General features: G+C 38.1%; 3 protein-coding genes across 12 annotated transcripts; 2 read left to right on the top strand and 1 right to left on the bottom strand.

The window, feature by feature from the left end:
- The first annotated feature begins 4,444 nt into the window (after positions 1–4,444).
- DENND2D (DENN domain containing 2D) lies at positions 4,445–22,803 on the top strand. 2 transcript variants are annotated; one of them, XM_072968032.1, is made up of 12 exons: positions 4,445–4,685; positions 9,150–9,325; positions 10,173–10,285; positions 10,983–11,052; positions 11,757–11,834; positions 13,030–13,170; positions 14,443–14,591; positions 17,032–17,209; positions 20,708–20,749; positions 21,168–21,252; positions 21,580–21,819; positions 22,295–22,803. In XM_072968032.1, exons 1-12 carry the CDS (start codon positions 4,628–4,630, stop codon positions 22,369–22,371), a joined length of 1,407 nt encoding a protein of 468 aa, XP_072824133.1. In that variant the 5' UTR covers positions 4,445–4,627; the 3' UTR covers positions 22,372–22,803. The 2 variants fall into 2 exon arrangements, with proteins under 2 accessions (XP_072824133.1, XP_006197508.1); XM_006197446.4 differs by lacking the exon at positions 4,445–4,685 and adding an exon at positions 8,266–8,576.
- Positions 22,804–24,897: 2,094 nt separating this feature from the next.
- On the bottom strand, positions 24,898–60,857 carry CEPT1 (choline/ethanolamine phosphotransferase 1). 5 transcript variants are annotated; one of them, XM_015244400.3, is made up of 9 exons: positions 60,786–60,857; positions 53,607–54,016; positions 48,351–48,498; positions 46,338–46,479; positions 33,639–33,723; positions 27,616–27,747; positions 26,990–27,148; positions 26,387–26,512; positions 24,898–25,789 (listed from the first exon to the last, which is right to left on the bottom strand). In XM_015244400.3, the coding sequence occupies exons 2-9, from the start codon at positions 53,943–53,945 to the stop codon at positions 25,670–25,672; spliced, it is 1,251 nt and encodes a 416-aa protein (XP_015099886.1). In that variant the 5' UTR covers positions 53,946–54,016; positions 60,786–60,857; the 3' UTR covers positions 24,898–25,669. The 5 variants fall into 5 exon arrangements, with proteins under 5 accessions (XP_015099886.1, XP_072824134.1, XP_015099873.1 ...); XM_072968033.1 differs by lacking the exon at positions 60,786–60,857 and adding an exon at positions 60,281–60,417; XM_015244387.3 differs by lacking the exon at positions 60,786–60,857 and adding an exon at positions 60,291–60,406.
- Positions 60,800–80,971, top strand: DRAM2 (DNA damage regulated autophagy modulator 2). 5 transcript variants are annotated; one of them, XM_015244408.3, is made up of 9 exons: positions 60,800–60,938; positions 61,577–61,702; positions 66,737–66,881; positions 70,448–70,515; positions 71,671–71,810; positions 77,632–77,809; positions 78,333–78,415; positions 79,392–79,484; positions 79,985–80,971. In XM_015244408.3, the coding sequence occupies exons 3-9, from the start codon at positions 66,751–66,753 to the stop codon at positions 80,090–80,092; spliced, it is 801 nt and encodes a 266-aa protein (XP_015099894.1). In that variant the 5' UTR covers positions 60,800–60,938; positions 61,577–61,702; positions 66,737–66,750; the 3' UTR covers positions 80,093–80,971. The 5 variants fall into 5 exon arrangements, with proteins under 5 accessions (XP_015099894.1, XP_072824137.1, XP_015099902.1 ...); XM_072968036.1 differs by having other exon boundaries at positions 66,740–66,881; XM_072968035.1 differs by having other exon boundaries at positions 60,813–60,938; positions 61,574–61,702.
- Positions 80,972–144,179: the final 63,208 nt, after the last annotated feature.

Raw genomic sequence — 144,179 nt, forward strand, 5'->3', positions numbered from 1 at the left:
GGCACTGTGCTAGGCACTGGGGACACAAAGGTGAGCAAAAGAGACATGATCCATGCATCCTGGGGGTGACTCTAGGAAGGGAGAGAGTTGTTACACAACTAATCTCAGAAATATATGTGTAACTATAAATTGTTAAGTGCTTTTAAGAAAACAAAGGAAACAGTGTGATCTGAGGTTGTAAAAGGAGGATCTGATTTAAATGGGGTGGAGAAAGTCAAGGTTTGGTCAAGGTTATCCAAATATAGAGCAGAGGCCCTTGTCTAGGAGAGAGAATGTAAAAGGTGGTCTTAGTTTCCAATATTCAGATGTCCTCTCCTAATCCTGGGAATCATTGAAGATTCCTGGAAGATGTATAGGTTATCGTTCAAGTCATTTCTCACAGGAGATCAGAAGCCAAGACTCCAAGGTGGCTTGAAGGACAGACAGCTGAGCTTCTGTGCACCTCAAGCTGTGAAGAGGAATTGTACAGGACTATGGACCACGTTACTCTGTACTGAAGGACCCATCCTTTGGAGGTGTTTTGTTTTTGTTGTTGTGGTTCTAGTGTTTTGTGCCAAAGGATAGGATCACATCCGGTGTCTGGGGCAGCAGTCCCCGTGAATGTAATAAACCTCACCACCGTCAATCATCCTGGAATATGTGAGTACTGAGGCAGGGCTGGGCTCAGGGGCATTTCCACTGCAGCCAGGTCCCTGCAACATGGGGGCAGAACCTGGGGGCAGGCAGAGAAGTGCCAGGAAAGGACCCATCTGCAGACCCCAAGAGCAGTGATACTCTGTTTTCAAGTTCTCTGTTTTGCAGTATACTTCTCTTATCACAAGACCTTCAGCAAGTCCTAAGAAACCTTATTTCCTGATCTCAGGTACCACTGTATGGAACTGGAGATAGAACCAATGTCCAAGTTGGGCAAAACAGTACAGGGGAGAGCAGAAGTTGTCTTGAGACAAACATGCATAACCGTGGAAGGAGAAAGTAGTAGTCTGGATCTCTGTTGCAGACTGTGATGACAAGCAACTGCCAGAACTGGTCTGCGGAGCATGTAAACATTTTTACGAGTTTCCCAGAAATACCTGGAAAGAGGAGCCTGGTAATAAACAGTGCTTCTGCAATTAAAAAGAAGAAGCTGAGACTACAGTGATTCGGGCATAAAGGGATATATGAAGTTTGGACTTTGGAATTACTTATCTATTCTCTCTGGTTTTCACAAGCACCCTGCAGAGTGATTTGGCTATTTTGGGAGAGTGAGGCGTAGGAAATGCCTAACCCAAGGCAAGTAAGCGGCAGCCTGGGGCTAAGTCCAAGCACCCCAGACCATTGTGTTGTGCCATGTACATTCCCTGAATGAAACTGACCTGTGCGCTTCCTTTCAAGACCTTTGGGAAAAGTGGGCTGGTTTATTTTCTTCCACTCCACAGCCAGACTCTGAGAGAATAGCCAGAGGGGGGACAGTAACCACAAGAAGAAAAAGGGGGGAAAACCTTTTCTCTTAGCAGAAACTGAGGCATCTCATTTTATCCTTTAACTTCCCACTTCCTCATCTACAGATTAATCCACATCTATACCCATTTCCCTCAAACAGAGTTCTTTTTCCCATTTAAAGCCAGTCTTCCGCCAAAGCCTGGACTTCCATCGTCTCCCTCTCCTTTCACATCTTTTTCCACCTGCCTCTTTCTTGTACTCTACATCTCTTCCCTCCTGCTTCCTCCCCTGGTGCCCATAAATATGCTCTCATCTTTCCCATCATAACCCCCACTTTAATCCCGAGTTTCCTTCAAACTATGGACCAATTAACTTCTTTCATATTGTTATCCACACTTCTCAAAAGTGTAGATTTACACTTGTTAACTTCATCTCCTTCCATCCCAATAATTTCTCAATTCATTCTCATTTATGCCACCCTCATATCCTAATGAACGCTTTTAAAAAATGTTTTAAAGTTTCACGTACTTATGAAAAAGTTCATCAAGGTGTACAGTGCAAAGAATGATCACATAGTGAACACACCTCTGTGTCTGCCACCAGATTAAGAAATAGAACATTACTAGCACCTCGGAAATCCTATAGTGTTCTTCCAACCATTACTTTCTCCTTCCTCCCTAAATGGAGCATCGTCCTGACTTCTCATTCCATACATTAGTTTTGCTTGTTTTTAACTTTGCGTAAATGGGAACTAACAACATGACCTCTGTTTGTGTCTGGCTCTTCTGTGCAGCATTCTGTTTGTGTGATGTGGCTATGCTACTGCAGGCAGCCGTGGTTTATTCATTCTGACTGCCGTCTAGTACTCCATTTTAAGAATATGCTGCAATTCATCCATTCCACTGTTTATGGACACTTGAGGTTATTTCCAGTTTGAGATGATTTCAAATAAAATTCAATATAAATATTCTTGTATACATCTTTTTGGTGGGCATACACACACATTTCTTCATCTGTTTTTAAAGGAAGGAAGTAGTTTGGTTGTGAGACAGGATGGACGGGGGCAGGGCACAGCCACTCAAGGAATGACAGCAACCAAAATGGTGGAAGATTCACCTCCTAGCTGGCCTTGAGGATTAAGAGGTTTGACTTCTAGCAGACCTGGAGCTTCATTATATGCTCACTGTAACAGTGTGATCAAATAACATGCCCGCAGGCACCATGACAATCCCAAGGCTAACCGCAAAAGGCCAAAGAATGGGCCATGGCCTAATTCCTGGTAATCTCAGCCCCTTCCCCAGGGCAGTTGGAATGATCCCACCTGTAGACGTGTGAAGCTACCAGACCATAAAAACTGACAGTACCACACCTAGTGGCCTTTTCGCTCCCTCCCCTTCGGAGACGGCCCGCACTCTGTCTATGGAATGGAGTGTGTACCTACTTTTACTTTAGTCGGAGCACCCAATGGCCGCACTTCTTTCCTTGCATTTCTCTTGCCTTTCTCTTGCCTTACACTTTATGCAGTATGTATCTCTCTAAATAAATCTGCCTTTACTTAGTGGTGGCTCGCACTTGAATTCTTTTCTGTGCAAAGCCAAGGAACCACATTTGTGGGGGCATATCCCAGGGGCTCAAGCGAGACATGGGACACAGCCCTCCTCAAGTCCCACATCCGTTTTCCTGCATCAGTTGGGACCACCATAAAATAGGTTGGGAAAAATTAAGGCACAATTATAGTCAGCCAATTGGAAAAGTTAACCATGAACAACTACTATACTCACACAGAAATACATAAGACATGAATGCAGCCAAGAGAAGGTACTGGGAGAAGATATGTCTCCTCGTGTGTGGAAATAGAGAGAATATGGAACAGAAACTGTGCAATTAAGACTGTGTAATTCAGCACAAAATTGCATAGGCCCAGAGTAGAAGCAACTTTTAGAACCTCTGGGCCAAGACTAGACAGTTTAATATCAGGCTGGATTCCTCGCTCCTGCTCACCCATAGTCTGTGACAGGAGAGTCACCTGGAGACCACGCATGACAGAAGAAGGGGGCTGTAGGTCTGGGGGACATTTCTGTAGATCCCAGACATATATCTGCCACAGTGTCCTCTTCCCTCTGCCTTCCACACCTGAAATTGAAGCTAAAATCTCTGTGAATGGAAAATTTTCATATAAGCTCTGCACGCTCTCTACGGTTTCCACCCTACAGATACAGGTCCTGCGAGGGAGAGGGGAGCCAGGGCAGATTCCAAGAAATAAGTGGGGCTTATCAAATGCAAATTTCATCCCTGACAACTGAAGCTTGAAATATGGGCATACATGGAAGCCAGCGAAGGTGAGAAGGGTGGAGAGGAGCTGAAAGGCTGTACTGGGGTGCGGCTAGCTGCAGCTATCCTCACCATCCTCATCATTATTATCATCTCCCTTTAAATTTTATCACGTAAGAGTTTACAAAGAACTTTCTATCCCTTAACTTTCACATCTATGCGGGTGGCAGGGCCAGGATTACCCTTATTTTGCTGATCTGCCCCAGAACAAGCTGGATAGAAGGCGGGGTCAAGACCCTAACCCGCATCTTCAGTCCCTCCTCAAGAGCCGGCAGGTCTCGGGTCGGTTCCTTGGGGAAGAGGAATCGGGAAAAGAGAAATGCTTCTCCCCACGGGGTAGAAGGACAAATACGGGTAAGAGATCTGGAAATGGCCAGAGGCTAAAGCAGTTGCAGGGGTGAGATGGACGGGTTGGAAAGGTGTGTCGGCTCTAAAAACTCTATCCCCTTCTGGGAAAAGTCCGGAGCCACCAGGAAGGTGCACGGATGCCCACCGGGCGGGCACTCCCGGCGCTTGCCGCGGAGGTAGGGGGTGACTTCGCTGCGACCCCGCCCGCATTTGGGGACTGCGGGGCTCGGAAAGTCACGCTTCCCGGGGTGCCCCACGGAGGGTGGGAGCGAGGTGGCACCGCCCCTCCCGGACACGCGTCGAGCGCCCTCTGTCACCCCAGCCGCCCAGCCCGGGGCCGAGGGAAGAGCGGGCCCGCCCAGGTGCGCCGGGGGTTGGGCTGGAGTCCGGAAGGTGCGCCGCCCCGCCCCGGGCCTGCTCCCTCGGACTCCCCCCGCGTGAAAGTGAAAGTGTCGGGTCCGCGGAGGTCGCGCCTTGGGGGGCGGGGCCGGCGTGGACCTGGGAACTGGCGCCGGGCACTCGAGGGGCCATGGATGGGCTCGGCCGCCGCCTGCGAGCCAGCCTGAGACTGAAGCGCGGCCGTGGGGGTTAGTGCCGGGCCGGGGCGCACCGGGGCGCGGGTGCGGGGACAGCGAGGGGACCGCGGGCCAGAACAGGGCTTGATCGGGGCAGGGGGCCAGGGGACGGCGGTGCGGAGGGTTGCGATCCGAGAGCAGTCTGAGGGTCATCCCTGGGGGCCGGGCAGGGGTCAGGTGAGCTGGAGGGAGGGCGCAGGTGGAGGTGGAAACCGGCTGGTGGGGACTGGGTCGGAGGTCAGAAGAGAAGCCACGCCAGCGGGGGTGAGGGGGAGGCTGCCGGCCAAAGGAAGCCGTTGTGGGGCCCCGGGGCCACGTGTCCTTCCAGCCAGGAAGTTTGTGGGGCAACCGCAGAGTTCCTGCAGCGCCGGGGCCACGGCGCGCCGCCCGGAGACCCCGCCTCAGCCCCCGGCCGCCCGCCCCACCCCGCCCCGCCCTGCCCCGCCTCGTCTCGAGGTCCCGGGACGCCTCCGGTGGGAGCCCGCGACCCAGCCCCGCTCGCGGCCGCCGCCCACCGAACTGGTCTTCCCGACGTGCTCCCAAGGGCGGCGGAGAGCCCGGGAGAGTGCGGCCTCGAGCAGAGCTGGGGTGGAGCCTGCTCAGCCGATTCCTTAGAATCAGACAAGTCTAGCGCCCCACTCCTGATCCTCTCTCAGTGAAGTGAGAATGTTTCTTCCGTCCAGGGTGGTGGGGATTCAGTTAAAGTCAACATTCGTTTCCTTTCTTCTCAGCAGGAGCGCTGAGCTTTGGAAGGCAGATTAGGAATTCGTTCATTTTTTTTTTCATTCATTGAACAAACGTTGCTGCTTACCACTAGCCAGTCTGGTGGCCAAGAAGCCATAACCCTTAGATAATTTGCCCAGAGGTCCCACCTTCTGAGAAGAAAGGAGCTGGATTGGAGAGTAAGCAGGAGTCATTCTCAGACAGCCCACCTCTCCTAACATTGGCAATCAAAAGGTGGAGTGAGACCTCCTCTTACTCCAAGCCCCAGAGCTGGAGAGCCCTGTAGGGAGAGACTGGTGCTCCTTCTGCCATTACCCCTGCCCTTGCCGTTCTTCCTAAACACAGTTTTCCAGTGTCTATCTGGTCATTCATTTCCTGTACCAAGGCAGAAAGGTCAGAGACCATGGATGGGGACAGAGGCCTGGGAGTCTGCAGTGGCAGGAGCAGATGTAGGGTGGGGCTGGTGGTTCTCCTCTGGAGAGCACCGGCCTGGTCATTCCTGGTCTCCCTCAACCCTCAGAAGTCTAGGTGAATGGAAGGCATCCGTCTGCTCCCTGCAGCCCAGAGTTGCTCCCACACACCTGGTCCCAAAACAGGGCTGATGACTGTGCCAATAGGAGCTTCCTAGACATTGAGGACCTGTGGATGAGCAGCCAGTATGACTTGACCTGAGGTCTGGCACCTGTCAGGCCAGGGGACTGTGCCCTCTTCATCTTCCATACTGTCCTCTGCCTTCCTGGGGAGTTCCCCGTCCTTCTTTGCTTTTTTGGCCCCAAGGCAATCGTGTGGTCGGAGGGTGTGTGTGTGTGTGTGTGTGTATGTACACATGCATGTGTAAATCATCTAGGTGGGGAGGAGTGTCAGTGGTGGTGGTCTTGGCTTGAGGGCAGCCAAGCTAAAAGAGGAGGAACCAGCTTTCTGGATCAAGGTTCTAGAAAGTCCTTACATCCGAATTCTGCTAGTTCTGGGACTTTTCAGCAGAGGGCTGTGGGAGGGGCTTCCTGATGGAGGAACAAGTGTAACCAGACTCCTGACTTCCCTAGAAAGGGTGGCTCCCTTCTCAACTGAAAACTCAGGATAATTATTTCTTTCTAAGGCGCTGAGGATTAAATGAGATGACCTATATTAAAAATGTGTGTTTGATGGATGTTTTCTCTTCTGTTAATTAACCCCCTTTGAAAGGGTGGAGAAAGCAATCTTTATCTGGATTTCTTGGACCTCAGCCCCAAAGTCCAGTAACTTCTTTTGAGTTTGTGAGTTTTACTGTGCTCTTGTCTCTCCTGATAAAACAGGAAGAAATGGGCCGAAAATGCAACTCAAAGAATTTAGGGAAAGAAATCATTTCCTGAGGTTCTGGAATGATCAGAAAAAAAAATTGGGGGTCTCTAGGTCTTTTGCAAACAGGAGGCATTCCCCATTTGTGGGATGTTTGGTGTGCACTGCATCCAGAAGGCCAGAGCATAGACATGAATCCTTCATAATTCCCACTCCCAACAGATTCTGTTGGTAGTCCCTAAATAGTCCCTGAGTCACTCTGTGCCTCAGTTTCCCCATCTGTATCAGAGATGCTTGTTCCTCGGACAGGAGGTGAGGATTGTCTTGAACAGTCTGTGCAGGTTGTGAGTAAGGTGTGGCGACAGATCCAAGTGTTCCAGGTCATTGTTCCCACAGCTACAGTATTCGTAACATCCTTATTTATCGTGGTTAGCATTCTCCCCAGGAGTCATGGCTGGGCCACTGAGTACTGGCTTTTACTAGTCCCCAGAAGCCAGGTCTGGAGCTGTTAAGGGCAAGCAGTCGTCTCCCCTATTTCAGCACCCCACTTTCTTCCAGAGGGCTACTAACTCTTTACAGGAGTGGCAGACCCTGGCACCAAACCTTTTTGCCTCCTGGCAAAAGTCTTTCTCTTTTATCATGTGCATTTACACATTCAAGGGTTTGTGTGAGAATCCTAGGCAATTCCTTATTGCTATCCTTTCTCTCTTCTCCATCCTCCAGACACCAATCTGTACCCTCGAGCCCCAGAGGCCTGCTGCTCTGCTTTTAGCCTGGCAGAATGGTTGACCTGATCCAACAGGCATAAAAGACTGAGCAAGAGTGGGAGTCGGGTGGAGATCAGACAGGTGATTTCCACTGCCACTGAGTGCCCCTCAGGCTGCTGATGCAACCAGTACACGAGGGAGAATGTCCTGAGCCCTTCCCACCTGGGAGGAGGGATTCTGCACTAGAGCCCTGGAACAGATCCCATGAGACAATAGGTCCCAGGAGCCCCTTAGGATGTATCGTAGCGGGTGAGAGATGCACCATTGTAGATCGTCCTGAAATATTAGGAACTCTCCTGCTCAGAGATGAACTTTGCTCTCTATTTTGCCACCAGGAGAGGAGGCTTTTATGTTTGTATTGATATCCAGGAATTCCTCTTGCTAGAACAAATTTCTCCACTTAGATAATGATTGGGCCAGGTCTATTGATCTTAATCAGGGGAGGCAGTGACATGCTGTCTGTGGGGAGTGTTTGGTCCTGCGCTCTTGCTTGTAACCTTGAAGTCCTGGAAGTTCCACAGCGCAGCAGGTGGCCTTGCAGGGGCTATCTGCAGCTGTTGACCAAGTTAAGAAGAGAGAGGTCAGGAATCAGTTATGAAGACAGAAGATCCCAGTCCTGGGGCCGGCGTGGTCCAGTGCTCACAGTTGATGCTATCAGGCATTCTTCATTGTCCGGAGGTTGTAAGGAAACTCATTTCACAATCTGCAGCCCAGAATTGAAAGTCCTTAGCCGAGAAGCAGCCGGGCTTTGGAGGTGTTTGCCTATGACCTTTTCTCTCACCACACCCTGGGGCTCTTGGGAGGAGCTGAGGTCTGAGCTGCAGTGCCAGGATGCTGTCTCTGTCAGTGCGGGCGTTCTGCTGCCTTCCTGGGTCCTGTCACAGCCTTCTTGCTCAACCACTGGGTGCGCAGGATGGAAACTGCTCTCCCCGATCTGGAAGACAGCGCGTGGCTTGGCTTCTTAGAGTTGTGGCTGGAGACTGAAACAGCCGCCCCTTTACCGGGCTTTCTGTAACCAGACCGTGTTGGGGGACAGGGAAGCCCTCCATGCCCTACAGGCCCAAGAAGATGGAAAGACGAGTGGTAGGCAGGATACTCAGGCGCTTCCCCAACTGGCTGCTGCGAGGACGCCGAGCAGGTCTGGACTGGATCGCCCACTTCCCTTTTTCCGGGGTGGTCCTCTTCGAGGAGGTTGCTTCTTCCTTGAAATGTTTCTTTTTCTTCTTCCTTTTATATTTCAGCCTCCACCTGGTTCCCCATGTGACTGTGCTCGGAGGTTTCCCCTTCTGGTCTGCAGAGTCGGTCATGCCCTCTGTGGGGGTTGGTGTGGTCACAGCCACGTGGCTCTCGAGCCTGTTCTGATTTATTGAGTCCAAGTCTGCTTGGGGCACAATGTCTCAGGTAGTCAGTCTCTTGTCACCCTGGGGCCAAGGGCCTCCCAGGCGGCCTCCCCAGTACATTTCCTTGACTGTTGAATCTGTGTTTTCTTTCCTCCTCTTGGCTCCTTGTGGCTCCAAATCTTCCAGGGCAGGCAAAGAAACTGTCCAGTTGGCTCTGATTCTGTGCCGGGATCTGAGGTGGTGGGCGGGCTCCGGGGACCTCAGCGTTGGCATGGCGGCTTGGAGGTGTGCAAGTTGCCCAGAGCAGCACAGCCTCCACCTGGGGCTTGGATCAATGAGATACCAAGTGAGCCCTGGTGTCTTGGTTTCAGTGCCTCTCCGGGACAATTCGGGGGAAGCTGTAAAGGAACCAGAAAGAGCCCAGGAGCACTATCTGCCCAGCTTTGCCGGAGGGCAGCACTTCTTTGAGTACCTCCTTGTGGTTTCCCTCAAAAAAAAGCATTCAGGGGAGGACTATGAGCCCACGATCACCTACCAGTTTCCCAAGGTAAGGACTGACGGAGGGGGCTGGGGGTGGAAGAGGACTGCGGTATCTGAGAGGCGGTGGGGAGGGGGGTGCCCTTTCCCTCCCTGACCAGGGTTGGAGTCTGGAGCTGCCCTGAGCTCACCACTCCTGTTTCCTGCAGGCCCAGCCCTGTTTTCTGTTATCACCCACAGAATCTAGGTCTGGCCTCTTTGTGAGGAACTGATCTCGGCTCCCTAGCCGGGAAACGAGGCCAGTTCTTCTGCCCTTTTGGGGGGCCTCCTAGTTCTTTCAAATTCCATCCTCAGCCACCCTGTTCTGTAGAGAAGCTTACCTTCTGCCACAGGTCCTTGGAGGAACCCTTTCCCTGGAGTGGATGGGAAGGACAGGGCAGGGCAGGACAGGTACATAGCTGATGGGCAGACATCAGTCTCCTTCTTGTCTGGTCCTGTGGTTGGTGAAGCAGCGGGGTTAGCTTCGCTTACCCTGTCCAAGCGGTGACTGAGCTGGCCACATCTCTTCTCTGATGTGGTCCTCCCAGGAAGCCAGGCGGTCTCTGGGCCTTTCTGTATTCAGCGTGGTCCTGGCTCCCTTCCTAACTATGTAGATCCTTGGGATACTCAAGTCCAACTCAGGTTCATGTAGCCTTGGCCCAGGAAGAGCTCCTTCGGCCCTGGGGTTGTGCCAGCCAGAGGCCCAGGATGCAGTCTCTGTGCAGAGTGACGGGCAGAGATACGCTTGGAGCCACACGCCAGTAGAAAAGCTTATTCTCAGACTGCTTTCGAGCCTCAAGAGAAGCCCACCAGGCCTCAAGCCCTCTCCACCTGCTCGTACCTCCAACAGTCCACCTGTCTCTGCCTCTTCCTTACAGAGGGAGAACTTGCTTCGGGGCCAACAGGAGGAGGAGGAGCGGCTGCTCGGAGCCATCCCCTTGTTTTGCTTCCCAGATGGGAATGAGTGGGCTCCACTCACTGAGTATCCCAGGTAATTGCCCGGCCCTAGGACAGGGGAATCTGGGATGGGAGGAGAAGGGATAAGTGTGAGCCATGTGATTCCTGCGCCCTTCTCAGTTGGAGTATATGCTGATTTCTCATCAGCTTCCTTCCTGATGGGGAGGGACCGGAGTTCATTCATTTCTAAACATTTGTCTGGGGTCCGTCTCTGGAGGCAAGCAATCTTAGCTAACCAGTCCTCTCTGTCCAGAGAAGGGCAAGTTTCTCTCACCTGTCCTAGGAGTGAGAATCACTGCGTTTTGACTGCCTCTGACAGAAGATGGCCTTAAGAGAAGGCCTTTGGTCTCTAAGGAGTCCCTTGTATGGCAAAGTCCTTTATACCTTGAGTCCTAGAACTGAGCTCGAATTTTGGCTTTATCACTCATGAGGTGAATGAACTTGGATAAGAAACACTCCCTCAGAGTCTCAGTTCCTTCATCTTTAAAGTGGGGAAAGTCATTGAACCTACCTCAAAGAGTTGTTCGGAGAATTAAAGGAGGTGATGCATTTAAAGCTTGACACCAATAAGCACTTTAGGTAAATTACTGGTGTTCCGATTACTCTCAGGATTAGTCAGCAGCTCTCCTTGACCCATCTCACCTGCCTTGGCACCCCTCTGGTGCTGGCCGCCGTCCTGTTTTAGAAGCTGGTGAGCAAGTGCTAACTAGGTCTTGTCTGCTCATCCTCAGGGAGACCTTCTCCTTCGTTCTGACCAACGTGGATGGAAGCAGGAAGATCGGATACTGCAGGCGTCTCTTGGTCTGTGCAGCTCAGAACTGTCCCCTCTCCTCTGCAGCCTGCTCCGCTCCGCAGCTGGGGTTGCTCTAGCCCCAGTTGCAAAAGCCAAGGCTCTCTGGCAGTGGTGGTTGTAGACTGAGCACAGCCCAGCACCTGCTGCCATGTTAGTGCCGTCTGCAGCCTCACAAGAATGGGGGCACACCCCCCTCCTCACCCACCTCCGGGACCTTTGCTTTGGTCTTTACTCTCTCCAGCTTTCAAGCGTTCCCCTGTGAGGGAGGCTTCACCACAATCTGCCCTCCACCATCTCTATCCAGGCCTCGTTGCCTTGGCCCCTGGGGCCTCCCAGAACCTGGCCTGGGATTTGAACAAGGTTCAATCCTTGGGTCTCTCTAAGTCACTTTCAGAGCGCCCCCCTCCCTCGTTTTTTCCCTCATCTCTACAACACACATGTTCCCTCTTTGCTGACCCCTGATGGTGTTGGTGCTGTCCATGAGCCATCCACCCCCTTAAGGCCATCTTTTTTTTTTTTTCAGTGACCGCTCTGGCCTCCCTGCTGCCTGTCCCTTGAATGGGACCTCTGTGCAGCCAGGCCTTTCTCCATCCCGCCCACCACCCGCGGTGAATCCCCCAGCCCCAGCCACCAGCCCCGTGCCCCATCAGCCCCAGCTGGGCGGAGGCCCTGGGGGGGCTGCGGCACTGAAGGAGCCTCTCTGTCCCCGCAGCCCGCCGGCCGCGGCCCTCGCCTCCCCAGGGTGTACTGCATCGTCAGCTGCATTGGCTGCTTCGGCCTGTTCTCCAAGGTAGGGGCGGGACAGGATTCCTTGGGGCCAGTTTGGCCTGTTCAGCCTCCAGGTCTGTCTGGCCGCCTGTCCTGTCTGTGCTCCCTGCACTCCTCCCCCACGGTCGGAGTCAGGCGAGGCGCTCGGGGGGAACCGGCGGAGAGGTGCTTGGGCTTGACTTGATTTTCGGGAAAAGTGGGAACTGAACCCAGAGGACTACTTCCCCTGCAGCAGAGAATCTGCTGCCCCAGGGCGGAGAGTATAGCTCAGCGGTAGAGCGCATGCCTAGCATGCATAAGGTCCTGGGTTCAATCCCCAGTGATTTCCCTAAAAAAATTTAAAAAGAAAGAAAGAAAGAGAATCTAGTAAGATGTCTAGTAAGAAGGCAGCTGGAGCAGGACAGTGGGGAGAGCTCCACATCTGGAATTCGGAGTTTCAGTTTCCTTGTTTGTCGAATGCATCCCTCCCCTTCTATTTCATGGGTTGGTATGAGGTGATATGTGAACAAAGCAGAGCACTAAACAAATATATAGACTATGCAATGGGACTTGGGACTTGAGGGGGCTCCCTCTGACTCCTTTCAGGGTAGAAGGGAAGTTGAGGTTTCCAAGGATTTCTGCTGTAGCTAATTTGTGTGGCTCCGTGCCTGAGCTGAGTTCAGAGAGAAGTCCTTCAGAGTGGATGGGACATGTCTTAGTGGCACAAAAGGGCGTCAGTGTGCTCTGCCACAGGCATCCATCCTTTGGAAGGATGAAGGCAGTAAACTCAAACAGCCTTTGCTTGGGCGGAGTGTTCATCTGTGCGGAGTTCTGAGCGATGGAGGCCGTCCCTCCCTGGGGAGTCTCCAGTGGAAGTTGAAGGGCAGAGTGGCACCCAGCAGGCCCAGCTTCCATGCTCCTACTCCAGCCAGGACAAACGAACAAGGTACCATCGTGGATGATGAGTTTACTCTAGGACGACTTCCTGGGGAAGGTCGTCTATGTTGATGTTAGGAGAAAGGAGGAATATGGATTGGTAGACAGAGGATGAAAAGAATATGGCTAGGAAAAAGGGGGTTTTGTGCAGGAGATAAACAGCAGACTTGTTTCTGCCAAAGAGGAAAGAGAACCAGTTAAGGATTGGCTGGACCAGTGTGGGAGCCTCACATATGAGATCTCTGCCACCCGCCCAGTAGCATCCCTTTGAGTCATGTCTCCTGGGGTTCTTTTCTGTGCAGATCCTGGATGAAGTGGAGAAGAGGCATCAGATCTCCCTGGCAGTCATTTACCCATTCATGCAGGGCCTCCGAGAGGCAGCCTTCCCTGCTCCTGGGAAGACCGTCACCCTCAAAAGCTTCATCCCCGACTCAGGCACTGAGGTGGGTGAGCAAAATGGGTGAGACCCTCCCCAGCAGGAGGGGGCGGGTTTCTGTGGCACGGCTCCTCATGGAGCTTCCATTCAGCAGGTTCACATTCAGAGAAACTGAGCCAGGTAGGGAGTGGGGCTTGGCTTGAATTATTCACAGAGCTAAAAATCAAACCCAAATTTTCTGATCCTTCCAACCTGATGCTCACAAGGACCTAGTCACCGCTCAAGCCACCAAGATTTTTATTTATAATAAATAAGCTATGTAAGCTGAGGCTCCTGGTACTAAAATGGCCTTTGCCCCCAGCCCCTAAACTGCCACTTTTCCCCATTACCTCCCTTATCTTCCTGTTTCTGTCCTGTATCTCTAGCTTATGGCCTCCATCTGTCTGTTTCTTATCACTCATCCCCACCCCTGAATCCCCACCCATGCCATATGGGGGATGTTACTGTTTTAAGACACTGAGCGGACAACGCAGCAGGTAGAACATTGTTTTAAGAATTCCAGCCCTGATCCATGGTACTCCGGATAATCTGAGTGTCCCTTTGAACCTTGGTTTCCCCATATAAGAATAAGAGGAGGGGGCTAGGCTTTTTCACTTACTCAAAAAGCAAGTATGAAAGGCCTGCTGTGTGCCAGGGCGCACTATTTTCCGGCTCTGAGGTGGTAAATAAAATGAATGTGGTTCCTGACCTTATGGCGCTAAAAGGCCAGTGGGGGAGGCAGACGTTAAATAAGTAAACACACACATGAATAGATAATCAAAACTTGTACGATTGTGACGAAAGGAAAAGAAAACAGGATCCTGGGTGAGAAAAGGGTGAGAAACACGTGTTGCATTAGGGGGCCCAGGAAGGCCTTTGAGACAACAAGGAGGGTAAGAATGAAGAGAGAAAATGTGGTCAATCAACTACAATTTAAAAAAATAATTAATCAATCAACAACTAAAAAACAAAAGAAGAATGAAGGGAGGAGAGCAATCCAGAGGAGGAAAGAACCTCAGGCAGGACACAGCATGACATGCTCAAGGAACCGGAAGGGGTTGATGAGACAAGCGAGGTGGGGGAGATGGCGGGAGAGGCAGGGCCTCGTGTGCCATGCCAGCGTACATCTGCGTTATCCTCAGAGCAGAGGGGAACTGTGGGTGGGTTTTTAGCAGGAGAGAGACAGGATCAGATTCCCTCCTGGGGGGAGAATGGGGTGGAGACTGGTAGAGGCCCAGCTTTCTGGGGTCTGTGTGATTTTTCAGTGTGCTGACCCCCTCTCTCTCTGGTTGCCCCACAGTTCATCTCATTGACGCGGCCCCTAGACTCCCACCTAGAACATGTGGATTTTAGTTCTCTGTTGCGTTGTCTCGGTTATGAGAAGATTGTTCAGATCTTTGCCTCTGCTGTGCTGGAGAGAAGAATCATCTTCCTGGCGGAAGGTCTCAGGTAGGTCCAGCCACTGAGCAGCTCACCTGAACTGATTGGCATCCCTGGGTTCCAGGGAACAGACCCGAGGGTTCTCCAAGGAAATCAGGCCACAGGACCCGTGTGCTCACCCTGCTGCCTCCCGGTCTTGACTTGCACTAAGTCTAGAGAAATAAGCTTTTGCAATCCCCCGTTTCTGCCTTCAAACTTAATTGCTGCCTAAGCCTGAAGCAGGTCCCTGATTTAGCCCTGAGAAGGGCTTGGAGTACTCCTGTGACAGCCCAGGTGGAGACCAGTTAGGTGGATGCAGACATGATTCTTTTCTTGAAACGCTGAGGGAGGGAGGGAGGGAGGGTGGAGGACAGGGCAGGAAGCCATATAATGGTACGGAAGTCAAGCCCATCATCCTTCACCGCAAACATATCTTATTTGTCCACTTGTTCACCCATCCAACAAACATTTATTGTGTGTCAGCTGTTTACCAGATGGTAAACTGGTATCAGGAAGATACAGACATACAAGATGTGGTCCTTGACCTGAAGGGGATATAGAATTATGTAGTGATTGAAAGCACTGGTGTTGAAATCAGCAGAATAAGGTTCCGGTTCTTTCCTTCAACCTTTAGCTACATGATTTTCTGTAGGTTAGTTTCTTAACTTCTTAAAGTCATGATCCTCTTGTCTGTAAAATGGAGATATTGACTGTACTGACCTCATCAGGATGTGGTGAGGATTAAATGAAATAATCCCATTAGATAAGGAGCACCCCGCGAGGCACACATTGGTAAATGCTAGCTGTGATTCTTAACAATAAGCTCGCAGTTGAGTATATTCCTGTGTATAGTTGAAGCAGAGTAATATCATGTCTTGGTCTCTACCTCTTAGGGGCTTCAAGTTTGAGAAAGATGGGGAGACATGTGACAGAACAGAGAAGGGAGAAGGATCATAAAACAGGAGAAGGTTGAACTGTTCACGTCTGGGGATGAAGAAAGCTGATGACACTGGGCTCACCACCTTGGTTTTTATCTTTTAGGGAAGAAGAAGAAAAGGATGTTAGGGACCCAAATGTTAGGTCAGAGGGTCAGGTGGATGTCATGGGTTTTAGAGGACAGGAAGCTTGGGCAGGGAATGGAGTCTGTGGGTTGAAAATTCTGTACAAACCAGTAATAACCAAAAAGGCACCAGTGGTAGGCTAATCCTTGAGGAAGTGGTGTGAGCTTTTATTTTTTTGGAAATAGCTCTTCCACTCTCGGCCCTGTAGGGAAGTGAAAAGTTTCTATCCTGGGTAGAGCTGGGATTCTGTCCTTTTCCCCCTAAGATCGGTGTTTCAGAAGTGAAGGCGACTCCAGGAGTCCGCTGGCCTGGCCATGGGCTCACCTCTGGACAGTAACTTTCTTCCAGGAGACCCCACCTCTCCCCACTTCTTTCCCACACTGAGTGTTTCAGGTTTCTGAAGCTCAGGCAGGAAGGGGACTTCCAGTCAGCCCAAGTCTTGGCTAGACTCTCAGAGTCTCCATCTTTCTAACTCAGGAAGTGCTAGCTTGATACCAAGAATTGAAACAAGGTTTCCGCATCTGTGTTTATATTGGCCGTGGCTTTGGGGCAATTTGAAGAAACGAAGAGCCATGAAAGCTGGTGGAGAATAGAGAAGACAGAGGGTGGGGTTGTGTGTGTGGGTTGAGGGGGGAGTGGGAGGAGCTGAGGCCCAGTTGTGACTTAGGCAATAATTACGCAGGGATGCTTCATTGCAAAGGGTGGAGGAGCCACCTCAGTGGGACTTTCCGGGTAGAAATTGCTGGTAAGAGGTTCCTGGAATCTAGGAATTTCCCACACAAACACAGGCACCAACCTGGTAGCTTTAAATATTTAATTTAAATTTTATAAATATATATAAATATAAATAAATATAAATATTTAAATTTAAATAAATTCCTGTGCCCAGAAAGCCGTGAGAGTTAAAGGCTGGGGATGAGACATAAAGGGGGGAAATAAGGCTTGACCTCTCTGCTGTACTCCAATGTTTACATATTTGTCTCCTTAACGACACTGGGAGTTCCTTAAAAGCAGGGTCAGACTCATACTTTCTGGTATCCACATCCTTGGCCCAGGGGTACACATAGAGAAGGGCCTTAATCAATGATCTGTTTGAGTGGAGCCATTTCTTCTCCCTTCCTCTCTTTAGAGCTACTTCTCCCTGCCCCCAGTAGTGAGTTGAGGAGACTAACTGGGAAAAAAGGATCAAATAGAGGCCCCATCCTTGATGAGAGGAGCCTTAGCTCCTCCTGGTTTCTGCCCTCCTCTCCCAGCTAAAAGGAGTCACAGCTCTGAGACCAGCCTGGCTCCCAGACTTGCTTTCATATCCCCTCGGGCAGCACTCAGCTGCTGCTGCCTGTGGTGGGCTGGGTGGGGGTGGCGGCTCAGGGAGGTCCCCCTGACTCTGATTCTCTGTGCCCTATCCCCAGCACCCTGTCTCAGTGCATCCACGCTGCTGCCGCGTTGCTCTACCCCTTCAGCTGGGCACACACCTACATCCCTGTTGTCCCCGAGAGCCTTCTGGCCACTGTCTGCTGCCCCACTCCCTTCATGGTTGGAGTACAAATGCGCTTTCAGCAGGAGGTTATGGAGAGCCCCATGGAAGAGGTATGATGCAGCAGGAAGAGGGCGTGATTTGGAGCGAGGCAGACCTGGATCCGGATCCCGGCTCTGCTGCTAACAGCTGTGTGATTTGGGGCAAGAAGCTTAACCTCTTTAAGCCCGGGCTTCCTCAGCTGTCAAACTGGAATGACGATGTTCAGTTTCTAGGGACCCCAGGGGAAATGATGTGCATAAAGCACCTAGCCCGGTGCCTGACATATAGCGGCTGCTCAGTAAGTCTCTGCTTCCTCCTCCTAAATGATTTCCCTTTGGGCTTAAGGGGTAGCACATCGCTTATTTCAGAGGTCACCCAACTGCCCTGAGCCACCTAGTCCTAGTCAGCTGGCTCTGGGTATCCCATTATTCTCTTAAAAAATTATTTATGTTTGTGTGTGTGTTGGGGGATTAGGTTTATTTATTTTATTATTTGTTTATTTTAACGGAGGTACTGGGGATTGAACCCATGACTTCGGACACCCTAAGCACACACTGTACTATTGAGATATACCCACCCCCCCAGTTTCTCTTATGAGCACAGCTGGTCTATACAACACACACCCCACTGGAATTTATCCGCATTGCTTGGAAGTGAACTAACATAGCCTTCCTGAAAACAATGAGTCTTGAAAATGCTGATTTTTTTTTTTCTGTAGCAAGGATCATCTTTCTGATTAGCTCAGAGCTCAGTTGGCTAATGAAGATATAGATCCAAATCCCCTTTGATTTTGTCAGCTTCTTATTTCTTGGCAGTGCCCCCAGTACACCAGAGAGCTCAGTGGTGAAAATGGGCATACGTAACATAAATCTATCTCCAGCGTTTGGAAGAACAACTCAAAACAGGGGCTTTGCTTGAGTTGTCAGTAGGAACTTTCAAAATATAGCATCTTCCTGCAATCTCAAGCCAGAAAAGCTACTTAGCTGTGTCTGCACTGGCTGACCATGGACTCCCTCTGTGTAGACAAAGGGCCTATGAAGGGGAGAGGCCGGGTCCAGGAGTAAGGTAGGAAGGCATGAGACCAGCCCTAGTGGGAAGATTCTCATTTACATAAGAAATAACTGAGGTCCAGTGAACTCAACTGACTTATCTGAGGCTGCACAGGCGATGATGGAGGTAGAACCAAAAGACCTTCTTACAAAGTGCTGCTGGGAGATAGAGAAGCAGGCTGTTTCCCGTCCTTGCGTCCCCGGTCCGCCCAGCCCTCCTCAGAACTGCTGAGTACACATGCCCTTTGAGCCAGCCTTTGCCTTGTGACTAACTGGGCCAGAGTATCAGCCCCATGTTTAGCAATAAGACTTAGGATGTCCCAACCCCAGAAGTTTTGAAACTTCCTGATGCTGCAGCTCCCGCCCCTTGGAAGCTGTGGCTCCTCCCCCAGTGGCGTGGTGGGAAGACACCCCAAGGTTAATAGGACTCCAGTTTCTACTGTCTTAGAGCCTTGGCTTGTTTTATTTCTCAGCAGCTGCTCTGTGAAGCGGGCAGGGGATGAGGAAGGCAGAGGGCTGGGGGCCAGGGTAGGGGTAGGGGGATTCCGACTCCCCATGTCAGCAGCTCTCTGGAAGGGACTGCTTGACAGGCAGTAATACCCCAAATACTGGAAAGATTTCTGGGAACAACTTCACAAAAAAAATGTTCCACACGCTTACCTCCCCCTCCCGCCCCCACCCCAGAGTGAAGAGCCTGCCCTGAATAAAGGCATCTGAGCTGATGTATACAAGAGGTTTCAGGCCTGAACTAGTTCAACTTTCCTTCCTTGATGATGGATAATTACAGGGCCCTCTCTGTCTTTTGGCACGCTTTCCAGTTCCTCTCTTTCTTTTTATTTAGAAGAAGGGAGCACAGAGGGATCATTCACCCTCTGGTCAAGACTAAGGGTCACAAACTGAAAAGAGGGGCCCAGCGGGCACCCGCGTGGCCAGCGCCGGCGTTGGGGGCTTACGCTCATCTGTTGAGCACACGCCTTGACTAAAGGAGGCAGCTGCACTCAGTTCCACCTTAACGTGGACCAGTGTCAGAGCTCCTACCTTGTTCAGGGAAGCCCCAAATCCCAAGTTGATGTGAACGTTTCCATTTAAGTACTGGAAATTCATTCAATTATTTATAAAATACTCTGAGGCTCAAAGATGCAGATCTGCCGGTTGGAATCCAACCAGCAGGATGCCTGTTCGCCATCTCAGGTCTAGACTGAAGGCCCCTCAGGCAGGGACGCAGCTGGCGCTAGAACTCAGGTCCCCCAGGTTCCAGTCCTGGTCTCGTTCCGCCTGCAGCCTATGGACACATGGTCTCCTCACCGCCTTTCCTTCCCTCTTCCTGCTGACCCTGGGCTCATCTCCTTCTCTTGCTGTTTCCTGCTGGGAGGCCCAAAGCTCTGAGGGCTTTTTTTTATTTTTTTATTTTTTTTATTTATTTTTTATTTTTTTTTATTTTTTTATTTTTTTTATTTTTTTATTTTTTTTATTTTTTATTTTTATTTATTTATTTTTTTATTATTTTTTATTTTTTTTATTTTTTAATTTTTTTTATTTTTTTTTTTTTGCTTTTTAAAAAAAACTTTTTTTTAATTTATCAAAAGGCCTGCTTTAGTGACATGCTAGTCCCACCAGAAATTTACCCCAATACCCCTTTGTCAGTAACATGCTAAAGTTGACCAGCCAACTCGTATTTCCAAACCTGCGTGTACAAGTACATGTGTGTCTTTGAAACCAAAGTCCCGGGGCTCAGGTGTCTGCTTCTGCTATCACGGGCTTTCCACCTGCTAATTTTGACCAGTGTCCACTCCTCCAGAAGGGTGGGCAGGGCACAGAGACACCCTGGGGTGGTAGTGAGGGAGTAACAGCCCTGAACTGCCAATATTCAATGGCTGAGGGCTTTTTTTTTAAAATAGAAGTGCAGGCAGTTGGACCTAAGGTTGTTGTAAGCATTCAAAAGTCGACATCCTTGTCCTAAAGCCAACCAGAGGGAAGGGAGCTGAGGAGAGCTGTGGGGAGAGGGCGGCAATCCCAGGGACAGCACAATCTCGGCTTGGAAACTGGTTCTACTGTCTGTTAGCAGTATTACCTCGGGCAGCTTAACTTCTTTGGGTCCGTCTCCTCACCTGCAAAACAGGCATAGTACCTGCCTCGACAGGACCGCTGGGAGGATTAAATGAGATAAAATCGGCAAAGCAGTTACGGTGTGTGCCTTGTACTAAATGTCCCACATGTAAAAGCTGTTAGTGTGAACCTCGTTTTACCAAGGGAGTGAGTGGCTATGTGGTACCTGTACTCTGTACCCCTTCTCCCTCAGCTCTCTTCCTTACTCCCCCTTCCCACACCCTCATCCCCTTTCCCCAGGAAAGAGGGGAATGGTGAGAAAGGAGACCATCAGCCAGGAAATGAGAATTGCAGATGCTGCCTTGGTTGCTGCTTGGGCTGAAAGGTACAGCCACAGGCAGACGTGGAGGTGCTGAGGCCTCCGAGAGCTATGAAGAAAGGGGAAGAGATCAAGCTGTCCTGCGTTTCTTTCAGGTCCTGTTGGTGAATCTCTGTGAAGGAACCTTCTTAATGTCAGTAAGTGTCTGGGTTCAGACCCCCGTCAGCCCCCCCACCAGCTCAACTGCTCTAGTCTCACTGATGCTCCACTCACTTCAACCAACTTTAAGTACTTTTGTTGAGTGAGAACTCACGCTAACAAGACCTCTCCGCTCTCAAGGAGCCCACGACAAAGACGCACGTGACTTCACCAGGCGATTGGTGTTAGTGCCTTTAGAGCAAGGATATAAACCAAGTACTACAGGGATGGAGAGACTTGCTAATGTTTAGAGTTAGACTGACAATCAAGAAACAGCTTCTGTTTGTTTCTCTATGTGGCCGATTGTTTGGGGGTGAAGTTGGGGGCAAATTTCATGCCCTCCTCACACTCTCTGCCAACGCCTCCCTCCACACCTCCTTCCTGACTGCTTGACCTCTGAGCTCTGTCCTTTCCTAGGTTGGTGACGAAAAAGACATCCTACCACCCAAGCTCCAGGATGACCTGTTAGACTCTCTGGGTCAGAAGATCAAGGAGTTACAGAGTAAGTCCTACCCTTTCTGCAAAGAGCTTGAGGGCATGATTCCCAACAATTCCCTTCCAGAACTCAAATGAATTCACTCAGCAGCCCTGGGCTAGTCCCAGAGGCCTGGATTCTAGGGCAAGTGTGAGTATGAGGTTTTAGTCTTCCTAAGCAATGGTGGAGAACCCAGACCCAGTCTCCCATTTTAATCAGTCATCAGTAATTATGAACCCTACTGCATCCCTTCCCCAAGAACTTTCAGCCTGCAACGAAAGCCACTTGGAGATAGAAGTGGGTGGTTTCAGCCATCTGTTACCCTCTGAGATGATCTCTCTCTGTCCTCTGCAGCTCCAGAACAAATCAACGAGCACGTTTCAGGCCCTTTTGTGCAGTTCTTCGTCAAGACTGTGGGCCACTATGCCTCCTACATCAAGCGGGAGGCAAACGGGCAAGGCCACTTCCAAGAACGGGCCTTCTATAAGGCTCTGACCTCCAAGGCCAACCGCCGATTTGTGAAGAAGTTTGTGAAGACACAGCTCTTCTCCCTTTTCATCCAGGAAGCTGAGAAGAGCAAGCAACCTCCTGCAGGTATACAGGGACAGCCCCCTATCAATCTAAGCCCAGAGGGTCACTGCCTCCAAGTCAGGTGTGGCCCTAGGATGACGAGGAGGGAGGAGAGGGCACTCCTCTGTAGAAACCCACAACACAGCTGTCATCTTTTCAAGTCGGATTGGAAAGAGAGACCCTGAAGCCTAAGGAAAATGCCTTCTGGGCTGACATTTTGCAGAGGTTGCTCTATTCATCAGCCAGCAGGAGGCCCTGTGCTCTTTGTTTTAGTCTGGAGTTAATTCCTATTAGTTATTCTTTGCTTTAGGCCTCTGTGGGCCAAAGTGAATACCCGGGTCTCCAGAGGCCTGTGAAGGCATGGGAATCCTGGCAGGAATGTGGGGGCGGGGGAGCACAGGCAGCAGACAGAGAGGATATTTCGGACCCTCGCTCCTGAGCTCATCTTGGTCTGCCTGGCTGGATTAGATGCCTCTAACACCTGTATGTGAACCCACAGGCTATTTCCAACAGAAAATACTTGAATATGAGGAACAGAAGAAACAGAAGAAATCAAAGGAAAAGACTGTGAAATAAGAGCTGTAGTGAACAGGCGTGACTAGACCGACAAGCCAGTTTTGGACTTTGGCCCCTGCCAGCACGGCAGGATCAGCGAAGCCCTCAGTCCCCAGAATCCACAGCCTTCTTCCGAGTCCTGGTAACAAGGTCTTGCTTCAAGTTGGTGTCTTGAATTTGGGATCTCTGGAATCAGCTATCTCAGGACTTTGGAAGGCTCTGACTTCTGTGCTCATGGAGCTGGGCACAAAGCTGCCTTTTCTGCAGAGGTGACACAGGGCAGCAGACAGTTGTACCGAGTGTTGTAGAATCTTCGATGTTGCTGTCACTGCCCCCTCCCACTATTACAAAATCCTCAAAAGAGGGACCAGTTATGGCCCAAAGGCCACATAGAAAAAGAGGTCTGTGGACATGTGAGGATAAGAATAAAGATGACAACCTTCTTGTCCTTTATATGTGTATCTCTGGCTTCCACTCTGGAGAGAGAACCAGCAAAACAAGGATAGATGTGAGACTAAACTGGACTAGACGTGGAGGACCTGGTAATAGTGCCCAGAACTCAGGCTGTGTTCGGAGCGGCAGAATTACACAGGGGTCAGCAGAGTCTCTAACAGGAAGGGTGAGGGAACCTGGTAAAAGCAGCAACAGCACCAGGGGCAGGGCGGCAGTTCTTGGTTCTCCTTAGGTTGGGCTTTCCAGAGTCCTGGGAGGAAAGGCTGCTGCCAGAGTGAAGCATTTGTAGTCCAGGCTGGCTTGAGGGTAGGCATTTCAGTTGACAGAAGCCAGTGAAGAACACTGCACTGCTTCCAAAAATTGGTCTGTCTGCCCGTCACTTCCGGTTTGGAACTTTCTGTTTAGACACCCTCCTTCCTACTTTGTCGAGAAGCCCAGGTCAACTCTTTAGCTCAAGGCAGAGGGATCCTCACATTGATACTTTTTCCCCTTTGGGAAAAGAGAATCATAGTCTTAAAAATCCAAAGGGGTTTAGTAGTCGGTCCATCTTTATTCCTCTACTGACGGCTTCTGTTCAAGCACTCTAAGGGATCGGAAATTTTTAGAAGCATCGTGTCTTTCAAAAATTCCATCAATTAATGTGTGTATGTGAGTGTGGTCCTCAGGGGCCCCTGAATTCTGTACAAAGAATACAGATGTTGTTGGAGGGTGGGATGGGGGCTGGGGTTGCCAAATTTAAGCGCAACCCAACATAATTTTATTTTAGGGGCAGAGAGACCCACTGCAGGTGGCAGATGCTCCGCTGTGCACATACCACCCCAGCTATGCTGTTACTCTGCACAGCTTCTAAGAGTTAATGCATGTCTTTAGGTAATTTACGGCAGTAGTTCCTAAGCCTAGTTGTACCTCAGAAAGTTTTAGAACAAGGACTGGAATCCTGGAGAGCTTATGAAAAATAGGAGGCCCCGTCTCAAACCTACCAAATCATCTCTAGAGATAGGACCTGGGAACCTGTATTTTTTTAAACTTCTTCAGGAGATTTTGGTACCTAACCAGGTATATGATCACAAGAAGAAGCAAGGCCAGCTGAGGTTCACATACCCTCGATCTGATGCTGATAGTAATCTAGAGCTGAAGGACGCACACACCAAATACCTGAATGTATTCCAGATTTCCTTTAGGCTGAAAAAGATCCTAGCATCTGTTTGTAGCTGTATCCCACTAAAACCTACTATGGTGTAGGAGAGAGCCCTGGACCAGGATTCAGAAGATGTGGATTCTAGTTCCCATTCGGAAAAGTAGCAACTGTTGTGACACTGGTATGCTGTTTAGCCTCCCACACCTCAATGTCTCCTGTAGGTAATTAACATCTGCTACATCTGACAAGACAAGGATGTAACTTTGCCAAATAAGTTAATTAGCCCTTCTTCTTTTTCCTCTGTCCTAGCTTACAAAATTTGATCTGCCTTTTTTCCTGTATGCACTTCTCTACTCCAGATGCTGAAGTTGCTAGCAAGCAAAGGTACTGAGAAATTTCCCTTTCCTACTATATTCTAGCAAAGAAATAAAAGGTTTCACTGTCATTGCTAATCAAGATTATATGGAACTGATGGAACCATTAGAAGTGCAAGAAAGAGTTCCGGCTGCCAGGCAAGGCTGCACAGCTACTGTTTACCTCTGATTATGGAAACAGCTTATAAATAAAAATCAGTAACAACATACCTCATTTTAGTCAATAGTTTAAAACTTTTCTGCCTGTCTCCCTCTTCATTCAAGCAACTGAACTATCTATGTACCGTGGAAACAGATCTGGTTTATAGTTACTGAGGATACTTGGTTTTCATTTCAAACTGTTGTGCAGATATTGAGCAGCCAGAAAAGGAGAGCGCAAATTTTCAAGAGGCCCAAGCCTCTTTTACTGACAATCTGGGGGAAGGGTTTGAGATTCCTAAAAGACTTATACTCTCAAGGCTGACAACTGCAACAAAACAGAAAACCTCCTGAGAGGGAAAATGAACATAACACTCCCGTGTTTTGAGTTAATTAATTTTATACAGAACAGAAAGGTCACAGGACACATAACAACAAAGCAGCTGACCGAATTTCCTTATTTATTGAAGAACAGAAATAAATTTTGCTTAAAATTTTTAAAAACAACATTAAAACTTAGTTTATCTTTCCACTGAATAAAACGGAGAAAAAGACTGGCTTTCACATCATACATTTATTTAAAAAAATAAAATGGATTGATAAAGTTACCACATTATTATGCATGCTAACAGGATTTCCCAAGCCCATGAGATACCATTTCTTGAGCAACAAGAAAATGACTTCCTCAACAATGTAAAGATAGGAAGTCTTTCAATCCAAATTCAAGATCTTTATCACTAGTTCCACCTCACAAGCTAGTGGGATGTATCTGTGCTACCAGCTGAGCTCCTTGGTAAAAAAGCTTGAGAAGACACTAAACAAGGATGTCACTAACAGATGATGATTTGTTAAAATTATAAAGCAACCATCTTCTGGCCTGCAAATATTCTACATTAGAAATCTCCACCACTGGGGACCTGCTCCCCATGACAATTTTACTCTGAATCCAGGATAATTACAAACACATGGCATTTTTTCTTGCATGCTTTCTTGGGCCAAACCCTGTATGACAACATGTTACAGTTTACAGGATGGAACTTGAAATCGCCATTCTCACACAGTACAGTTAAGGAGTGTTACCAGTAACAAAGAATAAAAGTTATACAACATCGATTATTATAAATTATATTTGTTCTTAGCCACCCCAGTCTCCTTAATATGTCCAGATCCTTTCTTGCAGAAAACATGAGTTTCCTATATAACGTCAATTGCATCATTAATGATGATTAGAATGAGCTGTAGAGACTTTGATTCTGAAGACATGTATGTGCAGGTGAGATGCAATCTGATTGCAAACACTGACACAGTAGCGAATCAAATCAAAGAAAGAGAAGACCTGGGGGGGAAAAAAAGACTATGAGATTCTCAGGACCTGCTTAGGCCATCCGTAAGCTTCCTGAAAGCAAAGAGGAGTGGCTTCCGACTTTCTTCTCTTCAAATTCACCTTCAGTTCCATACAACTTAATAACTCAATTCCCTTTTTTTCCCTTTATACCAAGGAGCAAAAAACTCTAACTATTTTAGGCTCTGTGGACCACAGTCTTGTCACAACTGCTCAACTCTGTAGCATAAAAGCAGCCATAAATAATACATAAGTGAATGGTCACGACTGTGTTCCAATAAAACTTTGTTCATAAAAACTGTCTATTGGCCCCCAGAGTGCAGTTGGCCAACTCCAGCTTTACAGTCAGAAATCTGGAATTTATGAGCCATGATGTAGGCAGGACTAATAAGAATAAGCAAAAAAAAAAAAAAAAAAAAAAAAAAAGACTCAAAGATGAAGCCACAAGGAATTCTCAAAAAGTCCCATAAATGTGGTTTTCTGGTATTCCAAATCATTACAATTACATGACCTATCTTTCAGGACCGGCCCATTGAAACAAGGAAACAAGAAGCTTCCAAATCATGAAACAGAACACAGTACAAAACTTACCAGGGCAATCCACAGTACAATATATTCGTCAATAAAGCTGTTAAAATACTGGTCCAGAAACAAAAGTGCTGGACCTATGAATGCTGTGTCATGCAAATGCATTTCGCTTTTGGTCATGTGCGCCACCTACGAATAAAACAGAATCAGTGATGTAGGCATTTTCATATTAGAGCTACATAGTAAATCAGTATTGTTATCAAGTATCAAGTTTCAAGAATTTGTTAGCAATATTTACTGAGTTTCTAAAACTAAAACACAAAGTGGGTAGATCTATACACCAAAGGGATACACCATGTCCACTAAGGCCCTCTAAGCATGCTTTTCACAAAGAGCCTTTACCTGACTGTACAGATTGAGATTGAAGAATGGAGACGAACTAACCAAATTAAACTGTGGACAGAAAGAAGTACAGAGGTTCAAGGGGCTTCCGGTAATCCCAAATGGTTAAGACTAAAAACAGCTCCCACACTGATGTCAAGAGATTTTGACTAGAGAAGAGCAAACTCTAGAACTGCTTAGGGAGCTACGGGATGAAAACTACGGGCTTAAAACCAATATAAGACAAAAGTTAAAAACAAAATAAACAAAAACTTTGGAGCTTACCACAAGCTTGTTGGTGATTTTGGCAGATACAAAACCAAATGTCAATATATAAAGACAGGGATGCTTTTCAAAAAGCTGAACTGCTGATTTCTTGTAGATCATTGCAGCTAATGTAATTACTGATCCAATATGGAGAAAAGGAGAAAGGACACTTGTCCCCTGCACAGAGTAAAGAGAAGTGAGGAGTTAGTCGTGTTCTATATGGATCTGCTTGTTGTAAGACAGATCAGCTCGAACTTCTAAGAACCTCACGGTGTCTGACAGCCAGCAGATTCTATAACTGAATACCAGAACAGCTACTGGAAAGCAGCAGCATGGACTGGTTAGGCACAGACTGAGGATTTTACTTAAGAGGCCAGACTTACTTTACAAAGCAGGGCACCCTGAAAAAAAATGTGCATAGAAGTGTTTGGGTGTGTGTGCATGCACAAAAACATGCAATTATAGGCATATAAATGTATATATGTGTAAATAAAACTGAGAAGTTTTGGCTACTACTTTTTTTTCTTTAAGACTAAGTGGAAACTCTCAATTAACAAGTGATTTTAATCAATTCAAATGAAAAACAAAGCAACTACAAAACTAAGTCCTAAGCACCATCATTAGAAATCTTAAGATATACTCACTGCTATTGTTGATCCATTTTTGCCAACACCACCTGTGAAGATTACACGGAAGTAGTTTGTACAGGAAAATATGGTCCCTGCTACAGTGCAAAGCGCGGGAAAAATTTTCATTTGAATATTCAGCACTGGAATCTTTAATGGGTAGAGAGAGAGAACAATTACTACATATACAAATTAAAATAAGAAAACAAAACAGTCAAATACTTGATTCATATTCTGATATATTCTCCATTCCTTCTATAGTTTAGTAAATACTTAAATTAATCGAAGCTTCTATCCTTTCCATTATGAGTAATATAACAAGTCTCAAAGATGAGATTATATAGAAATTAATCTCACTTCTGACACCAACTATTTAAAAAAGTAACTGATTGAACTTGATTAATATGTGTCATAGCTAAGTAAAGTTCATCCCAACAATGAACCAGGCTATCTTCTGGCCTTTTTATTAAAGAAGTGCACTTTGTCTTTTTCTTTGTGCATTTTTTGAATTCTACCTCTAAATCTGTAATTTGTTACTAAGTGTTATGAGAGAGAAAGCAGAGAATAAAGGACCAGAAATATTTGAAATTAAGTTTAAAAATTCTGCAAACTGGAGAATGGAAGACAGAAGTTCTACTTAAAAGAGCTCCCAACTGTTAGGATACAGGCAGCTAGTAAAAACAGAGAGCAACTAAGAAGGCATTCATAGTCAAGGAGCTTCTGGTAATCTCAATTTGTAACTTCACAAAGAGTATAAACAGCTCTCATGTTGATGTCAAGAGATTCTGATTGGAGGAGAGTCAACTGAGGGGCAGAGGGAAAAACGTGAAGCACATCCAATAAAGTACAGCTCTATAATTGTGGATCCAAAATTTTAACATATAAGCTTACTTCTCAGAAGAAGTAAACACATTTTTATAGTATACGAAAAATATGAATTACCTAAAGTAAGGGGAGTTCAGTGGATTGAGATCATGTTATCTAATCTTGCAAGCACAATAGCCACCATTTAAAATGAAATACACCTGTACTAAAATGTAAAAGTCATTTAAGATTTTCTTCCTTTTTGCACCTCTCTTTTTAGCTTTTCTGAAGTCTCTAATTTTGTCCAATATGGATTGGAAAAAAAGCAACAGTAAAATGATATATTCTATTAATTTTAAACAAATGACTCTAGGAATAAGATTCCAAAGCCCATAATGGTTTAATGGGCACTGAGTTCTTACAATGAAGACATTTTAGTTAGGGCTGTCTACACTTTTTAGGGATGCCATCTGCCTACACTTTCAAAATCAAATAAGAAATGTGACATGTCCTATTTTTTGTGTGCATAAAACCCAAGTAAAATTGATAGATATAAAATTTAATGTTTAGATACTTTATTTCTTTAAAATGCTTAAGGTCTCAGTTTATTTAAACAACTCTATGACTCCTGCAAAACTGCAGTCTAAAAAGAAAAAAAGGAAATCAACTATTCAAATTTCAAGTTGTACTGTGGCAGTGTTTAATTTTCTAAAATGAAACAGGTCAACTTAAAAACTAAGCCCAGAACTTTATGGAGCACCTTAAATGGTCTCCTTTCCTTCCCTAATCGATCTCTAAACTGTACAACCCAAATTCAAAGCTTATTTTCAATAAAGGAGAAAATCAACACCATGGTTGCTTTGAACTCCAAGAGATTTTTCTTTTTTTGCTCTAGTTCGGAAAATCAAGGCTATTACAATCTAATCTGATGCACCTGGCTAAAATTCAATACTCTGGCTAGTTTCTTTTTCCCTCCAGAGACAAAGCACCTGTCTGGCAAAGGAGGCAATACTATACTCCTTCAGATTTCAGAAGAAGCAAAGCATTAATCCATTACAGGGGCACGCCTGTACTAGAGCCAGGGTACTAAATGAGTGCCAACTCTGGTGCAGCAGCAATCTGTGCCACAACCGAAATGAACAGTGTCACAACTGTATTTAAAATATGGTGAAAATGCTTTAGGATCATGGAAACTGTTGCCTTTTGAAATAAGAAAAAATAAACAGCAACATTAGAAAAGCCAGGCAAATTAGTAGATGGCTTGGACCACAAAGTAAGTAAGCAGGCTACAGGCTTACAAGCAAAGAATCATAAACATTCTTAGGGCTCTCTTCACTTCTGTCATATATAAGAGATATACACCAAAACATAAACCCTTGAGTGTTGGTTTATGTTTGAATTGATTTTTATATTCTTTCTAGAACCCTGGATATTGAAGGTGCCCAGTATAAACTTGTCAAATGAAGATTAAGATGCTCTTCATTTCTCTTACCCTCTACGTTGAATTAATTTTTGGAGACACTATGAAGACACATCTTGCCCCCACATTGAGAAGGAAAAAGGAAGTTAGCTACAAGAAAAATCTGAGGCAATGGGAAGGGAAAGCTGAAGTCAGAGAAATTCTGAGTCTCACCAGGTGATCCCTTAAAAATCAGCACTGACTGAATCACTTATGAAAAGGACTAAAAGCGTTGCCATTTTCACCTCACACTCAAGATCAAGGAGGTGGGCACATCCATCTTTACCAATCTTTTTCTTTCTGGCCTCATCCTCCTGGAACTCATCCAAGGTGATCAAAGTGCATCCACTGTATAGAAACAGCCAGAAAGCTGTACTTAAAACATCTTTATCTCAGGCCTTCCCAGAGCGTCGGCAGTCTTTGAGACCAGGAAAAATAAAAACTCCCTTGGGTCATGGTGTCTGCTTTATGCTAGGGTAAAACTTTCTGGATTCGTGGCATAAAGTTATGCATCCAAATAATATCTATCTTTTTTAAAGATTAAAAAAATCTTAAATTCTCAGATTTACCAGATTAAAACGGACACAGGTTTTGGTTCAATTGTTTGGATTAAAGCAGAATATCAGTTACTCAACTGTTAGATTAGCTTTCTTATGAGCATAATAAAACATTCTTACAGGCTTTGTAAATTTCAGCAGAAATAGATAGTATCATTTTGAGATTAATTCTTCCTTCCGAAGAATGTGGAAACACCTGTTTGTAATGTTAAGTATAAGGGCACTTCTTAAATCTTTTAGTTTAAGAATGAGCTACAACTAAATTACACTACACAGTAAGTCTTCAGTTCTACCTAATGAATTATGAAACTTAACCTGTAGTAAAACTCACCATTTGCCTTAACTGGATTCCAGAAGGTGTCTCCTGGTTTAATATATATTTAATCAACCACTACTTTTAAAAGAATCAAAGTCAGTGAAAGTAACCATGAGGGGATTATATGTGGTTTCCCTTCCAAAGTGATGACATTCTTTTTTAAAAGAGTGATATATATGACAGAAGATAGTTCCAAGACACACCCTGCAAAAAAGTCTTGTTTCTTGTAATGTGTAAACCATGCACTAACCTTTGTGCATGAAAATTTCTTTCCTTAAAAAATGGGGGGAACTGCCCCCCACCAAAACCACTCACACAAAAAAACCCAGCCAACCAAAACCAACCAAAACTAACTGTAACCTTTGGTTAAAAAACCATCTCTTTGAAGGAAAAAAAAAAATGGGTAATCCATATGTAGTGGATACAAATCACTTACTTCTGCAAAATAGCTGATCTTCTAAAATCAGTTATACGAAGACATTTGTACTGTTTCTGTTTGTTTTTACCATAAAGTTGCTTTCTTACAGATCAGTTAAAGCCTTTCAATGAGGATTTGGAAGGCAATTTCCATTTTATGTATTCAACCTCAAGAGATAAAAATTTCACACTCAGGCTAAATATCTTCTCTTCATTTCGGCACATAAATAAATCAGAACATTGCATGTAGCAGTCTTTCCTGAACTAACACAATGCAATTAAAAATAGCATATTCAGCAATGAGTCCACAGGGCCAAGTGAAAAGAAAAAAGAAAGAAAGTGCTCTGAAGTTGATTATAGGATTCTGTGCTAGAAACTGCTCAAAGAACATAGAATATTTCTCTGAGCCTTCAAATAAATATCACCAGAGAAGTCAAGTCCTTCCCGTTTAGTTTAATTTATGATACTAACAGCAGAACCAATAATGCTATTAATAAGACAGAAGCCTGGGAATCTATGTCTCTACTACAACTTAACCTCACTAACCCTAGAACTGGGACCCCCATTTCAGTCTTGGGTCTTAGAGTTCCTTAGATTATCTTTTTAAACATATAATAAAAAAGAATGATTATATTATTTTAATTATCAATAAAGATAGGACAAAATATTTGATTCCTTTGAAAGAAAAGAAAATTATGTTATGTACATGTACAGGTGGTATGCACAAATCCTAAAAAAAAGGTAACAAGTTTACCTGAAGCCAATTTACTGCCACCTCAAAATTAAGGATATGTGTATAGTCGACATGAATACGTAACTACACTGACAACAATGCTTTATGTACTTCCATACTGATAAGGATACTTAGGTATATACACCTAATGCTGACTTGTTTTTCAATGATCAAGCCAGAAATCCCATTTTTCTGTTATTGGTATGCAGAAACATTATGGGCAATTTGTATATGTGTAAGATATGCAAATTAATCTTGGAGGGGGAGAGATTTTGGTATAAGACACAAAGTTCATGAAAATCATAATCGGTATAGTCAAGAGATACAAAAAACTTAAGTGGGAGGTTGACTTTAGCTTTATAATCTAGTTTTAGGAAAAGAAAATCTTTTCTTTCCTTCCTCTACAGCTAAATTGTTTACTACTATTAACTAACAGTTCTATAACTATTTATAACTGTTAACTATTTAACCTACAGGAGACCAAAAGTAATAATACTCTTTAGTGAGATCTGAGATCTATCTATACGTATATCTATATATAGTGCGTGTATATATATGCACATCTATTTGTATTGCATATAGATACATATCTATAGATCTCAGATTTCACTAGAACTGTATTGGCTTTTGAGACCAGTGTGTAGGAAAAGATGTGATTTTGAAGGCTATTATGTACATGAATGAACAGTTTCAGAATTTTCCTGGTTGACTATGGATTAAGTTTATTCCTTCATCTCCTCCCTTGTCACAACCCTATCTTCCCAGCAAAAGGCATTAAACAATTTCTGGTAATAAATACCTAAGGAAGGGTGTTAACTACACTTCCTCAAGTATCTAATTTACCATCATAAAGTAAGTTAGGTAGGGGAAAAATCTTGCTCAGTAAATTTCCCTTAAACCTTAAAATTAATCTGATTTTTAAGTACTGTGTTCGTGTAGGAGTAGTAAACATTCCACTTGTAAGAGCAGCAACAACTTTTTTGAGGGCTTATTTGATAGGCATTGTTCTGAGTGCTTTACACATGCTCATTTAATCCACAAAATAACCTTGTAAGACAGATACTATTATTTCCTCATTGTACAGAGGAGGAAACTAAGCCACAGGGAGTTAAACAACAGATGAAGTTCACACAGTAGGCAGTGGAGCCAGGATCAAATTCAGGCAGTCTAGTTCCTGAGCCTGTGTTCTGGCCCCTGTATTATACCTACTATATTCCCTCTTTTAGAAGTTTGTGGAAAAGAACTTGTGTTTGTAGGAGTGACTATATTTCAGGTCTGGCTGAAAATCAAGGTCCTGGTAAAACAATCCTATGGCATGGATTTCAATAAGCATTTATTCTGATCTGGGGCCAGAGTTAACTTACTATCAAAATTTGTTATTCAGCTTTAAGCACATGACAGAGAAACCAGAAAATTTATGTAGTTCAGAAAGAGAAAAGATCTGATTTAATCTTATCATTGGTTTACCTGATATACTACCTGCTGTTTCCTCATCTGTAAAATGGGATGACAAGTAATAACTCTGATAGCCTTCAGAAACAGCCATGAAATGGACCTACTGTACCACAGAACTCCAGGTAGTAAAGTTCACTATGCCCTAAAGAGAAGTCTGTGTCCTACTGATATTGTGACTTTTCATTTTCAGAACGAATAAAACAGTTTTACACATCACCCTTTAACAGCATTATCCTTTGTTAGGAAAACACAAGCAAAAGACAACACGCATTACATGGGATACACAATGCGAAGAGTTACCATAGACTGCCAAAAAGGTGGTCCTCCAATCACTGCCAGCAAATGCATGATTATTATGAAGATTTGCACTTCAGTCACATCAATTCTGATTAGGTACAAAAAGCCAAAAAAGCAGAATTACTCAAAACAATTTCAAGTTAATTACTTGCAAGCTTAGCAGCATTCCTCTATCATGCACAATAGAAAAAAAAATCTCAAATATCGAGGAAAGGGGAAAAGGAGATGTCAAAAATTTGTTATGAGCAAAATCAAATAAAATCCAGAGCCTTTTAATTTAATTTGATGAATTTCACAGAGCAATAAAAACCCCTCCTTTCTAAAGGAAATTTCTGTCTCATTGAAGTTGGGCTGAAACTATAGCTTAACCTTTCTCACCAAAAAAAAAAAAAAAAAAAAAAAAGAAGTGTATGTGTATTAAAGTCCAAGTATCAAGCAGAGAATTGCACTGCACTGCTTTAAAATACGAGATCTTGAAATAAGTGCTTTGTGGTATCAAACAGAAGAAATGGTGAGCTGTTACTAAAGTGACATAAATCACTGATACCTTGCAAAACTTACTGCCCTTTAGATATATTCATTTAATGCCAACAGTGGTATGGGTGAAAAAAAAATGCACCCAATTCTCAATCAAATCCTTATGCTTATTAGGTTCTAAGATGTCTGGAAAGAAGATACTGAAAGCAGCCAGGAATTAGCTTTGAAGTTGCTGAAAATAATCTTACAGTCAAGAAGAGACAAACCTGGTACAAAAACAGGGCAGTAGAAAATTAGAAGTCTGAAAGTATGAAAAAAGAATACGGGCAAAAAGACTGAGAAGCAAAGCATAAACTCATGTTCCTTTTCCTCTGTCAACGAGCACTTGTCATTCTCAGATTACGGGATCCAAATGCCTTCTGATTTTGGTGATTTACCCTACAGGTATGCTTGCACAAAATGTCTGTACAAGGCTATTCAGTACAGCACTATTTATAGAAGAAAATTTTTAAAAAGAAATCCCTCAGTGAGGGAGCAGTTGTAGAAATTATGGTACTTCCATACAACGAACTACTGGGACAGCTTTCTGCGTAGTGACATGGAAAAGTACCAAAGCTATATTAGGTGAAAAAAAAAGTTCCGGAATGCCTATATGCTACTTTTTGTATTAAAAAAGAAGAAAAATGGTATTCCATTTAAAATTTTGCCAATAATTACATAACAAATTTCTGGAAGGACACATTGCAAACTAAGAGCAGTGGGGACCTACTGGAGAGGACAGTGTGAGAACTGGATAGCTGGGAGATGAGGATGAGGAGACTATTCACTGCATACTTTTTTTATAATGTTAGTTTTTAAACAAAGTGACTAATTTAACTATTAAGAAGGTAAACTAAAAAGAAAATCAGTCTAAGAAAAATGACAGCAACAACAGCAACGGGACCTACTCCCAGAGAAGAATGGAGCCCCCATTTCTAAAATTGATACTTCAAGCAGACAATCTATAATGTGAGCTTAAGATACATAAGCTCTCATGCTCATAATAAATTACTAGATTGAAACCAGTCTCTCACAACTAAAAAACTGATCTTTGATTGCTCAAGAATGTATTAAGCTGCAAACATAGTGATGTAGTTATCTTGATATACACATTTATTAGAAAAAAAAATGGACTGAATTAGGCTAAAAAGAATCTGTAGAGCTGACCTGGTGAGTGGTGTTGCCAATAAAGGGAATTACACTCAGTAGCAGACTCAGGAGACTAAGCAGGTGTCAAAGATGTTCGACTCTGTCTTGGGTGGAGGAGGGCAGACATCTTACAACATTTGCTGGATATATGAAGTAGCCTTTTGGGAGGGGAAGGGCCAGAAGTATAGAATTACAAAATAAAAATGGAGGGAACCTCATGCAATTAATCTTTGTACCCTGGACAAATGAATGTAAAAGGAACAGGAAACATGAAAAATCTTTACAAAGTCCCAAATCAGGATCCTAGGGGAAGTTTTATGGATTAGCCTGTTTGGAAATTTTGGAAGACAGAATTTCCTAAACCATTCAGATATTATCATTGTATTTAGGTCAACAGTGCCTTAATGTGAGGAAGGAGAGCCCGGGAAAACTACTTACCAGTTGGTAATTAGTTAAGAATATTGTTTCCTGTGTGATTATCTGATTTAGAGGAATGCTCTGTACTACAGGTTAAAACCCTCCTGCTCTTAATCATGAGAACAGCCTATCACCACTCCCAGGGATGTGGCTCTAATCTTGACTGTCAGTGAAAAATGCGAGACCATCCCCAAAGATAGAAACTAAGCAAGCTAAGAGGGACAGGTGACAGAAATGATTAACAGTGAACAGAAGAGTTAATGATTCTGTTTAGAAGAGAAGCAGTTACATGACAGTCCATTTTCCCACCTTCCCACTAGGAAGTCTCAGTACGGGCTGAATTCACCACCACACATATTAGGAGGGGGCTATTTTACTCTTTTCGGCTATGCAGGAAAGTCATAATTATCTAGAGGGAGACTATCATATAAAGGCAGGAATTTGGCATTTCTGCAGTCACTTGCTTATTAGTATTTCCAAAATACTAACATGGGTGATAATATTCCCACATGTTGGAACTGTTTCTCACAAACAAAAACAAAAAGATCAACCTCCGTAACTATACCAAAAATAAGTTCTTCAATGGACAAGGGATATGTGGTAGAAAACCACCTAAAACACCAGAGTGATTCTTTTAAAAGACACGCAATACAAATCTATCTATAGCATTAGACTACCACCACTTGAAAACTTCACAGGGGGGTGGAAATTAGATGGTAATCAACACAGTCTTCTGTAACCAAGAAAGTATTTAAGTATCTTGACTGGTATTTCTTAAATAATTTCTTACTTCTACTTTATTTTAGTATAGGCTGTTGAAGGACAAAAGAACTTTTCCAATTACTGAGGATAATCGGTGAGTATGCTGGTCAGAACACACTTAAATTACCACAACAAGCCAGCAACGAACAACATTCTGATGGCTGTCACAGAAGGAAAATGGAAAAGGCAAACCTGTTGTGGAGACTAAGCTCTCCCATTTTTCTGATGGGGAGGCGGTAATTGTGGCAGTCCGCAGTCAAAATAACCTTCCACACTCATAATAAATCCCTTGGGCCCATCCTTCTTTACAACATCCTAACAGTATATTGATTAAGACATAAAGATATCAAAGTATCCTAAATAAATGAATAATTTTAACTTCTGAACAGGAAATAGAATCTCTCCAGTTGGAGTTGAGGATACTAGGGGCCTTCATCACCAGAGGAAGGCAGCTTAGAAAGCTCCCTGATCGGGACAGTGATTACATCAGAAGGATACCTTTAAAAACGGATTTAAGGGGTGCAACAACTCTAAACCATCTAAGTTAGCTAACTATAAGGAAAATTCCTATTCTGAATGTTTCATTTTTATTTCTTAGTGTTCAGAGCCCAACAAACGCATTCTGAGTTCCAAGACTCAGTATTAACTGAGGGATGTGAAGAGATTGAACTGACATTCTGTTGATAAGCTTGTTAGTCATCATTTCCTAGCATTTTTAAGTGTCTTTCACCTCTAATATCAGAAATAAGACAATTTAATCTAGTTTTCTTCTACATGTGACATGTGCATTTCAAAGGTATACTTGCAGTTAATTTGTAAACAAAATTTTTTTGTTGAATTATACATAGTAAATATAATTTTGTTGTAATTGGGTTGGCTACTAGCTTGGTTAACACAGAATATGCACTAGGGCTAAATTCACAATGTCACAGAAATTATGATTTGCACAGTTTGATTTGCTAGTTATTATTTTAAAAGAAGCATTTTGCTTAGAAAGTCATTGAAGGTAGCTGGAATCCTATTCAAGGATTAGACTGCTATTAACTACAGATTCAAATTATTTGTAAAGGGATCTGACGTTCTAAGGAACTTATACATAACCAGAATATGGCACGCTCCTTATATACTCTACCAGAAATACCATGGGTGGGGGAAGTACTGGTAGACTGGAATGAAGACTGACCTAGAAATTTAAAATACTGCCTTCCAATATTTTACTTTCTACCCTTGATACGGGGTAAACTGGGCATGACAAGCTGAAATGTTAAATAACATTAATCATACAGCTGAGTGATGATAACTATGAGTATTTTAAAGTGTTATATACAGAGAAAGTCTAAGTATCTATTTTTGAGATAAACTCAGTTATATAGAACAGTATGATACAAGTAAGTATATGGGCTCTTCAGATGATCTGAGAGACTAAAACAAAACAACAACCCATCTAGCGACTCCGAATAGGAGAGAAATAGGCAACGGCTAGATCAGAACAAGTACCGTAAGAGGAGCTAGAGTTTAGGTCTTAAATCTAAGGGGCAGACTATTCCTATCACCTTTGGAAACAGAAGGATTAAGAAGAGAGTTCTCTCACCTCACACAGTAATAATCCTGGAGTTAAATAGAGGGATCATGGACAGATTCTTCCTCCCAAATTAGCACAATCAATTTTGGAAGAAATCTGGAAATTACTGGGAGTTACTAACACAGGTCTTAAAATACAATAATAATGATAATGAACAGTTACTATACAACAAGCACTGTAGTTAGCACATAACATGTTTTACTCTTTTAATCTTCACAGCTATCCTAGGAGACAGGAAATACTACCACCATTTTATAGATGAGGTAGTCATATAAGGAAAGTGGCTTTTCCAAGGTTATAGAGATTCTAAGTGGCAGAACCTTGAAAGAAATTAGTGTTGTTCCTTCACAGTGCTAAAATCCTTCTAATTTTTACTCTACAAATCAACTGGGACAAACATTTGTCACATGTTTTTAACTTGCTATCACTAAGATGTCTATACATTTTAGGATGAAGCTTCTCGTATTTTAACACAATTTTCCCTAAAATGGCAGAATACAACAGGCAGCAGCTAACACAGAAGTTCAGATGCTAATAAATTAAAATAATTTGGAAACAAATTAGAAAGAACAACTCTTTCTGAAGCTTACTATTTTTCTCTGAATGTTGTAAAAAAGAAAATATATCTGGCAATTTCAACGACCAAATCAGTTAAACAGGAAAATCTCTGCAAGTTTGCGGTTGATAAAACTGAAGACAATATATCTGGACAAAAAAGAATGTAGTTCTAAAACATTTTTCATGATGTTAAAATTAAAGTGCATTTCCACAGGAAGGGCTCTCTAAATAGAGGGTACTTTGTTATCATAGACAGACATGGTAAAGGTGAATAATACAGTCAATATCCTGACTATTTAATTTCATTGAGAACATTGGTGGGGAAAAAAAAACTTTTGGTAAATATAATTAATATTAATAATAAATAAGCTATCAAAAATTGTAAATCTAGACAACTGCAGTGTGCATAAGGCTTCAGGTCTTTGGGGAAAGTACCAGAAAACAGGTTAAGGATAAAGAAGTGGTGAAGAATGACACATCTTAAACTGTGCACATTACTCTAGGAGGAAATCTCACAAACAATTATGTCAATATACTGTAAGTTCAACTAAAATGGCTTTAGTTTTGCTCTTAAAACATGCCTACCTTACCTCTCAGGATACTCCACATTGCAAACTGATTTGAAAAAAGATGTAGATTATCCCTCACTATTTATTTGTCCCCAAAGCTATCGTTACTACCACTGAATAACTGAATTTACAATGCTACAAGTAGCTTTCAGAAAGAACTCTGCTACCATTCACTATTTCTGTCACATTATTGAAGCATTTGGGGTATGGGGACTCAATGTTCAAAACCTAATGCAGCCTTGTATTGCTGAAATGATCTGTCAGGTGTGGTGTCCATATGAATAGTTCCCCAACACTCCCTGAGCTGCAAAATAAGCAGAATCTATTTTTCTTATAAATAAATCTTTCATACTAAAGTGTCATGGATTCTGGACAATTCTACTGGGAAACCATTTCCTAATAAATCTTTTTGAACTTTTAAGTCATAATGTGAAAATCACAATTCTAATATGAAAGAAAAAAGATACATTACTTACTCTTAGCGTTAAGGAAATAGGTATTTACCAAAACAAAACAGAAAAAGGACAGTATTCAAAGAATGACTATAGCAACATGAAAAGCTACGAATATTTAGTTTTAAAAGCACATTAAGAGGAAAACAGTAAACAAAACAAACAGAAGTGAGAATAGCTTCCAGCCATACATTTAAAAAAAAAACCAAGATCAATTAATAAAAGCAGAAGAACTAGTACCAGGTTTCTGACAGAATATTAAGAGAATAAACAGACTCTTTCCTACATTTACTGTAAGAGTCCTCTCAACTTACCTAAGGAAAACTCTGCTTGCTTTATTGTTTTCAAAATATAAACACCAAAAAAAAAAATTCTATTTAATGGTGGAAAGGTATTTGTTTTAAAAATATTACATAGAGCAAAAATGATACTGGGTACAACAGGTAAATAGGAGAGAGAATTGTTTTTAGCATCAAATCACCAGAAATATTATATTTCAAAAAATTTTGTTCAATAGGGTGGATTTTTATTGCCCTATTACAAATTAAAATTATTTGGTTTCTAATAACCTGTTTGTCTGTGAAATACCACCAGGAAGACTTTCAAATTTTTGTTTTTTAATTACTCTGTGCATGACAAAGGTGCTGTCTTTATTAAGTTCACGCCATTGTTCACTGGACAGCATGAATATTCTAGCAGTTACCGTGAAGTTCCAGAACCAAGGTCCCAGGGTTCCTGTGAGAAGCTGGCATATTATAATTATGATCTGGGACTCTGTAACATCGAATCTATGCATAAGGAAACAAACATTTCAAAATAACTTTACTCAGAGCTTTTGCTAAAGTGCCCTACTAAAACAGGTAGCAAAAATAGATACAAAAGGTAGCATTCTCCTTACAAAGACATCTAAAGATTCAACGATGCTACTTACACAGTACTGTTACTATCCTTATGCATACAGGTATATTTCTTACCCAAATCAAAATAGCACAAAAGCTTAAAAGATAAAACTGTAATACACTGAATAAATGACTCGTAAGTAGGCAGTTGGAAACACTGGAACTAAAAACGTAGTCAATTCTCAGTTACCTAGAAATGGTGAATACTGCTCGCGAAATGATCACACTATCTGTGACACAGGTCCCTTCAGTGCCAGAACCTATCCCCTTCCCTGGAGACAGGAATGCTTCCCAGAAGCCCGAAGGTACAGTCATCCATGCGTTTGAAAAACCACTAATCACCCCACACTCCTTCACTGTCCCCATACCTCATCACACACCTGTCTCTACTGTCAGTAAAATTACACGGATGTGGAAAGGGCAAGTGGGAAAGTGAAAGTATGACTTCTCTTGATATGGCCAGAGCAAAAATCACACTGGCCATCTCCTTGGCCTGTTTCCTGATAATCTCTAGTCCAGAATCTCATCCTTTTTCCTTTTCCTTCTGCTAATTCCTCAGCAGCATTGTAACTCTCTACTACATTGGATTAATTTTATTAGAGGTAACAAGTAAAACATTCAATTTAATCACTAAAAAAGTTCTGGGACACAGATGGTGACAGAAAAAGAGCAGCAGTATAGAATGGGTTTCAAATGAAAACTACAGAATTAAAATTAAGAACTGAGGAATGAATGCTAATGCGACAGATAGAGGTCAATGGTTTTACCTGATGATCTGTGAGTCCTAAGAGCAATCTAGATTTTACATTAATACAAACCGTTGTTTGGGGATATTATCTATAATAATCTGATAACATTTGCATGGGCAGAGTCCAAATGAATGAATCATTGCTGAGGAAAATAAAAAAGGGAAAATAGAGAAACGAGAAACTAAAAGAAAGTCACTGGTATTTAGTAATTCATGTGATAAATCCTGAACATTTAAAGGTAGGCAGACCCTATGCAGGTCTGCAATAGGAAACTTCCTGATTCTTAATCCACAGAAAGTGGACTAGGCATTAACAGGCAATAGGTTTTAATTAATAGGAAGTAGGAGGCCTTTGCATTCTTATTCTTTAGAGGTTATCTGAATAAGAAGATGATCTGGATTTGCCAGACTACCAGTAGAATATACAACTTACTAACTTTTTTCATTTAGAAAAGAAAAAGTCAGAAATCATTTAATTAACATAGGAATACTTGTTGGGGGCAAGATTTTTAGCTGATGTAAATGTGAAACCTTAGATGCATGAATTGAAAAATGTCATAAAGTGAAGATAAAAATACTCTGCCTGCTAAAATTATAAGTAAATGCACTAGAAATGACATGTGTAAAAGTAATAGACTCACAGAAGGAACCTTAGATATTATGTAATTCAAAACTCTTACTTAACAAATTGGGGGATAAGGCCCTACCCCAAGCTGATACACAGATAAAATAATTTGAAGATAACCCTTGAGGTAAGACATACTGGCCTGAGTTCAATCTATTACAATTTCTTTTTTTCTCTCCTGAAAAGATAACTTGAGAGTACTTTTTCTGAAATGATAATTTGAGTTCTACCTTTCACAGTGTGTAAGATTTTTTTAAGGCCCATCTTTTGCATACATACAGTTTTATTAAAGATTGCTTAGGGTTTCTAAGCACTTAATTTATAAACATGATTCTATATATATATCTATAAGTGACGTATTTAAAAGTATCTAGGTATAGAGGGTTTAGGCCTTAAGAGAAGAAATGTGGACTCTTCCATTTAATATAATCTATAAACATTTTAAAGAATATTTTACAAATGTTTACAAACGAGCTTCAACTCATAATTCTTATCTTCTACCAACCCAATCCTTCTATGAAGTTCTGGCCTCTAAGCTCATATCGCTCCTCAGTTCTGCATATCCAGGCTAGTAAAAATTCTAAAGGGCTAATAATAAACTGGTTCTGGAAGGGTCCCAGTGAGGAGTACTCATCTCCATTAGATCTCCACTTGCTCAGTGCAGATGCACTGTCAGGACAAAGGTCTGTCTAGATGTGACAAGTACTGATATTCTCTGTGCAAGGCAGCTTTTAGCTGTGACCAGAGCAAAGTGCTGGACAATATAGCTCATAATTTCAGGGAAGATGTATCCAAATCACACCAGTTTTCTCACAAGACCTGACTGTGAATGAAAGGTATTTAGTTATGGATGAATTAAATTACTATGCCTATTTTTGTTCAAGATACTATGATCAAACTTAAAAACTGAAGATAGTGACATTAGGAGACTAAGAAAAAGAAATAAAAGTTCTTATTTGGTGAATATACTATTTTATAAGGTTATTAAACCTATGACAACCTGGATGTATTATACATATATAAAAACCTCGTGAGTTTTTTCACTCATGTGTATAAACATCAAAATACAACAATTAAAAATGAAAAGGTTTTAAAATAAAATCCCAAGGTGCCTAAGGCTACTTTCACTTTCCCCTAAGGAGGAAGAGAAAGCAAGTGATTTTTAAAAATTTCTTTTCTCAAATTATGTTTGAGAATTGACCTTGTTTTCCCCAATTAAGTAAAGTAAAATTTGGACTTCCTCTTCCACACATATAAACTTTACTTCAATATTTAAGCAATTATACATCTGCCTATTTTATCTGCTCTTTTGAGAATGTCTATATTATTCCATATGCTTCCATTACTCTGGTATTTTGATAAATATTTCCTTAAATGTAAAGCACTCACAGCATATTTCATCAATGTTGTAGCTTGCTTTTAATCTTAAAAATTAATAACTTCAGTGTTGCTTTAAAGTGAATCGTATACAATTTCCCCTAATCAAAACCAATCCCTTACAATACAAATATTTAATTTAAATTGAGATGTTAAATTCAAACTGGCCTCAATATTTCTAGGTATTTTTCACACTGTTACAAGGAGGCACTGCAGTCTCAGTGGGAGTGTGTCCTCCTGTCTAGCCCCTCCTGCCTAGTACCCCAAACTTCTTTGCCCTGCATTTTCAGCAGTTGAAGCTCCATAAATCATGCCCTCACTTTTTTTTTTCTTTTTCCAGGTATCTTCAATCTCTTTTCTAAGTCAGTTTTCTTCTGTATGCTCAAAACTTTCCTATTAAAAATACAAAGCCCGCCTTCCTTTGAGCCCATGTTCTTTCATCTGATGCCTTACTCTTGCCCATCAGAGCTACACATTTTACAAGTAACTTGTACTTAATTCTCCCATTCGCATCTATCCCTACAGCCTGGCTGCTACTCCACCACTACAGAGAAACTACTCGGGATGGCCTCCCGCTGCCAAATTCAGTGCATAATTTCCTGTCCTCATTTTTGAATTTGGCAGCAGTTAGCATTATTCTCTTTTGAAATTCATCCCACTTCTGGCTTTTCATTCTGGTATGCCTCCTCCTGTCTGGCTCTTCAGTAATTTTCATGGGCGTCTTTCTAGGCTTGCTCTCTAATTTTTCTGCAATTCTCATTCTATTTGGATGTCTAGAATTCCTCACATCCCATGTTCTAGATAAAACTATCCCTTCCTTCAAGTAGGCTCCTCTCTGTAGTGCCCTTCTCCACCTTCCACACACCCACCCAAGGAGGGGAACTGGGAGTGGTTCCAGTCTCTGCTCTCTCATTCATTCTCCGTATCCAAAAAAAGACTATGTCTTATAGTTTCTACCTCTTAAATCTCTCTCCAACCTACCCTCTTCTCTTCGACAGCACTGTCACTGTGCTAGTTCAGACTTCGTCATTCCTCATATTAACTATGCTGGTGCCTCCTAACAGGTCTCCTAACTTCTGTCACAGCCCACTCTGACTCACCCTCCAAAATGTTGCCAGACTGAGCTTTCTAAAATGTGCTTTTGTCATTTCCCTGCTTTAGGTCTTGCAAAGGTTCCCCACTGATTCAGGATAAAAGCCCACATTTCTTGGCAGGACACAGACGGCCCTAGATTTTCCATATCTTCTCCAGCCTTATCTCCTGGCACACCCATAAAGGCATCTTATGATCTAACAATATGGAACTGCCTGCAGTTCTCCAAGGACATATTTCATCAAAGGAACACACCACAGGGAAACTCCAGACTGGCATATAGAAAGCTGTGATATCAAATCACTCCTAAAAACACTTAACTCTTTAACTCTTCCCCTGCTTCCATGGCTCATTCGCTATCTTTCCTTCAGTTCCCACACCATATGGTTCGTGCTGCTTTACTTGAAAGGGAAAGAGAATAAATTAGGGCTAGATGATAAATAAGCTTTCAGAATAAGAGCTTGAAAGTTAACTGTGAGATAACAATGAGACATAAACTATGTAAAATCCAGGTACTACCAATTCTGCTAATTTTGAAAACAGTAGCATCACTAACAATTAAAACTGAATTAGGGCAAACCAAGTGATCTTAAGTCTATTATATTTTGTGGTCTTATACAATGCAGGAAAAGACTATGACAACATTATTGAGATAAAGTAAAGGCCATGAATGTAATACTGAGAAAACATCTGCACATAATATTTTCATCTACTGCTTCTTTTTTAATATCAGAAATCTTCAATATTTGCTGAGCATGGATCATTTTATAAACTGCTGATGAATGCACAGGCATAGTTTTCAACTGGACACTCTTGTCCACTATTATCACTTAAAATACTAAGAATATCACCTTAAGATGGGCCTTAAGCATGTTCCCTAAATCCCTTCATTTGGAAATTACTCTAAGAGCTGTCTTTTAGTTCACATCCAAAGTATTAATCATTATTCAGTTACTGTCACAAGTTAAGAACATCTTAAATTCTATTTAAGTAAGTTTAGTAAAAATCTCTTAAAGTGAACTTGTAGGGAACAGCTAAATTTCTATGTATTCTGGCTTTTTTAAGACCTAAAAAACTAAGTTGATTAGGGATCTAAAATTTTAAAATCCATTAATGATTCATCTTAGTGACTAGCTTAAGATGTTCTCCTATCATTTGCCATCAGAGATTTTTATTTTGATATTACATGAAGTATTCAGAGTCTTTTCTCAGATTCTTTTTAATTCTACACCATAAAAAAAAAAAGACTAACTTGAGCAGTGTAAATAGGATCTGTAATACTTAATTAAACACCAGTTGGTGAATTCCATCCTTAACCTTGTTCCAAAACAGGTTTACTCTTTAATATTTATGGAAAAGTACTGATCACCAGGTAGGAACTATTCACTCTGCAGTTTGAAAAAAGTTTCTATTTTTTAAATTCTTAGGCATTTTGTTGGCAGCAATACTGTATATGGTATGCTCATATCCACTGCATTATCAAGAGCTTATATATATATATATAGATTCATAAATAAAACAATGTGAAAAGAATAAAATCTAATTAAGCCATAATATTTAGAGGTGAGAGTTGTTTTTTGCTGTTATAAACTATCTCTTCTTTTCTGAAAATGTATTTTCAAGTGTCAAAATAAAACACAGAGTTAAAGCAAGTACCAGTGGGGAAAAAGAAAAATGAACTTGTCTGAAGGAAATATAGTGGATATAAGTGAAGGGGTTACTGTTTTTCAAGATACTTTAAAAATACTGGTTGACAAGTTCTAATACTTCCTTTTAAAAAGTGCGACAGAAGGAAATATGATAGAGACCATTACATAATAGCTAAAATAATGAGGGTTTTAAACTTCTTTTATTTACTAATGTAGTGATTTGATCAATTCCTAATACTCAAATACCTAAAAGCAACACTCTTCATATTTGAAAGAGAAAACAAAATCACCATTTAGTGTTACTTACATTCCAAATCGCAATGTTCCAGAAACATACGTTTGCCAATGTGCACAATAGAACATGAATGTCCCAGCAAAACAACAAAAAAACATCCAGTCGGGGTTCGTCCCCAGCTGCACTGCAATACAAGTTCCAAGGACTACAAAAACTGTAAAAGAAAGATCACAATGAAAACTGAACAGTCTGATTAACAGACATTAGCTGAGCTGGAAATGATTTTGGATAAGGCAAAAAGAAGATGTGCTGTGAACGTACAGTCTTCTCTCAGTTATCTATGCAAACAGGAAAGTAGGATATAACCTTTTACACTACAATTTACCCCGTAATTTCAATCTCTTCTTTCATTATACCACTTGATGGAACCAGACTTCTTGAAAGCAACTAAGACACTTCAGCACTTTTTAGGGTACAGGCGCACCTCATTTTATTGCACTTTGCGGATACTGTGCTTCTCGGTACTGTATTTTTGTTTTTAACCAATTAAAGGTTTCTGGCAACCCTCTATTGAGCAAGTCTATCAGTGTGATTTTTTTCCAACAACAGTTGTTTACTTTGTGTCTCTGTCACATTTCAGTAATTCTTAAAATATTTCAAATTTTTTTCAGGATTATATTTGTTATGGGAATCTCTAATCAGTGATCTCTGATGTTACTACTGCAAAAAAAGATTATGATGTGCTGAAGGGTTCAGATGGTGGCATTTTTCTTTTTGGAATAAAGTATATTGCTTAATTAGGGTATATACATTGGTTTTTCAGACATAATGCTATTGCAGTTAATAGACTAAAATGTAATCTAAACAAAACTTTTAAATATGCTGGGAAACCAAAAAATTTATCTCGCTTCGTTGCAATATTTGCTTTATTGCAGTGGTCTGGAACTGAACCAGCAATATCTCTGAGGCATGCCTATATTCTCCCAACTCAGTGATAAGAGTGCTAATATTGAGCAGTAAAAATTACAAGGCAGAAAGTCAAAAAGAAGGAAAAACAAAAGGCCTAGATAATTCACAAGGGGACCTACTTAGCTTTCCTTATTTAGCAGATTTCATAATGGGTAATATACATTAAAAAAAGAACTTCCTATAAAGGTTTGGATGTCAACCTACAGTGTAAAAATGTCTATCATTTAAAAAAAAAAAAGACACCTACCATTCCGTTGTCACCTAGTTAAATTATAATAGCCTTTTAAGATGTCCAACTAGCCTTTATTCAGTATGTTTTTCTTGAGTCTTAAAAGTTATAAAAGCTTAGCTGCTCCTTCCCTTCTACCAAGCAAGCTGCTGTAGGACACACTGAAACAATGATTTTTAACACACATTTGCATCTGTGACTCTGAGCTCACAAGGTAAAACCATCAAGGGTTTTGTTCGCATGTTTTAAAACATTTTAATTGCTATGCCAAATGACAATAAACCAACTAAAGAACTAATTAAAAATGTGTGTGTTGTGGGCTGGGGTAGGGGAGTGGCGTTCCTGAAAGGAAGACTAGTTAGGAACTGTCATTTTATTTCTAAATCTTTTTTCCCTCTAAAGAAATACTCAAATATTACTTTAAAATGGTACAAATATGTATCATCTATAATCTAACTATAGCAACTCATCTATTGCTAGCACCTTAGTGTACTTCTTCAAATCTTTTTATCCAAGCCCATTATCACAGTTATACTACAAGTCTACAATGTAATTTTAAATGTTTACGAATTTCCTATTGTACTCTTATCTATATTTTATGAGATTTTTTGATGATAACAATTATGCCCTAGGATTTTAAAAACAACAGGTGCCAAAAGAATATTTAGGATTAAAAATAACAAGTAGAAATTAATTTCTAAATTTCCCAACACCACCAAATACTGAACATTAACCAGATTTATGTTTTTTGAAAATACTAAAACTTAATACAAAATCACTTATTCTGATAACTATTATAATACCACGAACTTCTAATTTATTCTAACACTGTTCATCATATTCCTTTTATCACTATTAATCATTAACATTAAAAAAATCAACAATACCTGTTGATAGTGAATCACAACCATGATCAAAAAGCTCTCCCAAAGGAGAACTACTATTGGTTCTTCTTGCCTGTTTCCCATCTATAGCATCCAAGGACTGGTAGATGAAAAGGCCACACGCACAAGCAACATACGCCCACAGAGGTGCCTGCAAAATAAAGTAAGAAAAGCGAGAGTCTTAAGACATATTGTTCACTATGTTTGGCTAATATATATTTTTACTTGCAGATATTTTATCTTCATTCTCCAGAGAAGTACTACTGACTGGAAGCTATGGGAGAGAAGACCCAAGGCTGCATAATGTAAAACTTTTTGAAATAATCTGAATTATAAGAGAATTAAATTCCCTGCTTTGCAGGAGTATTCAAGTAGACGCTGGATAACTACTTCACAAGGATATTACAGAAAGCCCATGAGAGGTTTGTCTCGGGAACTTCTATAAAACTCCTCCTAACACTTAAATTCTAAGAATCAATTAATGACTAATCTAGTACAGTTACCTTTCAAGATGTTTATAGGTATTATATGAAAATTTCCACACTAAACTCATGTAGGAAGCACTAGGCTGAACAATGTGAAACAGATTTCTCTACTGCAGGGCTTCTTTCAGCCCCTAAGATCACTAATGTATATTGTGAATATTCACGAGGGACAGAACACACTGCCATTTTCCGAACTTAATTTGAGCGTGTAACTTATTTTTAAACACACCTTTTCAATGTTCCATAAAACAACACTAGAGAAATAATGATCTACCTACTAGACTAAGTGCTTGCATTATATTTCAAATATTTATGGCCACATTTCAAAGAATGGTTTCCCTTTTCCCACACAGAAACTGAACCACTAACATTGAATTTAAATGTTGTGCATTCAAAAAGAAGAGCATCTATTTGGTTTGTTTCCTGTAAGAATGTAGAAGAGTGTTTTGTATCACTTCTTGCTATTTTCCCATGCCCACGCCATGAAAACATTTTTATAACCACAAGATATTTTTTCAGATATTGGTTATCAAGTTCAACTGTACTAAATGCTCAGAGCAGCAAATTAAAACTACTCAGAGCTGAGATAATATTCAGTATATTCTGCACTGCAAAGAGGTATCTCTCTGGCAGAGATCTACTTAGATCTCAGTTATTAAAGGTAAGGATCTTCTCTTAAATGTTTTCTTGGAGTCTCATATTTTAAAATAGTGAGGCTGCTTAAAGGACCATTGTATACACCTCCCCTAAGCTGGAGTTACCAACCCAGAAAGCAATTTACTGTGATTATGTAACCATAGTTTACAGGCCAGCACACTGGACTAAGGGATTGATCTTGAGTACCTAAGAACCCTACCTTCTAGACTTTGGGTCCACTGCTTCTTACTTCTAAAAGAATCTAGTAACTCTCTAGAGTTGCACTGCCCTGTATAGTAGCCATTAGCATCTGAGAATATTTTAGTTTTAAATTCACTAAAATCAAATAAAACCAAAAATTCAGTTCCTCAGTTGCTAAGCACATTTCAAGTGTTCAACAGCCACAAGTGTCTGTGGCCTCCATATCAGACCAGAGACACAGAACCCTTCCATTGTCCCAGAAATTTCTATTGAACAGTCCTGCTCTAGGGGACTAGAAAACAAGGAAATTTTAGGGGGTCTTAACTTAGGATTTAAATGGGAAAAAGTGCTACTCTGGAACAGAGATAACTTCAACTGTTACTATACACATAATCCTGGAAAATAGCAAGATAGAGATACATATATAAGAGAGAGCAAAGCTTTCTTGTCTTTGGATTTTTCTTTCTTTCTGTAGAACACTAACCTAATATGTATATATTTTTTCCTTGTTCCCATTATTTCACAATTCTCAGAGGTGTTTTAAAAAAGCCTTGTCTTTCAGGAACAAGTATGGTCTCAGCTGAGTTAAGACCCTGATACACTGAATGTATCAATCAGGAAACCATTACAGCCTGACAGGTGGGTGGGGAACTGGCATTAGCAAATAATCTTACTACAACCTAACAATTAACTAACTTGCAAAATCTCGCAAAGATGCTCTTATGAGTCAACTCAAGTGACAAATCCTGAAAAACATGTTTAACTGAGATTTTGAAACAGAACTGAGTGATTCATACACACAGAAATACACACACACACACACACACACACATGCTGGTACAAGAGTGACTTTTTTCCTGGGAGAATACAACAAAAAATTGCTGTATGTATGTTGTATGAATGAGGAGGAATCAGAAGTAGGGGTGGGAAGGAAAGTCAGATCAGAAAAGGAAGATTTTACTTCTGTTTTATGCCTTTCTGTTCAAATTTTTCTAACTATGTAAATTTTCCCCTTTCCTTTTTAACGTCAGTAGAAGTTAACTGGGCAATGAGATTATGGGCAACGTGCCATTTTAATTGTATTTCCATTTTTCTGTATTAAAAAATCTAACGAGTTTTTTAGTGGGTTAAATCTAAAGCATTATATTTAGCAATATAAAAACAAACAAAAACAAATTAGCACTGACACAAAAATGCTTATGATCATATTCCAAAAAGTTAGTATACAACTCAGTTCTGGTTTTCCTGTGTATAAAATAAATAACACCAATGTTCTTTATCTGTCTTATGTGGCAAGGATAATTGAAGCACATGTAACACATACCAAGCTGAAAGCTAAATTTTAAATTGACTTATGATAGGCTAAGACCAAAGCAACCAGCTGATGAGGTTTAAATACTTAGTAACAGAAACAGGTCATTAGGATACTTTGCTATTCTGTATAAAAAGGGAGAAGTCTGTATTTTTACCTCAGGAGTTTGAAAAATAAGGACTGATTTTCTTTTCTTATCTACTGGAAACTTTGTTTTTTTTCTTTTTCTACAAAAAAGGCAAACTCTGCTGAAACCATTACAACAGTGAAATTCTTTTCTACTAGAAAGATGGTAGCTGAAACTTTAATGCAGTCAAAAAAGTCAGCAACATGAAAAATAGATGGAAAGTTCCTAATTCCTGTAGATATGAAATTAATGCTCACCCACTGGTATAAAGCCCAGAAGGACTAGAGATATAATGAATGAGAATTCCCTTAGGTAATAAATTTATGGAACTCTCTGACTGCAAAACACTGATAAGGAAAAAAATATAAAAAATTCCATAAGGACTTAGATGAATTCGTGAGTCCACAGATAACGTATTATTAGAAGAAATCAGCAATGAGAGAGAGGTTATAGGGAAGAATAGGTTATTTGACCAATGAAATTATAACCAGATACTATTTATTGGGCATTATATGCTAGGCACTTTGAACACATGATCATATTTAATCTTCATAATACTATGAAATAAGATTTAAAAGGATAAACTGTGATATAGAGAATTTACATAACTTACTGAAGATCAGAGAGATAATAAGAACGTATCATGGAAGGCAGCCGTGACCTATCGTAATTCACTCTGATCAAAGCCTCATAAGGACTTCCATCCCGCAGCTATAAATGCACACACGCAGCCTTTGTTGGGCACCACCTTCCCTTGCAGAGCACCAAACGGTAGCTCCGTCATAGTCCACACTGATTCCTCTCAGTAGCAATTCTAAAAAGTTCTCTGTGATTAGCGCAGTTTCTATTCTGGAAGTTTCCCCAAAGATTTAACTAATTCTAGGGTTACTCGAATAATTCCAAATCACTTAAGAACAGAGGCTGAGGAGAAGTATCCTAGGGAACATGGTGCCTGGGACACTCTGGGTGTTCAACAGATGACTGTCAGTGGCTGGGTTACCTCTGAACCTGCTCTCATCCCCTGATCCCCACCCTGGAACTAGTGTTGGATTGGGAAGGCTTCAACTGGAACCGTCCCACTTGCCTGCTGTTCTTCTGTACCTCTACGGATGCGTGAGATCTGGACCAAATTCCTCTAGAAGTAGATGTCAGGTCCTCAGGTAAGTCACAGGTAAAACAGCTCAAAGGACATGTGATAAAGAATCCCAGCACATATTTAAACAATCATACTGGTGTTTATTTTTTAAATTTCCTGACTGATGTAAAGCAAGATAGTTAAGAAAATGAGGGGAAACCAGAAATACATCCATACAATCTGCATGGACTGTATTTGTACAGTAAAAGAGGAATTAACATAAAGGTATTCAAGGGTGAGGGGAAAATGAGCATCTAGAAAAAGAAAAAAACAAAATATGTTTCATAGCTAACTGTGACTCTCAGTAGCTGTTTACTTTAAGAGCTCTATGTGGAAACGAATTGATGAAAACAGAAAGGAATAAAGCATTGAATGGTGATAATTTTACTTTAAAAAGCAAATCATCTGAAAAGACTAGGCTTTAAAAAAATTACTTCAAGCTTAAAACAAGACAAGGAATGTTGTGGCCATTATCACTTCATACGGTTCAGTCACTTTTGACAGAGTTAGTTGAGGACCACCTTCTAGCTGATCATTATGAACAATGCAGGCATAACAAATATTACTGATTCTCCTTCACCTACCTACCTAAGTTCACTTTTTGACAAGGAAGTTTTAAAAACAAATAAACATCAATTTACCCATTCAGATAAAGGGTTCAGTTTCAGTTTTGGTTTTAAGTAATGAGTACAGAGGGTAAAAGAGGGAACAGCAGTGGAGAGACATACTTGAGAAGGCCCAGGGAGAGGGTCCTTGTAAGCAATACCCGTGCTTTCCTTCTTATTGGTAGCCATAGCAGGACCCAGAGCAGGAAATAGATTATATTGTTTTTTCTTATACTGCTGGTTTGTTAGAACGAGAGACATATACCTGAGGTTATCAGCCACACATGTTCCAGGAAAAGAAAAAGGATATTCAACAATTCTCACTGGAATTGAGAGGGAAATACTTTTGATAAGACTAATTTATAGCTGTGCCATCTTACTACCCGAGACTTCCCTCTCTGATCACTTTAAACTCTGTTAAGACTTAACAGCCATTTTTAAAAAATGGGATAAAACTCTTAGAAAGAATCGAGATTTACTGATTTTAAAAGGAACATCTTACATGCTAATCCCAACTAACATTAATTTACCTACTAGGATCAGTCTACACTTTGCTTCTGATTTCTCATAAGCATAGTGTATAAAGTAGGTTGCCATTACAAGCTTTATTAAAAGTAGATATGATAGGATACTTTAAAACAGCTGACAAATAGCTATCAGATTGTCTTCCTTTAGCTAAAATGACCTAAAAATCCCAATTACAGTGTTTCTGGTGGGCAATAAATGTTCATATCTGTTGTTAAAGAAATTCCTCTTACCTGCTCTGTAGCTGTAGGGCAGTAGAAGACTAATAAAACAGTTGTACAGATGTTTATTGACAATCCAATGATGGTGATGAGATTTGGGGCAATCCAGGAGGGCACTCTTCCAACTAGCCATTCCCAATACCCTTGCATTAAGGGCTCAAGCAGGGACCGTCCAGCACTCTGGTATCTGTGTTCTTCTAGCCGCTTAAGCTGGTGTCTTGACAATGGTGGTGTAGGTAACTGAAACAACTTATTTAATACACACCCTGGAGTACTCATATGCCCGAAGCCCAGGGGGGACTCCGGGTGAGAATCTCCACATCGTTTCCTCGTTGATCGATGCCCACTCATGGATCTTGGCTTTCTTTAATTTGGAGAGAATAATTTATCCTGTTTTACAGCTTTTGGTGGATAGTCTTTACCTGGAAAAAAAAAAGATACATTTGTCAGCCACTATTTATATCAATGCCAGTAAATTAAAAAAAAAATCAAACTGATACTAGAGTAATACATATTAAGCAAGGATTAGAAAATCAGCGGTCTGTTTTTAGTTCTAATTCTTATTGATGGTACAAGCCAAAGAAGTCATATAACCTCACCTTTAAATGAAAAACATTAAGAAATGTTAATAGTAATGTTTCCTGTTACCTTATAGTTTGACTTCAAAGCTCATGCTTTTTTTCCCCCATCTCATCAATTATTGCTTTCAGTAGTATAAATCGAACAAATCTTAGAAATGACCTAATCATTCCACATATACGGAAAATGAGGTCCAAAAACATGCCCAAAGACAGCTAGCAAATTAGTGTTAATACTGGAGGAATGACTTGAATAGAATGGGTCTTAAACCAGATTTTTATTCAATGCTAGTAGTTAATATTTATTAAACACTTACTATGTACTAAACACTTTAAGCAAGTTTTATATATTAACTCATTTAATCCCCACAATAACCACAGAAGGTAAGGACTATTAATTATCCCCATTTTTAAAGAAAATGAAACTAAGGCACAAGGAGGCTAATTAACTTGTCCAAACTGGGTTCAAATAAACACAGGGCTTTTGTTTAAATTAAAAGTTAAACTTTTTAGTGAAAAGGGATATAGATGATATGCCAGGATGGGATAAACAACAATGAAAAAAAATTAATTTTAAGAGGGCAGTATTTACATGTTAGCAGTGTGACCTGATGAACTGTGGTAGTAAGAAAAAATTGGAAGTGCATTAAATGATGATTGTTCATAAAGACCCTTAAATTTAAATCCCTGAAGTGCTTGCACTTGACTTAGAAAAGATTAGCAGTAACATCTTATCCTAAGCTATTAATCAATGTAAGAATATAATGACAAGTGGAGAACACTTAAAAATTAGTATGGCGACATCAAAGGTTTGAAGTGGTAGGCCTGGAGTAGGGTGGTAAAAATGGGAATATGAAAGACAGTCAAATGTGTAAGTAATTTCTACTCAGAAGGAAGAATCAAGAGGAAGTGCTTAGGAATTAGACATGAGAGGTGAAGAGGCAGAAGAAAAAAAGGAACCAACAGTCAGAGGCTAGTGGTACTACCGTCAAAAGGAGAGTCTGGAAGGAAAAATCGGTTTATTTTCCTTTTTAGAGGGTGCAGGATGAGAGGGGATCTCGGGTGAGAGCAGGAAAGCTATACATGCAGCTTTTAAGTAGAGATGTTTTAGACAAAATCAAATGACTGGTGTTTAGGTACGAGATCAAAATTTCAAGTTTTTCAACTTAAAAGCTAAAGGCTAGTTAAAGATTAGAAAGTAGAAAATTTCTTAAACGGATTGAGTATAAAGAGAAAAGGAAAAGAATAAAGACCCTTATGGGAAACTCACGGTTAGTTGAGTAGGAGGAAGAGAAGCCATAAAAAGATTTTAAAAAGGAAAGAAATAAAAAGAAATAATCTTAATGGAACTAAAAGGGTAGAGGTGCTGAATCAAGATACGTGTACTTTGATCTTCTGGCTGAAAGTTATCCAGAAGGAAATATGAACTTCCCAGAAATGCTGCACTATGGGAATACAGAATGTAATACAGAATCAAGAACATCTCAACAATGGACCTAGTATCAAAACATACTCCGGGTTTCTCTCTATTCCCATAAACAACAAATTCCAAAATTTCAATGTCACTAACGATCTAAAGGGGCATCCCAAATCTCAGCCAATCATGTATCTTAATAACTGGTTTAGAAAATAGTTACTGTGGTCATTAACGGACTTAAATAAATTTTCAAAAGTCTCAAAAGAATCATCAGTGCCACTATTTAACTAACAAAAGTGCTCTGAAATAAAAATATTGGAATAATTTTCAAACCAAAGCAAATTAAAGCTAATTTCCAACTACTTCAAAGAATTCTTCCACACACCCAACTGGATCACAAAGTACTTGATTAAAACTGTTTTAAAGCAATATTTATATAACGTCAAACAACAAAATCATTTTAGAAGAAATGAGAGCGATAACCACCAAAATAATGTTACTAACATGAAGCAGCCAAATTTTCAAAAGTCAAATAGAATAATGTATTTTCCTATTCGGTGAGCTATAATCAATCAGCTCTTATGTAATTCCACTTAAAATGGGAATAAAAAGTTGAGCCAACTCTATTTATATTTTATTATTGTAGTGTTCCATTCTCCTATACTTTAAAAAAGATAAAGTGACATATTGAGGATGCTGGCCTGCTTTTGGCACTAAACAAGTACAAGCAACTGATCCTAATGGTTTTAAGTTTGAGCATTTGGCAGGACTACATGATAAGCTGATACTTCCTTCTAAATGTTTTCCCCTCTCTAACCTAGATTTTTTTTTCTCCTTCTATTTCTCTTTTAGAAAAATCTACGTTTTTACAGACCTTTCTAGATCTAGTCATTATATAATTCATATATGGAAAAAAAGAGTATTTCAATTTGGCAACATTGTCTCTGTGAACCTTATTAGCAACCAGATTGCAAAGAAAAATGCAGACACATACAGGCCCTGACATATAGCTACCTACTTCACTTTCAACACATACAGGTAGCCACCTTGCTGTCACTGCCACTGCCACAGATCCATCTCCACTCTTCCTTCCTCCCGTCACACCTGAGACCAGGAGGCTACTGCCATGAAAACCATCTCAGGAAAAAGACAGGAGTTTCTGAATTTCAGCATGTGAAAAGCAAGCATATTCAAGGGAGCAGGACAGTGTAGGCTGCTACAATAGGAGATCAGATTCTATGGAGAGAAAAGGAAAAAGGATGTGAGGTGAGAATATGGAAAGGAGGTAAAAACATCACAAAAATTATTTTAACCACTTGAGATTTTCATCTAGAGTCAAGCCGATGCCCAAAAAGTGGAGGGGGTAATATCCTTTTCTACCCACACTACAAGGAACTAAAAAATTAAAATTATTGCTGGCTAGCCTACAAACCTAGGCAGCAGTCCCAAGTTTTTATAAGAAAATGGATTCCAAGTTCCAAATGCATTCAGCCAATATCTGAGTGCAGTAAGCAAGACAGACATGGTCCCAGCTCCCATGTCCAATGGGAAAATAACTAAAAACAGGTAAACAAGCAAATAACATTACACACTGTGATGGGTACTATGAGGAAAACAAGATGTGGAGCCAGGAAACAGTTGAGGGTGCAGATTTTAGATAAGGTTGTTGAAGTCCACGGAGAAGAAGCACTTATTCCAAATTCAGAGGAAGAGAAGGAGGTTGCCATTTCAAGAGCAAGAACAGTCCCAGAGAACAGGCTCTGAATAAGAGTGATCTTGTCTCTCACTCAGGGACCTCTGCAATTACTATGGCTGGAGTAGTAAAACAGATGAAAGGGTGAGATAAAATAAAATCTGAAAAGCCAGACAATGCAAAGGTTCATAGACCTTGGCAAGGAGTTGAGATTTTATTTGGATGTTATGGAAAGTCATCAATGAGCTTATCAAGAAACCAAGAATTTTTTGGCACAGCCTATTTGTTAAGTGAGGATATATTTTCATAAATCATAATAGTAAAAGTGAGTACTTAAAACAGTTAAAAATTCTCATCACCCGGAATTCAGTTTATGATAATACTGATTACTGTCCTATAGTTATTGGAAGCTTTCCACTTGTAATCAGCAAATTTCCCTCCTCTGCTATATAACCTGATCGAATGTGATGCTCCTTTCATAGCACTTTACCACATTTTGAATGTTTTTTGTTAGTTGCTGATGTTTTCTGGTCTTTTCCCCACACTGGTATGTAAGACACAGGAGTGCAGGAGCCATGTCTATCTTAACATTCTTTTCCCAGAATCTCATACCAAACCTAACACTAAGTAGGTAATCAGCACTTATTTGTGGAACAGTGAACAAATGTGATTTATCTAATATTTAATGAGCACCTAGTGGTTCTAGACTCTGAGGAAACAGAAAGATTGAAATTTACCATCCATGCCCTCAAGCTCAAAGTAGGGGCAGGGAGTCTTGTAAACAGCTGTTATACTGTGAACAAACTGTTGGGGGAGTTCACAGGAGGGGGCAGAGACGGTCTAACAAAATTCTTCTTCGTGCAGGCATGAATATTTATGCGGAACCCAACAAAGGTACAAAAATAAAACCAGAGATATTAAATGAATACCTTTACTAAAATTATACACAATTTGTAGACCTTAAATCTATGATGCAGAACGTCTGAGCATCTGATGCAGAACAGCAGCTGAGCATAATAGCATGCTGCCTACATGATTCCTGTGTTCTGCACTGGGGAACATCTGACAAGTATCACACTCAACAAGGCATCTCCAACTGCTGAGCAGAGCATAAGGTAAGCTTACACAATATCCAACCTGTAGAAGGAAATTCCAGAATTCCCATCCCCCATGTCTAAGGGTGCCAAGTTTTGAGCTGCATTGATTCAGCAGTATGTTGGCCGTCCTTTCACAGGAACTGGTGACTACACAGCTTTTCCCACTTTCACAGCTCCACTAAAGGAAAATACTAATGGCCAACACTATTTGGGAGGCAGAGCAAATTATAAAAAGTTTAACAAAAACAAACAACTAATAGGATCACAGGATTACATTCAGCATTATTTAACAAGTGACACAGAACAAGTTAGCAAAAACAAAAGCCTTTTCAGCAGACTTGGAAGCTAAAACAGCACTGTGTAATAAAATTTAGATCTGTTTGTTGAAGTGAAATCTTGTATTTCTTAAAAAAAAGGAAATAACTTCCTCCAGGGGGAGGAAAAAAAAAGAAGAGCCAAAGCCTGGCATTTGATGGATTATTTTCCTATTTCCTTAAAAGAGACAGCACAGCACGACTCTCAAAAGAGTATCACCATCACTTTTAGTTATCTTTTAAGAACAAGTATACTGCTTCCTAGAAAACAAATTGACTATGCTATAAAACTTAACTGGGGTTATAAAACAAATTTAGAGTTAAACAGCAAACATTTAATAGTGTTTATAATGTAAATTTTAAGAGACTGGGTGTGGGAAAGGAAGAATGAATTTATGAAATCATAGTTGTAAATATTCAATAATAACATAATAACTGGCCAACAAATAAAGACACCTCTGTTGGAACAGGTTAATACCAGAGGCAAATTTATCTAATTTATTTCTTAAATGGAAGAATTGTAAAAACAAGTTGTACAAGTAGCTTTGTGCTCAGCACAAAACGAGTATGAAGCAAAATGCTTTTAGAATTTCAGTCTCTGGAATGTTATGTGAACGCCAAAGGTACTAAAGTACTTATGCTCTAAATGCCTTTACCAACCTTACTTGTGTTGTCAATTCAATACCCTCACTGAAAATACTCCTACTAGTTCAAGAGCAGAAACTGAACCTTTTTTTCTTGGTCCACATACAAAGACAAAACAGTAATATTTGTTTAAATATAACTATCAATTTGCCTACTATCACAACATGGATTCATTAATGAACTAAAAGACTTCAAGCAAAATTACATATTAATGCCAGTGATGCAAAACGGCAAAACGACACAAAATGGCCAAGCACTGGATTGGAGAAGACAAGTGAAATAGACCTCATTCATCCAGTGTTCTTGGGAACATCGGCAAAGACTAGCAACTCTTCTGTCCCTTCTCCTTCCAAGAACACTGCTGGAATAAACCCTAGCTGGCAATCTCAGAGCTTGTCAATATACGCTGAAATTTCTGGAAAACTTGCTGACCAAGAAGTGTGGCCCAGCCACGAAACACCAGCACCTTATTCCAAAGGGAGGGCAAACCCGGCACAGGATCCAACTCGATTTGTGGACTTAGCAGCACCCAAGCAGGAGGGTGTGGACCTGAAAGGCAAGGTCGGTTCCGCACGGACAGCGCCCCCAGCCCTCGGCCCGCCCAGCCCCGGCCGCCGAGATTCTCCTCTCCTCGCATAGCAGGCCCCGGGCTCTCGCGCTGGCGATTCGCCGCCTCAGTCTCTCCATCCGCAGCCAGAGGGGCAGTCGCCCCTCGCCCTCCCCACATCCCCGCGCGCGAGGCTCCCCCGCGCGAGGCAGGGCTGCGTTCCCCCCGCGCGAGTCCATACACAGCTATATTCCAATACCCCATCCCGAGAGCTTGCAGCCCTCTCTCCACCCCTCGTGAGAGTCGTGTCCTCCGACACGTCCTTTACACCCTGGCCATATCCCCAAGACAAGACCGAGCCCGGCAGCCTTACCCTGGCCCCCAAAAGCACACACCTAGTAATACCTCCGACTCCAGCCGACTGGGTGACTCTGATCCGCGGCAGCACGTTCACGACACTTTCGCGATTGCCGTAAAGGGATACAGGGTCGGAACTGGTGGTGGCGGGAGCGCGCCCCGGGACCGGCCCGGCTGCTCGGGAGCGCGCCCCGGGCTCCGCCCATCTCAGTCCGGCCGGCAGGCTCCGGACCCGGCGGCCAGTACTGGCTGGGTCGTCCAAGCAAGGTAGGCCAAAACAGGGGATGAGGACAGGCTCAGCTTCCACTAGGGCATGTGTGTCAGAGGATGGGATCGGGTGGGTCGGGGAGGCGGATGCTGCTGGGAGCCTTGACCTCCGTGGCGGGCGTGAGAGTCGCGTGCGGACTCGCCCTGCCTCCAGGGACTACCGTACTCGACGCGCGGGAGAGGGACCGGGTGCTGGCTGGAGCCGCGGGCGGGCTCCCGGGGACCCGGGATGGGGCGGGAGCGGGTGCAGGCTGGGCTCAGGTCTCTGCGCCTCACCTTTCCGTCCAGGTCCTTGGTCTTCCCCACTGAACCCCAATCCGCATGCCCCTAGCCGGGCCAAGCTCCGCCTCCTGCATCATTTCCCAGCCCCAGGCAAAGCGTAGCCGAGATCTTCGTCCAAGAGCTTTGCGCCTCCGGAATAAAGCAGCGGTGGGTGTAAATAATTCCTTGGTTTTATTTCTTTTAAGCGGTTGCAAAGAACCTTCGCCCCAATTCCACAACAATCTGCGGTTAAGTATACGTACCCTTTATCACTGCTGGGCTCAGATTCCTTGTTGTGGGGCGGAGGTGGGGGATGGCGGGGGCGGAAGGAAGATTTGAAATTGCGATCCGTGTGACCTTGTTTTTACGCGAAGCTCAAATCTACTACACCCAATTCTATCGCGGGGTGCCCAACACGGAAAGATAAATGGCTCGTCCTTTGTGTCCTCAACCATGCTTACATTAGGATACGTTTGCGAAACGCTACATTTTTCCAGTTCCCCCAAAGTTAAATTTGTAAATCAGTACGCAAATACAGCTGTAATTTGCATTGCATCTTCGGATTCTCCACCGTTTCTCTCCTTGTAACATTTCATCCAGTTTACAAAAAAGCGCCTTAATCTTCTAGACTTTAGTTTTTAATCATACGAGAATATTACATTTGTTAGAAGGCCAAGTTACAGTTAAGAAAAATAACCATTTTCTATTATGCTTTGCTTTGGGCCTGATGATTCTGTGTACCGCTAAAAGGAGCTTAGGGCTTTCTCTCTTCACTTGGACTGTTTATTCTTATTGTTTCTAAGCAGTAACCACTTAGAGGAGACAGCATAAGAAATTCGTCTTTTTACCAGTGGCACTTCAATATTTGTGAAGTTTACAAATTGTAGCTGCAGTTCTGATTCATGGATCTTCAAGGAGAGCAGAGAAGATAGGTGAGAGATGCAAGAACATTTTGTTAAACCCTCTCACTGCTATGCGAAGCTTATTCCTGCATATTTTCAAGTATCTTGAAAGTTTTCTTAAATTATAAACCGTTAAAATTAATTTTGCCTGGTTGGCAGTTAGCCAGCGGTGCTTCCAGCTTTCCAGTGATAACGACGCATAGGTAAGTAGTCTGCCCCACCTAGTTGGAGCGCTTAGGTTTCTCAGTAGTTATTAGCAAACTGGTAAACCATTTCAATCCCTGCTCCTTCTCTAAAATGTCAGTTCAGATAACCAGAACCCTTAAAACTTAAGGAAATAGGAATCCAAAATGATTCATATATACTAAGAATTAAGTGTTGTCGTTCCCCATCCCTGTGGCTAGTGGTGGTTGTGCAGAATTGATACATCACCTATCATTTTTATACTACATGCCCACTCTGTTCTGTTGTAAGGAACAGCCTTCTGAGATGGCTACTTTCAGGATACCGTAACTCAGAGAAGCTGAGTAACTTGCCTGAAATCATACAGCTGGGACATGAAAAGCTAGAATTTGCACTTAGATAAATCTGACCTCACAGCTGTGTTCTTTCCATTGCATCACAGGGACTAGTCTGTGCTTTATTTTGCTTAATATTAAGTTATCAGCCTTCCCTCATTATTGTCTTTCCTTCTGTGTTTTTCATTTTATTTTATCCTTTTTGAGATAAGGGAAAAGTGTCTAATGGGAGAAAGAATAAGAAAATTGATACCTCAGATTTAAAATATTAATTCTAGATGGTACAAATCATTATAAAATACATGAGTATCAACTACTTAAAGAAAAAATTAATAATGCTATAGAATAGTGTTCTGCCTACTGTGTTGGTGCATTGAATTGAAATTTTACATGTTTAAGAGCATCTGGGTCAAAACAACCTCTATTTTTTTGTATGTGGATTTCACGATTTTCAAAAGGTAAAGGTTTGGGCAGATTTTAAGACTGATATTTTGTGAACTTGTAAACAGGTAATTCATCTTTCACATTCTAAAAGAGGAACAAACATTTATTGACCACCTGTGAGAGTATCTTATGTATGTTATCTCATTTAGTTCTTGAAAAAAAACCTCTCTGAAGCGAGTATTATTTTAGCCCATAAACAGTAAATACTAAAAGCTACAAGTATCACCAATGTGTTTAGGTTCTTTACTTGTGCTATTGCAGCGTAATCCCTGCAATAATTATCCGGCACAGCCCAACTTTCCTACAATAATGGAAATGTTCTGTATTTTCACCATCTTAAATAGTAGCCACTTGACACTTGTGGCTTTTGAGCACTTGAAATGTGTCTAGTGCAACTGAGGAACTGAAATTAAAATTTTTTTTATTTTAATCAATTGAAATTTTAATTTCAACAGCCACATATGGCTAGTGGTAACTGTATTGGGCAGCCAAATACAGTCAAAATATCCCCATTTTCCAAAGGAGAAACTAATTCAGAAAAATTAATGATGCTTGCCTAAGTTCACACAATTTTATTTTAAAAAAAGTTTTTGAGCAGAAAAACATTTTAGGAATGTTAATTTGGCAGTGCATATAGAATGGATGGAGGGGAAGAGAAAAAGCAGACCAAAAGAGTTGAGAATCTGACCTAAGTGGTTACACTGGTAAACTACAAGGAAGAATGGTTGCAAATGGCTGGAGGTAGAATTGTCATCACCTAGTGACAACACGTGAGGGCTTTGGAAGAGAGAACCTAAAGGTACTTTGAGGCCTTAGAATCTGGATGGCCTGGAAAAATGGTAATACATACAGATCTTCCTCCACCTTTGATGGGGTTACATCCCAATAAACCCATTGTAAGCTGAAAATATCCGAAGTCAATAATGCATTAATACGTATAACCTACTGAAATATCGTACGTAGCTTAACTTAACCTACCATAAACTTGCTGAAACACTTGTATTAGTCTGCAGTTGGGCAAAATCATCTAACACAAAGCCCATTTTATAATGAAGTATTGAATTCTCATGTAATTTATTGACTACTGTACTGAAAATGAAAAACAGAGTGCTTGTGTGGGTACAGATGGTGATAAGGGAATCGGCTGTTCACCCTGGATGGTGTGGCTGACTGGGAGCTGTGGCTTGCTGCTGTTTCACAAGAGTATCATGCTGCACATCACGAGCCCAGGAAAAGATCAAAACTCGAGTGTGATGTCTAATGAATGCTTATTGCTTTTGCACCATAATAAAGTGGAAAAATTTTTAAGATGAACTATATCGTAAGTTGGGGGTGGCCGGTATTGTGTACTGAAATAGGAAAATCATAAACCTTTTGAGGGCTTAAAGGGATTTGATTTTGGCTGTTTGTTCATTAAAAAAAAAAAACTTACTGAGTAATTTCTATGAGCAAGGCCCTCTTCTCTGCTTGGGTAGTAAAGTGGAGTCCCACATCAAGGATTTTATCCATGTCAGACACCCAGATTTTTATACCATAAAAGATAATGAGCTGTAAGAGATGTGCAAATAAAGTGTTCTCAGAGGAAAGGGTGCTTAATTCCAGATTTGAAGGGATTAGGAAAGGTTGTGAGTAGAAGATGGTATTTCAGCTCCAGTTTGAAGAGTAAGAAGGATTTGGACATGCAAAAGCGATTAAAGGAGGAGGTTATGCTTCTAGCCATGGGTGGACGAAACGTTTTAAAAATCTCCTTTGCTAAAACACCCAAATGCTTAATAAATTACAGTAGCCTCTTAAATGCATAGCAGTTCGTGAAGGAAAGAAAGGGAAATTCCTAAGCCTAGAAAGTCAAAGAGAGCTGAAGCCAGAGTGGTAAACCAGCAGTGTGTCTCTTTGGGGGTGCTTTTGGCTAGCAGCAGAAATAAAGTACAATTAAGGATGAATGATAGGCTCCCCGTGCTCCCCACCCAAAGTAGAGAGATGGAACTCATAGCCCTTGACCTCCCAGGTGTATGCCTCCAAGGGACACCATTCGCGTGATAGTTTGTGTGGATGATGCCCATGTGTCGGGATATCTTTTTTTCATAAAAAGTAAAATGTAGTTATTTTTACTTGAAATTGTGCAGCTCAGCTCAGGGCCTTGGAACCACCTCTCTCCAGTTCAGCCAGGACCCTCAAAAATCTGTACACTCAGTGAAAGGTGGGCTAGAAAGAATACTGCCTTCCTGACACAGGGGGGTCACAAAGAAATGTATTCGTTTTCACCACAGCTCCGGGTGGGGAAATAAAGATAACCACATAAGAACTTGAAACTATAGGGTCTGGCATTACTCAGCTTCAAGGTTCAAATTTACGTATCTAAGTGGTCTAAAAAAATAAGGAAGCCAAGAAATTAAAGTTGGCCCAGGTTAGTGATGTGCCACAGTGCCTGGCAAAAATACAGACTGACTCTCCCTGCAATGATTTATCCTTAATCTAAGCTGTTTAGAATACTCCCAGTTAAGATCATCCAGACAGGGGCTCATAGTCAAAAACGAAAAAAACACATGCGCAAGGGTTGGCAGAACCGACAAATATGAAACTAGACTCCTTAAGATTATAGATTTGAATTGATCAGAAACAAAATAACATTTAAAGAGATGAAAGGAGAGACGTGAAAGATTTTGGAAGTTATTCGAAATTTATAGAAATTGAGAATTATTCGGGAAACTTACACTAGAATATTAAGGACTGATCTGGGAAAAAGAACAGAAAAGAGGAGATTGTGATAATTGAGACAGGAAGTTACTCAAAGCAAGTATATAATGGTGACTTCAGGGAGAAAGGAAAAGAAACTTACGTAGCACAAGTTAAATGTACATATTTAGCAACAAGTCAGATGATCTGAGTAAGTGACAAGTACAAATCAAAAGTGGCTGAGATGACATTATTTGGAAGGTCAGTCTGGGATGAGGAAGCTGAGCACATTGGAGGATCTTGGAAATCAGAGTTGTAAGTTTTTACAAAGCTCACAGGAAATGCTAAATTTCAGTCCATCAAACTGTAAGAAGATACTCCAAACATGAAATTATTTTCACATGTGTCGGAGTAATTTCTTAATATTTGAAAGTGCCTCTGTATTTTTCTTTTAATTTAATGTATGAAGATACATTGATGTTTTCTAATTCATATTATTGACCACTTATTACTTACCAACATCCAGACAAAACATCGTGGACAAAGGCATGCCAGAAGGCATGACACATTTGAGGAATTTTGAAATTTTTGAACACATTTGAAAGAAATTTTCTGTGGCAACATAGCATAGTGATTGGTATTAGAATGGAACTGCCTGAGTTTGAATCATGTCTACTGCAGCCCTCTGAACTTGGGCAATTCTTGTATCCTCTAAATTCTGTAGTGAGGAGTAAATGAGATCATGTATTTAAGGTGCTTAGTAGTCTTGCTGACATATGGTAGTTTGCTTTTATAATGAGGATGAAGATGATAATAGCGAAATCAAATAACTGAGATCAAAGAAGTGGCCAGAGACGAATGTAGAAACGTCAGTAGAGATTAGACAGTAAAAGGACCTTATAGACCGTGTTAAGGAGGAAAGACAGCTTATAAGGGCCTAGGGGAGGCGCTCAGAGATTCTTCAAAGGAGAATAAAATGGTCAGATTGGTATTTCAGGGTAAGAAGGCTCATTCCAATTTAAGAATGAAATCTAGATTGCCTGTGGTCCAGACTAGGAGAGGACCATTTAGGAAGTTTTTATAATCTAGTTGGGAAGTGATGGTGGTTTAGGTAGGGTACTGGCAGTAAAGATGGAGAGAAGGGTTAGATATGAAGAAATTTAGGAGGTGGAATAAACAGCCTTTGGTGTACTTGATTATGTGTAGAAGGACAGGGGAGAAAAAATTTCTGGATACAAGAAGTGGGTGAATCTTGTTTCCATTTACTAAGAAATTGAAAGAGAGCCAGTGTTAGTAGATGGTGCTGGGCGGATCAGAAGTGAAGCAGCTGAGGGTGAGAAATGTACAAGGTTGTGGGACGGGGTGGCTGAAGTAGAATAGGTAACATACTCGTGATTAATCTTTACTAATTTGTTTGTTTCTGCTTCAGAAGACCTGTTTGAGATGTGGTGGTTTCAGCAAGGCCTCAGTTTCCTTCCTTCAGCCCTTGTCATTTGGACAGCTGCTGCTTTCATATTTTCATACATCACTGCCATAGAACTCCACCACGTTGACCCTGTTTTGCCTTATATCAGGTTAGTGAAGTGTATTCCTATATAGGACATCATCATGTCTCATTCATATTTTAGCATTGGACCCAATATTTAATTTTAACATTTTAAAATTCAGATTTTATGTTTGATACTGTGACAATAAAAGGAATGTAAAGAGGAAGTTTATTTGGCTCTTTCTGTGTGATGGAGAAATGTGGAGACAGAGGGCTAAGATTCAGTTAGTGAATTATGACACTTCAGTGCCTTGTCTTCCAAATAAGTATCTGAGGTCTCAGAAGATAGAATTGGAATTATTTTCCCCTTAAAATTAAAACATGCTGAAACAATAATAATAATAATAATATTAAAAGATAGTGTTAATGGTAAACATTTATTGATCTACTTACTGTGTACAAGGCAATGTTCTAAGCATTCTTCAGGTCTTAAAGAATTGAATTCTTACAACCACCTTTTGAGGTGGGAACTATGACCCCCATTTGATAGAGGAGGAAATGCAGTCCAGGGAAGTTGTCATTTGTCCAAGGGAACATGACTCAGTAATTGGGCAATTGGATTCTAGAGGCTATGCTCTTACTTTTTATGACTTGTTACCTAGAACTTTCTGACACATTGAATATTAAAATTTTATTGGTAATATTTTTGAAATTTCAAAACTATTAATGATTTAAGTATGGGTACTCAATTGTGTGTGCTATGTCCATAACCCTCTTTTTTTTTCCCAATTATAAAGGCAGTATGTGCTTATTATAACAAATTTTAAACAGTACTAGAGTGATCATAAAAATAAAAAGTGAAAGTCTCTTCCAACGTCCTCTCCAGTCCCTGCCCCTCCAAAGGTGCTTAATGGTTTGGTTGATTTCCTTCCACAGTTTAGCTTAAATCAGGACATTACCATCTGCATTTGTTGTTTCCACAGTGGTATGGTATGGCAGAAAGATTAACAAAAAATTGAGTCCTTTAGGGTGATTTACAAAACCCAAAGTTATTTCAGAATTTAAGGTTTCAGTTCTAGGAGTAATTTGACAAATAGTCACCACTGTTTATGACTCTGCTAGAGAGATATGTAACTTAAGGAACCAGTTCATTTTTTAGTAACTCTAAGGCAACATACATATTCATGAGGGTCCTTCAGCATTTTTATTTCCTCTCAAAGAACTTGTCTGCTTTCATTTTTAAAGAGTTTTTGTCTTTGTTTTTGTATTTAAATGATTCTTAAAGCCAGTTTGTTTCATATCTTGTAATCCCCCTTATGGTGCAGTTTTCTGATTAAACTACATGTTCATTATAAAAAATCCAAAAAATACATTAAAATGTAAAGAAGAAAGCTCTTTAAATTTTTTCAACTTTTATTTCTTTGATTATTGCTTCTCTGTCTTATTTTCTCTATAATTTCTATTATATATATTTCCTATACCTCCTCATTAAAGAGCGTTTAATAATTTAAGAGACCACTGAGCTCTTTGGAGTTTCAGTTCTCTGATGGTTTTGCATGTGATTTTCTGATAGAATCCTAGACACTTCCTTTTCTGTCTGTCCTGCCTTTTTAAATTTTTTTTGGTCATGAACTTAGTTGTTTTAACCCTGGGATCTTTCTCCAACATCCTAATATATTTCAATTCAGTGGTACTTATTTTTACTTCTCTTAGGCTCATTTCCTTCATCTGAAAAATGATTATGTTAGACAAAATACTCTGTAAAGTTCCTTTCAGTTCATAAATCCTATCTAAAAGGTTTAATTGTGATAGCCACAAGAAGACATAACCAAATGTAAATTCCACTTGGAAGACAATTCCACTGCAAGTGTGCTTTCGGTGTTCTAGTTGATTGAAGCAGTGAACACTGAAGAAAGGTTCATGAGACTAACCACTGGGGTATGAGAAGAAATTATTAAAACATCTATGTATGTTTTTTTATTTCAAAATATTTAAACTTATGTTTAATATATGTATAATAATATAACAGAGAACATATATTGGTGATCAGACCATTTTTTTTCTGATGCTGTGTGATCAGAATAGCTTGATGACCGCTGATTGGGTTGAAGTGCTGTGCTGACAAGGTGATGGGCGTGGCTGTTTCCACACACAGGCCAATTTGTCATTTTGTTCCAGAGCACGTCTTGGACATGCATCCGACTACTTACTTATTGGGTAATCCAAAACAGGAGCATCAATTAGAATATGACTATTAAAGTTAAGGATTTTTTTCTGATTATAAGAATGGTAATTGTGTATTACTCTTTTTTTTTTTTTAAGTTTTTTGCAGGGAGAGGTAATTAGGTTTACTTACTTATTTTTTAATGGAGGTACTGGGGATTGAACCCAGGACCTTGTGCGTACATGCTAGGCATGCACTCTACCAATGAGCTATACCGTCCCCCTTTGTATATTATTCTTGAAAATTTGAAATGTAGGAGGAACAACAACAACAAACATAACCTCCACTCCCTGAAAATGATCAAAGAGTATCAAACTCTTTTGTATCTGAAGATACATTTTAGAGTGGGAAGGAGCAATCCTTAGAATTCATATTCGATACTTTACTTTTCCTAAACCTTATCCAAATGTTCATCAGATCTTACTAATTCCTTACTGGATGTGACTTTTCCATTTCTCTTTTATTTCCATTACATTGTCTTAGTTGAGATCCTTTTTATTTCTTTCCTGTAGTACTTCGGTTTGAGACCAAAGACTTTGTCTTTTTAATCTTTACAGTCGTTTGGGGAAAGGGGAAGGAACTAGCCAACACTTAATGGGTGTCTCCAGCATGCCTGTTACTGTGCTAGATACTTTGCATGTATTACCACAGTTTCATTTCCTCAAGTTGACCCAGTGAGGCTGGGAGGAAATTGATAGCCCCATTTCACAGACAGGGCACAAGGCTTCACAGTTAGTAAATGGTGGGTTGTTGATCGAGATCTGTGTAGTCCACCCTGCGCTGAAAGACAGACATGTAAACAGACATACTGCAATACAGTGTGATACGGGATTTTGATGGGAGTCCGGACTGAATGCTCTGTGCATCAGCCTGCTGCTAGAGGGGTTGGCGAAGGCTGTAGAGAGGAGGGAACTCAAAACTGGTCTTGAATGGAAGCTCCAGAAGTGTAAGGGCTTTGTTTCTTTTATTTACCACTGTATTCCTGTCCCTAAAGTGCTGTCCCACACGGTAGGTGCTTGGTAAATAATCAGGAAATGATCAGGTGTTAATTGAATGTAGGCAGAGTCAACAACAGATGTCAAAAGACAGAGTCATGAAAGATCTTGTGGTGTTTCGGTAATATTCAGGTGAGACAGATCGCCTGACTGATCTATGTCAATAACACAGCCTTAACATGCCTGGGATAGCTCTTTTATCAATTTAGATTGACTTCTGTTATGTGAAGAAGGAATAATCTTAAGTGATACATGAACGAGGCAAATATTGTGAGCTCAAATTATGTTTTCATAAAATCACGTAAAAGTTGAGCTCATGAATTTATGAGAAGGTACAGGATTTGAAGTAACCTCTATTGTTTCCTATCCCTTAGAAGAAATACATGTGTGTATCTAATATGAGCAATTAGCACACCTTCTTTTTTTTTCTTTCAGTGACACTGGTACAGTAGCTCCAGAAAAATGCTTGTTCGGGGCAATGTTAAATATCGCCGCAGTTTTATGTAAGTGATGAGAGTGGTTTTAATGGTCAAAATTAGTAGCTGAATTGAGCTTTTCTTGTTTCAACACTATCGTGTTACTTGTGTTACTTTCTAGGTATAATTGAAGAAATGTTGTTATTGATCACAGATATGTTTCTTTAAAAAAAATTCTTGAAATGCTAAATTCTGGAAATATTTTAAAATATATATATAGGGCTCTTTGACCACTCATCCAAATAGAAGTTGTAAAATATAACCAAATATTTGTTGAGGCCTTAAGTGGATTTCTTTAGCAGCCTATAGAAGACTGTAAACAGGCTGATCGCAACTAACCCCAATGAAATTTTTTTAAGATAAACAATTTAGAAGTATAAGGATAGCTATGGAACCATGTTTTGATTTTTGAGCGATATTCTAATGCCAAAGGAATGGAGTTCTGCTACAATATTTTGCATTCATGTTCATTATTTACTTTTGAACCAATTTTTTTCTATTAATGGTTTACTAAAATACTGCTTTTTCCATCAATCGTGATTGTTTTAAATATTTTCATTTTGTCCCTGTGATGTTTATTATTTGCTCAGATCAAACACTGAAGATAAAAAAATGATTCAATGTATAAAAGTTCATCTTATGACTAACATTTTTAAAAATGTATCTACAAAAGCATACCTGTGTTACATTTCTACACTTCTGAGTTCTTTGGCATTATTTTTGCAATAGAAGGTTTGATTTGGCCCTTTCTTAACTAACAAGGACAGTCAAATGGGTTTGGGTTTTTTTTTTTCCTAACTGCTATATCTGATTGAGCCAAGTTGTAGTTATTTGACATAAAAGGAAAAGAAAGTGAGTCAAATAATTTTTGGGTGTTTTTTTTTGCCTATGTCCATTTTATCCATATTGTAGGACAAACTGCTTTAGACTTTAGTACTAATTATATAGAATATTTTGTTTTTTATATAACATTTACTATTAGAGATTTTTCAGAAAGTGTCAGACTTATCTCTTAAATTTTTCCTAACTTATTTTTAATATGAAGCCTGTGGGAGGCAAACGACTTGCTCGGTCACACAGACATATCAATAGATTCATAATGCAGCCTTAAGAGTACTTAGAAGTCTACAGCTGTTACTTAGTTACTTACTACTTTGCTGTTTTCTCATTCTGTCTTCCCAGGCGTTGCTACCATTTATGTTCGTTATAAGCAAGTTCATGCTCTGAATCCTGAAGAGAGCTGTATCATCAAATTAAACAAGGCTGGCCTTGTACTTGGATTACTGAGTTGTTTAGGACTTTCTGTTGTGGCAAACTTCCAGGTTTGTGTTTTAGCCCAGCATAGGTATTTTCCTGAAACACATAAAAATCCACATTAAAAAAAGAAAAGCTGACGCATTTGGTTACATGCTGTCATTGTTTCTTTGCCTTAACAAAATGGAATGCACTGCCTTTAAATTATTTGACCCTCTTAGAAATTAGAGAAATTGATTCTCAGTAATCTCCTGAACAAATATAAATTATTCTGATTTTCAAAAAATCCCCAGGACTCATTACTTGGTAGATTCTTTATTACTACTTAGTTGGAGATTACCCCAAGACAGAATTGATATCAATTGTAAGTGACACAATTATAGATTTCAACATTTTTTAAATATGCCTAACAGGTTGTACTTAATCTACCTATTTTATATTCTTGTTTAGATGTTCCCATTGATTGCTTGTGTTCCTAGGTACCCAGCCCCTTATATGAGGAAGTAAAAGGAGGCTCTATAGCTCTTCCAGCCTTTTCTCAGGGAATTCTTAATGTTAAAGTGGCAGTCAGCCTTCACCAAATATTTGCAAACTCTCCACATTCCTTTTTATTGACATTCTTTCAGAGGAGTCTTTGGTAATACCAGCTGCATCCTGGGCATATGGTGCTTTTTGATTAATCCCTGCCGTCTTTAAAGTTTCAATTTAGAGATTTGGTAACCTGCTTACATACCTAATAACCATTCAGACATACAAACACACACTCGTCATATAAATACACATATAAAGGCATATTCCATCTCTCTTATTTAGAGTTCTCCTTTCTTAAATACTTCTGATTGGCTCTCCTATTTTTCAGTGTTTTGGTAATGGTTAATACTCGTAAATGCTATAAATATAACCCAAGTGGGTACCAGGGTAATGCTTGCTGCTCTAACGAAGTCCAGAATTTCAATGTCTTAACACAATTGACGTTTATTTCTTATATACGTGAATCCAGTGAAGGTATTTTTGATTGATAGATGGCTTTCCTCCCACAGTGATTTAAGGTCCAGACACGATCCATCTGTGGGTCCTGCTGTTCCCTAAGACCCTCTTATCTTCTGCATCTGTCTGCCTTAAACAGTCAAAGAGAACATGCAGAAATCACACCTGCTTCTTAAAAACCTTAACCGGGCAGTGACTCATATCATTCCACTGACATTCATTTCCTAGGTGCAGGAGGGGCTGGGGAATATAGTCTGTGGATCGTGATTCCAGTTATCCCTTGATCAGTTGATCAATTTAACAATATCTCTCATCACTGTGTGGTAGAAATGGATCCCTAAGTGACCTCCACATTTAACTACTTCTGTTAGTAACTGGTATTTGTTCACAACCCAGTAAATTCCAGTGGCAGTTCCAAACAGCATCATGCAAGCTGCCTTTCTACCTTTATTTCATTGACCTACTAAAACAGTTTGCATTCATAGTCATTCTTCGTTTTGTTTTCAGCTTTCGTTTTAATTTACCTCCATCACAAGAGTCCCATTGATCTTGTAATTTTGAATCAAATTAGTTTTTTTCTCTGGGTAACATCTGTTTTCATGCAGCTTTGGACCTGTTGAATGTGCTCTACATCTGTCACTGATGGCTTCATTGCTGGACCATCTTTATAAGCAGACCCTATAATAGTACCCAGATATCAAACCGTTCCCCTTGCTTTCTAATGTAAACTTCCACTGCTTATTTTAAGGGGTGAGTGCATTGCCTCTTTCTCCTCTTTCCATTTCTATCTTGCAGAGACAAACTGGTTGATTCAATAGGAAAAATGGTACACAAACCAGGTCTGTAAATGGCTTACAGTTAGAGAGCTTAACTTGGAAGAGGGGCAAGTGCTTTGTTTTAAAGTAGGGACTTGTTGGTTTTATGTCTTAAATATTTCTTGAAGGCATCAGCTTCTCTCCATTTTCATCTCTACTTCTCTCTCTACCATCTCCTTCTCAGCCAAGTTAGATTTCATCATCTCTCATCTGGATTACTGCCGTGGCCTCCGTAGTAGTTCCTCTGCATTTCCTGTTACATCCCTTTAATTTAATATGGCATCCAAAATAATCTTTTGGAAATATATCTACTCCTCATTTTTCTTCCTTGTATGCCTGCTTAAAGCTCACAGGTCCAAGGTTGCATGAGGAGAGATATTTAAGAGAGGAAAATGATTCGTTCAACTGCCAAACTGCTTAATTAACTTAAAGGTCTTTTAGATTCTGGCTGCTGTCTACCTCTCCAACCTTGTTCTGCATCATTCCCCTCCTGTATCTCCATTGTCCATAACATAGGCGTTTCTGTGTTCCTTACGTAAGAGAAGTTTATTTAACTCTATTTCATATATTGTTTCTTTGATTGCACGTTACATAACACCAACCCTAAATAGAAGTTGGCAGACTGTACTTCCTGATGGAAGTCTTTTTTTGTCAATGACTTCCTCCTATATACTTCAAGTTTTCTTTCTTGGTGATCTACAAGCCTCTAAAAACTAATTCTTCTTAACACTTCTTATAGTCTAATTTTATATCTGTAGGTTTTTTAAAAATTTATTTAAGAATTTTTTAGTTCATATGTTTCTCCGTCAATTATTGCACAGTGGTTTTGTTCACCATTGGATATTGAGCACCTAACATAGCACTTAGTACAAGCATGCTCCCATACTAAGTACTTAGTACCTTTGTGAGAGAGGCTAAGGGAATTAAGCAGGATGGGTGAAAAATTCTCTTGAGATTACCGTGATTGCACTTAAAGAGACCTAAAAATTATAATATGGCGTTTAAAAACTAACTTAAAAGATACAGGTTTAGTTTCTTTGAAGACAAATGTGTATAAAAATATATAGCAGAGCAAAAATGTGTCCTCAGTGCCTAGGAATTTTTCCTTTCTTAGTGTCAACTGAAATAAAAATGCACAACATGAGAGATGTGAGTTTCAGTGTTACTCCTGTGAACTGTAGCCTGGGAGGCAGCCTCTGAGATAGCGCTGAGGACCTGCTCCAGAGAGGTAAGAGGGGAGGTCAGCGTATATGTGATTTTAGAGAACAGGTTTGTGCAATCAAACACATCTCAGTAGAAGGTTGCTGCAAAGTCATGAGGCACAGACATCTTAACTTAATGATTTTAGCCGCTTTTCTCAATACCAGAAGATGTAAGAAACTGGTTTCATAAAATTATCTCCTAAAAATATCTAACTGTCTGAAGGCCTGTTCTGCCAGTTTTTCCAGAGCACAGAGGGCCTCATTCCTGATCTCCACCCTGAACTCCTTTCAGGGAGCACTGCAGGTCAGCAGCCTCAGTGGCTGGTGACTCAGTCCTTGTAGAGCCAGTTGACAAGTGACATTCTTTAGTTGGCACCAGGAAATTTATCCTTGTCAAGGAAATGTGGAAGGGATGATTAGGCAGAAATCTATGTTAATTTTCTAGGGCTGTCATAACAAAAATACCACAATTTGGGTGGCTTAAAGTAACAAAAATTTATTCTCTCAAAGGTCAGGAGGCCAGCAATCTGAAGTCAGAGTATTGGTAGGGTTGGTTCTCTTTTGGGGGCTCAGAGGGAGAATATTCCATGCCTGTTCCCTAGCTTCCAGTAATCCTTGGCATTTCTTGGCCTGTGGCAGCAGAATTCTGTTGTCATATGGCATTCTCCCTCCCTAGAAAATTTATCCTCAAGGAGACTATGGAAGGGATAAGAATAAGTAAGCAGAAGATTAGTTCTTAAGTTTCATTAACTGCTTTTAGGTAAAGATTACAAACCACTCAATATGTAATTTATAAGTTCTATAGCAAACATTTGGCCCTGACCTCACATATCTCTGTAATTTGTTTGTCTTCATCAAAGAGTAAGTTTTTGTCTTTTGTTTTGTTGAAGGATGTATTTTTAAGGAGGATAAAAGAATGACTTGTGTACATAGGTCAAAAGTTTTATTTAATTTACTAATTAATGACAGAAATAGTGGGTACTACAAACCAGTTCAAAAGAGAAGTCAAAGTAGCACACACTTACAGTCAGATAAGGAATGCTCAAACAAATTATAAATAGATGCAAAACTAGCAAAACTGATTATTATTCACAGAGTGATAATTGCATTTAGTCTGACACTGTGCATTTCTAGTCATATGAATTATTTGCATTCCTATGCAGTTTCAATAAGTTAGCTCTGTCTCCACACATAACATCTCTGTCTCTATACATAACATCTATCATTACTCAGCTTTTCTCTGCAAAATAGCCCTAACAAAGCCAAGTAAAATTCACGTATCTATAGACCCATTCCCAGAGGCTCTAGTATTCCATTGAAAGGATAACCTCTTGCCCATTTCAAGATCTTCTGCTGTTTCCCTAGTCTCTAAAATGACAAAGTTGACTTGGTTAAGCAAAAGTACTGCCAGTTGAAACCACTTTTATATACCTCTGTTTTGATTCTAAAAATTCAAAAGTAGATGCCCTCCATCCTTTATTATTCTTTTTAGCTACATGATTTTGTTGCTAGAACTGTGTACTGATCACAGGTGGGCACTGATCAGGGTATATCTGTGTTTAGCTTCATCAATATATGTGAGAATATTTTTAAGGAGAAAAATCTACCCATATGTCTGCTCTTAACCCTAAAATAGTCAATTTCATTTTTGCTTCTATTTCCATAGCCTTTATCCATATATATATATATATATATAGATAGATAAATTCATATGAACCAAGAAGATACTACCATTTTACATTATGTTTTATGGGTGCTGAATTTTTTTTTCCTTTGTTACTCAAAGTGGTAATAACGATACATTTTTTCCCTTTCCAAAGCTCATAACATTACCAGTTAAAACACCCCATACCATATTGAAGTAGCCCTTTTATCTCCGAAAGGAAACGATTGCCTTTTAAAAATAATTTGTTATCTTTTACTTCTTTATACTAGAAACTTCTTACACCTTCAACTAAAAAAAGTGGACTCTGTTTGTGAATTAGCACAGTTGATTGTAGAAGGAGGGAATCAACACTAACCTCACCTCTCTTCTCCTGTTGCGTTAGTCATACCCTCTTTACCAAGGGCTGTACAGCACTTTCTCAACCGAATGGCATACAGATAGCATCAGTTTAAAAAAACTAGAGAGTTCACCAAAGGACTCTGATAGTAGAATTTTTGGAGAGCTACTGTCCTCACTTTTAAACAGAGGGTATATATAGTAAAATGTAACTGGATTCCAATAAAGGTAAGGTGAAGGAGAAAAAAAATTACAAATTATGGTGATCCCTTACAGTAAAATTTGTTAAGACCAATCAAATCAGAGCCAAGGGGAGATGTTTTAATTTCTTGAGCTTATAAGTTGCATTTAGATTTTAATTAGATTTAAGCTGAAACTCTCTACCCCTTGCATTCCCAACCATCCTAGTCCTCTTTATCTTGTTCTGTTCCTTCCATACTCCATAACCACCATCTAACTTACTATGGAGTTTATGTATTTCTGAAGTTTATTATTTACTATTTGTGTTCCTTCACTTGAACGTAAACGTTAACAGCCAGATTTTTGTCTGTGTTGTTTACTAATATTTCTGTGTGCTTAGAACAGTAGTTTGATGCATAAGAAGCCCCCAAATAAACATATTATTAAATGAGCAAATGAATAATCACTGTCATGTTTTCACTAGTGGCACAAATGCATGAAATAATTTGGATTACTGTAATCCTCGGGTTTACGCTGAGTCCCGTGAGAGAATATTACTTCGGGATGTAGTCTGTAGACGCTACAGAGCTATTCCACTCAGTGAATGTTCTGTTGAAATCGCTGGGCTTGGGGTTTTAGATAGAGTTTTGGCAATGTGTTTTGAGTTTCTTTTATTTACTGATTTCTTCCTTCTACCTCTCAGAAAACCACCTTTTTTGCTGTACATGTATGTGGAGCTGTGCTCACCTTTGGCATGGGCTCATTATATATGTTTGTTCAGACCATCCTTTCCTACCAAATGCAGCCCAAAATTCACGGCAAACAGATCTTCTGGATCAGGCTCCTGTTGGTTATCTGGTGTGGAGTAAGTGCACTTAGCAGTATCCTTTGCTGTAAAATGTGGCTACACTTGGAAAGGAATCAAATAACAAAATTTAAATGAACACTGGTGGCATATCATAATCAGACCTTTTGCGGGGTGAGATTCTTGGGTTAGTAAACCCTAAATTAAAGAATTGGAAGCATGAAATCCAAGTTTTACATAGGACCTAATAACTAAACTAAGAACAAGGATAATGTTTAGCCTGATCATACTCCCTTCAGGGATAGGAAGGATGAGTTAAGGCCCTCCCTGAGAACAATTATGTAGCAAAACCTTACGATAGAACTGCTGATTTATTGAGCAAAGAGGGATTGACGGTGCAAACCATTTCATAGTAATCTTCTGGGCATGTTTTAAACTTTACTACTGCCATGTAACTTGAAGTCTTTAAGAAAATGGGTTTGGACCTTGGAAACATGTATGTGTAATCCTTTTAGGCCTTTAAAGTGATTTTGGTTTTGAATCTAATTTAAACTTACAGGTCTCCTGTGAGATTCTTCCTTGACTTACTTTTTTTATAGTGCTGACTTGCTCATCCCTTCTGTACACTGGGAGTTTTGGTGCTGATATAGTACAGAAACTGCATTGGAACCCTGAGGACAAAGTAAGAGCTGACAGTCTATAAAACTTAGTTTTATATTAAAGATTTTCATTGCTTTTGATGTACTTTTCATTACATTACTAATAATGAAAGTAGAATAATTATTAATTTATAGGACTATTTTCTATAAAGGATAGAGTTTATGTAGAACCATCCATTTTTCTCCAGTCACTTTGTGGTCCTTGGACATTTTCAAGACATAAAGAGAGTTGTGATGGCAGAGTCTTATCAGAAATTGATTCCTCTAAATATGGTTATAGTATACCATATACCTCACTGAAATCTTTTATTCATAGAATACTTGTTTTCTGAATTGAAAGCAAAAATTTCTTCTCCCACTTTTTGTTATCTGTAAGTTTATTATTACGGACTTTGCATTTGGGTTCCAATATAGTGGATATCTGACTAGAGATAGCATTTTCGATCCTGAGAAACAAGAGAGGAGGGACATATACTTAAATAGGCAATAAAATGAGTTTATCTGTTTTCACAAACCACTCAGGTGGCATTTTATTTTAAATTATTTTTAAAGAGTCAGTCCTAAATAGGACATGTTTGTGAGAGTGATTGAGCGAAATAATTTACTAGATTCTCCTAATTATAATTAATCTATATTATTCAATGCTCAAAAAACAACACTAAGTTTATTCTGAGCATTGTTTACTTAAAATTTTTTTTTAGTGGCATTAATGACTTGTAGCTTTAGGAAAGGCAGTAACTTCTTGATTCTAGAGTAGAAGTTCCTGTTCTTAGTTATTCAAGTGAAAATTTTATTTGCTGTAGATGAAACTATGATAGATCATTTAGGAGGACTTTTCTAATGTCTACCTTTAAGTCTAGTGATACGTTAAGTAAATCAGGGGTTGATATTCAGAACACAGGTTGGTTTATAAATATTATAGGTTTTTTTATCTGAGAGAAATTATAGATCATTTGAATGAAATTTCACAGAACTACTCCTTTTTTGTTGTCGCTTAAGGGCTATGTGCTTCACATGATCACTACAGCAGCAGAATGGTCTATGTCATTTTCCTTCTTTGGTTTTTTCCTGACTTATATCCGTGATTTTCAGGTAAGAAGACATGGAATTAAATTTATGCAGTTAAACCTCCTTTGGGTGGAATAAGAAAGCTTTCTATAAGCAAGTCTCTGGCGTTTTTGAAAATTAACTTCATAAGCAGTGATGCCAGAAGAGGACCTTCTGTGTTTGGAGAAATAGTGTTTTGCCAGCAATGTCCAGCCTTGGAAATAGAGTTGTAAAACAATTTGCAAAAATTCTTTCAGAGAGTTTTTATTAACTCTGCCTACATTTACGTAGGCCATCCTCAACATTTAGTTTTACGCATTCTCTGTAGAAACCAAAGAAAATTAAGGAACTTCTGAGTAGAGAAGCTTGTTTTTCCCAACTCTGTTGGGATGATACTGTTGGCAGTACAACAGCTGTCTCACTCTTGTTACTCATTAGAATAGATTTACATTCCTAATCCCAAAAGATGTTCCTCCAAATGTATTGAAAATGTGATCTGCCTTTAAGGAGCAAACTTCTATGTGTAACTTTCTTTTCTCTTCCAGAAAATCTCTTTACGAGTGGAAGCCAATTTGCATGGATTAACCCTCTATGACACTGCTCCTTGCCCTGTTAACAATGAACGAACACGGCTACTTGCCAGAGATTTATGATGAAAGGACAAAATATTTCTGTGGTGATTATGATTCTCAGGGACTGGGGAAATATTCATGAAGGTTACTTTGCTCTGAAATTTTCAACCAGTTAATCAAGGCTGACAATGATGTCGAAGAATACTGATAATCAAGACCCATGAATTAAGCCATTTGATATTATAAAGGATATCTTCAAGAGGACCACATAAAAACATTGATGCCTATAGTTTTTTTTATCCCAGAAAACAAAACCAAAGGACTACAACATTGTAGCTTTTTTCTACTTTTTTAAAAAGAAACAAGCAGAAGTGCACCAAGCAGTCTGCAAAATCCAACTTTTCACATTTTTTAAGGCATTATAAAGTACGTTTTGTTTAGAGTACTTATATGAGAGACATTTTTCAGGACCCCAAATAATCAGCATTGCTCAACAGCTCTTTTTTCATTGGATTTTGAAGTAGTAGTTTTACCATATTAATACATTTCTTACCATCTTCATAAAATTTTTTTTCTTCTGGAATCCAGTTTTAAAGGGAAGCAGACCTGAATTCATGTGAGCACCATCATTGCTTAAGCTTTGCACAAGAGAGCCTGGAGGTATTGAATTGATTACTGCCATGAGGCCAGATACTATGCTAACTGGTCTGTCACAGTGCTTGCAATAGTTTCATGAAGCTTAGTGTCTGATACTAGATTTTAATTACTAATGAATAAGGAAAGTAGCTATCAGTAAATATACTCCAATTGTGTTTTGTGTAAAAGTGTTTAGTGGGTTCCTTCACAAGGCTGAGAAGTTTGTGAATAACAGCAGGTATGATTAATATAAAATAAAAATCACCTCAAACTGCAGTCAAGACCTTCTTAAGATTTTCATTTATAGCCAATTATAATTACTTGTAAAAGTAGCATTGAACTGGAAAATGAGCCTTTTTGAGGGGAGCTGGTCTTTGTAGGACCCAAATTCTAAAGAACAAAATCAACAATCCAGAAAAACGAGGGACAAGATGATTGTGATACATACATCCACCAGCACAACGTTCTCTCTTTTCCTCTGGCCATAAAAGTGATTGGATAGCTTCTGCTTGGATCCCTACCTGTGCAGATAAAGAATGGTTTACAGATCCCAGATAAAATTCAGAAGAAGAAAATGCTCATCTGGAAGGTGCCTTTGATGAACTGATTTGCAAAAGGATCTCTGAAGAAGATGAACAAGGCTTATCTTTTTAGAAGAAATGGTTCCATAGTCAGAATAACAGACAGAACAGGTTTGAAGTGTAAGAGGTAGCAGTTTAAGAGAAATGATTATATGATGGAACCATAGATGTCAGTTATGAAAAGGGTGCTAGTTACAGAATTCTATAAATATTTCTGAAGACTTCTGAACTAGTTTTACAGAAAATGGGATAAAATACTTTTTAAGCTGTATCAAGCAACAGTGAACATGGGAGACATTTCAATAGACATTGATTGAAATTGTATCATTAGAAAAAAAATTCAATATGAACCATAAAATTTTTTTATCATGCCTCTGAAAATCATGGTGCAGCCACATCTGGGAAACAAACTCCAGTCCTGATTGCTATACATCAAGGAAACTAATTCAAGTTGTCAAGGACTACAGTGTGGTGAGAGGGAAAATGATAGAATCAAAGTTTATAAAGTTATAAATTATATGTGGGGAAGAACATGGACTTGTACATCCATACTAGAATATTAGGCTTAGGGATACACTAATACATTAAATTGTTTTAAGACAAAAAATGTTATTTGGATAGTACTTAAACTTTTGCCCTTATAAATAATATAGGCTAAAAATATTAGTAAGTTCAAAAAGGATTATAAATAGAAAATTTGAATGTGCCTTTATCCTTCATCTTAATGCCAAAGTAATGGAAGGCAACTGTACCCTACGTCAAAATGCCTTGCCAAAGTTGTCAGACACATTAGCTTGGATGAATGGATAAGGTAGTTCTCTTCAGTCAATTTTTTCAATGTTTAGCTTTAAGAGTAAGAGATTTTAAGCTGAAAAGATTAGCAGATACTATGAATTGATAGTGCAAAATCTATTTTCTCATTGTCCTACGTACACAATAAAACTACATTTCCCAACTTTCAATTAAGTATAACCATAAAACTGAATTTTAGCCAATGAAATGTAAATGAAATGGATGTGTTTGCTGTTTTAATATTAAGGTTTTGTAAAACAGGAGTGCTCTTTCCTAATCTTTTTATACCATTTGTATATTGATGACAAGATTTTAGGATATGGCAGAATCACATGTAGGAGCCCTGAACTAGTCCACTTTTAATCAGATTTTAGAATACTGAACTAGAGATCTAATATAATTTAAGAATTCTGTTTTTATCCATCCCAGTTATTAAGATTATGTATTTTTAAATTGTGTTATACATTGTAAATGATCAGTGGATTTATGAGAGAAAAAAACTTATCTCTTCTGCAGTGTTCTTTATAGGCTTACTATGAAATGAAGTTCAGTAGATGTTGGGTTAATGTCCTTGCAAATCTTTGTTGTACATCTTTCCTTTTTTCAAGCAGAGTGCTGGTTTTAGAAACTATATACTCATTTATGAGGGAAATAAGAACATAGAACAGACCTAAAACAAAGGAAAACTCTTTCTGAGAAATTATGACTCTTAACAGTATAAGCAATTGTATCCTCCAAAAGATGTGGCAATTTGAAATAGTATTCACCTGAGAGTTCACCCATTCAGAAAGCCTGAGGAGAGTACAAAAAGAATACCTCAGAAATTCTAAAATATACAATTGGAATGTAGTGCAGAGGGAAATCCCCAGTGTTTGGGAATCTGGCAATTCAGCTGAGAAGCACAAAGATTCCTCTGGAATATCACCAATGACCAGATCCCAATCTCTGCTAAGAGGAAATCCTGTTCACTTAAAATATTTGAAGCAAGTAGTAAATTGAATCAAACTAAAGCAGCAACAAAGCTCATCTCCACCTCAACTACAGACCATAAATATTAATTCAGCCTCTCACTCTGCAAACATGGCCAGAAAACAGCCATGCCATTTTTTGGAGGCAACTATTATGGAAAATATCCAACATATAGTAAGAAATTATAAAGACATGCAAAGGGACAGAAAATTTTGACTCAGGAAACAATAGAAGCAAACTCAGAGATTGCATAGATGTTGCAATTATCAGAGCTAGATAAACTATGGTAAAAATGCTGAAGGAGCTATTAAAAAGTTTGGAAAACATGCACAGAAAGATGGAATTTCAGCAGAGATAAATATATTTTAAAACACAAAAATTCTAGAATAGAATATGATGGCTACACGAAGGAAAGAGTTTTTATCAATCCTTGAATATGACAGTTGAAAGTATAAAAACTGGGAGTGAAAGAAAAAAAAAAGGAATTGAGTATCTGGTTTTGAAGGCAAAATGAAATGGTCTTAATCTTTTAATTGAGTTTCAGAAAAAGGATAGAATGGCATGGAAGAAATGTTTGAAGAGATACCAACTGAGAGCTTTTGTAAAGCTGATGGAAATTAACAGAAAATCAACAAAATCAAAAGTGAGATTTTGGAAGTTATAAAATTAATGAATACCTAGCAAGACTAATACACTGTGTTGAGTAGTATTCCCCAAAAAAGTCATGTACACCTAGAACTTCAGGATGTGACCTTATTTGGAAATAGGATATCTACAGATGTAATTAGTTGTGATGAGCTCATACTACATTAAGATGAGCCGTAAATCCAGTGACTGGTGTCTTTAAAAGAAGTCCACAATAGAAACAAAGAATCAGAGAAAAAGACTAATTGAAGACAGAGTCAGAGATTAGGGTAATGCGGTATCAAGGCAAAGAATCCCAAGGATTTACAGCAAGCAGAAACTGTGAAGAGACAAGAAAGGGTTCTTCACTACAGCTTTTAGAGGGAGCCTTGGTTTTGGATTTCTGTCCTCCAGAAATGTGAGAGATTAAGTTTCTGTTGTTTGAAGCCATCCAGTTTATGGTGATTTGTCATGACATCCTAGGAAGTTTAAAAAAAAAATGAACAAGTAAGGAAGAGAAAACACATTACTGATACTGGGAATGAAAAAGAGGACATCACTACATAGCCTATTGACATTAAAGATAATAAAAGCATTTTATGGCCAACTCTATGCCAGTAAGCTCAACAACACATGAAATGAACAAATGCTATATGAAATGTACAAATTCGTAGAAATATAAAACATATCAAGACTAAGTCAGGAAGAAATAGAAAATTCTAAATGGATCTAGAATAACAAGAAGATTGAACCAGCAATACAAAATCTTCCAACAAAGAAAAGCCCTTGACCTCATGGCTTTAGTGGTGAATTCTACCACACATTTAAAGAACTAATACTAAGTCTTGCAGATTTATCCAAAAAATGAAGAGTCCACTTCCTAACTTATACTATGAGGCCAGCATTCCTCTTATACCAAAGAAAGACAGACTCCACAAGAAAACTAGAGACTGATATCCCTTATGAATATTGATAGAGAAATTCTCAACAAGGTACTAGGAAACAATTTGGCAGCATATCTAAAGGTTTAGGCGCCATAAGCAAGTAGAATTTATGGTTCAACATACGAAAATCAATCTGTGTAACATACCACGTCAACAGAATGAAATGGGAAAAGCCCACATGAACATCTCGTTTGATGCAGGAAAACCATTTGACAAAATTCAACACACTAATAATAAGACCACTCAACAAACTGGGAGTAGAAGGAAGCTACCTTAATGTAATAAAAGCCATTTATGAAAAGCACAGTGAACATCATACTCAATGGTGAAAGACTAAAAGCATTTCCTCTGAGATCAAGAACAAAGCAAAATTGTCCTTTAACACATCTATTCCAAGATAGTACTAAAAGTTCTAGCCAGAGTACTTAGGCAAGATAAGAAAATCAAATGCATCCAAATGGGAAAGGAGAAAGTAAAATTACTGCTTTGCATATGACATCTAATATATAGAAAACCCTAAGCAGTTCAAAGAAAAAACTCAGAACTAATAAATCAATTCAGCAAAGGAATAGGATGCAAATCAACACATAAAAATCAGTTGAATTTCTACACACTAACAATGAACAATTTGGAAAGGAAATTGCAAAAACAATTCCATTTAAAATTACATTTTAAAACACTTAGTAATTAATGTAGTGAAAAGCAAAAGACTTGTACACTGAAAACTACAAAACATTGCCAAAAGACATTAAAGGAAACATCAATAAATGGAAACATCTTATACTTGTGGATTGGAAGGTGCTATTGCTAAATCATCATTACTACCCAAAGTGATCTACAGATTTAATGTAATTCCTGTCACACCCCCAGTGACTTTTTTTTTTTTTTGCAGAAATAGAAAAACTTATTCTAAAATTTATGTGAAACCTCAAGGGACCCTGAAGAGCCAAAAGAATCTTGAAAAATAAGAACAAAGTTAGAGGACTCACATGTCCAGATTTCAAGACTTACACTACAAAGCTACAGTGTTATATTGGTGAAAGGACAGGCTTAGAGACCAATAGAATAGAAGAAAGAGCCCAGAAAAAAAAAATCTGTCTTAATCTGGTCAAGTGATTTTTAACAAGGATGCTAAGACTATTCAATGGTGGAAGCTCAGTCTTTTCAAAGAATGGTGATGGGAGAATTGGATATCCCTATGTAAAAGAAAAGAGTTGGACCTTTACCTAATACCACATCCAGAAATTACAATGTATCAAGAACTTAAATGTAGGATCTAACACATAAAATTCTTAGAACAGTACAAAGCCGTCACAACATTGGATTTGGCAATGACTTCTGGGATGTGACACCAAAGGCATAAGTATCAAAAGAAAAATTAGACAACTTGGACTTATTAAATTTTTAAAAAATTGATCAGCAAAACCACACTACCAACAGAGTAAAAAGGCAACCCACACAGTATTAGAAAATATTTACAAATCATATATCTGATAGGGGATTAATTTCTAGAACAGAGAATTAAATCTCAACAACGAAAACCAAATAACTCAGTTCAAAACTGGGTAAAGAACTTGAAAAGATATTTATCTAAAGAAAATACAGGATATGTTTAGTAAACAATGAAAAATGCTCAGTATCACTAATCGTTAGGGAAATGCAAATTGAAACTACAATGAGATACCACCTCATACCTATTATGATGGCTACTAACAAAAAACAGAAAACAGAAAGTGCTGATAAGGATGTGGAGAAGGTGGGACCCATGTCATAGCAAAACCCACTACTTCCCTTCCTCCCTTCTTTTCTTCCTTCTCCTTCCCTTTCTTTTGCCAGACAATATTGTATTCTATCAATATACCATGGCTTGTTTATCCATTTATCAATTGATAAAAATTTATGTCTCCACCTCTGGGCAACAAATGTTGCTTAGATTTATCTTTTGGTGTCATTTCTAAGGAATCATAGTCTTACTCAATTTGAGAGATTGATTTCTAACTCTTCTTTCAAGAATTTTATTATTTTATCTGTTAAATTTTATTTTACCATGCAAAATAGATAATTGTTTTGTATATGGTGTGAGGTACAGGTCTAAATTCGTTTCTCTGCATGTGAATATCCAGTTATCTAAGCATCATTTGTTGAAAAGACTACTGTTTCCTATTGAGTGGTTATGGTTTCCCCATCGAACATAAGTTTGCCATAGGTGTATGAGTTTATTTCTCTACTCTCAATTCTATTCCCACTGAGATGATTAGATAGATAGATAGATAGATAGATAGATAGGTAGGTAATTCTCATATCAGTACCATACTTTGAGTACTGTAGCTTTGTAATAGGCTTTAAAATTGAGAAATGTGAGTCTTCCAGTTGTGTTCTTTATTTTTAAGACTGTTTTGGCTATTCTGGGTCCCTTGCATTTCCTCATGAATTTTAGAATCAGATTGTGAATTTCTCCTAATGAGCTAGTTGAGATTTTGAGGAAAACTGTTGAATATGTGTATCAATTTCAGAGCACTACCATGTTAACAACCCATGAGCATAAGATACCTTTCCATTTATTAAGGTATTATTTAGTTCCCTTCAGCAGTGTTTTGTAGTCTTCTGTGTGCAAGTCTTGCACTTGTCTTGTTAAATCTATTCTTAAGTATTTTTGATATGATTGTAATTTGAATTGGTTTTTTAATTTCATGCTATTTCATTTATTGCTATTTTATTGTTTTTATATGTTGATCCTGTAAGCTGGCTGAACATATTCATTACTTGTGATAGTTTGTGTGTATTCCTTAAGATTTTTTAAAAATTGAAGTATAGTTGATTTACAATATTGTGTTAGTTTCAGTGTTACAGTAAAGTGATTCAGTATATATATACTTTTGAGATTATTTTCTATTAGAGGTTATTACAAGATATTGAATATAATCCTCTGTGCTATGCAATAAATTCTTGTTGCTTATCTATTTTATGTATAGTTAATCACATACTTCTAATTGATCCCTCCCCACAGTCCTTTCCCCTTTGGTAACCATAAATTTGTTTTTTATATCTCAGTCTGTTTCTCTTTTGTATATAAATTCATTTATATTATTTTTTGGATACCACTTGTAAGTGGTATTATATAATATTTGTCTTTCTTTGTCTGATTTGCTTTACTAAGTGCGATATCCTCTAGGTCCATCCATGTTGCTGCAAATGGCAAAATTTCACTCTTTTTTATGAGTAACATTCCATTATATATATATATTATTTTCTGTTAAGCCAATTGTCTGTTGATGGGCACTTAGGTTGTTTCCATGTCTTGGCTATTGTAAATAGTGCTGCTATAAACATAATGGAACATACATCTTTTTGAGTTAGAGTTTTTGTGTTTTCTGGATATATACCCACAAGTGGGGTTGCTAGATTTTATAGTGTACCTATTTTTAGTTTTTAAAGGAAACTCCGTACTGTTTTCTATGGTGGTTGCATCAATTTACATTCCAACAGTGTAGGAGGGTTCCCTTCATGTCCTATCCAGCATTTATTTGTAGATGTTTCATTATAACTAATCAGACTAGTGTGAGGTGATATCTCATTGTAGTTTTGATTTGCATTTCTGTAATAATTAGTGATGTGGAGCATCTTTTCATGTTCCTGTTGACCATCTGTATGTCTTCTTTGGAGAAAGGTTTATGTACGTCTGTCCATTTTTTTAATTAGGTTGTTTGTTTTTTTGATCCTGAGTTATACAACCTGTTTGTATATTTTTTATATTAACCTGTTGCCAGCTGCATCATTTGCAAATATTTTCTCCCATTGCACAGGTTGTCTTTTTGTTTTGTTGATGGTTTCCCTTGCTATACAAAAGCTTTTAAGCTTGATTAGGTCCCATTTGTTTATTTTTGCTTTTGTTTCTTTTGCCTTGGGAAACTGATCTAAGAAAATATTGCTATGATATATGTCAGAGAATGTTTTGCTTATGTTCTCTTCTAGCTGTTTTATGGAGTCACATCTTACAGAAGAAAATAGATGTCTAGGTATAGGAAGCACAGAGGGCCCCAAACAATAGAATCCAAACAGACTTAAACCAAGACATATAATAATTAAAGCAGCAAAAGTTAAGGATAAAGAGAATATTTTAAGGATAGCAAGAGAAAAGCAAAGAGTCAGTTACAATGGAATCCCTGTAAGGCGGTAAGCTGATTTCTTTGCAGAAACTTTGCAGCCCAGAAGAAAGTGACATGATATACTGAAAGCTCTGAAAGGGGAAAACATGCAATCCAAGATACCCAGCAAGGTTAGCATTTAGAATAGAAGAAAAAATAATTTCTCAGACAAGCAAAACTAAAAGTATTCAATAATACTAAACCTACCCAAAAAGAAATATTAAAATGTCTTCTCTGAATAGAAAAGAAGCATGAGTCTAGAGGAATGGGAAAATCAGAATAGGAAAGGGAAGAAAAAAAAAGCATTGAAGGCTTCTTAAATAAGCCAGCACAGAGAATAAAAAACAAGTAATTTGTCTAAAAGCAATTATAATTAAATTAACAACAAAGGATAAGCATGAAGATATAAGACATCAAAATCACAAAATGTGGGGGATTATAAAAATACAGATCTTTTCCAATGTGTCTGAACTCATATGCTAGTTTAAAGCAAATCCAGGGTACCTACAAATCAAAACAAATAATAGATTCACAGAAACCATAAAGAAAGGAACTCAAGTATCCTACAAAAGAAAACTATCAAACCACAAAGGTAAGAACAAAAAGAAGAGATGAACAAAGAACTCCAAAAACAACTGAAAGACAAGGTTTAAAATGGCAATAGGTACATACCTATCAATAATTACTTTAAATGTCAATGAACTAAATGCTGTGATGAAAAGAACTAGAATGGCAGATTGGATAAAAAAACAAACGCTACAATATACTGCTTACAAGAGACTCATTTCAGGGTGGAAGACCTACACAGATTGAAAGTGAAGAGATGGAAAAAGTTATTTCATGCAATAGAAAGAGGAAAGTTGAGTAGCAATATTCATAGACAAAGCAGACTTTAAAATAAAGGCTATAAACAAAGACAAAGTGGACATTACATATGATAAAGGGATTAATAAAAGAAGAGGGTACTACACTTTTAACATTTATGCATCTAATACGGGAACACCTAAATATATAAAACCAACCCTAACAGACATAAAAGGAGAGATTGACAATAAAATAATAATAGGAGACTTTAATATCCCACTGATGTCAATGAACAGATCATCTAAACAGAAAATAAATATGGCAACAGAGGTCCCAAAGGACACAACAGACCAGTTGTACTTAATTGATATCCACAGGACAACATACAAAATACACACACACACACATATATATATATGTGTATATACGATGTGTATAATACAAGGATGTGTGTGTGTGTGTGTGTGTGTGTGTATAATTGATTTCCCAGTGTTTTACAGTAGGTCCTTCATGTTTATCTTTTATATACAGTAATGTGTATATCTTAATATCAAACTCCTAATTTATCCCTCCCTGTCCCCCCACTCTCCCCTTTGGTAACCATAAGTTTGTTTTCTATGTGTGTGAATCTATATAATAGATGTTTTAAAGTCTTTGTCTTGTAAGTCCAACATCTGAGCTTCCTTGGTTACACTTTCTATTGACTGCTTTGTCTTGTTTTGTAGACATCATACTTTCCTCTTTCTTTACATGCCCAATAATATTTTTGTTGTTGAAAACTGGTTATTTTATGTAATAGAATATGGAAACTCAGAAAATCAGCTCCATCCCCCCTCCCACTGCCTTTTCCCAAAGATTGTAATTGTTTTGCTATTCGATTACTTTCTTGGTCAATTCAATAGTCTGTATTTTTTGTTGTGTAAAGCCAATGAATTGTTTGATTAGTGGCATGGTCAGCTAGTGATCGGTAGAAGCTTTCTTAAATGCCTTAAATCAGTATAACCCCTACCCTTTAACAAGAGTCTCTGTGTATATATTACAGTATGCCTTCAGTGACCTGGCAGTTTACAACTGTTTCTGAGCTTTACTTCCTGCTTGTACAATAATTCAGTGTTACTATAGATGAAAGATCAAGGTCTTTTTATATCCTCCTGAGAATGCACATGTTCTTGCACATGGGTTCTGCCTTCCAGACCTCTAGGAATAGTATGTATCCTTTCATAGCCAGTTGTAGAAATTTATTTCCCAGATTTTTCTATGTAATTTTGGAGGGCTTTTTTCTTTTTCATTTTCTTTTTCCTTTTCTTTTTCTTTTTTCTTTTTCTTTTTCTTTTTTATTCTTTTTTCCCCTCTAACTAGTTTTGCTGCCTCAGGCTGCTGCAATGTTAAATAATTGCCATTATTATTATTTTTTAATATACTAACAACCAAGAGTTTCCTCACTGTATGAATTCTGAATCAGTTCAAAATCCTCTGAATGAGGTGCTTCCAGGGAGCTTCCAAACAGGTCAAATGGTGACAATTCTCTGATAATGAGCTATGAGGGGGCCTCCGAACTCATTCTCACTTCACACATATCTGGTCAATTTATCTTTATCATAGGTGCCAAAGAAATTCAATGACAAAAGCATAATTGTTTAACCAAATGGTCCACAAACAACTGAATAGGTAAGTAGAAACAAAACACTAATACTTAAATAATGACATACACAAAATGTTTATTTAAATGGCTTAGAGATCTATATAAGAAAACTAAAAATTTAAATATACATATATTTATAAATAATATTACCAACTATGTGGGACACAATGATTTTCTATATATAGGACATGAAAGGCATGAGCCATTAAAAACTGATAGACTAGATTTATAAAAATAAAAATTCTCTGCTCTTTTGTGATAATTTTATGTGTCAGCTTGGCTAGACTATGGTGCCCTGTTGTTTTGCCAAACACTACTCTAGATGTTGCTGTGAAAATATTATTTTAAGTGTGATTAACTTATATAATCAGTTTAATAAGGCATATTACCCTCCACAGTGTGGATTGGCCGTATTCAATCAATTGAAGGCCTTAAGAGCTAAAACTGAGGTTTCCCATAAAGAAGAAATTCTACCTCAAGACTGTAACATAATGTTCACTAAACTCATCCTGGTAATCATTTCATAGTGTATGCAAGTTAAATTATTATGCTATATAACTTAAACTTATAACTGTTGTATGTTAGTTATATCTCAATAAAACAGGGTGGGTGGGGAGAAGACTGCAACATAAATATTCTGGCTGTATTTTCAGCCTGTTGCCCAGCCCCATGGATTGTGGACTCAAGGTTGCAGCATCAGCTCTTACCTGAATTTCCTGCCAGCTGGCTGTCCTACAGATTTCTGAATTGTCTGACCACACAATCAGGTGAGCCAACTTTTTTTTACAAATCAATAAATCAGTCAATCTCTCTCTGACTCGCTCCCTCCCTCCCCGCTCTCCCACCTCTCCTTCTCTACACACATACACAGAGTTCTGTTTCTCTGTAAAACCCTTATACAGAACCTTAAGAAAATGAAAAAGAAAACTAGAGTACTACAAAATATTCTAAATATACTGTTTGCAGAGGAATTATATCCAAAATATGTAAAGAACTCCTTTAATCTAGTAATATAAAGATCTATAAAGAAAGAAACAGATTTAAACAAACACTTCATAACATTAGAAAAACAAATGTTCAATGGATGTATTAAATTATCCTCAACATTATTTGTCATTAGAGAAGTTCACATGAAAATGTCAAAATCATTACACTACAAACCAATTAGAACTGCTAAAATTAATAACGCTGACAACAAATATTGATTAAGTATGGAGCATTTGGAATTTTTGTGTTTCTAGTGAGTGTAAATTTATAACCACTTTCAAAAATTGTTTGCCAGCTTTTTGAAATCCAAATTTACAATTACCAAATGAGCTAGCTGGATATTTCCCCAAGAGAAATGACAAAATATGTCTACACACAGACTTGCACTTGAAACCTCATGGCAGGTTTATTAATAATAACCATAAATTAGAAATAATGCAAATGTCCATCAACAGGTGGATAGATGAACACATTGTGGTATATTCATAGAATGGAATGCTAATAAAAGGAAACAAATTACTGGTATATGCAAAGAAAGATGAAATTTTAAAACATACTTAGTGAATACAGCTATACCTAAAAGAGTTCATTAATACAATTCCATTTATATGAAATTTTAGAAAAGGCAAAAAAAAAATAATTATCTATAATTAGACAAGACAAATGCATCTTTGCCTGGGCTTTATTATTAGGGGATTGACTACAAAGGGAATTTTGGGGAGTGATGGAATACCTTAACTTCTTAATTCTAGTAGTGCTTACATTGCTGTACATAATTCTTGAAACTCATCTAAATCTGTACTTAGGATGAACACACTTATTGTATGCAAGTTATACTTAAATAAGGTTTATGTAACAAATATAAATTCATTAAATGCATCAAAAATTTACATAGGCACTGGTGAATTTGAGGACCACACTTCAGAAAGCAGGTAAGCCCCCCAAAATAAGCCTGTCATTAGTGATGCTTTTTTTCAAATTGTGGTAATTGCCAACTCTGAAAGCAGATGCTGAGAGAGTACCAAACCAAGCATTACTTTTTGTGGATTCATGGTAGTACAATGACAAATATGGCCTTAGGAGGAAGTAAGACTTTGGCAAAGAATGAAAACTTAAAGTTGGGACTGTGAAAGGAATGAGTCTGAAGTATATATAGAATTTCCCTCATAGATTTGGAAACCAAACTTCAGATCATATTATTCCTTAAATAAATCAATGTACCCTGGAATTTCTAGTTCCCCTAGCCTATCTTTCTAAGAGAATCATGAGTAAGTCCTGTCAGGAGGAAGATTATATCATCCAGTGTCTTAAATTGTATGTATAGTTTTATTATTAAATCTCATAATAAAATATCTGACAATCAGATGAGTATATGGGGGGGATGCTTGATCAAATACTAAAAAAAATATATTTTAGACCACCAAGAAATCTAAACAATGTATTAACAGACATGGACTTTAAAATAACTAAAATGCAGGTAGAGATATTTGGGGGTTGGTGGCCGAGATGGTGGAGTAGAAGTGCTGGAGCACATCTCCTCTCAAAAACACACCAGAATCACTACTGACTCAGAAAAATCATCAATAAGAAAGACTGGAACCTACCAGAACTAATCTTCCATTACAAAAGACATAAAGTAGAAACCACGATGAGAAGGGAAGGAGAGGCACACTGTTGATAAAATCAAATCCCATGGTGAGTGACTCCCAAACCAGAGAATTATTATATTGCAGAGCTTCTCCCACAGGATTAAGAATTCTGAGCCTCACATCAAGCTCTCCAGCCTGGGGTCCAGCACTGGGAGGGGGAACCCTCAGAGTATTTGGCTTTGAAGACCAATGGGGCTTAATTGCAGGAGAGCCACAGGACTGAGAGAAAGAGAGGCTTTTTTCTTAAAGGATGCACACAAAATCTCATGCTCACTGGGATCAAGGGAAAAGGCAATGATTTCATAGGAGCCTGGGCCAGACCTACCTGCTGGTCTTTGAGGGTTTCCTGGGGAGTTGGGACGTGGCTGTGGCTCACCTGGGGACATAGACATGGTGGTGGACATATCGGGGAGTATTCATCTGCATAAACTCTTCTTCCTGGAAGCTGACATCTTTCCTGGGTCATGAGCAACTAGACATCACCCCACCCAAAGCCTGTAAAATCCAACTCTGTGATGCCTCAGGCCAAAACACTAACTAGGTGGGGAAACACAGCCATCCTTCGGAAGACAGGCTGCCTACAGACTTCCTGAGCCCATAGCCCCCTCTAGACATGCCCCTAGACAGGGCATGCCTACAAGAGGGCCAAGCCCCAGCCTCACCCACAAGGTGGCAGACACCAGAAGTGAGAAAACTATGATCCTGCAACCTATGGAATGAGTCTGTAACTGCAGGCTGGACTCTACCAGCTGACCCTTGGAACACTGGGTGATGAGAGGGGAGTGAACTGCTGGGACATAGAGGACCTTTCCTACAGAAGACCATTTCTCCAAGGTCGAGAAACATAAATTACCTACCACATACATAAAAATACAAATAGAATTTTAGACAAAATGAGGTGGCAGAGAAATACATCCAGACAAAGCAACAAGATAAAATCCCAGATGAAGAAATAAGGGACATAAAGATAAGCAGTCTACTCAAGAAGAAATTAGGATGGTGATTCTAAAGATGATCAAAGAATTTGGCAGGAGAATAGATGCACCAAGCAAGAAGTTAGATTTTAACAAAGATTAGAAAATATGAAGAATAACCAAACAGAGTTGTAAAATACAATAATTGAAATGAAAAATACACTAGAAGGAATCAATAGTAGACTAAATGAAGCAGAAGAATGGATCAGTGAGCTGGAAAACAAAATAGTGAAAATCACTATCACAGAACAGAAAAAAGAAAAGAAGAATGAAAAGAAATGACATTTAAGAAACTTCTGGGACCTCATCAAGCACAATAATATTTACATTTAAGGGTCCCAGGAGAAGAGAGAGAAAAAGGGCCTGAGAAAATATTTGAAGACACATAGCTGAAAACACCCATAACCTAGGGAAGTAAGAGGTCACCCAAGTCGAGGAAGTGCAGATACTCCCATATAGGATTACCCTAAAAGGTTCCATACCTAGACACATTATAATTAAATGACAAAGATTAAGGATGGAGAGAATTTTTTTTTAAAAAGGGAAAAGCAACAATTAACATACAAAGGAACTGCCATAAGACTATCAGCTGATTTTTCAGCAGAAAATCTGTAGGCCAGAAGGGAAGGGGATGGCAAGATATATTTAAAGTGATGAAATGGAAAAACCTACAACCAAGAATACTCTACCAAACATGGCTCTCATTCAGATTTGATGGAGAAATCAAAAGCTTTACAGACAAGCAAAAGCAAACAAAATTTAAAACAAATACTAAACAACTTCTCTAGGAGGAAAAAAAGCCACAACTAGAAATAAGAAAATTATGAAATGGAAAAGCTCACTGGTAAAAAAAAAACAAAAACATACAGTAAAGGTAGGAAATCATCCATAACACAAACTAGTAGGAAGACTAAAAGATTAAAACAAAAACAAAAAAGTAGTATAATCATTTGTATTCACAATAAGCAGTTAAGGGATACAAATGACGATTAAATGTAAAATATAATATGAAAAAGAGTAACTGTGATGGGAGAAGGTTACAAATGCAGTGTATTTAAAATGCATTTGAAATTAAGAGATCAGCAACTTGAAGTTATATATATATAACTATATATATATATATATAAAAAGAGAGAAATGATTATAAATCAATAAAAAATGTTAAAAAAAAGAGAGAGAGAATTACTGACAACTATATGCCAACAAAAAGGATAACCTAGAAGAAATGGACAGTTTCTAAGAAATGTACAATTTGCCAAAACTGTATCAGGAAGAAATAGAAAATATCAATAGCCCAATTACCAATACTGAAATTGAATCAATAATTTAGAAACTCCCAACAAACAAAGGTCCAGGACCAGATGGCTTCACAGGCAAATTCTACCAAACATTTAGAGAACAGTTAACACCTATCCTTCTGAAACTATCCCAAAAATTTGCAGAGGAAGGAACACTTCTGAACTCATTCTATGAGGCCACCATTGCCCTGATACCAAAACCAGACAAAGATATACGGAAAAAGAAAATTACAGGCCAATATTACTTACAAATATAGCTGCAAAAATCCTCAGTAAAATGCCAGCAAATTGACTCAAAAATGCATTAAAATGATCATACACTGTGATCAAGTGGGATGTAAACCAGGGATGCAAGGATTTTTCAACATCCACAAGTCAATTAACATGATACACCACATTAACAAATTGAAGAATAAAAACTATATGATCATCTCAACAGATGTAGAAAAGCTTTTGATAAAATTCGACATCCACTTATGATAAAAAAAAAGCTCTCCAGAAAATGGGCACAGAGGGAACATATCTCAATATAATAAAGGCCATATATGACAAACTAGCATCATACTCAATGGTGAAAAGCTGAAGGCATTCCCTCTAAGGTCAGGAACAAGACAAGGATGCCCACACTCACCAATTTTATTCAACATAGTTTTGGAAGTCCTGGCCATAGCAATCAGAGAAGAAAAATAAATAAAAGGAATCCAAACTGGAAAAGATGAAGAAAACTGTCAACTGTTTGCAGATGGCATAATGCTATACATAGAAAACCCTAAAGAAGCTACTAGAAAACTATTAGAGCTCATCAATGAATTTGGTAAAGTTGCAGGATACAAAATTAATGTACAGAAATCTGTTGCATTTCTATACAATAACAATGACATATCAGAAAGAGAAATTAAGAAAACAATCCCATTTGCATCACATCAAAAAGAATAAAATACCTAGGAATAAATCTATTTAAGGAGGCAAAGGACATGTACTCTCAAAACTGTAAGACCCAGATAAAAAAAACTGAAAATGATATAAACAGATGGAAAGATATACTATGTTCTTGAATTAGAAGAATCAACATTTTTAAAATGGCCATACTACCCAAGGCAATATACAGATTCAATGCAATCCTTATAAAATTACCAATGACATTTTTCACAGAGCTGGAACAAAAAATGTTGAAATTTGTATGGAAACACAAAAGACCCTAAATAGTCAAAACAATCTTGAACAAGGAGAACCGAGCTGGGAGAATCATGCTCCTTGACTTCAAACTATACTACAATGCTACATTAATCAAAACAGTATGGTACTGGCACAAAAACAGACACATAGATCATTGAAACAGGATATAGTCCAGAAATAAACCCATGCACTTATGGTCAATTCATCTACGGCAAAGGAGGCAAGACAAGAATATACAATAGAGAAAAGATTGTCTCTTCAATGAGTGGTGATGGAAAAACTGAATAGCTAGCTATAAAAGAATGAAATTGGAATATCCTCTAATGTCATATACAAAAGTAAAATCAAAATGTATTACAGACCTAAATGTAAGACCGTATACACTGAAGCTCCTGTAGGAAAACATGGGCAGAACACTCTTTGACATAAATCACAGCAATGTTTTTTGTTGAGCCAGCTCCTACAGTAATGGAAATGAAAGCAAAAATAAACAAATAGGACCTAATTAAACTTAAAAGCTTTTGCACAGCTAAGGATACCATCAACAAAACAAAAAGACAATCTACAGAATGGGAGAAAAATATTTGCAAATCATGTGCCTGACAAGGGACTAATTTCCAAAACATGCAAACAGCTTAATATAAAAAAACAAAACAAGCAACCCAATCAAAAAATTTGCAGAAGACCTAAATAGAAAGACATACAGTTGGTCAAAAGATGAAAAGATGCTCAACATTGCTAATTATTTAGAGAAATGCAAATCACAACTACAATGAGGTATCACGTCACACCAGTCAGAATGGACATCATTAAAAAATCCACAAATGATAAATGATAGAGAGGGTGTGGAGAAAGGGGGACTCTCCTATACTGTTGGTGGGAAAGTAGTTTGATGCAGCTTTTATTTCCATTTCTCCAGGAGCTGACTCAAAAAATATATTGCTGTTAATATATGTCCGTGAGTGTTCTGCCTGTTTTCCTCTAGAAGTTTTTATAGTATCTGGTCTTACATTTAGGTCTTTAATCCATTTCGAGTTTATTTTTATACATGGTGTTAGAGAATGTTATAATTTCATTCTTTTACATGTAGCTGTCCAGTCTCCCCAGCACCACTTATTGAAGAGACTGTCTTTTCTCTGCTGTATATTGTTGCCTCCTTTGTCATAGATGAATTGACCATATGTGCGTGGGTTTATTTCTTGATTTTCTATCCTGTTCCATTGATCTCTGTGTCTGTTTTTGTGCCAGCACCATACATTTTGATTACTATAGCTTTGTAGTATAGTCTGAAGTCAAGACACATAATTCCCCCAGCTCCATTTTTCTTTTTCAAGATTGTTTTAGCTATTCAGGGTCTTTTGTGTTTCCATACAAACTTCAACATTTTTTTCTTGTTGTTCCAGCTCTGTGAAGAATGTCGTTGGTAATTTGATAGGGATAGCACTGAATCTGTAAATTACCTTGGATAGTATGGCAATTTTAACAAAACTGATTCTTCCAATCCAAGAACACGGTATATCTTTCCATTTGTTTGTCATCTTCAATTTCCTTCATCAATGTCTTATAGTTTTTCAGCATAGAGGTCTTTTGCCTCCTTAGGTAGGTTTATTCCTAGGTATTTTATCCTTTTTGGTACAATGGTAAATGGTATCATTTCCATAATTCCCTTTCTGCTATTCTGTTGTTAGTGTATAGAAATGCAAGTGATTTCTGTATATTAATTTTGTATCCTGCAACTTTACCATATTCATTGATGAATTCAAGTAGTTTTCTGGTTAATTCTTTAGGGTTTTCTATGTGTAGTATCATATCATCTGTAAACAGTGACAGATTTACTTCTTCATTTCCAATTTGGATTCCTTTTATTTCTTTTTCTTCTCTGATTGCTATGGCTAAGACTTCCAAAACTAAGTTGAAAAAAAAATTGGTGAGTGTGGGCATCCTTGTCTTGTTCCTGATCTTAGAGGGAAATCTTTCAGTTTTTCCCCTTTAACTAAGATGTTAGCTGTGGGTTTGTCACATATGGCCTTTATTATATTGAGGTATGTTCCATCTATGCTCAATTTCTGGAGAGTTTTGATCATAAATGGATGCTAAATTTTATCAAAAGCTTCTTCTGTGTCTATTGAGATTATCATATGGTTTTTATTCTTCAATTTGTTTATGTGGTGTAGCATGTTGTTTGATTTACATATATTGAAAAATCCCTGCATCCCTGGGATAAATCCCACTTGATCATGGTATATGATCCTTTTAATGCATTGTTGGAGTTGATTTGCTAGTATTTTGTTGAGGATTTTTGTATCTATATTCATAAGTGATTTGGGCCTGTAATTTTCTTTTTTTGTATGTCTTTGTCTGGTTTTGGTATTGGGGTTATTACGGCCTCATAGAATGAGTTTGAAAGTGTTCCTTCCTCTGCAATTTTTTGGAATAGTTTCAGAAAGATAGGTGTTGACTCTTCTCTAAATGTTTGGCAGAATTCACCTGTGAAGCCATCTGTTCCTGGAATTTTGTTTGTTGGGTGGTTTTTAATTACTGATTCAATTTCTGTACTGGTAATTGGTCTGTTCATATTGTCTTTTTTTTTCTGGTTTAGTCTTGGCTAATTGTACCTTTCTAAGAAATTGTCCATTTCTTCTGCATTGTCATTTTTGTTGGTGTATAGTTGCTCTTAGTATCCTCTTATGATCCCTGTATTTCTGTGATATGAGTTGTAACTTCTCCTTTTTCACTTCTGATTTTACTAATTTGAGCCCTCTCCCTTTTTCTCTTGATGAGTCTAACTAGAGGCTTATCAATTTTGTTTATCTTTAGAAATAACCAACTTTTAGTTTCATTGATATTTTCTATTGTTTTCTCAGTCTCAATTTCACTTATTTCTACTCTAATCTTTATGATTTATTTTCTTCTACTAACTTTGGGATTTGTTTTTTCCTCTTTCTCCAGCTGCTTTAGGTGTAAGTTTAGGTTGTTTACTCGAAATTTTTCTTGTTTCCTGAGATAGGTTTGTATCGCTAAAAAATTCTCTCTGAGAACTGCTTTTGCCAAGTCCCAGAGATTTTGGATACTTGTGTTTTCATTTTCATTTGTCTCAAAGTAGTTTTTGATTTACTCTTTGATTTCTTCCATGATCCACTGTTTAGTAGCATATTGTTTAGCCTCCACATGTTTGCAGTTCTTGCAGTTTTTTTCTTGTAGTTGATTTCTAAACTTATAGCATTGTAGTCTGAAAAGCTGCTTAGTACAATTTCAATTTTCTTAAATTTTCTGAGGCTAGTTTTGTGAGCCAGCATGTGGTCGATTCTGGAGCCTGTTCTATATGCACCTGAGAAGAATGTGTATTCTGTTGTTTTTGGATGGGATGTTCTATAGATATCAATTAGGTCCATCTGGTCTCATGTGTTATTTAGGGCCTATATTTCCTTATTGATTTTCTATCTGGATGATCTGTCCATTGGTGTAAGTGTGGTGTTAAGGTCTCCCACTTTTATTGTATTACTGTCAATTTCTCCTTTTATGTCTGTTAAAAATTGCCTTATATACTGAGGTGCTCCTATGTTGGGTGCGTATATATTACAATTGTTATATCCTCTTCTTCAATTGATCCCTTAATCATTATGTAGTGCCCTTCTTTTTCTCTTATAACAGCCTTTCCTTTAAAATCTTTTTTGTCTGATAGAAATATTGCTACTTCAGCTTTATTCTGGTTTCCATTTGCATGGAATATCTTTTTCCAACCCCTTACTTTCAACCTGCATGTGTCTCTAGCTCTGAAGTGGGTCTCTTGTAGACAGCATATATATGGGTCTTATTTTTGTATCCATTCATCCAGTCTATGTCTTTGGGTTGGAGCATTTAATCGATTTACATTTAAGGTAATTATTGATAGGTGTATTCTTACGGCCATTTTGTTAACTGTTTTGAGTTTGTTTTTGTAGGTCTTTTTTTTTTTCTTTCTTCTTTTTGTTCTCTTGTGCTTTGATGACTAGGGAAGTTCCTTTAACATTTCTTGTAAAGTTGGTTTGGAGGTGCTGAATTCTTTTAGCTTTTATTAATCTGTGAAGCTTTTGATTTCTCCATCAAGTTTAAATGACAGCATTGCTGGATAGAGTATTCCTGGCTGTAAGTTTTTCCCTTTCAGCACTTTAAATATATCATGCCACTCCCTTCTGGCCTTACGGGTTTCTGCTGAAAAATCAGCTGATAACCTTATGGAAGTTCCCTTGTATGCTATTTGTTGCTTTTGTCTTGCTATGTTTAATAGTCTCTCCTTATCCTTAATTTTTGTGAATTTGATGACTGTGTGTCCAACTATATCATGAGCATGCCCCTCCTACCTTCCTGCTGTGGTTCTCTCTCTATGTTTCCAGTTGAAGCAGATCTTTTTTGCTAAGCTCCAGTCTTTTTTCTTGATGCTGTTCAGCAGTCGGTTGTAGTTTTGTTGTAGTTGCGAGGAGAGGCAAGTTCGTGGTCCTACTACTCCGTCATCTTCACTGGAAATCCCAGAATATACATTCTTATCAAGTGTACAAGGGACCTGGCCACATATTAGGCCTTTAAGCATGTCTGAATACATTTCAAAGGGTTGAAATCATACAGAGTGCTCACTTTGACAAAAGTGAAATTGGTCTAGAAGTCAGTGACAAAAAGACTACTTTTTTACAAAGTCTAAATATTTAGCAACACATTTTGAATAACCAGTAGTTCTAAGAAGAACACAGTGGAAAATAGAAAATATTTTATGTTGAATAATAATTTAAAAACTACTTCAAAATTTATGGGACACATCTAAAGCAGGGTTTAGAAGGAAATATAAAGCTTTAAACACATCAGTTATACGAGAAAAAGTTTAAAAATTTATGTTTCCACCTTAAAAAAGGTAGAAAGAAAGCAAATTAATCCTAAGGGAAAATAGAAGAAAGGAAGCAACAAACACAGGAGCAGAAATCAGTGAAGAGAAAACAGATGCACAATAGGGAAAGTAAGCAAAATTAAAAGCTTGTTTTTTGAAAAGTTTAAGAAAACTATTAACTGGATAACAAGACATTAAGGAAAAAGAGAGAAAAATATAATTTTTCAATATCTGAGATTTTAAAAGTTGACATCTCTAATAGGAAATATTTGCTGTTGAGAAACATGAATTTTTAAAACCAGAATGACTCTCAGACTCACCTTATGTGAGTCTTATTTCTTCACAAATGATTTGATACTTAGGGAGCCAGAGATACTAGTTTGTACCTGGCTGTGTGGACTACTGAAAGACTACTGCAAGCTTTACTTTAACAACAACAAAAAAAAGGTGTCCTTACAGTTGTCCCACTAGTAGGTGTGGTTCCTATCCTATATAATTTTGAATAGACCCCTGGCAAGGAAGGGTAACATCTGCTGTGTTTGGAAAGACACAATGATAACAATTTAATAAGGCTGAATGATATAGGAAAAAAAGATCTACCAAAATTTACAATATGTGTGGGAGTGGGTAAACCATAGCCAGGCTGAAAAAAATCATTACAAGAAAGTCAGCTAGTGCATATTTATATATTTATAACTTCAATTGGAATCTAAATAATATCCTTTGCTGTCACATAATGAAAACTGATGGGAATGCAAACATTTCTTAAGTGATTTCAAGTGACCAACTTAAAAAAAATTAAAGCCAAGAGTCTATGTTCAAAACCTTATTTTTGAGTGAATGAGATAAGACTGCTTTCAGACTAAATAAAACCCCTAATTTACTGATGGTGTATGAAAGAAATACTTTTATTGAAAAGAGTGAAAAATTATACTGTACTATGTTTGGTTTAACTGTTCTGATGTGTTGTTATTTGGTGTAAACTTACAATTGATCCCTAGGATACAAAGGTCTGTGGCACTCCAAAAACTAATTGGCTGAAAAAAAAGTCCAATTTGCCAAGGGACAGAAGGAACATTGAATAAGAAATTCCACTGAATAATAAAAATATTGGTAATCATAAAATGTATTAATTTGTCTTTTCCTATGTTAAAGATGTTAATGGAAAGTCATAGGAAATAGAGTGTGGATAAAAGGTTAAATTATTTCCCTTTCTGCATGAAAATTCTTTCAGTTTGTTTCCTAGCTCTGGAAATAAATATAGATGTATGTAACAACTATGTTATTAAGCAATATTTGCTACAGTTAAAATGAATCCTGACTGGTAAATTGAATCTGGACTAGGAGAACTATAAACACATCATGAGAAGCCATATTTGGGGGATTTCCTCAGTGTGAGACTCATACTGGGCAATATCCTTGAGGGAGCCCTGAAAGTTATGCCTATAGAGTTGTGGTAAGCTTCTGAGTAGCATGAGGCTTTTAAGCCAGAGAACCTGCCACATTTCACTCAATGTTAATCTCATTTCTTTGAAGCTGAACTCTTATTTGAGGAGTCAGGAAAAATAGATCCTTTATGGCTGTGTGAACTGTTGCTCAGACTGCTATAATGTTACTTCCACAGAAGAGAAACATATAGCATGCTGTGATCCCTGTCTTATGGCCTCCTAGTAGACCTAAGGGTGGCCTATGATAGTTTCATAAGGCTGAATGCTTAGTTAAACCTAAAAAAAAAAAAAAAAAAACTCAAGTTGGAAGATGACATCAGCATGATAATGGACTTGGAGATTTCAATGCTTGTCTCCCTGACAAAAACAACAAATAAACAACTACAAACCAACAAAAACATCTCTGTGAAAGTTCTGGACTATAATGAAGAGTCAACAGAAATCCACAGAGCACAAAAACTTAGGATGGCTGCATAGAAAAGCATAGGTAGCATGTTACCTGCATAAACCCATTCACCAATCCAAAGCAGCTCAGCACCAAGAGGAATTCCATGGAGAGATTTTTAGCCCATGCTGGAAAAGAGGGACAGGAAGAGTCCAGCAATCTTTGTCACCGCTGGAACATCTGTAACCTTTGCTACCAAGAACCCTCACAGTCTTTACCGACACTGAACACTGTTGATGTAGCTACCCAGAGCGCTTGTCACTACATGTCCTCCCCAGGGTTGTTGCTCTTGCTGAGACCTTCTCCCTAAGGCCTGAGCCACTGCTTCACCCCAATTTCTGAGATTTTGATGCTATAGTCCCATACCACATATGGGAGCAGAGCTGCTGATGTACTGTGCTCCATCCCCTGGGTCCTGAGTCAGGGCTTTGACCCACCGTCACCAGTGCTGCACTGCCACTGCTCTGGGCTCCACCACTTGGGCCCAAGTTGTAGCTCTGACTACATTTTTGCTACTCCCCAAAGCCTGAGTTGTATTTGTGACCTGACATCACTGGGGCTGCACAGCAGCTGCACTTTGGCCCTTAGGTCCACATTCCCATTACACTCTATTATCCCAGGGCCCATACCACTGCTGTTTCCCCCAACTCCACTCCCTTGGGGCCCAAGTCACCATACCAAATCCCAGATACTCTGACCTCAGTTCTGTGGATGATCTGCACATGATTGTACCCCAGATAATTATGTCACCACAAAAGCAAGTGTGTCTGTGCCCCAGCCCCATGCACTATGGTAGTTCTGCATGCTCTTGAGAACAGGATGTCAACTTGGTTGTTAATCTGAGTACCATTGCTCCAGATATGTTGCCAGGAAAAAAAAATGTTCTTGGCTAAGTTTCCTCCCACAGACAAAAATAACAAAAGGATCCCAGAAACTTCTGTCACCAAGGACCCCAAGATCCCTAGTTGCCATTATCACTGAAGGCACTTACAGCCTTGATTAATAAAGACCCCCACCATCTTTGCTGATTTTCACTACAGGTGATGGAAGTGCATGGAGACCATACAACTGTGCCCTCCCCAGAATTGGAGACTGCAACCCTATTAACATTGCCCTTGCAATCACCAGCAGGTGAAAATAATTCTCCACTGAAGCCAATCCAAAAGGGCTGGAAGAGGTGATTGTACCCTTAAGAGTACAGACATCAGCACAAAGCCAGTAGAAACACAAAAAGTAAGGAAACATTACACCACCAAAGTAACAAAATGATTATCCAGTAACTCCCAAAGAGATGGAGATTTACCAGTTACCTGAAAAAACCTCAAAATAAGTATTTTGAAGCTCAGGGATCTTCAATTGAACACAAATAAATAGCTAAATGAACTCAGGGAAACAATACATGAACAAAATTACAACTTCAACAAAGAGATAGATATCATAAATAAGAATCCATCAAAACTGAAGAATACAATGAATGCAATGATGCAATGAAAATGCAATAAAGAGCTTCAACAGAAGACTTGGTAAAGCAGAAGAAAGAATATGTGAACTTGAAGACACATCTCTTCAAATGATCCAGTAGAAAAGAAAAAAGAAATAGAAATGAAAAAGAATGAAAAAAGCCTATAGGGTTATGAAAACTATCATGAGAGCACATATACTCATTACAAGAGTCCCAGGAAAAGAAGAAAGGGAGAAAGAAATAGAAAGCTTATTTAAAGGAATAATGACCCAAAACTTCCCAAATCTAGGGGAAAATATGGACATCCAGGTACATGAATCTCAGAAGTCCCCATACAGACTCAACTCAAAGAGATCTTCACCAAGAACAATATAATTAACTTTCAAAAATCAAGTGAGAATCTTGAAAGCAGTGAGACGAAAAAAAAAAAGAATCATCATTTACAAGAGATCCTCAATAAAGCTATCAGCAGAAACCTTGCAGGGCAGGAGACAGTAGGATGATTTATTCAAAATGTTGAAAGTTAAAAATGCCAACTAAGAATATTTTACATGTCCAAGTTGTTCTTCTGAAAAACAGAAAGATAAGGCCTTTCTTAAACAAACAAATTCTGAGGAAGTTCATCACCACTAGAAAAACTAAGCCCAAAAATAGCAGAAGGGAGGAGATAATAAAGATTAGAGCAGAAATAAATAAAATAGAATACAAAGAAAATAGAAAAGATTAATAAAACAAAGAGTTGGTTTAAGAAGTACAAACTTACTATGTATAAAATAAGTACTGAATCACTGTGTTGTACACCTGAAACTAATATAATACTATACATAATAAAGCCCACAGCTAACTGAAAAGCTAAAAACTTTTCCTCTAAGATCAGAAACACAACAAATATGCCTGCTCTTACTATTATCCACAATAATTTTGGAGTCCTAGCCATAACAATTAAGCAAGAAAAAGAAATAAAATGACATCCAGAAAAAAAAAAGAAAAAGAAAAAGAAAGAAAATAAAGGAAAAGAGTAAAACTATCTCTATTTTCAAATGATATAATCTTATATATGGAAAACCCTAAAAATTCCACAAAAAATAGAACTAATCAAATAATCAAATTTCAGTAAAGTTACAGGGTACAAAATCAACATATAAAAATCAGTTGCATTCCTATACACTAACAATGAAATACCTCAAAGAGAAATTAAGAAAGCAATACCATTTACAGTAGCATCAAAAATAACAAAATACTTAGGAATTAATTCAAGCAAGGAAGGGGAAGAGCTATACACTATAGCACTAGATAAGACTTTGATGAAAAAAACTATAAGTCATTGATGAAAAAAAGTTGAAGAAGACATAAATAAATGGAATGATATCCTGTGTTCTTGGGTTGGAAATATTTATATTTTTAAAATATCCATACTGCCCAAAGCAATATACAGAGTCAATGGGATCCTTATCAAAATTCCAATGGCCTTTTTCACAGAAATAGAAAATTCAATTATAAAATTTGTATGGAACCACTCAAGACCCTAAACAGCCAAAACATCTTAAGCAATGAACTCATAGAAACCCACTGAGACACATTATAATCAAAATGTTCCAAGGCAAAGGCAAAGAGAGATTATTGAAAACAGCAAGAGAGAAAAAACTCATTATATACAAGGGACTCTCAATAAGACTATCAGCCTATTTCCCAGTAGAACCCTTGGAGATCAGAAGGCAATGGGATAACATATTCAAAGTGCTGAAAGAAAAAATACTGTCAACTGAGAATTATATATCTGGCAAAACTGTCCTTCAAAAATGAGAGAGAAATTAAGGCATTCCCAGATATACTAAAGCTGAGTGAGTTTGTTACCACTATACCTACTCTTCAAGAAAAGCTAACAGTAAGCATTCAGGTTGAAATGAAAGGAAACTAGACAGTAACTCAAAGCTGTAAGAAGAAAAATAGTAAAGATGAATATGCAGGAAATTATAAAATCTAGTATTACTGTAATTTTGGTTTATTACTCCAATTTTTATTTTCTATGAGATTTAAAAGATGTATGTGTAAAAAGTAATTATTAATCTATTCTATTTGGCACTTAATGTTTTGAGATGTAATTTGTGACATTAATAACAAAGTAGTGGACAGAAGTTTATATGAGTAGAGGTTTTGTATGCTTTTGAAGTTAAGTTGGCATAATTTCAAAATGGATTATTTTAAGTGTAGGTTGTTAAAACCATCCTTATGGTAGCAAGAAAGAAGATATCTATAGAAAATACACAAAAGATTGAGAAGGAATCAAAATGTTTCACTACAAAAAATCAACTAAACACAAAATGTAGTGATAGAGAAAATAGGAGATTAAAAATCTGTCTTATGTAGAAAATAAATAGCAAACTGGCAGAAGTTAAGTCCCTCCTTATAAGTATTACTTTTAAATGTAAATGAATTAAACTCTATAAACAAAAGATAGATGTTGGCAGAATGGGTTTATTTTTAAATGATGTAACTGCTGCTTATAAGAGACTCAGTTTAGATCCAATGACAAAAATAGGTTGAAAGTGAAAGTATAGAAAAATGTATTCTATGCAAATAGTAACCAAAAGTGTATTGGGTGGCTATAGTATCAGACAAAATAGATTTTAAACTCTAAAAGGTTACAAAAGATAAAGAAAGACACTATATATAGCAATAAAAGGTTCAGGACAGCAAGAATATACAGCAGTTATAAACTTTTATGCACCTAATGAAAGACCTCCAAAACACTTGAAACAAAAATTGACAGAATTGAAGGGGAAACTGGACAGTTCTACAATAGTTGAAAACTTCAATACCCTACTTTCAATAATGAATAAATCAACCATATAGAAAAAAATTGGAAAAAAACAGATTTGAAAAACATCATAAGTGGGCTAAACATAACATATGTATGAACACTGTACCTAGTAACAGCAGAATACATATCCTTCTCAAGTGCACATAAGACATTCTCCAAAACGTACTATATACCAGGCCAAGAAAAAATTCTCAATAGATTAAAAAAAAAAGATGTCATACAAATTATTTTCTCCAACCAAAATAAAACAAAGTTAGAAATTAGTAGTGGAAGGAATACTGGAAAACCTACAAATGCGTAGAAGTTAAACAACACGATCTTAATCAAGTTGGTCAAAGAAATCATGAAGGAAGTTAGAAAATACTTAACAGAGGATAAAAATGGAAACACAATGTACAAAAACTTATAGGATGCAGTGAAAGCAGTGCTCAGAGGGAAATTTATAGTGATAAATGCATATAATTACTAGGAAGAAAGATCTCAAATCAATAATCTAACTTTACACCATAAGAAACGAGAAGATTAGACTAAACCCAAACCTAGCTGAAGGAAATAATAAACATCAGAGTGTAAATAAACAGAGACTAGATGAGATTGCTCATATGTGGAATCTAAAACAAACAAACAAACAAAGCATAAATACAAAACAGAAACAGACTCATAGACATAGAATACAAACTTGTGGTTGCCAAGGGGGTGGAGGGTGGGAAGGGATAGACAGGACTTCAAAATTGTAGAACAGATAGACAAGATTATACTGTATAGCACAGGGAAATATACACAAGATCTTATGGTAGCTCACAGAGAAAAAAACGTGACAATGAATATATATATGGTCATGTATAACTGAAAAATTGTGCTTTACACGGGAATTTGACACAACATTGTAAAATGATTATAAATCAATAAAAAAATGTTGAAAAATAAACAGAGACTAGAAAACCAATAAAAAAATCAACTGAACCAAAAGTTGGTTCTTTGACAATATCAACAAAACTTACAAACTCTACCAAGACTGGCAAAGAATAAAATAAAGACCCAGTTATTAAAATTAGAAATGTAAGTGACCCTACAGAGATAAAAAGTTATACAAGAATACAAGATAAGATACCTTAGAAGAAATGGAAAAATTCCTTGAAACATACAAAATGATCTAAACTGATTCATGAAGAATTAGAAAATCTGAAAAGATATATAACTAGGAAGAAGTTTGAATCCATAATTAAAAGCTTCTTAAGAAAGAAAATCCTAGACTTGTTATCTTTATCAGTCAATTCTACTACACATTTAAAGAATTAACACCAATCCTTCTCTACCTCTTGAAAAAAATTGAAGAGAAAACTTCTAATTCACTCTACAAGGCCAGAATTACTCTGATATTAGAGCCAGAAAATGGTATCATAAGAAAAGAAAATTTCATATCTGTTACACACGTAGAGTTTAAAATTCTCAAAAATATTAGCAAATCGAAGTACAACCTCACATCGGTCAGAATGGCCATTATCAAAAATCTATAAATAATTAATACTGGATAGCGTGTGGAGAAAAGGGAACCTTCCTACACTGTTGGTGGGAATGTAAATTGGTGCAGCCACTGTGGAAAACAACATGGTGGTGCCTTAAAAAGCTAAAAATAGAGTTACAGTATGATCCAGCAATCCCACTCCTGGGCATATATCCAGAAAATACAAAAACTCTAATTCAAAAAGATATATGGACCCCCAATGTTCATAGCTTACTATTTACAATAGCCAAGACATGGAAGCAACCTAAGGGTCCATCAACAGATGAATGGATAAAGAAAATGTGATATATATATACATATATGTATATACACACATATACATATATATATATACATAATATATATATATATATATATATATATATTACTCAGCCATAAAAAAAGAATTAAATAGTGCCATTTGCAGCAACATTGAGGGACTCAGAGATTATCATACTGAGTGAAATAAATCAGACAGAGACAGACAAATACTGTATGATATTACTTACATGTGGAATCTAAAAAATGAAACAAATGAACTTATTTACAAAACAGAAACAGACTCACAGATACTGAATACAAACTTATGGCTACCATTGGGGAAAGTGGGGGTGGGGGAAGGGATAAATTAGGAGTATGGGATTAACAGGTACACAACACTATATATAGAATAAACAAGGACTTACTGTATAGAACAGGGAACTATATTCAAAACCTTTTGCAGCAACATGGATGCTCCTAGAGAATGTCATTCTAAGTGAAGTAAGCCAGAAAGAAAAAGAAAAATACCATAGGAGATCGCTCATATGTGGAATCTAAAGACTCATGGACAGAGAATAGAGACTTGTGGTTACCAGGGGGGTAGAGGGTGGGAAGGGATAGACTGGGATTTCAAAATTGTAGAATAGATAAACAAGATTACACTGTATAGCACAGGGAAATATACACAAAATGTTATGATAAATCACAGAGAAAAAAATGTGACAATGAGTGTGTATATGTCCATGAATGACTGAAAAATTGTGCTGAACACTGGAATTTGACACAACATGGTAAAATGATTATAAATCAATAAAAAATGTTAAAAAAAACCTTGTAATAAACTATAAATGGAAAAGAACCTGGAAGATAATATATATGTATATATATACACATACATACACACATATATATACACATACATATGTATATATAAAATAATGGAATCATTTTACTGTATACCTGAAACTAACACAATACCATAAATCAACTATACTTCAATAAAAATAAACATTAACAAATAGAATACACAGCTTATTCAGAAGATTATTCACCATGAACAAGTGGGGTTTAGTTCAAGAATGCAAGTGTTTTAACAATGAGAAAACCAATCAATGTAATAGATCACATTAATAGAATAAAAGGGGAAAATACATATGATCATCTCAATTGATGCATTTGAGACATTCAACAATATCCAACACTTTTTCATGACCAAAAACTCTCAGTAAACTAGGAATAAAGGAAAAATTCCTCAACATAATAATGGATATTTATGAGCAACTCACAACTAATATCATACTCAATGGTGAAAAACTGAAAGACATCATAATGAAATTTCTAGCCATAGCTATTTGACAAGAAAAATAAAAGGCATCCAAATTGGAAAGGAAGAGGTAAAACTATATTTGTTTGCATATGACACAATCCTATATATAGAAAATCCTGTAAGAATCTGCAAGAAAGCTACTAGAGCTAATAAACAAATTCAGAAAATTTACAGGGTATATCAACACACAAAAATCAGTTGTATTTCTATACATAAGCAATGAACAATCCAAAAAGGAATTTAAGAAAACAATCCTGTTTAACAACAACATCTAAAAGAATTAAATGTTTAAGAATAAATCTAACCAGGGACATGAAGATTTGTATACTAAAAAACTACAAAACGTTCCTGAAAGAAATTAAAGAAGATCTGAATAAATGGAAAAATTTCCCATGTTCATGAATAGGGAGACAACATTGTAAAGATACCAATACTATCCAAAGTAATCTACAGATACTGTTATTGAACCAACGTTCATGTTCCTGATGCACAGTGAGGGCAAACAAATTGAAATGTTGGAGTTTGGAACAGAGAAAGGTTTATTGCAATGCCAAGCAAAGAGAACAGGTGGCTCATGCTTGAAAAACCCAAACTCTCTAATGGTTTTCTGGAGAAGTTTTTATAGACAAAACTTAGGGTGAAGGCTGCAGGGTGTGTGACTTTTTTCTTATTGGCTGGTAGTGAGGTAACAAGGCATAGTTCCAGAAATCAGCCTGGGAAGGAAGCTTCCAAAGGCTTTCTGGTCACAATCCAGCAGATCAAGATCATGGAAATCGTAAGAAACTAGAAACTGAAATTTGTAATTTGACAAGAATAGAAATGTAAACTATTCTCAAAGATTTTTCTCAGAAAGATGAATACAAGGGGGCCAAATGGCTACTGAGAGTGTTTAATACTGGCTCAGAGCTCCTGCCTTGGGCCACATAGAGAAGGCACCATCATTACTAAAGATCCTAAAATGCATAGTTCACATAGAGATTCTTTGGCCCTTGGAGCTCAATTCTTATATTTCAGTCTGAAGTCACCCAAGGAGGACTGAAAGCATCCCCAAAGCCCCAGGCAGGTATGATAATGAGGCCAAAGATTTTGAGAAGTTATATAAGCTTCAGATGAGGAACAGAAAATTTCCTCAATCCTTTGGTATTCCAAAAATCTGCCCTTGCTGACTTGGATTTTCATGGCTTGGAAGTGAGCTCACCCCTCCTTTGCGGTCATTGCTGCTAAGGTAGATGCCCACTGCAAAACTATGGTGTAGGCTGCATGCTCTTCTGCAAAACTGATATAGTTCAATGGGTCTATAATTTCTTTGAACATTTAAACAAAGAACGTCCTGAACACATTTCTAATCAAAGGAAGCCCTCTTTGACAGAGTCCACATAATTGTTCTTGCAGGGCACTCCTCCCAGCTATTGGGTGGAGTTGCTTAAACTCATTGGCATTTCCCACACCATATGGGAGACCATGAATGGAACTGATCCTCTGGCTCTCCAGTGGGGCTCTCTCTGCCCATCCTGATTCACAAATTCTGACCTGTTAATCCTACCTCTTGGAACACAAAAACCCTACCTCAAACTGCCATCCCTCACCTAAACCACTTCACCTGCCATGTCTTTTCTGACTCACTGACTCCCTCTACTGCCTCTGAACAATCAGACCTGCCCTGTTTATTGGTAATTCAATAGGGTGGGTCTCCAGAAGTAAGTACTAGATAGATCTCCCCCAAACAACATTAAAAGTTCCTCATCCCAAAAAAGGAACCTGCCTACACTGTTGGTGGGAATGTAAATTGGTGCATCCACTATGGAGGACAGTAGGAGTTTCCTTAAATAATGAATAATAGACTTAACGTATGATCCAGCAATCGTACTCTTGGGCATATATCCACAGAAAACTAATTTAAAAAGACACATGCATCCCAATGTTCATAGTAACACTACTTACAATAGCTAAGACGTGGAAACAACCTAAATGTCCATCAACAGACAACTGAATAAAGATGTGAGATATATATATATTTTTCCATTGTGTGATATATATATATATATTCCATTGTATATATACAATGCAATATGACTCAGCCATAAAAAAGAATGAAATAAACTTTCAAAAATCAGTTGAATTTCTTTACACTAATGATGAATCAACAGAAAATGAAAGTAAAGAAACAATCCCCTTTAAAATAGCACCGAAAGTAATCAAATACCTAGGAATAAATATAACCAAGGAGGTGAAAGACTTACATATGGAAAACTATAAACCATTGATGAAGGAAAGTAAAGAAGACTTTAAAAAATGGAAGGATAGTCCATGCTCCTGGATTGGAAGAATCAATATTGTTAAAATGGTCACATTGCCCAAGGCAATCTACAGATTTAATGCAATCCCTATCAAATTACCCAGTACTTATTTCACAGAACTAGAACAAATCATAATAAAATTTATATGGAACCACAAAAGACCTAGAATTGCCAAAGCATTACTGAAGAGAAAGAAAGAGGCTGGAGGAACAACTCTCCCAGACTTCAGACAATACTATAGAGCTACAGTCATCAAAACAGCATGGTATTGGTACAAAAACAGACATATGGACCATTGGAACAGAATAGAGAGCCCAGAAATGAACCCACAAACTTTGGTCAACTAATCTTCGACAAAGGAGGCAAGAATATACAATGGAGTAAAGACAGTCTCTTCAGCAAATGGTGTTGGGAAAACTGCACAGCAGCATGTAAAGCAATGACGCTATAACACTCCCTTACACCATACACAAAAATAAACTCAAAATGGATCAAAGACTTAAACATCAGACAAGATACAATAAACCTCCTTGAAGAAAATATAGGGAAAACATTATCTGACATACATCTCAAAAATGTTCTCTTAGGGCAGTCTACCCAAGCAATAAAAATAAAAGCAAGAATAAACAAATGGGACCTAATTAAACTTACAAGCTTCTGCACAGCAAAGGAAACCATAAGTAAAACAAAACGATAACCTATGGAATGGGAGAAAATTTTTGCAAATGAAGCTAACAAAGGCTTGATCTCCAGAATATATTAGCAGCTCTTAATAAGAAAAAAACAGACAATCCAATCCAAAAATGGGCAGAAGACTTAAACAAGCAAGTCTCCAAGGAAGACACACAAATGATCAATAGGCACATGAAAGAAATGCTCAATATCACTAATTATCAGAGAAATGCAAATCAAAACTACAGTGAGGTATCACCTCACATCAATCAGAATAGCCATCATTCAAAAGTCCACAAATGACAAATGCTGGAGAGGCTGTAGAGAAAAGGGAACCCTCCTACACTGCTAGTGGGATAGCAGTTTGGTGCAGCCACTAGGGAAAACAGTATGGAGATTCCTCAGAAGACTAGGAATAGACTTATCATATGACCCCAGAATCCCATTCCTGGGCATATATCTAGAAGGAACCCTTCTTCAAAATGACACCTGCACCCCAATGTTCATAGCAGCACTGCTTACAAAAGCCAAGTCATGGAAACAGCCTAAATGTCCATCAACAGATGACTGGATAAAGAATAAGTGATATATTTATACAATGGAATACTATTCAGCCACAAAAACCAACAACATAACACCATTTGCAGCTTCATGGATGTTCCTGGAGAATGTCATCTAAGTGAAGTAAGCCAGAAAGAGAAAGAAAAATATCATATGCGATTGCTCATATATGGAATAAAAAAAAAGAACATAAATACAAAACAAACAGACTCATAGACATAGAATACAAACTTGTGGTTGCCAAGGGGTTGGGGGGTGGGAAGGGACAGACTGGGATTTCAAAATGTAGAATAGATAGACAAGATTATACTGTATAGCACAGGGAAATATACTTAAGATCTTATGGTAGCTCATAGTGAAAGAAAATGTGACAGTGAATATATATATGTTCATGTATAACTGAAAAATTGTGCTCTACACTGGAATTTGACACAACATTGTAAAATGACTATAAGTCAATAAAAAAATGTTAAAGAATGAAATAGTGCCATTTGCAGCAAAATGGATGGAACTAGAGATTATCATATTGAGTGAGGTTAAGTCAGACAGAAAAGACAGATATCATATGATATCACTTATATGTGGAGTCTAAAAAATATATACAAATTCTATTTACAAACCAAAAACACACTCATGGACATAGAAAACAAACTATGGTTACCAAAGGGAAAAGGGTGGAGAGGGATAAATTAGGGGTTGAGGATTAACAAACACACATTACTATATATAAAATAGATAAACAGCAAGGACCTACTGTATAGCACAGGGAACTATATTAAATTTTTTGTAATAACATAACAAAATAACATATCTTGGAAAAGAATCTGAAAAGAAAAAATATGTATATATGTGTATGTATAACTGAATTACTTTGCTGTATACCTGAAACTAACATTGTAAATCAACTACACGTCAATTAAATTTTATTTAAAAAAGGATCTCATCCCTCGCCCATAGATCTGGTGGCTGAAGGAACCAGTGGCCCATGCAAGATGTGTCCAGCCAATACCTAGAGCTCTGAAATTGGCAATTGCTGCAAACTCTTCAACAGTGATTAAGCCATTCTGGATCCTTGTTCCACCACCCCACAGCAATCACTCATATAGGATTCTGGTGGTTAATCGGAATTCTAAAAGTAAACAATATGTTCTAGCTTTACTTGGTATGAAAACTCAAGTGACTCTCATTCCAGACAACCCATCCAAATTTAGAGAAGTTACCCCTTAAGTTACAGGGTAATGTCAGTATAACATTCATGGCAAACAGATTCCACTAGATGTCACTGTTGGAGCAATTCTTTCTTAAACTATTGCTCATCTTGGATTCTCTGGCTTTGAGTTTTCCTACTGTAGGCATAGATTCTATTGCACATCAGGTGCAACACTGAAACAAATCAAAATCACGGATCCTATTAGTCAAAATTTCAAAATTGGACACTGTAGGGCTTCCCCTGCCAATAAAGGTAGTCAATATGGCACAAAATCCCTGAGACAAGGTATTGTTGACCTTCCACCCATTAGTCAAGATTTACTAAAAGAAGGGAGTGATTATTCTATTTCTCCTTTAAATAGCCCTATCTGGCCAGTCTTAAAGACTTAATTCACTTAGAATGATGATCTCTAGGTCCATCCATGTTGCTGCAAAAGGCATTATTTTATTCTTTTCTATGGCTGAGTAGTTTTCCATTGTGTGTGTGTGTGTGTGTGTGTGTGTGTGTTGTGTGTATTATATATATATATAATATACATATATATTTACCACAACTTATTTATTTAACTTTTTTTTAAATTGAAGTATAGTCAGTTTACAATGTTGTGTCAATTTCTGGTGTACAGCACAATGCTTCAGTCATACATGAATATACATATATTCATTTTCATATTCTTTTTCACTGTAAGCTATTACAAGATATCAAATATAGTTCCCTTGTGCTATACAGTATAAACTTGTTTATCTATTTTATGTATACCAGTCAGTATCTGCAAATCTACTCCCAGTTTATCCCTTCCCACCCTCTTCCCTCTTGGTAATCATGTTTGTTTTCTATGTCTGAGTTTGTTTCTGTTTTGTAAATAAATTCATTTGTCTTTTTTTTTTTTTTAGATTCCACATATGAGTGATATCATATGGTATTTTTCTTTCTCTTTCTGGCTTACTTCACTTAGAATGACATTCTACAGGAACATCCATGTTGCTGCAAATGGCATTATTTTATTATTTTTTATGGCTGAGTAGTATTCCATTGTATAAATATACCACATCTTCTTTATCCAGTCATCTGTTGATGGATATTTAGGTTGCTTCCATGTCTTGGCTATTGCAAATAGTGCTGCTTTGAACATTGAGGTGCATGTATCTTTTTGAATTAGAGTTCCCTCCAGATATATACCCAGAAGTGGGATAGCTGGATCATATGGTAAGTATACTTTTAGTTTTTTGAGGACTCTACATACTGTTTTCCCTAGTGGCTGCACCAACTACATTCCCACCAGCAGTGTAGGAGGATTCCCTTTTCTCCACACCCTCTCCAGCATTTATCATTCGTGGACTTTTGAATGATGGCCATTCTGATTGATGTGAGGTGTTATCTCATTGTAGTTTTGATTTGCATTTCTCTGATAAATAGTGATATTGAGCATATTTTCACATGCCTATTGACCATTTATATGTCTTCCTTCAAGAATTGATTGTTTAGGTCTTCTGCCCCACCTTTCAGTTTTAATTCAGCCTATTTATCAGGTCACTCAAAAGTTGACCACCTTCCATTGAGGGGAGCACCAGCAATGGACATTGAAATTAACTCAGCAGTCTATATTGACAAGCCAGGCCACCGATTCCCCTAAACTGATTTTAGACTTGAGCTACTGACCAACCTTGACTATGCTTCCTGGAGCCTCCGTTAACTGAGCATAATCAAAAATGCTCCTGATGACTATTTATAATAGCCAACACGGAAACAACCTAAATGTCCATGACAGATAGCTGGATAAAGAAGTTGTGGTATATATAGTCAATGGAATATGACTGAGCTATTAAAAAAGAATAAAAATTACCTAATTAAACTTACAAGCTTCTGCACAGCAAAGGAAACCATAAGTAAAACAAAATGACAACCTACGGAATGGGAGAAAATTTTTGCAAATGAAACTAACAAAGGCTTGATCTCCAGAATATATTAGCAGCTCATACGACTTAATAAGAAAAAACAAACAACCCAATCCAAAAATGGGCAGAAGACCTAAACAAGCAATTCTCCAAGGAAGACATACAAATGATCAATAGGCACATGAAAAATTATCAGAGAAATGCAAATCAAAACTACAGTGAGGTATCACCTCACATCAATCAGAATGGCCATCATTCAAAAGTCCACAAATGACAAATGCTGGAGAGGCTGTGGAGAAAAGGGAACCCTCCTACACTGCTAGTGGGATAGCAGTTTGGTGCAGCCACTAGGGAAAACAGTATGGAGATTCCTCAGAAGACTAGGAATAGATTTACCATATGACCCAGGAATCCCGCTCTTGTGCATGTATCCAGAAGGAACCCTACTTCAAAATGACACCTGCACCCCAATGTTCATAGCAGCAGTGTTTACAATAGCCAAGACATGGAAACAGCCTAAATGTCCATCAACAGATGACTGGATAAAGAATAAGTGGTATATTTATACAATGGAATACTACTCAGCCATAAAAAGTAATAAAATAATGCCATTTGCAGCAACATGGATGTTCCTGTAGAATGTCATTCTAAGTGAAGTAAGCCAGAAAGAGAAAGAAAAATATCATATGATATCACTCATATGTGGAATCTAAAAATAAAAAGATGACAAATGAAATTAAATATAAAACAGAAACAGATTCACAGACATAGAACACAAACTTGTGGTTGCCAGAGGGGATGTGGGTGGGAAGGGACAGACTGGGAGTTTGATATTTGTAGATACTGACAGGTACATATAGAATAGATAAACAAGATTATACTGTATAGCACAGGGAAGTATATTTAGAATGTTGTAGTAGTTCATGGTGAAAAAGAATATAAAAATGAATATATGTATATTCATGTATTACTGAAAATTGTGCTGTACACCAGAAATTGACACAACATTGTAAGCTGACTATAACTCAGTAAAAAAAAGGAGAAAAAAAGAATAAAAATGCCATTTGCAGCAACATGGATGGTCTTGGAGATCATCATTTTAAGTGAAATAAGCCAGAAAGAGAAAGGAAAATACATATGATATCACTCATATGTAGTATCTAAAAAAGGCAGGGGGAGGACACTATGAACTCATCTACAAAATAGACTCAGTCTTGACCAGGACCCTAACCCCGTGTGTGGTACTCCATCATTGAGAAGGAACCCCCAAATACAAAATATTCCCAAGAGGAGTGAAGGGACTGTGCCCTACCACAGGGACCCTGACATTTGGGCCTGGCACAGGAAAGACAAACCCCCAAAATATCTGGCTTTGAAAATTAACAGAAATTAAGTCCAGGGAACCATAGAACTATACAGAATGAAGAATCCACTCTTAAAGGGCTCATGTGCAGACTCATTCACCCTGAGATCTATTGCAAAAGAAATAATTTAAAAATCACCTAGATCATAAGTGAGTGAGAACGACTTACTAATCCTAAAGTAGCTGCCAGAGAGGCAGGAATCTGCAGTGACTCTGGGAACAGAAATGTTTGTGGGAACCAATTTTTCATTCCCTCCTTCTAGCCTACTAGCACCTATGGTCATGCTATGCACCCCACCCCACACAACATCTACTCCCCAAGGCAGGACAAGCAAGCACACTATGCCCCACTCAACTTGAGTGGCAGCTGCATGCAACCAGGCTGGGTTGAACCACAGCCAGGCAAGCACCCGAAGTCTTGACATCCCCATGCAGTAGCCATGCTACAACTGGGCCAAGGAAGTGCCTTGAGCCCTGCCCACTCCATGCTGCATCTATGCCACAACTATGCCAGGTGAACACATCACATCCTGTCCTCCCTGTGCAGTAGCTTCCGCCCTGCCATAGCTGACAGGGGCAGAAAGTTCTCACAAAGAAAAATGCCCCTTGAGCACCTGGCTCTGGAGACCAGGGGATATTGTGCTTCTGGGACCTATGGATAATCTCCTACACAAAATCACTTCTCCAAGACTGGGAGAGGTAGCTGTTTTGCCTATTACATATAGACAAACACAGAAAGTCAGGCAAAATGAGAAGACAGAGGGAAATATTCCAAACCAAAGAACAAGAGAGATTCCCAGAAAAAGACTTTGATTAAAAGGAGATAAGCAAACTATCTGATAAAGAATTCAAAGTTATAGTCATAAAGATGCTTACTGATCTCAGGAGAATATATTTTAAAAGTTAGAACTTAAACGGAGATTAAAAAAATAAAGTACCAAACAAAGCTTATATATATATATATATATATATATATATATATATATATATATATATATATATATATAACAACCAAAAATTTAGTAGGGGGTTTCAACAGCAGAACAGATGAAGTAGGAGCATGATTCAGTTAACTGGATAACAAAGCATAAGATATTACCCAGGGAGAGCAGCAATATTTTAAAAAAAGTTAAAAATTGTGGATACCTTAGGGGACCCCTGGGACAACATCAAGTGGAGTGATGTTTGCATTACAGAAGTCCCAGAAGGATAAAAGAGAAAGGAGAAGAAAAATTATTTGAAGAAATTATGGATGAAAACTTCCTCTGTATGGGAGACAGACATCAAGGTTCGGGAAACTCAGAGAATTCCAAATAAGATGAACCAAAGAGAACCACACCAAGAAACATTATAATTAAAAGGGTAAAAGTCAAGATAAAGATAGAATCTTAAAAGCAACTAGAGAAAAAGCAATACATTACATACAAGGGAAATTCCATAAGACTGTCAGCAGATTTTTCAGTAGAAATTCTGCAGGCCAGAAGGAAGTAGCATGACATATTCAAAATACTAAATGAAAAAAAAATCCAACCCAGAATTTTCTGCTGAGTAAGGTTATTCAGAATTAAAGGAGTGAATAAGTTAAAAAAAAAAAAGCTAAAGGAGTTAATCACCACTAAACCAGCCTTAAAGAAACATTAGAGGGACTTCTCTAGGTTGAAAAGAAAATATACTAATTAATAATAAGAAAATGTATGAAAGTAATAATCTCACTGGAAAAGGTAAGAAAAAATAAAGGTAGTAGATCAATCACTTTTATAGCAAGTATGACGTCAAAAGGTAGAAGTTGTAAAATTAACCAAAGTTGTAATAATTAGTTTCTGAAAGTATAAAATTTTTTAAAAATCTAAATGTGTCATTAAAATATAAAATGTGAGTAGGAGAGTTAAAATGTAAAACTTTGGAATGTGTTTGAATATAAGTTGCTAAAACGTTTTAACTTTTAAAAAATGTTATATACATAAGATGTGATTTATGAACCTCTTGGTTACCACAAAGAAAAAATTACAATAAATATGCAAAAGAAAATTTTAAAAGGAATCTAAACATAACACCAAATAAAGCCATCAAACCACAAGGGAAGAGAGAAAGAGAAGAAAAAGACAGAGAGGAATGACAAAAATAGCCAAAAAGCAATTCACAAAATGACAATAAGTCCATACCTATCAATAATTACTTTAAATGTAAATGGACTAAATTTGCAAATCAAAAGACATAAAGTGGCTGAATGGATTTTTTAAAATACAAGACAAATCAATATTCTGCTTCCAAGGGACTCACTTCAGAAACAGACACTGAAAGGATGGAAAAAGATATTCTATGCAAATGAAAGTGAAAATAAAGCTGACATAGTTATACTCATATCAGACAAAATAGACGTTAAAACAAAGACTATAATAAAAGACAAAGAAGGTCACTAAGTAATGATAAAGTGTTCCATAAAACAAGAAGACATAACATTTATAAATATATATGCACCCAACATTGGTGCACCAAAATATATAAAGCAAATATTAATGAACCTAAAAGGAGAAACTGAAAGCAATATAATAATAGTAGGGGATTTTAACACCCTATTAACAGTAATGGATAGATCATCCAGACAGAAAATCATAAGGAACTATTGGCCTTAAATGACACATTAGATAAAAAAAAACTTAATAAATAAATAAATATATAATTCTATCCAAAAGGAGCAGAATACACAGACTTCTCAAGAGCACATACAACATTCTTCAGGATAAATCATATGTTGGGCCATGAAACAAGTCTCAATAAATCCAAGAAAGTTGAAATCATATCAGATATCTCCCCTGACTACAGTGTATAAAAATAGAAGTCAATTACAATCAGAAATATGGAAAACCCACAAAAATATGGAGTTTAAATGACATGCTACTGAACAACAAATGAAATCAAAGAAAAAAATTTAAAAACCTTAAAATAAATGAAAACAGATATATGACATATCAAAATCTATAGGAGGCAGCAAAAGCAGTTCTAAGATGGAAGTTCATAGCAATCCAGGTCTAACTCAAGAAACAAGAAAGAGCTCAAATAAACAATCTAAGTTTTCATTTTAAAGGAACTAGAGGAAGAACTAATGAAGCTCAAAGTTAGTAGAAGAAAGGAAAAATAAAGATGAGAGCAGAAATAAATGAAATAGAGACTAAAATGATCATGGAAAAGATAAATGAAACTAAGAAATGGTTCTTTGAAGTGAAATCAACAAATCTTTAGCTAGACAAAATAAGAAAAAAAAGGGAGGGCTCAAATAAATAAAATCAGAAATGAAAGAGGAGAAATTATGAATGATACCACAGAACAAAAAAATACCATAACAGACTACAACAAACAATTATACACCAACAAACTGGACAACCTAAAATAAACAGATGGGTTTCTAAAAACATAAAATCTTCCAAGACTGAATCAGAAAGAAATAGAAAACCTGAATAAACTGATTACTAGTATGGAGATAGAATTAGTAATTAACCCCCCCCTCAAAAAAAGTCCAGGACCAGATGGCTTTACTGGTGAAATATTCTAAATATTCAAAGAAGAATTAAAACCTATTGTTCTCAAACTCTTCCAAAAAATCGATGAGAAGGCAGAGATTTCAAATACATTTTATAAGGCTGGTATTAACCCGATACTAAAACCAGACAATGATACTATTAAAAAAAGAAAATTACACACCAATATTTTTGATGAACATACATGCAGAAATCCTCCACAAAATATTAGCAAAACAAATTCAACAATACATTTAAAGGATCATACACCATGATCAAATGAGATTTATCCCATGGACATAAAGATGGTTTCACATCCACAAATCAATCAACATGATACACTACATTAACAAAATGAAGAATGAGAAATTATATGATCATCTCAATAGATGCAGAAAAAGCATTCTATAAAATTCAACTTTCATTTATGATAAAAACTCTCAACTAAATTAATTAATTAATTAAAAAACCTCTCAACTAAATGGATAGAGAGGGAACCTACCTCAACATAATAAAGCCATATATGACAAACCCACAGCTAACTTCGTACTCAATGGTAAAAAGCTGAAAGCACTTCCTCTAAGATCAGAAACGAGTCAAGGATGCCCACACTGGCCACTTTTATTCAATATAGTAATAGAAGTCCTAATCACAGCAATTAGGCAGGAAAAGGAAATTTAAAAATATCTAAATCAGAAATAAAAAGTAAAACTGTCTCTATTTTCAGACAACATGATAATATATATAAGAAAAGCCTAAAGACTCCATCAAAAACTGTTAAAACTAATAAATAAATTCAGTAAAGTTGCAAGATACAAAATAAATACACAGAGATATGCAGCGTTTCTGTACATTATCAACAAATTATCAGAAAGAGAAATTAGTAAAATAATCTTATTTACAATTGTACCAAAAGAGAATAAAATACCTAGAAATAAATTTAACCAAAGAGGTGAAAAACCTGTACACTGAAACTGTAAACTCTGATGAAAGAAACTGAAGAAGACACAAAAAACTGGAAAAGATATTCTGTGCTCATGGACTGTAACAATTAATATTGTTAAAATGTCCATACCACCCAAAGCAGTCTAAAGATTCAATAATCTCTATCAAAATTCCTATGGCATGTTTCACAGAACTAGGACAAATAATTCTAAAATTCATATAAAACCACAAAAGACCCTGAATAGCCAAAACAAACTTAAGAAAAAAACCCAAAGCTGGTGTTATCACACTCCCTGATTTAAAAGTATACTACATATCTATAGTAATCAAAACAGTATGATACCAGGACAAAAAACAGACACATAAATCAATGGAACAGAATTCAGAGACCAGAAATAAACACACACATATATAAACAATCTATAATACAGGAGCAAAGAACATACAATGGGCAAAGGACATTTTGTCAATAAATGGTGTTGGAAAAACTGGACAGCCACATGCAAAAAAATGAAACTGGACCAATATCATACACCATACACAACAATTAACTCAAAGTGGATTAAAGAGTTGAATATAGATTTTTGATCAAGATGGCACAGTAGTAGGACCATGAGCTCGCCTCTCCTTGTACCTACAACAAAACCACAACTGACTGCTAAATAACTATTAAAAAAAAGTCTGGAACCTAGCAAAAATATTTCTTCACCTGAAAACATAGAGGGAACCACAGTGGGACGGTAGGAAGAGTGTGTTATGGTATAATCAGGCCCCATACCTACCAGGTGGGCAACCCACAAGCTGAAGAATAAGTCACAGAGGCCCTCCCACAGGAGTGAGAGTTCTTAGTACAACATCAGGCTCCTTAGCCTGGGGTTCTGGCATTGGGAGGAGGAGACCCCAGGACATATGTTTTGAAGGCTGGTAAGGCTTAATTTCAGCAACCCCCAAAGGACTGGGGGAAACAGAAACTTCACTCTCTTGGGAAGTGTACACAGTATCTTGCATGCACCAGGTCCAAGGGCAAGGGCAGTGATTTCATAAGAACTTGGGCCAGACCTGCCTGCTGGTTTTGGAAGTTCTCCTGGGGAGGTAGGGGATGGCTGCAGCTCAACCAGGGGACATAAAAGCTGGTGGTGGACATTCCAGGAGTGCTTATCTACATGAGCTTTCCTGGAGGCTAATATCTTGATTGGATCATTAGCACCAAGACCTAGCCCTACTGACAGCCTGTAGGCTTACGGACTTGGAAGCTTCAGGCCAAACAATATACTGGGTGGGAATAGCCTGACTCATCAACAGACTTCCTGCCACAAACACCTCTAGATAAGCCTCTATATATGGCTCTACCCACCAGAGGTCCAGGACTAAGCTTCACCGAGCAGTGGGCAGGAACCAACTGCTCCTGCCAGGAAACATGCATAAGCCTCTAGTCCAGCCTCATCTACAATAGGACAGATACCAGAAATAAGAAAACAATCCCAAAACCTGTGGAAGGAATCCACAAACACATGCCAGACTCTACACTGGGACCAGCTGGAGTCTTGCGTGACAAGAGAGGAGTGTAATGCTGGGACACATAGGATCTCTCCCACAGAAGGCCACTTCTCCAAGGTCAAGAAACATAACTAACCTACCTAAAAATACAAATAGAAAGATAGACAATTCAAGGAGGCAGAGGAATATCTTCCAGGCCAAGGTACAAGATAAAATCCCAGAAGAAGAAATAAGTGATGAGGAGATAGATAATTTATCTAAGGAAGAATTTAGAGTAATGATGTTGAAGATGTTCAGAGAATTCAAGAGGAATATAGATGCACAAAGCAAAGTTTTTAGCAAAGAGTTGGAAAAATATAGAATACCCAGAGTTGAAGAATAAAATTACTGAAATGAATAACACACTAGAAGGAACCAAGAATAGACTAAATGAGGCAGAAGAACAGATCAGTGAGCTAGAAGACAGATTAGTGGAAATCACTACTGCAGAACAGAAAAACAGAGTTGAATGTAAAACCTGAAAGCATAAAATTCCTAGAAGAAAATATAGTCATAACCTCACTGACATTGGTCTTAGCAGTGTTTTTGTGGATCAAATTCAAAGGCAAGGGAAACAAAACCAAAAATTAACAGATGGAATTACATCAAACTAAAAAGATTTTGCACAGTGAAGGAAATCATCAACAAAACAAAAAGGAAACCTACTGAATGGGAGAAGATATTGGCAAATCATATATCTGATAAGGGATCAATATCAAAAATATGTAAAGAACACACACAAATCACTATCAAAACACCAAGCAACTTGTTTAAGAAATGGGCAGAGGATCTGAATATTCATTTTTCCAAAGAATACAGATGGCTAACAGGCACATGAAAAATGTTCAAGATCACTAATTATCGGGGAAATGTAAATCAGAACCACAATGGGATATCACTTCACACCCTTTAGGAAGGCTATTATCAGAAAGACAAGTAACAACTATTGGAGAGGTTGTGGAGAAAATAGAACTCATGTACTGTTGGTGGGAATGTAAAATGATGCAATCACTATGAAAAACCACATGGAGATTCTTCAAAAAATTAATAGAACTACCATATGATCCAGCTATTCTACATATGAGTATTTTTCTGAAGAATATAAAAAGGCTAATTTGAAAAGATATATGCACCCCTGTATTCATTGCAGTGTTATTTATAATAGCCAAGATAGGAAAACAACCTAAGTGGTCATTGATGGATAAATAGATAAGGATGATGTAGTGTATATACATAAAATGGAATATAATGGAATAAAGAGAATAAAATCCTGCCCTTTGTGACAACGTGAAGGGACCTTAAGGGCATTATGCTAAGTAAAATAAGTTATAAGTTAAAGGTAGAAAGATATCATATGATCACTCATATTTGGAATCTAGAAAGTAAAACAAAACATAAAAACAAAATAAACATAATAAAATTCACAGATACAGAGAAGAAACTGGTGTTTATCAGAGGGGAAGAGCATTTGAGGGTGGGCAAAATGGTTGAAAGGAGTTAATTGTATTGTGATGAATGGTAACTAGACTTACAGCAGTGATCAGTGTTGTGTATGCAGATATTAAACTATAATGCTGTGCACCTGAATCTTCCATAATAAAAAATAGTTAAAAAGGGAAGTTTTATGGCATGTATAATTTAGCCACAATAAAAACACTTAAAAATAAAAATAAAACAGTACAGAACAAAATTCAAAAAGGCAACTGACACAATGGGAGAGTCATATATCTATTAAGGGATTGATATCCAGAATATATAAAGAACTCCTAGAACTCAATTTAAAAAGACACGCCCCAGTTCAAAAAAGGGCAAAGAACTTGAATAGACATTTGTCCAAAGAAATTATACAAATGACTGATAAACATGTAAAAAGATATTTGATTCCATTAGTCATTAAGGAAATGAAAATCAAAACCACACTAAGATAACATTTAACACACAGGAAGATGACTATAATAAAAAAAAATAGGAATGTAACAAGTGTTGGCAAGGATGTGGAGTAATTACTGTTGTTACTATAAAATGGTGCATCTGCTGTTGAAAATAGGTTAAATATTCCTCAAAAAGTTAAAATTACCATATGATTCAGCAATCCTAGGGAATTGAAAACAGATATTCAAAAAAATACTTGTACATAAACGTTCATAGCAGCATTATTCACAATAGCCAAAAAGTACAAACAGCCCAAATGTACATCAATAGATAAGTGCATAGACAAAATGTGGAATACTCATTCAATAGAACATTATTCAACCATAAAAAGGAATGAAGTATTGATACATGCTACAATGCATAGAAACCTAAAAAATATTATCCTATGTAAAAGAAGCCAGACACAAAATGTAACATATGAGGATTGTATTTATATTTTGGTAATATACCTATTACCAAAATAGGTAAATCCATAGAGGCAGAAAACAAATTAGTGGTTGGCAGGAGCTCAGAGGAGTGGGTAATGAAAGGTTACTGTTAATTTGCATCGGATCATTAAAATGTTTTGAAACTAGAGGTAATGGTTGCACAACCTTGTGAATGTACTAAGTGACACTGAATTGTATACTTTAAATGGTTAATTTTATGTTATATGAATTTTACCTCAACAATAAAATTAAGCCAAAAAAGTAAGATTACTAGAAATTTATGTAACAAAGATATGCAAGATCTTTAAGAAGAGAACTATAAAATTGTATAACAAGATATCAAAGAAGATATAAATAAATTCGGATATATAACATCTTCATGGGTAGGAAGCCATAACACCATAATAATGCAAATACTCCACAAACTATAGATTCAGTGAAATTCCAAACACAAAACCAAAGTTTTTAAATGAAATTTGTAAGCAAATCTAAAATTCAGTTCACACAATGTATATCATGTGACCATAATAGAATTAAGTTAGAAATCAATAACAGAAAGATATCTGAAAAAAATCTCTCAATATCTGAAAACTAAGTAATACAATTCTAAATTACCCATTGGTCAAGAAAGAAATCAAAAGGGAAATTAGAAGGTATTTTTTAACTGAATAAAAAAAGACATCAAAATTCATAGGAGACTCTTAGAAGCTAATGTCGGAGAAAATCCAAGTGACCTTGGATGTGTTGATGACTTCTTAGTTACACTAGAAGCATAAGCCAAAAAGGAAAAAAAAAAAAGGTTAAACTTCATTAAAATTTAAAACATCTGCTCTACAAAAGATATTGTTAAGAGAATGAAAAGACAAGCCACAGACTGGGAGAAAAATCTTTGCAAAATACAGATCAAATGAAGTACAACTATCCAAAATATAAAAGAATTCTTAAAACTGAACAAAAATAATATGAACAACCCAATTTAAAATAGGCAAGTGGTCTAAAAAGACATCTCCCTAAAGAAGATATGCAGATGGCAAATAAACATACAAAAAGATGTTCAGGATTATACGTCACTAGGGAGTTGCAAAATAAAACAGCGAGATACAACTACACACCTATTACAATGGCTAAAACCTAAACAATTGACAGCATCAAACACTGGTGAGGACGTGAAGCAATGGGAACTCTCATTCATTGCTGGTTGGAATGCAAAATGGTAGAGCCACTTTGGAAGACAGTTTAGAGGTTTCTTACAAAATTAAACATACTCTTACCATGTGATTCAGCAGTTGTGCTCCTGGGTATTTAACCAAATGAATTGAAACTTTATGTCTACACAAAAACCTGCACACGAATGTTTATAGCAACTTTATTTATAATTCCCAAAACTTGGAAGCAACCAGCATGTCCTTCAATAGGTGAATGGATAAACAAATTATGGTATATCCATGTGATGAAATAATGTTCAGTGATAAAAAGAAATGAGCTATTAAGCCATGAAAAGACATGGAGGAAACTTAAATATGTATTACCAAGTAAAAGAAGCCAATCTGAAAGGTTACATACTGTATGACTCCAATTACATGACATTCTTGGAAAGGCAAAACTATGGAGACAGTAAAAAGTTTAGTGGTTGCCAGGGGCTTTGGTGGAGGGAGGGAGGGAGGAAAAGAAGGAGGGATGAATGCATAGAGCACAAGGGATTTTGAGGGCAATGAAATATTCTGTATGATTCTGTAATGGTGGATACATGTCAATATACATTTATTAAAACCCATGAAATTTGCAACAAAGAGTGAACCCTAACATAAACTATGGCCTTTAGTTAATCATAATGTGTATGTGTCATTGGTAAATAAATTGTAACAAATGTTCCACAATAATGCAAGTTGTTAATAAAAGGGGAAACTGGGAAGGGGGGAGATAAAGGGGTATATGGGAGCCCTCAGTGTTTTTCAATTTCCCTGTAAACCTAAAGTTGTTCAAAAATAAAGCCTATTAATTAAAAAATTAATTCAAATTCAGGAAATTTATGGCAGAAATCAATTACATCGGTTTGCTTCTTGTATTGTTCAGGATTCAGGATTCTGCAAAGAACCAATCTTATTCTCCTGTAGAATTCTCCAGAGAACAGAGGTGTGTATACACACACACACACACACACACACACACAAAAGTGATTTAAGTAATTGTCTCACACAATATGGAGGCTGACAAGTCCAAACTCTGCAGAATGGGCCAGCAGACTGCAGATCCAAGGGAGAGTCAATGCTATAGTTCAAGTCCAAAGGCCATCAGTTTGGAGAATCCCCTCTTGCTCTGAAGAGGTCAGTTTTTTGTTGTTGTTGTACTATTCAGGCCTTCAACTGATTGGATGAATGCCAACCACATTGTAGAGGGCAATTTGTTTATTCAAAGTCTACCAATTTTTTTCACCTTCCAATTTTATTGAGATATAATTGACGTACAGCACTGTAGAAATTTGAGAGTAGCATAATCATTTGACTTATACATTATGAAATAATTATCACAATAAGCTTAGTGAACATCCATCATCTCATATAGATAAAAAATTTAAAGAAACAGAAAAAACATTTTTTTCCTTGTGATGGGGACTCAGGATTTACTCTCTTAACAACCTTTACATATAATATATTGCAGTGTTAATTATATTTATCATGTTGTAAGTTATATCCCTAGTATTTATTTTATAACTGGAAATTTATACATTTTGACTTCCTTCATCCAATCCCTGCACCTCCCCTGACAACCCTAGCCTCTGGTAACCACAAAATCTGATTTCTTTTTCTATGAGTTTGTTTTTGAGGTGTAATTGACCTACAACACTGTATTAGATCCTGTTGCAAAACACAGTCATCTGATATTTGTATACACTTCAAACATATCACCATAAGCCTGGTCATGTCACTGTACAAAGATATTACACAGTTATTGACTATATTTTCCACACTGTTCATTAATACCTGTGACTCATTTATTTTGCAACTGAAAGGTTGTACCTCTTAATCTCCCTCACCAATTTCTTTCCTACTGCTTTTCTCCCCTCTGGAAATTACTTGTTTATTCTCTGTATCTATATCTTTGTTTCTGCTATGTTTGTTCATTCATTTGTTTTGTTTCTTAGAGTCCATATACAAGTGAAATCATATAGTGTATTTCTTGGTCTGACTTACTTCACTTAGTATAATATTCTCTAGGGCCATTCATGTTGTTGCAAATTGCAAGATTTCATTAATTTTTCTGGTTGAATAATATTTCATTGTGCGTCTAACCCACACCATGCACACATCACATCTTCTTTATTCATTTATCTATTAATGGACACTTACATTGCTTCTGTATCTTGGTTATTATAAACAATACTGCAGGGAACATATGGTTGCATATATCTTTTCTAATTAGTGTTTTAATTTTCTTTGGGTAAATACCCAGGAGTGGAATTGCTGACCCATATGATAGTTCTATTCTTAGTGGCTACACCATTTTACATTCCCACAAACAGCATATGGAGAGTTCCCTTTTCTCTGCAACTTCTTCAATACTTAATTTGTTGTCTTTTTGATAACAGCCATTCTAATGGGTGTGAGGTGATATCTCATTGTAGTTTTGATGTGTATTTCCCTGATGATTAGTGATGTTGAGCATCTTTTCATGTGCCTGTTGGCCATCTTTATGTCTGTGGGAAAATGTCTGGTCAGGTCCTTTGCCCATTTTATAATTAGGTTGTTTGGGTTTTGTTTTGTTTTGTTTTGTTGTGTTTATTTTGATGTTGAGCTGTATGAGTCCTTCCTATATTTTGAATATTAACCCCTATCAGATATATTATTTGCAAATATCTTCCCTCATTCAGTAAGTGGTCTTTTCATTTTGTTGATAGGTTTTTTTGTTTTTGTTTTTGCTGTGCAAAAGCTTTTTAGTTTTATGTAATCCCATTTGTTGCACTTGCTTAAGGGGACATATCCAAAAAAAATTACTAAGACTGGTATCAAAGAAATTACTGCCTATGTTTCCTTCTACGAGTTTAAAGAATTCTGATCTTACATTTCGGTCTTTAATACATTTGAGTCTATCTTTGTATATTGTGTGAGAAAATATTCTAATTTTATTTTTTTTTACATGTAGTTTTCCCAGCACCACTTATTGAAGAGATTGTTTTTTCCCCAAAGTACATTCTTGCCTCCCTTGTCTACTAATTCAGCATAAGTGCATAGGTTTATTTCTGGGCTCTCCATTGTATTTCACTGATTTATGTGTCTGTTTTTGCACCAGTACCATACTGTTTGGATTACTGTAGCTTTGTAATATAGTCTGAAGTCAGGGAGCAATTTCTTTCTCAAGATTTTTTTGACTATATGCGATCTTTTGTGTTTCCATATAAATTTTAGAGTTGCTTGTTCTAGTTCTGTGAAAAATATCATTGGTATTTTAATAGGGATTACATTAAATATGTAGATGGCTTTGGGTAGTATTGTCATTTTAACAATAATTCTTCCAATCTATGAACATGATATGCCTTTCTATCTCTTTGTGTCATCTTCAATGTCTTTCATCAGCATCATATAGTTTTTAGAGTACAGGTTTTTTGCCTCCTTATGTAGGTTTATTTCCAGGTATCTTATTTTTATTGATGTGATGCTAAATTAGATTATTTCCTTAATTTCTCTTTTTGATATTTCATTATTAGTGTATAGAAATACAACAGATTTCTGTATATTAATTTTGTATCCTGCAACTTTGCCAAATTTGTTGATGAGCTCTCGTAGTTTTCTGGTAGTCCCTTTAAGATTTTCTATGTATGGTATCATGTCATCTGCAAACAATGACAGTTTTACTTCTTCCGAATTTGGATGACTTTTATTTATTTTTCTTGTCTATTGCTGTGGCTAGGATTTCAAAACCTATATTGAATAAAAGTGGCAATAGTGAGCATCCTTGTCTTGTTCCTGATCTTAGAGGAAATACTTTAAGATTTTCACTGTTGAGTTTTGATGTTAGCTATGGGTTTACTATATATGGCCTTTATTATGTTGAGTCATATTTCCCCTATACTCGTTTTGTTGAGAGTTTTTTTTTTTCAACTTAACGAAGGTTGAATTTTATCAAAAACATTTTCTGCACCTACTGGGATGATCATAATATTTTTATTCTTTTTTATTCTTCATTTTGTTAATGTGGTGTATAATTACTCACATTAGTCTCAAGATCCTATGTATTTCTGTGGTGTCAGTTGTAACTTCTCTAGTTTCATTTCTGATTTTATTGATTTAGGCCCTCTTTATTTTTAACTTGATAAGTCTGGCTAAAGGTTTATCAATTTTGTTTATTTTTTCATAAAATCAGCTCTTAGTTTTACTAGCTTTTTCCCTTATTTTTAAGTCTCTATTGCATTTATTTTTGCTCTTATCTTTATGATTTCTTTCCTTTAATTTTTGAGTTTCATTTGTTCTTTTTTAAATTTCTTTAGGTGTAAGTTTAGGCTATTTATTTGATATTTCTTTTTCTTGAGATAAGCTTGTATCACTTTTAAATTCTCTTATAACTGCAATGTGCAACAATTTATTTATTTTTAAATATATTTTATTGAGTTATAGTCATTTTACAATGTTGTGTCAAATTCCAGTGTAGAGCACATTTTTTCAGTTATACACGAACATATATATATTCATTGTTACATTTTTTCCTCTGTGAGCTACCATAAGATCTTGTATATATTACCCTGTGCTATACAGTATAATCTTGTTTATCTATTCTACATTTTTGAAATCCCAGTCTGTCCCTTCCAATGCCCTGCCCCCTTGGCAACCACAAGTTTGTATTCTATGTCTATAAGTCTGTTTCTGTTTTGTATTTATCTTTTTTTTTTTAGATTCCACATATGAGCAATCTCATATGATATTTTCTTTCTCTTTCTGGCTTACTTCACTTAGAATGACATTCTCCAGGAACATCCATGTTGCTGCAAATGGCGTTATGTTGTCAGTTTTTGTAGCTGAATGGTATTCCATTGTATAAATATACCACTTGTTTTTTATCCAGTCAGCTGTTGATGGACATTTAGGCTGTTTCCATGTCTTGGCTATTGTAAATAGTGCTGCTATGAACATTGGGGTGCAGGTGTCATTTTGAAGTAGGGTTCCTTCTGGATATATGCACAGGAGCGGGATTCCTGGGTCATATGGTAAGTCTATTCCTAGTCTTCTGAGGAATCTCCATACTGTTTTCCACAGTGGCTGCACCAAACTGCAATCCCACTAGCAGTGTAGGAGGGTTCCCTTTTCTCCACAGCCTCTCCAGCATTTGTCATTTGTGGACTTTTGAATGATGGCTATTCTGGCTGGTGTCAGGTGATACCTCATTGTAGTCTTGATTTGCATTTCTCTGATAATTAGTGATATTGAGCATTTTTTCATGTGCCTATTGATCATTGTATTTCTTCCTTGGAAAATTGCTTGTTTAGGTCTTTTGCCCATTTATGGATTGGGTTGTTTGATTTTTCTTATTAAGTCATATGAGCTGCTTATATATTCTGGAGATCAAGCCTTTGTCAATTTCATTTGCAAAAATTTTCTCCCATTCTGTAGGTTGTTGTTTTGTCTTATTTATGGTTTCCTTTGCTGTGCAGAAGCTTGTAAGTTTAATTAGGTCCCATTTGTTTATTCTTGCTTCTATTTCTATGCTTGGGTAGACTGCCCTAGGAGAATATTTTTGAGATGTATGTCAGATAATGTTTTGCCTTTATTTTCTTCTAGGAGGTTTATCGTATCTTGTCTTATGTTTAAGTGTTTGATCCATTTTGAGTTTACTTTTCTGTATGGTGTAAGAGAGTGTTCTAGCTTCATTGATTTACATGTTGCTGTGCAGTTTTCCCAATGCCATTTGCTGAAGAGACTGTCTTTATTCCATTGTATATTGTCGCCTTCTTTGTCAAAAATGAGTTGACCAAAAGTTTGTGGGTTCATTTCTGGGCTCTCTATTCTGTTCCAATGGTCCATATGTCTGTTTTTGTACCAATACCATGCTGTCTTGATGACTGCAGCTCTATAGTATTGTCTGAAGTCTGGGAGAGTTATTCCTCAAGCCTCTTTCTTTTTCTTCAGTAATGCTTTGGCAATTCTAGGTGTTTAGTGGCTCCATATAAACTTTATTATGATTTATTCTAGTTCTGTGAACTATATCCTGGGTAATTTGATAGGGGTTGCATTAAATCTGTAGATTGCCTTGGGCAGTGTGACCATTTTAACAATATTGACTCTTCCAATCCAGGAGCATGGGATATCTTTCCATTTTTTGAAGTCTTCTTTTCTTTCCTTCATCAATGGTTTATAGTTTTCCATTCACCTCCTTGGTTATATTTATTCCTAGGTATTTGATTACTTTCAGTGCTATTTTAAAGGGAATTGTTTCTTTACTTTCATTTTCTATTGATTCATTGTTAGTGTAAAGGAACTGATTTTTGAACATTTGTTTTATTTTTTTATGGCTGAGTCATTTGGGAATATATATAGGAATATATATAAGAATATATATATATATATATACACACACAGACACACAATGGAAAAAAGATATATATATCTCACATCTTTATTTAGTCGTCTGTTGATGGACTTTAGGTTGTTTCCACGTCTTAGCTATTGTAAGTAGTGATTCTATGAACATTGGGATGCATGTATCTTTTTAAATTACAGTTTTCTCTGGATATATGCCCAAGAGTAGGATTGCTGGATCATATGATAAGTCTATTTTTCATTACTTAAGGAAGCTCCTACTGTCCTCCATAGTGGATGCACCAATTTACATTCCCACCAACAGTGTAGGCAGATTTCTTTTTTGGGATGAGAAACTTTTAATGTAATCTCTGTAAAGTTAACCTTGTAACCTGCTACCTTGCTGAATTCCTCGATCAGCTCTAGCAGTGTTTGTGTGGACCTTTTAGGGTTTTCTATATATAGTAACATGTCATCGGCTTATAGTGGCACTTTTACCCTTTCTTTTCCAATTTGGATCCCTTTTATTTCTCTCTCTTGCCTGACTGCTGTGGCTAGGACTTCCAAGACTGTGTTGAATAGGAGTGGTGATAGTGAGCAGCCTTGTCTTGTCCCAGATTTTAGTGGGAGTCTTTTGAGTTTTTCACGTTGAATACTATACTAGCTGGTTTGTCATATATAGCTTTTATTATGTTGAGATATGTTCCCTCTATACCCACTTTGGTGAGAGTTTTTATCATAAATGGGTGTTGAAGTTTATCAAATGCTTTTTCTGCATTTATTGAGATAATCATGTGGTTTTTGTCCTTTCTCTTGTTCATGTGACGTATTACATTGATTGATTTGCGTGTGTTGAACCATCCTTGTTTCCCTGATATGAACCCCACTTGATCATGATGTATAATCTGTTTTATGTGCTGTTGGTTCTATTTGCTAGTATTTTGGTGAGGGTTTTTTCATCTATGTTCATCAGTGATATTGGCCTATAATTCTCTCTTTTGGTAGTGTCATTTCCTGGTTTTGGTATCAGGGTGATGGTGGCTTCATAGAATGAGTTTGGGAGTATTCCCTCCTTTTCAATCTTCTGGAAGAGTTTGAGAAGGACTGGTAAGAGTTCTTCTTTGTACGTTTGGTAGAATTCCCCAGTCAAGCCGTCCGGTCCTGGATTTTTATTTGTAGGGAGGTTTTTTATTGCTATTTCGATTTCATTTCTAGTGATCAGTTTGTTCAAGTGGTCAGTTTCTTCTTGGTTCACTCTTGGTGGACTGTATGTTTGCAGAAACTTGTCCGTCTCCTCTAGGTTATCCATTTTGATTCCGTATAGTTTTTCATAATATTCTCATATGATATTCTGTATTTCTATGTTATTTGTTGTAATTTCTCCATTTTCCTTTCTTATTTTGCTTATTTGTGCTCTCTCTTTTTTCTTCTTTGTGAGTTTGGCCAGAGGTTTGTCGATTTTATTTACTTTTTCAAAAAACCAGCTTTTGGTTTGATTGATTTTTTCTGTGCTTCTTTTAATCTCTATTTTATTTGTTTCCTCCCTAATGTTTATGATTTCCTTCCTTCTCCTGCCTTTTGGGGTTTTTTGCTCTTCTTTTTCTAATTCTTTTAGCTGATGGGTTAGATTGTTTATTTGAGATTGTTCTTCTTTTTTGAGAAAGGCCTGTATCACTATAAACTTCCCTCTTACCACTGCCTTTTTATGTCCCATAAATTTTGTGTGGTTGTGTTTTCATTTTCATTTGTCTCAAGGTATTTTTTAATTTCAACTTTGATTTCCTCATTGACATTTTTTTAATAGCATATTGTTTAATCTCCATGCTTTCCTTTTTTTCTCCTTTGTTTCTCTGTAGTAGATTTCTAGTTTCATGGCATTGTGGTCAGTAAAGATGTTTGAGATAATTTCTATCTTCTTAAAATTGTTGAGACTTGTTTTGTGCCCAAGTACATGGTCAGTCCTAGAAAATGTCCCATATGCTCTTGAAAAGAATGTATACCCTATTTTTGAGGGGTGTAATGCTATGAAAATATCCACTAAATCTAATTTTTCTGTTGTATCATTTAATTTCTCTTTTGCCTTATTTATTTTCTGTCTGGAAGATCTGTCTAGTGATGTTAATGTGGTGTTAAAATCTCCAGCAATGATTGTATTCCTATCAATATCCTCCTTTATCTCTGTTATTGTTTTATGTACTTAGGTTCTCCTATATTGGGTATATATGTTAACAAGTGTAATATCCTCATCTTGTATTACTCCTTTAATCATTATAAAATGTCCTTCTTTATCTTTCTTTATGGCCTTTGTTTTAAAGTCTATTTTGTCTGGAATCAGTACTGCTACACCTGCTTTTTTGGCTTTTCCATTTGCATGGAATATCCTTTTCCATCCTTTCACTCATAATCTATATGTGTCCTTCTCCCTAAAGTGGGTCTCTTGTAAGCAGCATATTGAAGGTTCTTGATTTATTATCCAGTCTGCCACTCTATGTCTTTTGAGTGGAGCATTTAGTCCATTAACAGTTACAGCAATTAATGATAGATGTATGTTTATTGCCATTTTGAACTAATTTTTGCAGTTCATTTGGTATTTCCTCTTTGTTCCTTTCTTCTTCCTTTTGTGGTTTGGCAATTTTTGTTTGTATTATCTTGGATTTTATTTAGTTTTTGTGACTCACTTGTAAGTTTTTGGCTTGTGGTTACCCTTTTTTTGTAACTCTATTAACCCATTACTATAACTGTTTGTATAAAACAGATAGTATTATCTCAAACCCATCCTACCAAGAACAAAACATTTTAAAAAGACAGAACAAAAAATACTCTATATTTTATTGCTTCCCTCTCCCACTCTTAATGATTTAGATGTCTTCTTTTACAATTTTGTGTTTATTCTATTTGGAATTCATGGTAGTTATACCTTTACAGTTATGAGTTTCTCATTTCTGTAACATCCTGCTTCTTTTCTATTTAGAGTAGATCTGTCAATATTTCTTTTAGCATGGGTTTAGTGTTGCTAAATTCTTTTAGTTTTTGCCTGTCTGTGAAATTCTTTATATCTCCTATTCTAAAGGATAGCCTTGCTGGATAGAGTATCATAGGCTGCATCTTTTTTTCATTCAGGACTTTGAATATATCTTGCCACTCCCTTCTGGCCTGTAGTGTTTGTGTAGAGAAATCAGCTGAGAGCCTTATGGGGGTTTCCTTGTAGCTCACTCTTTGTTTTTCTCTTGCTGCCTTTAGGATCATTTCTTTATCCGTGACTCTGGCCATCTTGATTATGATATGTCTTGGTGTGGGTGTGTTTGGATTCTTCCTGTTTGGGACCCTCTGAGCCTCCTGTACTTGGATATCTGATTCCTTCTTTAGGTTTGGGAAGGTTTCTGTCATAATTTCTTCCAATACCTTTTCAATCCCCTTTGTTCTTTCTTCCCCTTCTGGAACCCCTATTATGCATGTTGTCATGCTTTATATTATTCCATAGGTCCCTTATGTTGTTTTCATTGGTTTTTGTTTGTTTTTCTCTTAGCTGTTCTGATTGGATGCTTTCTGTTATCCTGTCTTCTAGGTCACTTTTTCATTCCTCTGCATTATATAGTCTGCTTTGTACAGCCTTTAGATTATCTCTCATCTCAGCAAATGAGTTTACCAATTCTACTTGGTTCTTCTTTATAGCTTTAATTTCATTTTTGACATATTTTATATCTCTAAACGCTATTTATTTTAGTTCCTTCAGTACTTTGATCACTCCTTTTTTGAAATCTTGATCTAGTAGGCCATCAATGTCTATTTCATTGACCATTTTTTCAGGGTATTTCTCTTGCTCTTTTAATTGGGAGTGGTTCCTCTGGATCTTCATCTTGCTCATGTCTCTCTGGCACTGTGGCTTATGGAGTATCAGTTATCTATTGTGGTCCTTAAGTAGTTTATTTATTTATCTACTAATGCCTATGCAGGAATAAAATTTAAAAAAGAGAGAAAGAGAATTTTAAAAGAAGGGAGAAAAAAAGTTTGAAAACCATGTATAATCAATAGAAGAGCAATTTGAATCAGACTAGTAATCAAGTTGAGACGTCTTTTTAAAAACCTTAAAAAAGGGAAAAAGAGCAAAAAACAATATTTGAAACCTGTGTATAATCAATAACAGGAGATCAAAACCAAGAGAAATGAAAATCAAATCAGGTGGATTTTTTAAAATAATAATAACAAAAATATTTTAAAAGAAAAATTAAAAAGGGACTAAAACTAGAAGCATATACAATTGTTTAGAAAGTAAAACTTAAAAAGGCAATAGAAAATACAACAGATATAAAGAGAATAAATAAAAAGAGAATTTTAAAGAAGGGAGAAAAAAAGGTTTGAAAACAGTTTATAATCAATAATAGAAGAGCAAGTGAAGCAGAATATCAGCCAGGTTAAGACGTTTTTTAAAAACCTTTAAAAAATGAGAAAAAAGCAAAAAAATATTGAAACCTGTATATAATCAATAACAGGAGATTAAAACCAAGAGAAATAAAAATGAAATGAGGTGGATTGTTTAAAAATAATAATAATAAAACTATTTTTAAAGAAAAATTTTAAAGGGATTAAAACTGGAAGCATATATAATTGTTCTAAAAGTAAAACTTATAAAGGTAATAGAAAATAGAACAGATTAAAAAAAGGTTAAAAGGCGGGGGAGTGTTCTCGTGGAGACTGTATGCTCTTAATGAGAAGTCTTCCTGTCTTAGCCCTGTTTCGTGAACTCAGCTTGCTGCTTCCAGAGGCCTTCTGTGGCGCCCTTGTCGCTGCTGTTCCCAGTGCCTGTCGGCAAGCAGATCGCGCCCCCTCCCAACACTGGGTCAGGTGCTGCCATTCCTGCCAGGAAGGCGGGTGGCTGCCCGCCCTCTCTCAGCGCTGGTCGCTCCCCTGCTTTGTGCAGCTGCCCACTCTGCCTTGAGTCTGAGCTCTGTCAGCAGCTTGGGGAAGACTGTGGAACAGCCCCACCTCTGCTCCGTGCCCAAACTCAGCTCCTTGTTTGTCTTGGCAGCACAAGTTCTCTGAGGTACCAGGACAGAAAGATCCTGTCTGCCTCGGGCTGTAAACAAGTCTCCATCTGGCCTTTGAGGCTGCTAAGCTGTTAGGTATGGATTCAGGTTTTGACCCTGCCCCTGCCTGGGTGCTAAGTGCCAGAGGATATGGCGGCTGTGCCTCAACCCTTCCTCTCTGCGGGTTTCAGAGATGGGGGTATGGCACACTTCCCCCCAGGGCACATCAGCCTTGTTGTTTTATGGACGGCCCGGTTGTTCTGCCCTGTTTACCACTCCTCCATGGCACACAGCACCCTGCAGACCCCCGGGGCTGCCTCAGTGCAGCTGCCCCAGTCCTCCGCCTGGCTCAGGCAGCCTCTCTGGTCCCCCAGCTGCCGGCTCGCATTTCAGGCTGGCTGTTGCAGGGACCCTTTGTGCCCATTTAACTTAGTTCTGTCAGTCAAGGGGTGTGTTGTACAGATCTGAGCCTCAGAGGCTCCCCCTCTGTCCTGCTGGCCTTTCCGTTGGAGAGGGGGAGACCCAGCACACGAGCACTATTCCTCCTTTGCTTCTACCTCCCTGCAGGACCAGTCCAGCACTGTTTTGCCTTTTCTTCTTTCTTTTTCCCTTTTCTCCTACCAGATTCTTGGCGTCTTTGTCTTTTGAAGAAGGCAATGTTCTGTCAGAGTTCAGCAGGTGCTCTGGTTGGCTGAGTGGGTCCATGGTTGTGAGTTTTGGTGTAGTTGTGGGGGAGGATGAGCTACGAGCAACCTTCTACTCCGCCATCTTGGCCTCCTCCAATCTGCAATGTCCACCAATTTAAATGTGAATTTGTTCAAAACCATCTTCACAGAAACATGCAAAATAATGTTTCACTACATATCTGTGCATTATGGTCCAGCCAACTTGACACATAAAATTAATCATTACAAGTTTACTCCTTGTCAACTTCTCACCTGTATGCATCTCCTTATGCCATACTTAATATCCAAATAAAGATGATAACAAGATTCCACTTTTGCTTGAAGTGATGCAGCTATTCTGCATATAACTGAAAATGCAATGACCTCTTCCCCAGAAGAGGATACAAAGTCCTTGAGTGGTATTTACTCTTATTCTTCTTTTTTTTTTTGTTTCTAACCATCTTTCCTTTTTATTTTTTTTATTTTTTTTATTTTTTTTGTTTCTAACCATCTTTCCTTTTTATTTTTTTTATTTTATTTTTTACATTTTTTATTGATTCATAATCATTTTACAGTGTTGTGTCAAATTCCAGTGTTCAGCACAATTTTTCAGTCATTCATGGACATATACACACTCATTGTCACATTTTTTTCTCTGTGATTTATCATAACATTTTGTGTATATTTCCCTGTGCTATACAGTGTAATCTTGTTTATCTATTCTACAATTTTGAAATCCCAGTCTATCCCTTCCCACCCTCTACCCCCTCCCCCCGGTAACCACAAGTCTGTATTCTCTGTCCATGAGTCTATTTCTGTCCTGTATTTATGCTTTGTTTTTGTTTTTTAGATTCCACATATGAGCGATCTCATATGGTATTTTTCTTTCTCTTTCTGGCTTACTTCACTTAGAATGACATTCTCTAGGATCATCCATGTTGCTGCAAATGGCATTATGTTGTCGGTTTTTATGGCTGAGTAGTATTCCATTGTATAAAAATACCACATCTTCTTTATCCAGTCACCTGTTGATGGACATTTAGGCTGTTTCCATGTTTTGGCTATTGTAAATAGTGCTGCTATGAACATTGGGGTGCAGGTGTCATCCTGAAGTAGAGTTCCTTCTGGATATAAGCCCAGGAGTGGGATTCCTGGGTCATATGGTAAGTCTATTCCTAGTCTTTTGAGGAATCTCCACACTGTTTTCCATAGTGGCTGCACCAAACTGCATTCCCACCAGCAGTGTAGGAGGGTTCCCCTTTCTCCACAGCCTCTCCAGCATTTGTCATTTTTGGATTTTTGAATGACGGCCATTCTGACTGGTGTGAGGTGATACCTCATTGTAGTTTTGATTTGCATTTCTCTGATAATTAGTGATATTGAGCATTTTTTCATGTGCTTTTTGATCATTTGTATGTCTTCCTTGGAGAATTGCTTGTTTAGGTCTTCTGCCCATTTTTGGATTGGGTTGTTTACTCTTATTCTTGATATCCCATAACTTAAATGCTATGATGTAAAGTTAAAAATACCTAAATAGTATGATATAAAGTCAGTACATTTTATATTATATTAAAAAGGATAAGACAGAGAAGAAAACATATATTTGATATATATAAATATATTTATTGATATATATACTTAGAATATCTAATTGATGCATATTTGAGGCTTATCTATCTGAATAAGGCATTCTGTCCATCCACTGGTGGTAGTTTTCACAGATATATGTATCTGGAGGGATAATCTAAATCTTCATTCCAAAAAGTCTGGTCCATTAGTATTCCTGTCTTGATTTGTTCTAATTTTCTTTACTCACGGCATAGTTTGACTTTACTCACAGGGCATAGTTACTAAGACACAGTAAGGGATAAATTGTATTCCAGTATGCTCTTTTATTTCTTTTACTAGATTAATTTTTTTTCCATGGGGCTTACTTTTGGGAGTCCCAGGGGACTGGGTGAAACAGAGACTCCACTCTTAAAGGATGCACACAAAACCTCACATCATCTGGAACCCAGGGAATAAGAAGAAATATGAAAGGAGCCAGGGTCAGATGTAACTGCTAATGTTGGGAAAGTCTCCTGGAGAAGCAGGAGGCAACCAAAGCTCACCCTGGGGACATAGACACTGGTGGCAGCCATTTTTTGTCTCACATGGACACTGCTGCAGGAAAGCCCCATTTTGGATTCCTTCCACTGGCTCATAAGCCTCAGAACCCAGGCCTACTCCCAATCTACAGCCTGTAGGTACCAGTACTGGGACACCTCAGGCCAAGCAACTTACTGTGGTGGGGCAGGACACAGCCCTAACCACCAGCAGAAAGGCTGTTTTAAGACCCCCTGAGTCCACAGCCACCCCTAGATACATCCCTGTTCACCAGAAGGCCCAGGACCTGGCCCTACACACCGGTGTGCAGACATTAGACCTGAGACTCCCCAAGGCACTGCAGCCAGAGACCCAAGGACCCAACTTCACCAAAAAGTGGGCAGGTACCAGCCCTAGAATCCCTGGACACACCCAACAGTGAGCCTGCTTTAGACTTGAGATCAGCCTCATCCACCAGTAAGCAGACAACAGCCTCAGAACAACAACAACCCATAGCCTGTGGACCCAGCCCACTTACCAGCAGGCCAGAAGCCCTAGGACCATCTGGGCCCTGATCCCACCCTCCAGAAGGCCAACACAAGCTTCAGAACATCTCAGATCTAAAGCTAGCTGTGTCAGGAACAGACCTCAACCACAAGTAGTCCATCACCAGCTCTTGGACCCCTGGTCCCTGCAGCCAGACTCCAGGACCTGGCTTCATCTACCAAAAGGCAGGCATCGGTGCTGGAGTCTCTTGGACTCTGACTCTGCCCACCAGTGAGCTAGGACTAGCCCAGGGGCCCAGTGGGGTTCCATAGCCAGCCACCTTGTGACCTAGCCCAACCAACCAGTGGCTAGTAGCCTCTACAAAAGGCAGAGCCTGGCAACCAATTAAGCCTACCAGACTATCCATAGTAGTCAGTCTGCAAACAGAAGAAAACATGCAGCCCACATAGAGAGCACCCCTAGAGTATATAGCACTGATGATGAGAGAGGAGTGGGCAGCTGAGATGCATGTGACTCTCCTACAAAAGGCCACTTCTCTGAGGTTGGGAAATGTAACCAACCTACCAGATTCATAGAAATAAAAACAGCAAGTTAGGCAAAATGAGAGGAACACATTACAAATGAAGGAAGAACATAAGAAGAAAAACTAAGTGATGTGAAGATAGGCAGTTTACCCAGGAAAGA

This window comes from Vicugna pacos, chromosome 9, assembly GCF_048564905.1.
Source record: "Vicugna pacos chromosome 9, VicPac4, whole genome shotgun sequence".
Lineage (NCBI taxonomy): Eukaryota > Metazoa > Chordata > Mammalia > Artiodactyla > Camelidae > Vicugna > Vicugna pacos.

Bases quoted from the DNA above. Each gene is read 5' to 3' on its own strand.
- DENND2D (XM_006197446.4), top strand. From the start codon at position 8,486: ATGCCCTACAGGCCCAAGAAGATGGAAAGACGAGTGGTAGGCAGGATA. The intron at 14,592-17,031 runs GTAGGTCCAGCC...CCCTATCCCCAG, and splicing joins TTCCTGGCGGAAGGTCTCAG to CACCCTGTCTCAGTGCATCC. The intron at 17,210-20,707 runs GTATGATGCAGC...CGTTTCTTTCAG, and splicing joins TGGAGAGCCCCATGGAAGAG to GTCCTGTTGGTGAATCTCTG.
- CEPT1 (XM_015244400.3), bottom strand. From the start codon at position 53,945: ATGAGTGGGCATCGATCAACGAGGAAACGATGTGGAGATTCTCACCCG. The intron at 46,480-48,350 runs GTATTGTTGATT...TTTCTTTTACAG, and splicing joins TTGTGATTCACTATCAACAG to TTTTTGTAGTCCTTGGAACT. The intron at 25,790-26,386 runs GTAAGTTTTGTA...TTTCCCCCCCAG, and splicing joins TTGTACTGTGGATTGCCCTG to GTCTTCTCTTTCTTTGATTT.
- DRAM2 (XM_015244408.3), top strand. From the start codon at position 66,751: ATGTGGTGGTTTCAGCAAGGCCTCAGTTTCCTTCCTTCAGCCCTTGTC. The intron at 70,516-71,670 runs GTAAGTGATGAG...CTGTCTTCCCAG, and splicing joins AAATATCGCCGCAGTTTTAT to GCGTTGCTACCATTTATGTT. The intron at 71,811-77,631 runs GTTTGTGTTTTA...TCTACCTCTCAG, and splicing joins CTGTTGTGGCAAACTTCCAG to AAAACCACCTTTTTTGCTGT.